We start from the raw sequence: 127927 nt of genomic DNA on the forward strand, positions 1-127927 counted from the left end.
TTCCAATTGAACCATTTCCACTTTGAGGCAAAGACTCTCTTTTTCTTGTTTTTGTAAGTCCTCAATAACATTCATTTTATTTGCCAAATATTCTCTAACATCTTTCCCACTAGCCTTTTTCTTTCGATTGACATTTTCGGCCTTCCTACTTATTGGTCTCTCAAAGTTGGTAGTGTCATCAACTAAAGACACATCATCCCCATCAGCAATAGATATTGAATCTGAAGTTGGAGGTAGCATTACTCTTGAGTTTTCCTTAGGCATACTCCATTTTGGTTGGTGCTTCAACACATACCAACAATGTTCAAATGGAAAGTCTTTTTTGACTCTGTTTCTATACATAGTATTTGCATTTTCAATTTAAAAAAATTAAAAGAAATAGAACATAATTAGTATCTTCAAACTATTGGTGAATATCTATTTTGAAACTATTGCAATATAATTTATACCTTGTTCTGTTCGGTTGTACCACTATGAGGGGTTGCTTCAAGTACAACAATGAGCCCACAAAATCTACTTATCTCCCTATTGATCATTCCCCATCAACTTGATAGGGAGACAACAATATGTGTGGTGCCGGATGGACTGTTTTGGTAAAAGTATTACCAAAATTTTTCATGGAATGTTTCTTGTTTCTGCTCATTACCATGCATAGCATCAATACTAGTATTGAGCCATGCCAAAATGAGGATATTGTCCTCCTCTGCACTAAAGTTGGTACCCTATCTCGGTTTATTAGAGGTGGTGATCTCAATTTTAGGTGGAGAATTAGAAACAAACATTGGGTTATTTTGGGATACACCCAACCATGGCGAGTCAACATCAATCTCCCCTTCTATGATACCAATGTAAAACGACACAACCTACTTATTAGATAATGTACAAAATGACACAGCCTACTTATTAAAGACACTCCTACAAGGCACCCAAATTACCAAGAGTATGAGATGAGAAAAACAAGACAATCAATTGAAGTTCAATATAAAATACAATAAGTACTATAAAATTAGAATCAATAAAAAGAGTAAATAATTAGAACTAGAGTAAATCAAGTATGTGATAAAAGTTAATGAACTATAACAAGAACAAGAAAAGAACAAAAACATAATATAATATATAAATTATAGCTAGATTGAAATGTTGAATTACAATACCATTTCAAAGCTCCATAAAAGATTCAAACCAAAATCATAGAAAGATTGACAAATATAACTAACCTATTTTGGAGTTGAATAGGCTAGAAGCTTTGTCCTAATCGGTGATGAACTTGTCATAGCAATACAAGACCCACAACCAAACGTCCAATCCCTAACCCAAACCAAAAGCTAATAACCCATTGTTTATACCCATGGAGCTTCAGTTTGACCCAAATAGAAGCCTAATCCCCTCCCTTGAATCTTCGATTTTGAGATAAGCAGATGGTTTCAAGACTGGGTTTGGTCGGAGGAAGATGATAAGTGGTTGGGTTTGTGATTGTGAGTTCAATCAAGGAGAGAAGAGCTTAGGTTTGTGATTGTGGGTTCAATCAAGGAGAGAAGAGCTTAGGTTTGTGATTGTGGGTTCAGTTAGAGGAAGAAGAGAAGAGGTTGTGTTTGTGATGGTGGGCTCAGTCAGAGGGAGTAGGGAAGAGCAAATGGGTTTGGTAGTGTGGGTTGAGGGAAGGGAAGTAACAGATTGGGTTGAGGGAGAACGAATAAAAAAAAAAAAAAGCAAAGAGGAGGCTGAGGAGTGGGAGAAGGGAGAACCAAAAAAAAAAAAAAAAAAAAAGGAAAGAAGCGCAAAGAGGCAAATAAGAAAAGGATAAAGGTGGAGCGTGTGATGAAAATAGGAAAAGGGCACATGTGCTTGACTAAACAAATAATTTTTTTTTTAACATCTTGCTACAATGGGCTGCTAGAGCTAGCAGCCTACTGTAGTTGGATGTCAAAATTTATAGCATATAGCACCTTTAATGGAGTGTCCTTTTTTAAAATTAGATGTTAAAAAATAGCATTTTTAGCATTTGAAACCTTTGATAAGAATCCTCTTCGAAAAAGAAACAAATTAGGCCTCGTTAACTGCCCATAGTTCATTGGGCTTTGTGTAATGAATGAGTTTTAACATTTGTTTGGACTTGATGTTTTCCTTATGGTAGCTTATTTTGTGTAAACAAGGGCTATTTAGCTAGTGCCCAAACTATATGAACCATTATTAAAAAAAATCCAAGGCTTTTATGGGTCATTTGATCCAAGTAAATTGGTATTTAACCCAATAAGAGGACCTGAGTTATTTAGGTCCCGTTTAGTATCGGTGTTTAAATAACGAAGACTGTTATTTAAATACCACAACACGTATCTCCACACACTTTAATCCACATGTATTTTTACAAAACTTAAACAACATTACTAGAAATCTCTTAACAAATGGGCCCTTAGTAGTTTGGGTTGGCTTAGATAGATCAATCCAACTTGTCCATAGGTATTTTAGCCCATTTAGTTTTGTGAGTTTTTAGATCGAGTTAAGTGCAAGTTGTGGGTCATGGAGCTTGACTTAATTTGACGGATCATGAACTCCGGCTTATTTACGAGGCTTGTAATCCATTTATTGGTTTTATAATTATTTTGCTTGATTTAAACCTGCTATGATGAATTCGGTTTTAAAATCTAACAACATAAGATGGATATGGGGTCCATTAGAGCATCTCCAATAGATTAGCTAAATCTATTTTTTGGAGAGCAAACCCCAAAAATCAACTCCAACTGATTCTCAAAATGCAAAACTTTTCCAAATGTTTTTTGAAGTTGCTATAGTACTTCTCTAGATATAGGAACATTGTAGCAACTCCATAAGCCTATTTTATCTTAAAAAATTACCCAGCCATATTAAATAACTATTCTTTCTCTCTCATCAAAACTCTTTTCCTTCTCTCCATTGTGCTCTTGGTTTCTCCTCAGAATACATCAAAGCATCTCTCTCTCTCTTCAAAAACTCTTCTCTCACAAAATCAACCTAACGTCGCTGCTCTCTCTCACAAAACGACCTGGACCATGGCTTTCAATCGAAGTTCGCTCAACTACCTATGACAAAGAATGGAGTTCTGAAAACATTGGCTCAATCTTGAATATTGGTACCCAAAATTTTGATTTCATAGGGTTTTTGTCATGTTTGAATTTATTAGTTTATTGTACGAATTGATGATTGGTGGTTTTGGGTCTAGGTTTTGGGTTTTTGGGTCCTTTCTCTCTGTCTCTCTTTCACTCTGTTTCTTGATCTTATCTCTATTTTCTATTTAATTAATCTTATTAGATTCAATAAACTAATTTGATTCCCTTAGAGTTTTTTATTTTCTAATAAAAATTTTGGTCTCATTTCTATTGCACACCAATTGTTCGATAGAGAAGACATGAGTATGTTTAGGAACTGATATGAGAGGCATTTTTTATAAAACATGAAAATTATTTTTTGATATACTTAATAAGTGGAGCATAGGCAACAAAGTATTTTTCTAATGCTCTGTTTTTATTAAATTTCATTGCGTTTTATTTCAATTGTATTTATATATTTGCATTGCTTATACAGAGGCTTATATTTGTACATTTGCATTGCTTATCAGAGCACCTTTTTATTTGTTATTGAACACTGGTCATAAAATTTGAGATATAATTGTCTTTGAAACATTTATATTTTAGTATTGGACTTTTGGATGCATTGATAGATTACAACATAAGCTGCATTCTTCTTGATCGATTGGATTGATAATTTGGACATCTTATGTTTAACTCTGGCATTTGTTGATGGTTTTAATCCAAAGTGGTTGTAACTTTGAATTCTGGTTTCTTGAGATATTTGCTTACACGTGGGGTATGCTTCTTCAGGAGTGGCGTTATGTTCAAGCCAAGGGGTTCAAATAAATCCCCTAACTTGTCAAATATTATATATATAAATTTTTTAACTTTTATTTTGACCCCCCCTAAAATAAAAATTTGAACACCCTAATCCTATATTTTATTTAAACCCAACTAAAATAAATTTGAATATGATCATCTTAATGCTATTTTCACAATATTTTCATAATAAATGTTATATGGCAAGATGTAACTAGTTTTTGTTTGAACTCATAATTAACATAACTTTTTATCTACCATTAACAATTTGCCATCTAGATTTTGTTATAAATTTTTTGTGAAAGTATTGTGTATTGAATATTATTAAAAAAAAGTATCTTGTTTGCTCCTTTGTTAAAAATACATATGTATATTCTTTACAAGACTCTGGCTGACTTTGCTGTTGACAGCAAAATGAAATTATTTTTTTGTGCACTTTTTTTCTCCATAAGCAAAAAATTACACTACTGTTACATTCAATATATTTCTATCTACATTTGTGATTCTTTTCCATTCTCTTTATCTCTCTTTATCTCTTATGTATTTTCTTAGTTTTTCTCTTTATTTATCAAATTGTTTGATAAACACTCTATAGATTTTCAAGTCTAAGAAGTTTTTTAGTGCTTGCTTAAATTTCAAGAGATCAATAAATGTATGATTAAAAAGCCATACATGATTCTAAAAAAAATAAACATACACTTCAAAAGCAAAAACTTATATTAGTTACTATTTTTTTTCTTTGTTTCACATACTCTTAGTTCTACTCTTAGGTGTGCTAGTATTCTTATTTATCATATATTTTTATTTAATTGATAATACATTAAAATATAATAAGTTATTATTAATTTGACAAAAATGTATGATTAATTATTTAATTATATTTGTTGTCTTATTGATCTATAACCTATTAATAACGTTTTTATATTATTGTACAATATAGTTGTATTATATACTAAATTGTATTTAGAATACTATTTTAGATTATTGTATATAATATGGAAGTTGTATGTACAAGAAAAACAAAATATCATTTTATTTTTTATTTACTCCCATGAAAAATTTCTTGCTCTATTATTATTGAACCCCCTAGAAAAAAATCCTAGAGTCACTGCAATGCTTTTTAGAGTGATTTGCTCTATTTAATCTTTCCATATTAGAGGTGTTGGTTGACTTGGTTTCTGTAGTAGCCGTTGGGTCTAAACATTGAAAGGAGTTGCTGTTAGAAATTTGAAAATGATTAAAGACATTTTAAAGAAAAAATTAAGAAATAATGAAGAAATAATATTTAAATGAGATGGGGAAATGATAAAGAATTTGTTAGAAAGTGTATTTCAAAAAGTAGGTATGTAAAAGACAAATGTCATTGTTCGCCCTCCAAACAGTACAGAATTATAGATAAGCTGTTGGTGATACTCTAATTGGGTTACTTCCCATTTTTATCCCTTGGGTTTTTTATTTCTCTTTTTGGGCTTTTGAGCCTTTGCTTCTATTATATATGTTTAGCTCACCCATTTTAGCCTTTGCTCCAAGCCTCCCAGAGCCAAGAGAATAAAGAGATTCACTACAGGTTTTTTTTGTGAGTTTGTGTGACGTGTCCACAAACTATAAGTCGGAAAGTAAAAAAAAAAAATAAAAAACGTTATATTATGGATTAACTCAAATGAAAAGTGAAAATTAGTAAAAATTGGAGAACTCAACTGTTTTGAAATATTTTATGACTATAACATTATTGAAATAGAAAATAACAATTAATGATAGATTTTTTTTTACTCATTTATTTAAAAGATCTTATTAACGAGTGTTCTTAAAACAATTATTAATAATAAAAATTAAAAAAAATATTTTCTAAACTAATTATGCTATAGTTAACTTTTACCTATTTTAAGCTATGAAAGACACCGGTAATTATTGGGTATTTTCAGATTATTATAAATGTGTACTCCTCTCTCATATAACTATAAGTTCCATTAATTAAATTTATGATGTCATTCACAATTCATATAAATGGAGGAAGTACGCATTTATGGTAATATCGAATTATTCAATAATTTTTGGGAAAACACATAAAAGAAAAAAAGAAAAAAAGAAGGCAAAATCAAAAAACAAAAACAAAAACAAACGAACAAAAAGGGGAAAACCACGCATAAGGTTTGCATGGAGAAAATATTAAAATAACATTAATTTTCAAACAATATAATTAGTAGTTAAGTTTTACAAACTATATTTTTTACTAGCATCTCGAGTCTAAAAGACTCGATTTTGGGGCTATAAATCGAGTCTTTAATGCTCGATTTTTATGGTCTGATTCTATCTGATGTGGCATTTTTTCCACGTGGTGACTACTTGGAAATCGAGTCTCTAAGACTCGATTTACAACCAAAAAAAATTTCCTATTCCCAGAGCAAAACCCACCGCAAAAAAAAAAAAAAAAAAAAAAAACACACTCAGCCCACCTGGGTCGCGCGGCCTGGGCGCGCTGCCTGGGAGCGCGACCCAGGCCACCGCGCGCCCAGGTTGGCTGAGTGTGTTTTTTTTTTTCTTTTGCGGTGGGTTTTGCTCTGGGAATGGACGGAGGCAGAGGAAATTTGTTTTGGTTGTAAATCGAGTCTTAGAGTCTCGATTTCAAAGTAGTCGCCACGTGGAAAAAATGTGACAGAATCAGACCATAAAAATCGAGCATTAAAGACTTGATTTATAGCCCCAAATCGAGTCTTTTAGACTCGAGATGCTCGTAAAAAATATAACTTGTAAAACTTAACTACTAATTATATTGTTTGAAAATTAATGTTATTTTAATATTTTCTCCCGTTTGCATAGTAAAAAGTAACCATTTCAGGCTTTCACTATTGATAGTTCAAAGGCGCTGGTTGCAACAGCGTTTTCAGCATATTCGAATATGAAAGCGATTTCTCTTTTGGCATTTTTATACGAACAATGGCAGACAAGAAATGGTTGGTAGCACATTTCTTATACATTACCAACAAATTGGGAGCTTTGATTTTTTTAATCAAATGGTTCACTTTCTGGGCACATTTCGCCCTTCTCCGACTCTGTCATGTTTTGCTCATTACAGACACCAAATCTCACTCAAAAGCTCTCAACTTTCAGTTCCCAGAAATGGGTTCTCTCCCTTCAGGCGAATTTTTCAGGCTTCCCTTCAATCTAGTAAGTTCCACCTTTGTATTTTTTTCTTCTTGTCTTGCTTTTTCTAGCTGTTATATACTATCAAATGGCTATTATATTTAATGGGCATGTTTGACTTTTATGCATTGAAAGGACTATAGGTAGAGAGGAATAACATTAGTAGTAGTAGAAAATGACATGTCAAATGAGGAGGTACAGAGAGAATGACTTTTGGTAGAATAGAATGACAGAAAAGAATACATATGGCTGACCTGATTAGTCTATTGATTGAGGATTCATAGCCGACCCCGAAATTTTAGGACAAAGGCTTGGTTGCTGTTGATGTTTGGTTTTTTATGTATTGGAGTGTGTCTAAATAGAACAATGTTTTTTGGGCATTTGGATTTTTGAGCAGTTGTGTTTTGTTTTTTTGGATATGAATGAAACATTTTGGTTTGATATAGAACGTTATTTACCGTTTTAGTGTTAACTTGGTTGAGATGGCTATTTGGAAAGAGCTTTTCTATGCATTTGTTATGGCATGATTGTGATCAATGAGTTCCATGGATGATAATTTTGTTTGTTGGTGCTGTTGACTTTTAGGTGTGCACAAGCTTTGATCTTTATGCAGCTGAGTTTTTTGTTCACCAATTCTAGCTATCTATTAAAAATCAATGGTCACTTGAATTTCTTTTGCTTCAGATTATGGTTCAAATTAGCTTACATGGGTATTATCTTTTCTGGTTATAAATGATTTATGTCCAAAGGGGTATATAGCTAGATAAACCATTTATTTCCCTTTTTTATTGATGATGTGGAACCTCACCAAGGTAGGGCCCTTTGGAGCCATTCCTAGGGAGAAAACCATGGATTCACGACCCCACTTGCCAGAACCGTGTATCGGGTAATTCAAGAGAACTCCTAGTGGGGATCGAACCTAGAATGTCTAGGTTTTCAACTCATCCCAAGCCTCCAATCACCAAGTTGCACCCTAACGGGTTGTTCCCTTCCCTATGTTGTCACTGTAATTTTTCTGATATGTGATCATTGTAATTCTTTTATCAATAAAATTGTTATTACCTATAAAAATAAAGTTGTGTGCAATAGTATGCATCTATTCTAATGTTTCTTTTAGGAAATTAGGTAGCTACAACACCAGAACCTTACAGGGTTTTGGGGACTATCTACTTTCAATTAGTGTTTTTGCAAATCTGATGTTGAAGGGCTTTTGAATAATGTTGCTGACATGCTTGATAATTTTTTTGCCATGATGCTGTTTTGATTTGTGTCTTATCTGTTGATTCATGGATATACCTTACATTAGATTTGGATTGTGTTTTGTGCATTAGCAAATCCTTGCTCTATCAAGTTGCCAAGAAATCAAAATAAAAGGAGGAATATATTTGAAGTTGTACATTTTCTTACAAGCTCACAGATTGAAAGAGTTTCCAAGGTTTCCTTTAATTCTATATTTTGTTTAACATACAGCGCCACAAAATTGATAATATGAGGTTGAAATTTATTTTTCTTCACATTTTTTAGCAACCAATTTGAAGATGACTGGATTTTATTGCAACAACTCTTAAGTAATTGCCATACTCTCAATTATATAAATATGGACAATCGGCTGGAAGGTCTTTGAAGAGTTTTTTCAACATTGTAAGTTTGAAAAATCTCTTAATGCTACCTTCCTTCCATTAATTCCTAAAAAGAATGATGCCTCTAATATTAGAGATTTCCACCCTATTAGCTTGGTGGGGAGTGTATATAAAATCTTGTCTAAGGTTTTGGCAAATCGATTGAGAGTGGTCTTAGATTAGTTAATCTCTGAGACTCTGAATAGCTTTGTGGGTGGGAGAAAAATCCTTGACTCGGTTTTTATTGCGAATGAATGTGTGGATAGCCGGGGGAAGAGTAGGGTTCCTGGAGTCATTTGTAAACTTGATATTGAGAAAGCCTATGATTATGTGAATTGGGAGGCTATGCTGTATTTGTTGAACATAATGGGCTTTGGAGTGAAGTGGTGTAAGTAGATCCGTACTTGTTTATCCACAGTTCAGTTCTCTGTTTTGATTAATGGGTCTCAAGTTGATTTCTTTGGTAGTTCAAGGGGTTTAAGACAAGGGGATCCACTATCTCCTATGCTGGTTTTTACCATAATGGAGGTGTTTAGTAGGATGTTGAGAAGAGTGGAGGGAGCTAGTTTGATCCGTGGTTTTGAAGTTGAGGGTAGGAGGGGTGGTGGGGAACGTGTTTCACATCTATTGTTTGCAGACGATACTATCCTATTTTGTGATGCAGATGTGGAGTAATTCTGCATATTCGATTGTTGTTACTTTGTTTTTAGGCGGTAACAGGTTTGAAGGTCAATGTGCATAAGAGTGAAATGGTTCCAGCAGGGGAGGTTGTTGATGCGCATGTTCTGGCTGATATTTTGGGTTGCAGAGTTGGATCATTGCCTATGTCTTATCTTGGCATGCCGTTGGGGGCTTCTCATTATTCCCCTTCTATTTGGAATCCAATTTTGGAAAAAATTTAGCGGAAATTAGCCAGGTGGGAGAAGCTATACTTGTCTAAGGGGAGTCGATTGATGTTACTCAAGAGTACGCTATCCAGTCTTCCTACTTATTTTCTATCGTTATTCATCATTCCTACTCATGTGGCCAATAAAATTGAAAAGTTGCAAAGGGACTTTCTATGTGGTGTTAGCAAGTCTCATCTGCTAGGTTGGGATAAAGTTTGTGCGCCTATAGCTAATGGCGGCTTGGGGATAAGGAAACTTACTACTTTCAATAAGGCCTTACTGGGGAAATGGTTGTGGTGGTTTGGAAAGGAGGGGGATCGGTTATGGAGGAGGGTGGTAACTTCAAAATTTGGGGAAGCTTGGGGGGGTTGGACCTCAAAGCTCGGTAGGGGAGTTCATGGGTGTGGTTTGTGGAGAGGTATTCGCATGGGATGTGAGGATTTCAGCAAAAATTGTCAGTGTGTTGTTGGGTTGGGGAATAGAGTAAGGTCTTGGCAGGATGGGTGGTATGGGAATCAACCCTTTCATTTGGCTTTCCCAAGGTTGTATGGTATTGCCATTGATAAGGGGGTATTTGTAGAAGCTTCTTTGTCTAGGCAGGGGGCGGAGGAGAAAAGAATTTGGGATGTTCGTTTTATTAATGAATTTGAGGATTGGGAGATGGATGAAGGGCTGCATTTCCTTCGTTTATTGGGAGCTAATACTCCTCCAATGGATGTTGGAGGCCGGATGAGATGTAAGTTAAAGCCTAATGGGGAATTTGACGTTCGGTCGTTCTATAACAAATTAAGGGATTTTCCCTCAATTGTCTTTCCTTGGAAAGCTATATGGAGAGCAAAGGCCACTAGGCGAGTTTCTTTCTTTGTTTGGTGTGCAACTTGGAATAAGATCCTAACAGGTGATAACTTGAGATTGAGGAGATTGGATTTTGTGGATTGGTGCATTATGCGCCGTCACTGTGGAGAGACGGTAGACCACTTACTTCTTCATTGTGAGTTGGCTTATCGGTTATGGAACTTTGCCTTTAGAACTTTTGGATTGTCTTGGGTTATTCCAAGATTGATACCTGATGTGCTTTTTGGCTGGTGGAATTGGTTGGGGAAGCACTTATCTCAGATTTGGAATTTAGTTCCGTTGGGCATCCTATGGTGTGTTTGGAAGGAGCGAAATCAATGGACTTTTGAGGATTTAGATAGCACTGGTAATCAGTTGCTTGCTTCTTTTAGTGAGACTCTTTTTGATTGGTCTAGGGCTTGGAGACTCACGACTAGTGACTCTCTCCCTTCTTTTCTTAGCTCCCTTTCTCTTTTGTAATTTTCTGTTGTTTGGTTTTCTTTTTTATTTTTGTTTCTGTTTTCCTCCTCTTGTTTTTTCATGGTTTGCTCTATGTTCTTCATGCATAGAGTAGCCTTTCGTATATATATGATTCTTACTTATCAAAAAAAAAAAAAAAATTTGATTGAGGATGTGTGCTTCATTTCACTTTTTGGGAAAAATATCAGTAGGCTCCACTTGGAGGCTTTATGATGATATCTTCAGTTGTTTGTGGCTTTAGATGATTTAAACAGTGACTTTGTATTGTATTACAGAAACTACAAATGGAGATGCTGGATTGCAATTACCTGCTGACCAATCTGAAATCATATTTATGGGGACAGGAACCAGTGAAGGGATTCCACGTGTGAGCTGCCTGACAAATCCTTTAAAGACATGTCCGGTGTGGCTGCAGAACTGTTTTGCTTAGGACAATCTGCAATACTATCACCTTAAGCTTGCTTTGATTGCTGAAAGTTCTTACCAAATACATACATGATTGTTTGGATAACTGGAATGCTTTTTTATTTTGGCAGGTATGCTCAAAAGCTGTGGAACCAGGTAATAAAAATAGAAGACTTAACACAGGCATCCTTATTCGTTATCCTGGGGCCTCTGGAAGTAGTAACATTCTCATAGATGCTGGAAAGTAAGTGAAAGATTCTTATTGTAACTATGTTTATATCACTACAAGGCCAATGAGTTCTAACTCAAATGGCACCTCCTCCTCTTATTGGAGTAAGGTGGAGGATGAAATTATGGATTTAAGACCCACTGGGTGCATGTGTAAATTTCCAACTAAGAAAAAAAAGACTTGATGTTACTACAAGATATAATTTCCTTTTCATTTACCTTCGCTTTAATCTTATGTTGTGGTTGGTGGAGAATGTCAGTGCTGCACTCCATTGCAAAGTTCCATATTTTTATCATCTTTTATTTTTGTGTTTGCTAGCTTAGTGTTGAAATGTATGGGTCCCTTCCCTTGCTGTCCAGGTTACTTCAATACCACAGGCCTTGCCCGGTGGTACTGGTTGCCTGCATTAGGCAAAGGCCCAGCTATCATTCTAGATTCTCATTTGCAGTCTAATAAAATTGGTTTTTTTTGGGAGTTTCACCTATATCAGGTTGTCTTATTAAAGTCTTTGTTAACTTTCAAAATGGGAAGGGGTGGGGAATGTCTTTTTCCTCATTCCTGAATTTCATGTTGAGAAAGTCCACTGAGCTCTAAATCAACTAGCACCTCCTCCCCTTATTATAAATTCGAGGTGGAGGGTGAAAAAAGAGAATTTCTACTATATTTGATGAGCACTGTTTGCTATTTCCACTATTAACCTACCAGATACCTTTTTGGTGAGATTTCTTTTTTCGACTCTGATGTGCAGGTTTTTCTATCACAGTGCTCTCCAATGGTTTCCTGCCTTTGGGTTAGTTATTCTCTCTGCCTAAATTCTTTCAGCTACATTTTATTTAGACCGTAAAGATGGCAAAATCATTTGTCATGCTTAATAGCTTAGTTTACTCAAGGCTGGATGACTTCATCAGGAAGATGATCTAGATACAGTGTTCATTTTAGGAAATTTAACCAAAAAAAATTTAGACTGTAAAGATAGCAAATTTTTATATCTAATAACACACACATATATTGACATCATAACTTTACTCAGGGGACAATCGAATGTCCCTTAAGATTTGTAGCATTCAACAGAGTTTTGTGCTTTTCTATATCATTTTGTTTATTTAGGTTTTCTTCAGACTTGTGTAATATTTTCTTTTAAAATTGACTTCTACATGCTACATTGGTGTCCTATCTTGTCTTTACACCTGCTTCAGACTTGGGTGTAATAATTAATTGGTGCAGTATTCAAGTACAGGGGTTTCTTATATTGTAATTTAGGTATTCCCACGTGTACATGATAATTTTGCATTCTTACATTTAGAGCACATTTAAACACTTAAACTTTTGTAATTGCATACGTTGAGGAATTAGATATTGTTGAGAGCTCTTATCGTTACTCATTAGACAACCTTTGACACTTTAGACAAAATAGAAATTGTGATTAGAGATTCATGAATATAATCAGTCTGGCCTAAATGGTCATGAAAACATGGATCAATTCCTAAACTGGCATTGGATCATGAGTGAAAATATACCATACTTTAGAAAATAAGAGTAATGTGAATTTTGCAAATAATTATGCATAATATGTTTTGTAGGATGTGACAGGTTGTTGACTCTAATTATGACCAGAATTGACTACAAACTTTGACATTTGTTAATAGTCCTGCCTTGAACTATCTGAAAAGCAATGATATTTTTTTTGACTTGCGCAGTTGCATGTCCTCTGAGTGTCGTAGTGAAAGTTATTCCATAGATTGTTAAACTGGAAGTGCTCTTGCATATTCTTTTATATTACATATGTCTATTGTAAGGTGTTTGCCTCTTCATAACTAGCTGTGTTTCTGTCAGGATAAGAACAATTGATGCAGTTATTATTACCCATTCTCATGCTGATGCAATTGGAGGTCTCTGACAGCAGTTTCTAATGTTATTTAATGAATAATCACCAATATCGTGATAATGCATCAAGTTCTTTTTTCTCCTTTCCTTTTTTATATCTCCATTTTCTTTAAATTAGAAAATCATATCAATCCATCGCTGAGTGCCCTCTTCCTCCAGGTCTTGACGATCTTCGTGACTGGACGAACAATGTCCAGCCCAGCATTCCAATTTATGTGGCCCAACGCGATTTTGAGGTTCAACCTCCAGCTTTGTCTTTCTTTCATCAGTTTCAAAATTACATTAATTTTAATAGCTCTATTTATCAAAGTTAATTTCTCAGGTGATGAAAAATAATTGCAGGTGATGAAAAAGACACATTATTACATACTGGATACAAGTGTCATTTTACCTGGTGCTGCAGTTTCAGATTTGCAATTCAACATCATACAGGAGGAGCCATTCGTTGTACATGATTTGAAGGTCAGAATGTATTAGTGGTTTGCTTGTTACAGAATGAAGATTTTATTTTGAGTCCCAAATTCATGTTTAGGGACATGTTTGACAATTGAAATTTCTAATCCTTGTTTAATATTATGTCTTGGCAGACAGAGTCAAGAGATTGCTTTTTATGTCATACCTGCCCTTATAAAAATGTAGGGAAAAAAATTATGAGTTCATTAAAAATTTTGTCTCATTGCAATGCTAGTCCTGTGGAATCAGTGAAGGATTAAATGGTAACTTAAAAAGTGGATGTGTGTGGCTAATTGTGTGAGCTGAGTTAGGTGTATATAGGGTTAAATTTGTTGAAGTAAAAATTCTTCTATAGCATTCCAAGAGAAATAGTCTGTCTTGTATTTCTGTCACTTCTAAACATTACTCCAAACATAAAATGAAATGTATCAAAGTTTGTCCTCATCCTAACTAGCTTACGGCTGAAAGTACTTATTTTTAACAACAATCTTGACAGAACAATGTGATGTATTCACTTTGAGATGAAAATGGATCCAACATTATTACACTGATACCTATTTGTTTTATCTTTCTTAATGTTGTATTTCAGATTACCCCTTTACCAGTATGGCATGGTCGTGGTTATCGTTCCCTAGGTTTTCGTTTCGGTAATATTTGTTACATTAGGTAATGCTTCTAAGTCACAGATAGGGTTTTATTTTGACTCTAGTTTAGAGCTAATCTTTTATTCACGTTTGCAGTGATGTTAGCGAGATACCTGAAGAAACTTATCCACTTCTGAAGGACTGTGAAATCCTGATTCTGGTCTCTCTCTCTCTCTCTCTCACACACACACATGCAGCACACGTGCATACAGACAGACAAGCACAAAAACTTTTGTTTTATCCTCATGAATAGTCATTTTTAGAAGTCCATAATGAAAATTCTCATTTGGTTTATTTTTCAAACGACTTCTTCAGGATGCTTTAAGGCCAGATCGGTCTTCTTCGACTCATTTTGGTCTTCCAAGGGTAAACTCTTTTACCTCTTCTGCTACAAAATTGTATTAGCAATTCTTAAGATTGTATGTACTCTTTTTTCAGGCTTTGGAGGAGGTACGGAAAATCCAACCAAAGAGAACACTTTTCACTGGTATGTTTAGCCTCCTCTTCTAGCATAACGCTTTAACTGCCCTAGGAATTCCAATCTCCTTTCTAGTTAGTTTATAGACCACCTTCACCTTGATGCATCAGTCAAACCAGAAAGGTTGAACATCTAGGATTAATGTTGAAAGGGTTTCAAATTATTTGTATCATATATTCTTTTAAGCCCATCCTATAATCATTTTCAGTTATGGAATTAACATTTGAAATTATAGATAGTGATCTGCTTCTTTTCTGCACTTGGCACTTGTGAAGGAATGATGCATCTGATGGATCATGAAAAAGTGAATGATTATCTTATGAAACTGAAGGAGACAGAGGGCCTTGATATGCAACTAAGCTATGACGGACTTCGTGTACCAGTAATGCTCTAGCTTCTAGCCTTTGCCTCTGACCTTTTGATATCCTGTACTTTTATGTGGCCATTATTTCTTAACAAAAGCAATTAGATCATAGATATGAACTTCATATGTCAATTGGTGTCTCAAGAGATCAGTTTATATGAATTTTGTTCTGGAATTGACTTCTTCGCCTCATAGTTCTTACGCAGCTTACTTGTGCTGTGAATTGTAATTTGTTAAGATGATAATTGTTTGAATAAGGAGAGGAAAATAGGGTGAAAAATGTTATTTTTTACTATTTGGTTGGGAAAAGAAAATAGGAGAGACTGAAAATATGGGAGAAAGTTTTCCCTCCCAAACCCACTTTTTTTGTGCTCTCAAATTGGGAGGAAAATGAGGGAAAAGTAATGAGAAATGCATTTTACATAAATACCCTCACTTTATTACACTCACCTACTTGTCTCATTTTTTCACTATTATATAACAAGGACATAATAGTCAATTTACACTCTGTTTCAACAATAATGTTTTCTAAAAAATGAGTTATTTTCCAAGAAACATTTTCTATAAATCTATCTCATTTTTCAATGTTTGGTAGCAACTTTAAATGAGTTGAAAAACACCCTCCTAACTTCCCTTATTTAGCTTAATAGAGTTATTTTCCAAAAAAATTTAATGGAAAATAATCTCTAAAAATAAGTCATACTTTTTATGTTGACCAAAGATAGTTTTTCTTTGACTCATTTTTTTATGCTACCAAACACTGAAAAATAAGAAAAGTTATTTTTACACAAGGTTTTCTATCGAAACAAACGGAGGCTTATATAAATTACATTTTTCATCCTCCTCTTTTTCTCTCCAACCAAACAAAAAAGTTTTCTATTCTCTCCTTTTTCTCTCCAACCAAACAAAAAAGTTTTCCACCATCTCACTTTTCCACCCTTCCAACCAAACACATTTGTGGGAAAACCAAATCTTTTCTATTTTCCCACATTTTTTTTTATTTTCCCACTAATTTTTCATCCACTCACTTTTCCGCTCCTCCAACTAAATGGACCCTTATTGCTTTCCCAAAAGTTATGTGGCTAAAAGACTGTTGCAATAAAACCAAATTTTCTTGTTTCCCGTCCCCATCACTTTTTTCTTTTTCCAATAATTTTAACTAACCATCACTCTTTCGTTAAATCATGTAGCCACATAGCAAAAATGTTTACAAAGTTTTATTTTGGAGACAAGTTGAGTGGCAAAATATTTGCTGCTCCTTGCATTATGTGGAAGATGGGCTCTGATTTTATAATAATGATAATATAATAAAATAAAAGGTATAGTGGACTCTCTTGTACACTTCTTGTGAGTTATATTATCTTTATTTTTTAATTAAAATCTACAACTTATAAAATAGAAAAGGAAAAGAAATGTGTGAGCCAATCATTTTGGTTTCAGCTTGATCTATTTAATTATAGATTGGATTCCAGTACCATGGTCCATTCATTCTATTTTATACTAGTAGACAAACTCGTTCTGATTTCTATATGGATGTTTGCCTACCCTGCTTGTACGTGACAAAGCTTAAATACAACTGGTGTAAATGCTTTGATGGTGATCCCTGTCAATTTCTCCCTCTACTTTAATGCATACTCGAAGACATAACATTACATAGCAAAAGTGTTATCCCAATCATTTTTCCAATTTGGCCCAACTGCCCTAAAGAAAGCTTTGCAAAATGTTTTGAAAGACAGATTGTAGATTGAGTAGTTGTAGTCTATGACACTGACTAAACTCATAAACTCATCCGGGTTCCATCAAATTTTCTTGTGGCAATAGTTCTAGCTTTAAAAGGATGATAGCATTTTCTAAGTGGAAATTGCAGGATTTCCATGTGCTTTATTTCAACTTCAAATGTTTTTATTAGATGCCCCGCTTAGTCGTGATTAGCATTTTGAAGCAGGATGCAATAGGTGTTGTAGGTATAATTAGGTGGGAAAGATGGGAGAGGAGAGTTGAATGGATGATTGGAATGTAATGATTAAATTGAAATCAAATACCAAAAGACATGGAGTTTCCTTGAATTTCATGTCAAATTTCTCTTTCTGCAGGATACAATGATTTTGATCTGACACACTTTGCATTGTGCAAGATTATGTAACTTTGACATAGCAAAAGTTAGAGGTCATAGTAAAGCATGAGCCCCCACTATAGTTGAAAACTTGACATGCCGAATTCGCATCAATAAGTCTAATGACTCAACAAATTTTATAATTTTTTTTTCATAACTATTGAGATGATTTGTGATTGGTGTATAATAAAAATAGTATCAATAATAGATTTTAATATTCTTAATACGATGTTGTATCAATTACAATTTATTGTCGTAATAAGTTATGTGACCTGTACCATAATCTAAAATTCCTTCTTAGTGTTTTTCATGCTAAGGTGGCAAAGTCAATTATGTAGATTTTAGATCTACATAAAACTAGAAGGAATTTGATGGGAACTTTTGAGGCTGAATTGTGATGCTATGGTGGGAACTAACGCTAACTATGCAGCAATAGTTGCTAGAAGGTTGGAGAGGAAAGTTTGGTGTTTGCTCATTCTAAAAAGGTGAACACCAATGTACTTGTCTAAGAAGAAGTTGAAGATATATATATATATATATTGTCGGCAATCACTTTGGTGAGCAAAGCTAGCTGGTGTATGGAATGTGATTGTTGAAAGTGACTCTCATTTATACATGTATTGATGCCTTGAAGGCTCCAAAGAATAGGATCCTTTGGAGATTGGTTAATTTTGTTTTTGAAGCTCTTCAATCTATTGGTCCTTTGATTCTGTTGTATTTTAGGTTAATAGAGCAACTAATATGGATGCCCAACTGCCCATGAACTAGCAAGGAGGTCTTTAAGGAATTTTGTATATTGTTTTTCTGGTTTGGCTCTTGGTCCTTCCAATTTTGCTGAGTTTATTTCATTGGAGGCTAGGGCTTAGTTTGTATCTGGTTTATTTTTCTTTTTCTAATAAAAGTTTTACCTACATTAAAAAAGAAGGAATTTTAGGTTCTAATGGCTATTTTTCAAATTTAGATAAAAAAAAAAAGGTATTGGAAACATTAATATTTAGAAAATTTTTCTAGTTTTTATATAAAAATTGAGTTATTCTAGAACCACAGCTTTGCCTCACAAACTGGGATTCCGTTTAGAAACAGCTTATCTAATTTTTTACTGAAATTTTTTTATTAAAAGTTTGCCAAAGTATATTTGTATCTTAAAAAATGTTAGAGAAACTTAAAAAAATGATAAAAAGATATTGTAAAAAAAACTGTATATAAAAGTTAAAACTAAAATTTGAGTATATAAATTGCTACCAAATAAATTCTAATTATTTGTTACTTTTATATGAACCCACCACTCACAATTAGTTATGTAAAAGAAAAACATGATAAATGTGATAGTCAATCATAAAAGTTTTCACATGAAAAAGAAAAAAAAAGAAAAAAAAAATCATTAAAGTTAAAAAGTCAATTTTATACACTAATCTTGTTCAATCTTACAAGTTTTTATTTATTTATTGGCAAGTGTTATTGTCTAGTAGATACCACAAGGTTACACTTGGGGCTAATGTAATAATAAAAATAATAATAAAAAAAAGGAGGAAAAAGTAGGTATTGACAGGTGTTAAAAGGAATTTTGCCGCCTCTTCTGAAAACTAACTCCATGTCAGACTCACAGAGAAAATAGAACTCTAGAGAGAGAGAGAGAGAGAGAGAGAGAGGTCAAGTCACGCACTTTGCATGAGTCTGTCAAATCAGGTCCAATCATGAGTGGCCACGTAGGCTTGTCGGGTCAAGGACGGGTCCTCGAGTAGTCGTTTTCACGGGTGTGGAATTGCAGACGGTGAAAGGCGGTAACAGTAGCATGAGGAGATTATTCTACCATGCTCCTCAGGTCCATTATCTCTTATAGACTCTCACTCCAAAGCCGTATAAACATCAAATCATGTGACTCATTGGATTAAGATCTGCCTCATTACCTTCTAAAAAAAAAAAAAAATCTGCCTCATTATTTTTTTCAATGGTTGAGAGCCGGCCGACTTGATACATTTTGAAACATAAAATACTAAATTTTAGTGTTTTTTAATTATATTTTGATATTATCCATTCTATATTTATCTCTTTTTTTTTAATATAGGTAAAATTGTTAATTTGGATTTTGTATTTAAGTTTTTTTAATACTTTTTTTACAAGTCGTCAAAGAAATTAAATGTCAAAAATTAATTTATTTGACACACTCGTAAAGATTTTTTTTCTTTAGAACTGTTTAGGGTTTTAATTTATTGGAATTCTATTGGCTTAATAATTTGGGAGTTGAGAAAAAATGCAAAACTAACATATATGTTTTTCTATAAAAAAAAAAAAATCAATGGTCATGTTACAATTTTGGGGACCTTCAATCCCTTAATAAATTTTTGAGACAAATGAAGGCCTTAGACCTAGATTTTGAATGACCCTAGTTGAGAGTAAAATGTAAAGAGTTAATTTTTAATCTTAACTGTTGGATACAAGTGGGTTTCAATTAGTTTAACTGATAAAATTTTGATAGTTGAATAAGAGAAGACGTCTTAGGTTGAAACTCTTTCTCTAAAAAAAAAAAAAAAAAACTAATGAATACCAATTTAAATAGATGTAAACGGCGCTTCAAAAAAAAAATAAAAAAAAGGTGTAAACGAAAAAATAAAAAACCGTTGGAAAATTTTTGTGAAAATTTTGGAGGTATTATATAGTGCAATAGCCATCCATGACTTTTATACAACTATCATTTGTTTCTTCTTCAGAATTCGGGTGCATGAAGAATGATAGAGCTGATATGCACCATTGATGGGCTGTGATATTTGACAAATTGTTTTTTTTTTGCGTGTGGGTCCCTTTAGTATCTCAAATCATGAATGCGGGACCCACCTCTTTGGGTATAAGCACACTCGTGAACTCTCTCTCACAGCATAATGTTCTCACATATGATAGCGATACGAGATTATTCTCTTGCTCTTTTTAAAATTTCACCAAATTTCATAGTAATTGGGGTCTGATGAATTATACCCTCACGTGAGAATGTAAGATTGAAGCACCTAAGAATCCAGTACGGTCACAGGCAATAATAATATCCACAAAGTAACCTTGAGAGACACTTTGAAATTGATAAAAAGGAAAATTTTTTTTTTAAGGATCTCAAAATCAAAACATTTTGTCTCTATTGGGTAAGTTGAGCTGGGACAACTAGGTCATCATTTTGTAGTTTACCTTCTAAAGAATCTAAACATGTAATGCATTGTAAAGAATGCATAAATTCAAACATGTAAAAATGAGTGTCACTTGAGTAGTTTTTATTCGTTTTTTTTTTTTTTAATAAAGAAAACAAATCAATTCGATTCTTGTGTGAAAACAATCAAATGTCATTATGGTTTCTAACCACAAGTCTTCGGCCAAGTTCATTGTTTGGCAATATTATTGGAAGTGTTCTCAAAGTTTGAGGTTGAAAGTTCAAGATAGTTAAAGTTAAGATGGGAGTTTAAATCCATTTCAAAATTATAATGGAGTTGGGATTTTTATTAAGGATAAGATTTAAATTAAAAATGCTAATTAGAATGCTTAAAAAGTACTTAATTAAGAATAAGGTTGCTATCTAGTGCTTCAATAAATTAAATGGGATACAAGATCAACATGTTTTCATTATATGATCCATGTTGTGTCCTTGTCACATCTACTGTATTGGAGCACTAGATGCAACTCAATCTCATTAGTTAAACAAAAAAACTAATTGAAATATAAAATAATGTAATTTATTTTTTTTGGGCCTAATATTAGGGTCGATATTTAATATAATCATTGTTATACTTAAGGTAATCCATAATCTAAGGTAACTATAAACATATATTTCAAACAATTAAAAGATATAAATAAAATTAATCAATATATAGTCACTAATAGATAAAGTTAAGATATTAATCTTAATATAAAATATTTTTATAAAAAAAACTCTTTTGATTTGTCAAAACTAAAATGAAAAATAAACTATTTTAGAATTATTAAAAGTATAAAATATATAGAAATTTTAAAAAATTTCTATGTATAGCTTGATTTTTAAAAAGATTGTATAAGGTTTTATTTTTTAAATGAACTTACCAAAATGAATGTTTATTCTTTGTGTCCTAGCTTTCATTTCCAATTATTCAAAAGGTGGATTTATTGCAAAAAAAAAAAAGAAAGAAAAAGGAAGTACACATAGCATCATGGAAGAATTAAAAAAAAAACGGCAAATACAATTATTTGACTCATCATAATGGGGTGTTCTGATAATATACAATTTTTTAATTTTCAGGCTATATACATTGGAGATTTTAGTGTTCTTGAATATATTAGGGAATTAGAAAATATTTTCAATTCATAAATTTTGATTTCTTATTAATATTTGAAAAAAAAAACTTGAGATCAGTTTTCTTGGGGAGGGAGGGCGGGGGGGGGGGGGGTGCCCCTCCAGTGCCCTGAGTTGTATCACACAAATAAGTTTGATAAGAAAAAAAGTGATTTAGCAAATCCTACTTTAAATTTTGTGGCTTGCATGATGACAAGAAAGGTACTGAATACAAAACTAGACCTCTCAACCAATTAAGCAGCCTAAACCAACTGGCCTCAACCATGGGTTCTAGTGATGTGTAAGTTGATAAGCCACATAAAATTAAGTAGAGCTACGGTATATTCTTAATAAATTGTTAATTTGATAACCGTACAATTAATTCTTCCCTCAATAGAGAACTAGTTTTCCCTTGTATAAAAAAACCCAAATGGTCTTTTGCATGTTCATGATTAGCCTAAGAATCTCACACAAGTAGCAAAAGTTTTCAGAATAAAAAAAATTATTAATTGGCCCCCCTAAACGCTTGTAGAAAATCGTGTAACTAGGGTTTCATAGGAGTTGCCTCCATTTCTGTATCTCATAGATTGAATTCCAAATTTGACTAGCTACATGCATGGTGTCAAAAGACTCAAAAAACTTTTTTGGCCTTATACATTGACCAAAAGGAGGACTTGTGTACTTAAAACTCAAGGCAGACTCACTTATTGGACTTAGCCGCCTGGGGCATAGTCAAGAGTCAGCCATGGCCTAACTCAAGACCTTTAAAGAGTTACAACCATGACTAATATCCATCCATGGTCAAGATCAATTCAAGTACTTATTGATCATTTAACATAAAAAAAATGGCAAACATCAATTATTTATAGGTGTTGATTTTTATGATGGTGATAAAAGCAAAAGTTGTACCATGATAAAATTATTGGCTTCTTCAATAGCTTGGTAATATCAAATATAAAAAGCTTTATGAATAAACAGCAAAACCACTGTGAAAGAGATTTTCCTATTGAATGACTGATTACAAGAAACAGGAAATAAACTGTGTCAAATTGCTAGTAAAGTTTCTAATTATAACAAAAGAAAGAGTTGCATGATTAAAGGTCTTGGATTTGATGAAATGATGCTTATATGACTACTGTTACCTTTCAAAGCGATTACGTTCTAAGAAATTTATATTGCAGAATGGTTTTAGATGAGAAAAATCAGAAAATATAGTTTGTAAGACTTTGATATTTTGCATTAAGAGCAACATATATATACATATTAGTGCTAGTAAGCTAAGAAATGAAAGAGATGTGTAACAATGACAATCATTTTGAGATGCTTTGTTATTTGAATATATATAGGTTGGGAAACTTGTAGGGGTCCTCATTCCGACAGATTCCTCCACACACACACAAGCAAACAAACTTCCACGCATCTTGCCTCTCCTGTGAAGAACACATCCTCAAAAACTCAAAGTCCTTCCCTGAAATTTTTTTGCATATGTATGTGCAAAACCAAAAAGCATATATAATTGATCCACGGGTTCTTGTAGGAAAAGTAAAAGAATTTTTATGATTAACTTAGCTTGCTATACATTGTATCCTTTTCATATAAAAGGTTTAAATCTTATATCACATAACTAGCTAGAAAAGCTTGAATATCTGCATATTGCTAGAAGACTCAACATGCCTTGTAACCTAAAGTCTGTGCATTGAAGAAACAAGTCCATTAGTTAATGGTATGGAAATGGGGCCAGGTGCTACATGCGGACAAAAAGAAAAAAGTAAAAAAAATTAAAAAAAAAAAACAAAAGTAATGAAAAGTTTAGGAATGAAACTGAAGGAAGAAAACAAAAATGGATGCATGTGTATGAAAGCTAAAGATAATAATAGCAATATAGCAGAAAAGATAGGTGCTTTAAGCTCCATCAATCTTATTGAAACATTTCTTCATGACTGTAATATAAGAATAACAAACCCTGAGGGCTTATTAAGAAAGCTTTTTTTGCATACCTACCACCAAGTAAAATTATGAGCCTAGATCGGCCGACCTGTATTTGATATTAATGTATGTTTATATTTTAATGTAATTGTTACCTAATAGAATATAATATATTGTATAATCAAAACTTATTATATTCGGTTGATTTTTCACCACTCTACATTGACCAATAAATCTTTTAGCTCCCATGTCTTATTCAAGGATATAATTAGAACATCGACATTGGAGACAGAATGAAGAGGCATGTCACGTGTGGCATCATCAATTGTACTAAATAAAATGGTTTGTTTTTACAATCACAAGAACTCCTGTGCATTCTGCAAACCCACCTGGCTAAACTTCAAAAGCTTTACCTATTTATCAGTGCCATATATATATATATATATAGAGAGAGAGAGAGAGAGAGAGGAAAGAACAATATATGATAGCATCCTTTTGGTAAATTTTTCTCTTCCAATAATTGAGATGAGCTTTTGTTCTGGGTTTACCATGCAGGCCTTAATTATTACAAAGCTCACTAGGAGAAATTTCATTTGTTGATCACACTAATTAATGTAATGTTGATATATATTAGTTCAACTTCAATCACATGCCAACGGGGGGGTTGGCTGAGTTGGTCAGGCTCTCGCTTCCCTGCTTAAAAGGCTTGGGTTCGAGTCCTACCAACGGCTTTTCGTTGGTGGACATCCTTAGTGAGGGGTTTTCTCAGCAATGAGGTGACCCTCACACGCGGAACAAATAATCAAAAAACCGCGGCGCCCTGTCCGGGGGTTTAATACAACCATAAGCGCCCCCATTTTTGTTTACCCAAAAAAAAAAAAAAAACTTCAATCACATAGATAAATCAATGGTTCTAAATTTATGCCAAATGGTACCTAATGGCATAACAATGAACATGTTACATATATCACAAAGATATGATATATTCGTTTATTTTCCTCTCACGCATACTGTTTCTCATTAATTGAAAATTTAATGTTTTTAATTATTATTTTGTTGAAACTTATTTTAATATTATTATAAGGCAAAGATGAGCTGGGAGAGCACATCGAGACTACTGTCGAGCAAGATCCCATTTCAAAAACTAAATCATTGAAGAATAAAACAAGAAAATGACAAAAGAGAAAGGATTTATTTTTCATATTCCCTTTTTTTAAACCTTCTCTTTTGTGTGGGAAGACAAACTTCTCGAAAACATGAACAAACAGAAAGGCAGTGTAGCTCCATTGTATCCACATTATTTATATCATGCACAAGTTCATTCATGTAATAAACTATCCGCAATCTCCTATTAGACACACACACACACACACACACACACACACATATATATATATATATATATATACACTTTTATCAGTTCTATGTTTGTGTATAAACAAAAAAAAAAAAAAAAAATTCCAAGTGCTACACTAAAAATAAGTGCATAGTGCCACACTAATATTTTAATAATATTTTCTTTCTATGTTATTTAATCAAACAGCGCAGTAACTATATGTAATAGTTTAGCTCCTGCTCACATGCAATTCTCATTTTTGATATCTGTTTTTTAACACAGTATCGTATGTTATACAAAATTTTTTCACAAACAATTAGCATAACAAGTGATTGGAGCAAAAAATTATTAGGCATTCCTGGAGTACAACGTCGTGATACTCTCTTCTTTCATATTTATGATAAACTTCTATCATTAATTTAATTAGTGAGATTTATTATGAATGTAAGATGAGTGAGCATTGTATCACTATATTCTAAGAGTACTTAATAATTATTCAATTGGATCACTATCATATAGGTTTAAGAGTAATATTACTTTTATTAACACCAATTATAACATATCACCTTAATAATTGTGAAAACTTTTATATTTCAAGACTTATTATTTTTAATATGTTTCATTTTCAATGCTAACAAGGAAACATTATATTACAAAAGCTGAGTCAATCAACAGAAAAAATAAAATAAAATAAAGAGTCAATTAATACAATCTGTAGTTAGCTTGCTTGACATTGTAATCAAGTATGTTTATCTTCTTCTCTTAACGTGATGAATCTTTCAAGTTTGTGCTTGAATTTTAGTCTTGGACCCTAATTATTATTATTATTGTTATTATTATTATTATGTAAATTTCAGTCTTATTCTACTATAGTAACAAACAAAGTAAAAAGCAAAATTCTTTTGTTTAAACTTCATTGTTTGCTGAAGGTACGTTGATATATTACGAGGAAGTTAAGAAAGAGCCTTTCGCCTGGGGGATTCATAATCAAATCAGTTAATGTTCTTTTTATTAGGTTTTTAATTTGTTGAGCCATGCAATAGTGTCAGAATTTTCAGCTTTCCATATGAGTTGCAGCAAGTGATAAATTATTATACATACGAAGTGAAAGATAAAGAAGCAAAAAAAAAATGTTATTAGAAAAATGAAAGGATAAAAAAGCTTTTAGCCATGCTGGTTAGAAATTAATCAATGAATCAATCATTTCACTGTAATTGTAGAAAGCTGGGAAGGGTCTTCTACCCATGATGTAAATTATACAAATCAATCTCTCTCTCTCTCTCTCTCTCTCTCTCTCTCTATATATATATATATATTTATATATATATATACACACACATATAATGACACTTTCTTTTTACATGGTTGCTTTTGTATTTCTTTTATTTTTTTTGAGTTTACTGCTTGCTTTTGTGAGAAATGATGGGAAAGGTTGGAGAGAGAGAGAGAGCTTAAACAAAAGGTTTTAGCAGAAAATTAAAAACTTTGTTAAAGGTAAATATACAATAAAGAAAAAGACAGATTATTTTTTTCCTTCTGGGGGTACTGGGAAAGAGAACAGAGGAAAAGACAGAAAGTGCAACGTCAGAGTTAGCCGTAGGGTTCCCTTGGGTTGTGGTTCTGGGGTGTATGTGTGTGTGTTATTATTTTGCTTGTACAGCTATCAGGATATACAGAAGGAAATCCCTTCTCATCCACATCTCTCTTCTCTCTCTCTCTCTCCAAAAGTTTTAAGAACTAGGGTCTTTAGTTTTTGTTCATATTTGTGTGTCTATTGTTGGATTTTTCTTGGTGTTATCAAGCTTGGATTTTGAACCATGAAAGAAAAAAGTGGCTAGAGGATCTGGTTCAGCTCTACTACTCTCTTTCTCTTTCTCTCTCTCTTCAGACATACATATAGTTTGTTTAGTTATAGCCTTTTTTTATATAAAAAAAAAAAAAACAAAAATTGTCTCTTGGGTTGGTGCCAAACAAGGAAGAAACTGTCAAGTAGTATAGTGGGAATTATGGGGTTCGAACGCTACACTTAAGAAATCAATTTTCTTTGCCTCTTTATTGGATTCTTTCTTTTTCTCTGTCTCTCTCTCTCTCACCAGTTTTCAGTTTTCACTTAGTTTAGCTGCTTGTTGTTTAGTTTTTGTCTTTAAAAGCTTTTGTCACACATGAAAAACCAAGATCTATGGCCCATGATGGAACCTTAAAATATCAAAAATTTAATGCTGAAGTGAGAAGATGATGAAGGGTTTGATGTTCCAAGTCCAACAACAACAACAGCAGCTACAGCAGCAAGTTGTGGAGGAAAACATGTCTAATTTGACTTCTGCTTCTGGTGAAGCAAGTGTTTCTTCAGGCAACAGAACTGAAATAGGTAACAACTATTCTCAACAGTATTTTGCTCCTCCACCAACCCAAACTCAACCAGTGATGAAAAAGAAGAGAAACCTCCCAGGCAACCCAGGTTTAGTCCAAATCTACACATGTTATTTTGATCATTGTTCTTTGGTTAATTATCATTTTTATTATCTGGGGTTTGATTTTTCTTGGTGTGGAATTAGACCCAGAAGCAGAAGTGATATCTTTGTCTCCAAAGACTCTTATGGCAACAAATAGATTTATCTGTGAGATCTGTAACAAAGGGTTTCAAAGAGATCAGAATCTTCAACTTCATAGAAGAGGGCATAATTTGCCTTGGAAGCTAAAGCAGAGAACAAGCAAAGAGATAAGGAAGAAGGTGTATGTGTGCCCAGAACCTAGTTGTGTGCACCATGACCCATCAAGGGCTCTTGGAGACTTGACTGGAATCAAAAAGCACTTTTGCAGAAAGCATGGTGAGAAGAAGTGGAAATGTGACAAGTGCTCAAAGAGGTATGCAGTTCAATCAGATTGGAAAGCTCACTCCAAAACTTGTGGCACTAGGGAGTACAGATGTGACTGTGGAACCCTTTTCTCAAGGTAATAACTAATTCCCAAATCATTTTAGGGAAAATATATGAATTGCAAGAGTTCCATTTAAAAGCAACAACATTCAGATGAGATCTCTCCTCATTAATGAAGGATGGGATTTAAATATCCCAGATTGAAAAATAAATATACATTAATTTTTTTTGGTTCCTACATAATAAATTTACATTCTTTTATCTGATACACTGAAGAATTCATTACTATGCATCTAGCAGAGTCCTACTTTTACACCCTAGAGAGAGAGAGAGAGAGAGAGAGAGAGGGAGATAGAGACACAAGAGGGTACTTAGTTTAGAAAACATTTAATGCACCAGCTAATGTGGACTATCTGTCCTTAGCTACCAGAAACCAAAAAAGAACAGAAGCAGCAAGAGAGAGGGAGAGAGAGAGAGAGAGCTGTAAAAGAGCTAGTGAGAAAGTCATGTTCATATATACTTCTGCATTGTCTTAGCTCATATTGACATTTTGCTTTTGTTTTCTTGTGTGTGTGTTTGTTACTTTTTTGTTAATTTTCAGGAGGGACAGTTTCATAACCCACCGAGCATTCTGTGATGCATTAGCTGAAGAGAGTGCAAGAGCTATCACAACAAATAACCCACTTCTCTCTTCTCAGCCTGGCTCTTCAACGCCTCACATTTTGAACCTCCCACAACACCAATATAATCCCCAAGACCTCCATGCATTTACTTTGAAAAAAGAGCAACAAAGTTTCAATTTAAGGCCAGAGATACCCCCATGGCTTTCCTTTCCTGGCCCACCGCCACCACAACCTCTTGACCTTTCATCCTCCTCATCATCAATCTTCTCCACGAGATTAGACCATCCTAATCATCATCCAGAATTCACACAGTCCCACCAAGACTTTTCCCTCCATGAAACACCAAACCCTAACCCTAGTCTTGGACCCACTCTCCCTCCTTATCAGTCTGTACCATCCCCACACATGTCAGCCACTGCATTGCTTCAGAAAGCAGCTCAGATGGGTGCAACAATGAGCAACAAGACTGGCAGCTCATCACAAGGCATGATGTTGAGGCCCACACACCAGGCTCACATGTCTGCAGCTTCTGATTCTACCAACAACACAACTGGTAATAAGTTTGGATTGAATTTGTCTTCACATGAAGAGATGGGCACTACTGGTACTGGCTTTACCCATAGCTTGGCAGTTCCTTTTGGGAATAAAGCTGCATGCTCTTCTGCTGCCTCCGCTGGAGCAAGTACTACTACTGGTGTGGCCTCAAGTGTTGTTCATAGTCCTTCTTTTCTGCATGACATGGTGAGTTCTCTCTCCTCTGCAACTGGGTTTGAAGGAACTTCTTTTGAGGATGCATTTGGTGGGATTTTGAATTCAAAGAAAACAACCACCACCAACAGCAACAACGCTAGCCATTTTACTAGGAATGATGAAAGTGGTACTGGTGGTGGTGAAGGTTTGACTAGAGACTTTTTGGGTCTTAGAGCTCTATCTCATGGCGACATTCTCAATATTGCTGGTCTTGGTCATTGTATGAACACTTCTAATGAGCATCAAAATCAACCCCAAAAACCATGGCAAGGTTAGCTCCTAAGTTCTGGCTAGATATAAAACCTTTTTTTTTTTCTTCTATAATTTTGAATTTCTTGTCCCCACTTTTTTTGAGCGATCAATCTTCCCAAAGGGAAAGACATATCAAAATCTTAATATTACAATGCCATATGTTAGCTATTTTACTATTTTTGGTCTTTTTTTTTTTTTTTTTTTTTTTCACTTTAAAGTTTGTAATTCTTCATGTATGCTTTTATATAATAAACAAATTCTGGAAGGGAATCCCTAGTTTATGTGTTTTATATTAAAAACAGTGATGCTAAGAAACTTCAAGGAGAAATGACTTTTTAATGGAAGACACTTCAAGAAAGAAAGCTACATTGTTTCTCTTATATAAAATATGAAATGGGTTCCTTACACTTCTGGAACTCTATTTCAAATTAATGTTTTTCATTGTGTGGACCCATATTTTGTGTATCATGTGATCCAATGTGAAACACAAGATTGATTACTTTTTGACACAAGTGAAATCAAGAGTTGAATATACGTTTGTGATCTACAATGCCAAAAGAATGTTTTTTTTTTCTTTAAATAAAAAATGATATTTCAACATCGAAATGATTTATGCAATTACGCAAGTTTTAATTGATGTAATGTAGGTTCCAATTTGACAAATACATGCTTCGCTAAAAAATGTTTTAAAAAAACACTACCACAAAGGGTTGTATAAAATAGACATGTTCTATTATGTGACTAATTCATTTAAAAAATGTTGGCAATCGTTATCTTCTTATTACAAGAATTTTCATTGCCAATGTCATTTCCAAATTCATAATATGCGTGATTAAGTGGTAGTAATGGATATCCTTTTCCTTCACGGTTTTCCTTCTACGATATAAAACGTTGAATAAAATGACTTCTTTTGCAAAGGCGAATTTTCCATTATTGGAAATAGTACTGCGCTTAATGCTCCCACTATTACTAGTTGATCACTGAGGTCCTATTGGCGGGCCACTCTTAACAATGGAAATTTCAGATCTATCTACACAATTATTGGATACACATTAGAATTACAAAATGCATGACATGAAGATAAAATATTACCACTGAAGCTCATTAGTGGGGTGGTATGAGCTCGGATTCTTCGCCATAAATGCTTTGGTTTGAGTCTCACCAATAGATGGAACGGGGTGAATAGGCTTAAACCCGAGTTTAAAATACCCTTGTGTCTAACCCATGTGTAGTAATGCCAACAAAGTGTCGTAGGAGATGGCATCCTCTATCTTTCAACTTTTTATTTTGGTACCAAAAAAGAAATGAGGAAAGCAAAATATTACAAGTAGCCAAATTCATGAACCAAAACACCCCATCACCTCTCTCTCTCTCTCTCTCTCTCTCTCTCTCTAGGTTTTTTGAATAAGCCAATACATGTGCATGTTTGTATAAAGTTTAAGGGATATACGAATGATGGGTACCAAAAAGCATTGGATTCTCTAATGGAAAGATTCGTGAAATGTGCCTGGATGTGCAAGTTAGCTTGTTTTAGATATGACTGTTTATTCACAAAACAAAAAGAGATGCTGTTTGACCCCTTATGTGGGTGCAAGTGGGATTCAATCCCGAGGGAGGATCACTCAAGCTCATTGGCCTCTATACATTTAGACAATATTATTACAAAATTTACAGTAAGATATGTGATGGATCTTTATACTTCCTTTTCACTTTTCTTTTAAAGTTGTGTCTTTTTTTTTTTTTTAAGAGCTCATATATGGTGGAAAAAATGCTACCCACAAAAAATATTTACAATTATTTCACAGTTTATTAGAGTAAGTAGTTATAACTGGTACAATATCACTTTCATTTGATTCCATAATAATACTATCTTTATTGTACTCAATAAAATTCAAGAAGTTGCGTTACCTGTTATAAAATTAAAAGAAAAAAATGAAAAGTTTTACACTATAGCTGGACTTACTGAATAAATAAATTAATTAAATATCTTGAGCTTAAAAAATAAAGTAAAAACTGACAAAGGCAACATATGGAAGCTGCAAGTTAGAGTCAAAATAATGGCAGGCATTTAGGATCATCAAAAAATAATGGCAGGCATTTGGATTGTTTCTAATAGCCTGTGTAGAATTCTGTTTTTATAGAAAAGGTAAGGTGAAAAGTTCACGTGTATGGAAGTGACTTCTCAACAATTTTTTCACCAAAATGCCTCTTTTGAACTTTACTTAGAATGTAAGCTTTAAACCTTTATTGTGGTCTTATAATTCTTATGGAATTATTCTAGTAAATAGAAATATACAAATTAATTTTTTGTCATGATTTGTATAAGGATATGAAGATTAATTTTACATCATAGAAAGTCAAATTGTTATTAGATTATAAATAGGTTTACGTTTTTCTTGAACATGTTTTGGTCAATGTGAAGAATGTGTCTATGGAAGTGCATGTGCTCGTGCATATGAGAGAGAGAGAGAGAGAGAGAGAGAGAGAGAGAGAGAGAGAGAGATTAAGTAATCAAATGTGAGTGTTATCACGTAAGGTATCATATATGTATGATTAGCCTATCATCAGGTAAAGTGGGTTCAGTGAGAACTTTATAAAATCAGATGTGCAATAAAGATATGCTTATTATCCCTAAGATTGCACACTACTGTTAGGTCAATGGGGTTAGATTTATGGAGTAGCTTTGAAAGTAGTGATGGCACCTGTCAATCACTGCCTTTAAAAGGCAAAAAGATTAGTAAAATAAAAATTAGAGAGATTCATCTGAATTCCCACTTCTCTCGATCTCATGCTTTGAAGTTTTTTAGTTCCCGACCAAAAAGAAAAGCTTTTAGTTATATAGAGAGAGAGAGATAGAGAATCAAAAAGAGAGAGAAAGCATATTCATTAATTCATGGGATTTGAGAGAATGTATGTTTATCATAATATCATTATTGATCCTCTCTCTCTTTCTCAAACAATTTAATAGAGGGTGTTTGATATTTAATATCGTCAAATTTTTTTCTCTAAGACCTTGGAAAGAATGCTATGTTTGTCATTATATTCATGTACTCTCTCACTCTCTCATGATCTGGGAAGAATATATGAACATTGAAGTTTGCCATTGCTTAATAAAGGCTAACAAACACACACACACACACAACTCACTTTCTCTCATTCACTGTCTAGACAGGAAGGTGATTACAGAAAAGTGTAAGGTGGTGGGCTATAGGCTTTAGCACACTGCCTAAACCCATGTAAGTTTTTTGATATTTGAAGCTTTGTAGGGTGCTTTTTGTCTGGCAGATATACCCCCCCCCCCCCCCCCCCCAAAAAAAAAAAAAAAAAATTTGTGGTGGTATCCCCCAAAAGCTGGTGATCAAAGCTGAATATGTTCACAGAATCAATGAAAGGGTTTGTTTGTTGTTTATGAATTTCTATGCAAGGCATGGCTACAAACGAGTTAGCTTATCAAACTAAAGATGGTCCCTTCTTTTGTGTTTATAATGTCACCTTCTGTAAGTGACTTAGCCTTCCAACTCATCCCCTATGTTTTCAGGTTTTCACGAGGGTTGCATTTATCATATATGGTTTCAAAGGTAAAATAATAGTGCTCATGAAAGTCACCATCCATATGCATGTCTTATAGTTTAAATGGATTTGACAGTGGTGTTTTTTATATAATTAACTTTATGAAAATAATGGCTATGGTAATGGGTTTATGAGGTTTAAGGCATAAGAAGGTCCACTTAAAGAAAAATAAAGCATGTAAGCACCATTGCTTATCCATGTCATTTGAATTAAAACTAAGGTCCTATTGAGCATGTTGTCCTTTGTGTGGATTCTACTTTCCCGTTTAATAAATTGGTGACATAAGTTTATACTCTTTTATTTGTATGCTGTTCCTAAGTTTAGATTAAATTATCAAATTCACTATTTTCTAATAGTTTAAATTTTAAGAATAATCATTAACTTATCATAGTATCAAAGCATAAAGTTCTAAATTCAAACCCTACCTCTAGACCTCACTTTCCTTTTAATAAATTTTCATGTGTTAAGCTCTGCTTAATAAAGGTAGTTTAGACTCATGAAGATCAATGTTAAATTAAATGATTCAATTTTTTTTTTGTTGATAAATTTACTATAAAACATATTTTTGGATAATGATTTTCATTTGTAAATGTGTCAATCTTTTGTTTGTTGCTATTCATTTTCAAAAATATTAAAGGAACTACCTGAATGAAATTACTCCCTCTTAAGGAAAATTTAACTTACTACTTAGGGGTAAGATACACCCTTACCTACTACTTTTTTCCCCCCTGGATGCACCGGTAGGCAAGATTGTCAAAATCGGGATCCTACATAGGATCGTGGGAGGTAGGTGAGATCGTAGATCGTAGGATCGGATCATAAATCGTAAGACCCTATATTATTTGAGAAAAAAAAATACATATTAGTATGTTAAATAATCACAAAAATTATACATTTATTGATATAATTACCATATATCACTATATCCATTTGTAAGCAACATTTAAAGAGACCAAAAATCTCAAAATATGGCACTCTATTGAGATATTTATTATTTGAATCCAACTGACACTCTCTTTACATTAGAGTAGAAAAATTTGATCTATTGTGATTTAATATTTTATTTAGGTCCAACTAAGCCTTCTATCAAGTTAAAGAAGATTATAAGAAATTAGGATCATTTGGAATTATCAGAATCGTACATATCCTACCGATCTTGAATGATCGCAAAAATCATTGAAAGATCTAAATCGTTTTGGATAGGTGGGATCGTAAAATCGTAAGATCGTAGGATCCAGATCGAAATTTTGACTAGGGCTATGAGCTACAAAATAAATCATAAGTAGATGGTTCTTCAAATAGTAGGTACTATTATGGTCATATCTAAACAAGACCTTCCACATATTGGTCATCCAAACCCTTTTAAAATGGGTTCTATTCCAAAACCCTATTATAATTCAATAGCTTCAAAATCCAAACTAAACCAATCAGTTATCTGAGAACCGATGCCTAGACTGATCCAATCCAAGAACCAAAACAAGGAAATTAAACTTTTGTAAAGAACCAATCAAAACCAGTGAAATAGATCAAATTGGTGAACCATAACAAACTTTGACCAGTCATTTTATTAAATTTTTTTTTTTACTATTTCTATAATAAAAAAATTATCAAATGGAGTAAATCATTCATTTGAGTTAAGAATATTTTTTTTTGACTGAAATTTTAAGTTAAGAATATTAGACCCAATAAAAGTTAGACAGTGCATTCAATAGTTCAAGGAATATGCTATTTACAGAGGAAAAAGAAAAAGTACAAGATCTTCCTTTATTTTTCTGACGTAGGACCCTGTGATACTTCTTGAGCAAGAATAATACTATCTTCTTTCAAGGTGATTAATAAATTATTCACTTATATTTTTAATCATATGACTTATATAATAAAGTATGCGCTTGTTTAAATAATTTAATGGGACATATGATTTAATAATTGTTTATAGTTTTATGAACTGTCATCTCATGAGTTGGTAGAAATTTCTTCAATTGGGTTTGTATAAAAACTTTGCTCTTTTATGAATCTTCAATTTATTAATTGAAGGAAACTTCTGACCATTGCTTTAAAACCGGACCGGCCGGTCCAACCGGTTTAACCGGAAAAACCGGTGCAGTCCGGTCCGGTTAAATGTCTCAAAACTGCTCAACAACTGGTCAAAAACTGGAAAAAAACTGGAAATTTTGAAAAAAACGGTTTGATTCTCGGTTCGGTTTTTAAAACCATGCTTCTGACCTTCTTAATTGTGAGACTTGTATGTTTTTTAATTATTCATACCCTATTATTTATTATGCCATCACAACTGAATTTCTAGATGAACTTCAATTTGACCTTAAAACCTTGAACATCCTTCTTTCTTTCTTTTTTTTCTTTTTTAAATGGTTGGCTTTTAAACCATGATTATAACAACAGACGATTTTACTAGCAGAAGCTTGGAGTTTATTAATTGACTATCCCTCTTCTAAAAAAATTGGCCATCCCCACTTCCATCCACCTCGATCCAAGTAGGAATGAATTTGCATGTATTGCTTTGGCCCATCATATGTGACGCGGACTGCGGATCACATTGCTATAGTGCATGCATGGATGATGGGACCTTTTATTTGCAATGGGCCTCTTACCTAGAAATTGAGGAGTGAAATAAGATGGGGATTTCCTCTCATATGTTATGGCCCAATAAATTATTAACATGGAATAAAAAATCCTTATTTTTGTGGGTTTCAATTAATTTAATTGGTAGAATTTTTTATTATTGAATTAGAAATTTGAGATTTAGATCCTGTCTACGTCAAAATAGATTGATGTCTTGGCATAATGATAAAGAAAAATCATTACGAGGAAGAAATTGTAAGTTGAAATTTCATCATTTATATCCTAATAATAAAATGCCTATTATCTTTTTGAGAGAGAGAAGGTTCTATGCTAAAATAATATAAAACTCTTGAAATAATTTACGGCCCAATATGTGGGCCTCTAAAAGAGTAGTACCCCAGCAGTGACAAGTAGACTTGCTCCCAAGCTATATGGACCGATGATAATTTTGGGCTTGTTTGTAACAAGGACAGAGCATAGCTAAAAACTTAGTCCATATTTGTTAAAAACTACTAGCAAATATTTAACTTAAAGAGAGAAAGAGAGAAAGCCCAATAATTATGAAAGAAACGGTGCTTGAATTTCAGTGGGCTTTATAGTCCAATAATATTCTGGAGTGAGTTAGTTTAGGCCCGTTCAAATGTGAGCTTGAACTAAATGGTCAGGAATGGCCTATTGGAACTAAAGGGTCTCGAATAAGTTTAATGAAACAACAAAATTATACTCTTTCTTTTTTTTCTTTTTCTTATTAATTTTTTACATAAATTTTACGATTATTGAACTAGTCAATTGTGAGTGATGGAGAAACAGTGATAGATCTATTACTATCAGTTTTGCAATTGTGAAATTTTTTAGAAATATTTTGTATGTGTAACAGTACTGTTTTTATATTATAACTAGTCGCAGACTCACGCAATGCGTGGGAATATATAATTATTTTGTAAAATGATATAATCTATAATTTCTTAATTGAAGATAATCCGTTCATCTCTGTTCACCTCAAAAGTTGAACATTAGTTGCCAACAGAAATTGATATGACCACAAAAAAAAAGACAAAAAGAAAAAGAAAAAGAAGAAGCTAAAGTTAGGTTTAACAGGTTAGAATCATCATGTACAAAAATTTATTTACAATAAAGCAAAAAAATAAAATATGTTTTAAACAAACCTTATTTAAGCAAAATGATCAAATTTAATGGACCTCACTTATACCAATTTCCATCAAAGACCATATTGCTAAACAATAATGTGCCCTTGATTCCACCCATGTCCAGTTCACGACACACATGTATTAATATGTCCATATACAAATCATCCACTTGCCATTACATTCATTTTTATCAAATGTTCTTAATCTCCACAAAGAATCAAAAGAGTACAAATAGTGCTTATACAAATTGTAAGTAAGTGAGTTAAGAACATAGGCATATAAATTATATCTTACTAATTAACCTGACCACGCACATCCATATAATATTGTGGTCAGACGTAGCCTTATCAAATTAAGTCCATATATTAATTGAATTGTAGCTTTTTCTACCCGTTGTTTCATAGTTGTGTAGGCAATGTTTATGAAGTTAAAGAATTCAAAACGTTTGTCATAAAAGTAGTTAATGCATGACAATCAATTCTATGATTTAAAAGCTTCAGCCTAAGCCTTTAAGTTTGTGGTAAAATTAAAACAACTAAACCATATGTTATATCGCTGTATATATGAAATTAATTGTTAAATAGAAAGTAATTTACAAATCTCAAAAGTTAGTAAAAAATAAAATTGATGAAAAGGATATGAAAAAATTTTAATTTGATTTTTCCACTTAAATGACCATTTAATCAATAATGATAATTCTATAAAAAATTTCCAACATGTTGTGGTCAAAATTGGTGGCAAAAACTTGCCAAGCTTGGCTAATTGTTCTTGCCTCAAAGAAGATGGCTATTAGCATTCTAGCTCATGAACTTTAAACGGCTATGGAAAATTATCAGATTGTATCAATTGCTATGCCCCAAAAATAGTAGTTATTTTTTCCTTCGTTGGATCATATCAACTATATCATACCCGTGTTTAATAATAAAAGAAATAGCAAAATTCAAATTTTAAAACTCAGCATATAGTAGTATTGTTAAGTTTTGTCTAATACTCATGCACATAGTATTTTAGATATTCAAGAGAAGAAAATTCTAAAAAGAAAATCAAGTTGTTGGAAAAAATTACATAATCCAAAATCTAAAACTACAAACCAAACTATTGTTCATGCGCAAAGTATTATAGATAGATATTGAATAATCAAGAACCAATTAATTTTTTCATCCACACAACAATTAGCTTAAAGTTAGATACTAATGAAATTTAAAAGGAATTTAGTTCTTTGAATTTTTTCACTCCTAAAATCCCAAACAATTTCTCAAAAGTTAAACAATCCACAGAGTTATTCATCAACCAAACAGGCCAACTAAGGTCCAAAACACAAAAATTCCAGTCACAACACAACAGTTTAAGTAACTGATGTACTTTGAAGAATCTAAGTTTCATTTAAAATATTAAGATAAAAAAAAGATTAAACTGTTAGACCCCAAGTTCCATACAACCAAAAAAAATTTAAGATTCAAACTCTACTCTCTTTTCTCTTCCATTTTCACAATTTCTGGGTCACCAAACAGTCCAATTAAACAATATACAACAAATTATTAATATAAGAAAAAGGAAATCTAAAATACCTGATGTGTATTGAACCATATAAAGCAAATTATCAAACACCACCCAAGAAAAACAAAATATTTATTCCCCTTCCTTCAAAGGTTTCTAAGAAAAGAATGGTTACCAATTAATTGGTATGATCTTCAATAGAATAAAAAGCTTCCAGTGATTGTGAGGCTTGATTGTTGACATCTATCAATGAGTGGACAAACAGAATAGAGATAAAAAGAAATTTAGTTCATCACATAAAATGACAGGAAAAAGAGAACAATAGTAATTTCTCTTTGGTGAAAATAAATAACATTCTTACTATAAAAACAAAGAACAAAATGAAAACATCACATTGAAGTTAATTATCAAATAGAAAAATATTATAGCAAACATGTTGAGAGTAACATTCTTGTGGCCTGGAGAAGGGAACCATAAAGCAATTTATAACAAACATGATCTAATGCCAAACTCAAATCAATTTTGAAAAAGAAAAAAAAAATTTGAATAGTTTTGAGGCCATGAAAATTCAAGCTTGATCATTATGAAATCCTAAAATTGAATTTCATTTTTTTTCAAGTAATGAGATGGAAATAAATAAATAATAAAAATAACAAAACTCATTTTGAGTTCATACCCTTTGGACCTGGGCTACTAATTTTTGTCTCTCATGTGCTTCAATTTCATATGCAAGCTCTAGAGTTATTCTCTGTCTCTTACACTCATTTGATTAGGTTTTGGCAGACATACTTGAATCATGATAGAAACAATGGTTAAAACACTCAAGAAAGGCCATATCGATCAATTTGTGGAGAGAGAACAATTGATAATTTATAAAGAAAGAAACGAGAGGTGAAGAGGTTGTAATCTGTCGGTGATTGTTAGAATTCCATATAATAGCGGGCATTTGAAGAGTATGGGTTAATGGAGAGACACACAATAGAGTTGGAGATAGAGTAACACATGAATCTAAGGAGATGCTCAATAAATGTCAATCGATAAATTGTAAAATAAAAATGAAATAAAGAAAATAAATAATGACATGGTGCTAACGGGGTTTAACTGGAGCGTAGCAATAATAATGCTACGTAGCTTTTAAATATATATAGATTGATGTGTATATGTTGTATAATAAAGTAAAAAATGTGATTTTAGTGGTGTTTCAAAATGAAGGTTATTTGCACTAATTAAAATTTATTATCTTAATAAATTCTAAAATAATTGTAAAATTTGTTGTATGTAGCATGTTGAAATTATATTTAGGGAAGTAGTTATTAAGTTAAAAATGCTATTACACAAAAAAAGAGAGAAAAAAAATTAACAAGCTCCATAACAAAAGTACTATTAAATCAAAATGGTGTGAAGTTGAGAATATAAATTGATTAGTTTTTTTTTTTTTAGAGAGTTTCAACCTATGACGTCCGCTCCTGATGAGCGCTCTTTGTCATCAAACCAAGACACTAATTAGTTTTTGGTGTAGACGGGGATTGAACCCCATATCTCTTATTCAACCATCAGAGACTTTACCAGTTGAGCTAACTAGAATCTAGAATTGATTAGCTTCTTGTCACGCATGAATTGTTCAAATGCATTAATGGTACGTGCGCAATGTATATTTGTAACATTATTTGTACGGATAAAACTTACTTAAAGTTACTTATATATTGTATAAGTTTCCTAGATTTGCAATTGCAATGCATTACTTCCCTTCTCTCTTCTCTCTTAGGACCAAAAAAAAAAAAAAAGAAAAAAGAAGAAACGTGGCCAACTAAGTGTGAAGGATTCTTTGAGAGAGAGAGAGAGAGAGAGATTAATTTATAGTATTCTTGCATATCAAATTGTTTTGGACTCATATTTACAACATGCTTCCGTGAATGAAACTTTATCTCCAAGCAATAAAGTTAATAAATAGTACAATTTATAAAATTTTATTTTCTAAATAAATATCCGTTGCCCCATTTAAAGAAAAGATATACAAATTAATTTAGCACTTGAGAGAACTTATCATCTAAAAATGAACATGTATTCACTGCTAAACTTCATTGGATGAATTTACCATTATGTGATTGCCATAGCAAAAGGAAAAACACTAATTACACTTAAAGCAAACCCTTTGCACACTCTAGAACTGTAATTTACAAAAAAAAAAAAAAAAAGGCAAGACGTTCATGTCAAAAATCATAATTCCACAGGAAGATTTCCAAAAGATCATATATATATATATATATATATATATATATATATATATATATATATATATAGTGTTACTTGTCATATAAGGTTACTTTCACTCTACTCTCATTTATATAGTAGGGCGTATTGTAGGTTTCCATGTGAGTAATAATCGCATGGAATTGTTGTAGTAAAAATATTTTTAAAAAATTGTCCTAACTTCACGTATATGATTCATTCAAAATCCATGACTATGTAAATAATACAATTCCTTCTTAAAAAAAAAAAATGTAAATAATACAATCCATGTTTACTAAAAAAAAAAAAAAAATTCAACAACATTGTCCATGTGCATTCATTTTCCTTAACATGGAAGGCATTCCATTTTTAGAGATCATTAACTCTATCTTGTACTCACTCGTCTCTCACACACAAAACCCACATTAACTACAATGCTCCGGATGGTGGATGATATGGTACTCACATTTTCTTTGCATATGTATGGCTAGTTTAATCATTACAATGTTGAAAAATGCCAATCCCTCTCTACTTGGTGTGTGTATATATATGGGCATAGGCACCAAGAATGATACACAAAACCAAAACAACTTGTCATGCAAATTTAATTCCCTCTCTCTCTTTCTCTCTCTCTTACAAGTTACATCTCTCTTTGAAGCTAGCAAAAATGTCTTCAGCTGGAAATATGAGCCTTTACTGCCCCTCTTGCAAGCGTTATGTCACTATCGTACTTTGCGAATCTTCATGCTCTGCCCCTCATTGCTCTCTTTGCAATTGGTGCTTGTGCCAAAGCCATAGCCATAACCCTATTCCTAAAACCACTACCAAAGAAACTGAAACAAACAAGACTGAAGGTACTTCCAAAAGCACCAAAAAGAAGAATTTCACTTCCCAGAATAATGTCAAGGAAAATGATAACCAGACAAGTGAGTCACAAGTGAACAGTACTGGTGCGGTTGTGAGGTCACAAGAGAACCCTACTCCACAAGTCTATCATATTTCTTTGAAATCAGTGCTTGAAAGCTTTGGATTGCTATGTACACATGGCGATGACGGTGCGAGTACTAGCACTACTGGTCGAGGCTCGGAGGATGATTATGCTTTCACTGTGGTGTTGGAATATGATCCAAATTTAGGGCAACGAGCGTCTCATAATTCGAAGTCCAAGAAGTAAACGAGGAAGCTATAGAAGATGGTAATTAATTACTTAATTAATTTGTTCGTAAGCATTTGGTTTGGATTGTTTTATGTGTGTGTGTGTTTAAAATTTTAAATTGCATATTAATTTATTCTCTTTAGCTATAGCTTTGGGTTTTGATATATTTGTTTTGTCTTTCTTTGCAATTACTAATGTATGCTTTGTTTTTAATTTGGAGTTGATAGTGATATTATTATACTGAAATTATTCAGCTATAAAGGAAATAAAATTAAGTGATAGAGGGCACATGTGGATATACAATGATTAAAAACAATGTTGATTATAAATTTTAGAAACATAAACCACAACCTTAATTTAAAATAAGAAATATTGATTTAGCTTGCACGGAATTTTTATTACAGTATATATAATAAATTAAGGTTCTCTCTCTTTTTTTCTTTTTTATATAAATTAATCTAGTTTTTGTGAATAATTAAATATTTAATTAGAAACATAAACCAAAGCCTTAATTAGAAATTAGATATATTGATTTAGTTTGGACGGAATTTTTATTATATATATAACAAAGGTTCACTCTCTTTTTTCAATTTTTTTATATAAATTAATCTAGTTTTTGTGAATTAAAATTAGATTGATGTTGATCAAATATTGTATCAAATTAAGGTTGATAAAAAAAGGTTCCATGCTCTCAATTTTGTCACCTCCTGGACCTGCTTGCAAGCATATATTATATTTTACAAATTTAGAGGCTGTGTGCATATATGAATATATTATATGCATCATTTACAAATTTTGAAGATATAAAAGTTATTTATATTCAAGAAAAACTATCTGGCTGTAATAGTTGTAATAAGGGAAGACATGGGTTATACGAGGGGATTTTGATTTGGAGAAAATGGAGGTGCAGGATTTTCCATTTTTACTCTTTTTTTTTTTTTTGAATAGAACATAATTGCTTTAATAGGAGCATAAAGCACTATTATTCTTTTAAAAAAAGTACCATTCAAGATCGAGAGAGAGAGAGAGAGAAAGAGATAATGTAAATAAAGGAGTATTAGGTAATGTATAATGTGAATTGAAGTAATTGGGAAAGTGAAATGAGACTGGTATTTTTTTAGTTTATCATCCATGTTAGACATGCCATCTTATCATTTTTTATTAATGAAAATTTTTTGGCCAACTTTTTTTAATTTCCTGGATGGAGATACATACTAAAGGCAAGTTGATTTATTACGATGTCTCTCATCATCTTCGTTTGTTTTTATATATATTTATTTTAATACAAAAGCCATTTATTTCTGACATTTTAAAGTATGACATTATCTATGCAGCTCAAAACACTACAAAAAAAGAGTCTACTAGCGAGGATAAAATGCCCTCGCAAAAATTCAAATATCGTCGCAAAAGACTATTAGCGAGGGCATGTGGCCCTCGAAGGCCGTCGTATTTGCTCTTGTTGCTAAAAAAGATTTTGTGACCATACCTTCACAAATAGATAATTTACGAGGGTAATTTATTGTCGTTACTGAACAAATTCGTCTTCGCAAATATATTACCAAACGATGAAAAAAGTCAACGACTTATTTTTAGCGAGGGCAAGTAGTCGTCATTAACAACTATTTGTGAGAACTTTTATACCCTCGCAATTAGTTATTTGCGAATTTCAAATTAACGACATACTTTTTAGAGACAAATAATGCCGTTGCTAAAATTTATTTGTGAGGGCTTTTAACCCCTCGCAATTAGTTAGGAATAATAGTGACGACATTACACTACAAAAAAATGGACAATTGCAGCGGGCCAAAAGGCCCAAAACCGCCGCTAAAGGTCCATTTGGCCTATTACGGCGGAGGCTATTGCGGCGGGCTATAAACGCCGCTATAGGTCTTCAATTATTTCATAATTTTAATCTTTCAACGGTGGTTTTGCCCGCCGCTATAGGTTTTTATTTTTTTATTTTTCCTCCTAGGTTCTAAAACCACATTTCTATTACAAATAACCTGTAATAATTTTAACTCCACTAAAACATTACCACAAATGTAACTAGATAACACCACAAATGTCACCAAACTAACATTATATTAACATAGAAATATATTATCAAATACATAACATTGTCTATAACCATCATCAAAATTCCAACCTAATACCACAATCAAAGTTCCAAAGTATTTAAACAATCGATCAAGTCCCACCAATATGAAATTAAGATTAAGTAAACAAATGGCAAAATTTGCAAACCAAATGGATTTATGGTCGCAAGGTAGCAAGATCACATAAACTAAAGGCCCTACACCCTACACCTTGATAGCATACTTCCACATGGGGAAATACATCTCCTTCTTCTTCTCCCGTTTAGTCTTCAATGATGCCTATGCAAACAAAAAGAAAGTAAAACAAATCAGGCAATAGCCAAGCAAGACACCCCAAGCACAAATATAAACATGCTAATGGGACAAGACTATTCAAGTACACAACGCAAAATGTAAACCCTTCTTATTTTCTCAACAAGCTATGAACAACTAAAAGGTGAAAAAACCTATACAACATTAGTCCTACAATAATTCACCCAAAATGTTCCAAAACTTTATTGCAGATCCAATTTAACATTTTTCAATTACCTCATATTTAATAACATAAACAAACACACAAAAGACTTAAAAAGCTATCACAATAGATGAACCAAAATTGGAAATAGCATACCCAATAAAGTAAAAAGTAACAAGCATAAAAAAATGCATATATGAATCAAAATCGCAGATAGACATACCTGGCGCTTGGTAAGCCTTCTCCTAATGGCCCTAGTCTTCTTGGTAAGCCAATCATGTAATAGTTGACATGCACCAACAATACAAACAATTAGTCCAATCTTAACACAACCAAGTCTCAAATAATTGTATTAGAACATAACGAATTCTTTAAGAAATTTCGCACAAACATTGAGATATAATTTTAAGGAGAAGAAACTAACCAAAGAGAGGTTTTGAAACTCTAATCATTAAGGCAAAATATAATGAGTGATAACAAAAGTATTGACTACAATCATCATCACTAGACTCATCATCATTGTAGTCATCATCATTGGACTCATCATCATTAGACTCATACACCAGATCCAAGACATGTTCAATTTAAAGGTTCATTTCATATTTAAAGGCCCAAATTAATCTAGGCTTGCCAATCCATAGCTTGACATATATAATCCACACAAAGACAGCATGTGATCTTCCTAAAACAAAAAGCATGTGATCTCACTATTTAATCCAAAAGAAAACCTATCTAGATCAGGTCCGTTTTTATGCTGAATGAGGGGAAGCTCCATACAGTTGATCCCATGTTTGTGAAGTTTCAAAAGCATCAAGTTAACTACAAATCACTTGACAAGTCCTTCATAATGTCTTCAGAGAGCTTTTTCTCCTGCATGAAAAGTAAAGCAAAGCAAAGGACTTTTAAAGAAGAGAGTGGGGGTTGGACTCAAAAAAGCAATTATTGGAGAGTGAAAAAAGGAGGGCAGGGGATTAAGGGATTCAAACCTTCTCAAGTTTTTCGCAAGCTTTTAAAGCATCTCTTCTTATGTTCCTCAATGCCACCTATAAACATTTTAGGGGAAGGGGGTATTCAAGAGGACAAATTTAGTGACTTTAACATAGCCTATGTATTGGTCTATAACCAAAGATTAATAAACATATACATTTTTAGAATATGTGCACTTTGGTAAAGTGTACAGTTCCATGTCAAATACAGACATTGGATGAATTCCCATGTGTTTCAAGAAAGTTACAAACCCAAAAAAAATGTTACAGGCCAATTATGTCTGACTTCTCAACCCCAAAAAATAGTGTCACTTAGGTGACACTCTTTTTGCATTTTTAACATATTTTTCATTACTTATCCCAAAAAAAAAAAAAAAAGTTTCAGGCAAGTGAAGACAGGAGGAGAAGGCAGAAGAAGGTGAACAATATAAACATGAATTAGAGCCATTTCATGATATCTGATTTGGTCTGACAACGCTCCGCATATCCACCTAAGCCCAATATTAATACTAATGAATTTACTAAAAATAGCGGCAGGTATTTGTTTTAAATTTTCCAGAGATAATGCCATTGTACCTTCCCTTCTTCAGCCAGTTTAGCTACTATTTTTAAGAATTCCAGCAATGATTAAAATAAAATAAATTAATAAAAAGAAAAGAAAAAAGAAGAAGTGGAAGTTCTTTGTAAGCATGCTTTAAGGAACTTCACTGAATAGTGTACATCTACAAAAAGAAATGTATGTCTATATATATATATATATATATATATATATATATATATATATATATATATTCAATTTATATCAAATTATAGAAAGTAGAATTTCTTTCATCAATTACTACTAACCACCAATATTTTCAAGAATATAAAGCATTTTTTGCATGTAAATTCATTATAAAATAGTTATTAAGGATACATAAACAAATCACAAAACAAGTGCTAAACCGAGAAAAGTTTTAGAAGAACTGAACCTTTGAAGCAGAACAGTAGAGCAGGCCTCATGTGATTAATTCCAAACCATTAACATAAAGCTCAAGTCATGACTCATGACAAAGTACAGAAAGTCTAAATATAATTCAATCATCTAACTCATTTCAAAGCATGGTACTTGAAGTTAATGTACATGCAGAGAGAACATTATATGTTAGATGGGAAAATGTCATGCAGGTGAGACAATAAGGATATTGAGCTCCAAGGAGCAACACAAGATAGAATGAATTGACTGCAATATAGCACCAACATCCAGGAAAAATCAGAAGAACAAAGAGGTAAAAGTAATATTTCAGCTGAGATTTCATATTAATTGGATATAGAAAATAGACTTATGGGCCTATGGCATAAAAAGACATAGAATTACATGCAAAGGGATCAAAGCCAACAGACTATACCTTCCTCCTTTCTGATGTAAGTTGAGGGAGAGTCAATCTTATCACTTCTCCATCGTTGTTTGGAGTCATACCAAGATCAGAGCCCACTATGGCCTTCTCTATAGCCCTTAAGCTGACAAACATAACATATCAAAAAGTAAAATAGATTGTCAAAGAGAGATCATATGAAAGATTTCATGGGCCAGTCCTGAAAGGCAAGATGTCAATGCTCTATAACTCAAAATAATTGGACAATTAGATCACCTTTGGCTGTCAAAAATTTATGGAAGATTCACTAGCATATTAATTTACGAGAATAAGAGAAAATTTTAGTCTTAGTTCTTACTTACTAGTATACATGTATTTATCGCATAAAATTAAATGGAGAATGTTTTGATCTTCCTCAACAACCATTTTATGTCCTTTAGTTTATAGAATACCTGGATTTGTCATACGGCTGAACCAAGAGAGAACTTGCATCAGGAGTACTGAAATGAGCTATGCTCTTCAAGCTAACTGGACTTCCATAATATTCCACCTAGAAAAGCATTGGGTTATAGCTAATCTAAAATAAAGGTAATTACTTAACCATTAATAAATTACAAGTGATGATTTTGCACTTCTGCAACCATTTTTGCAGAAGTCACCTCCTTTTTTTATAGAACCACATACGCAGACCTATGATTTTTTATTTTTTTAAAGTTCACCCAAAATACTATGTCATATTAAGCGATGGATGAGGTGGCTCCCCCATACATTTGTTTCTGAAAAGCTCCCATTGATTGCCACTTACAAGAGAAATTATGCTATATGCAGAAATGACAACTATGGCAAAACTAAACCACCAAAAACTATTGCAATGCTAGAATCAGCTTGAAATTTTGGAACTTCTCCTCATTTGAGAATTTTTTTTTGATAAGTACATTTGAGAGAATATATATATATATTCAATTAACAAAAAAAGGAAGAAGAAGAAGAGAAATGAAAGCAATTGATGCTACAGATTTGGAGTAAATACCCATAGCAATAAAAACCTGTTCGGTTTTAAACCTAAAAAACTATTTCTTGTAGAGGAATGATGGCTTCCAGTGTTGTTTGACAAACAACATGTGGGCACTCGAAACATCAAATGAAAAAAGATAGTATTGTTAAACTCTGTATGTTATGGCATTGATAAGAATAAGATAAAAATAAAATAAAAGAACAACATAATAAATCTACAGTAATTGATAGTTGATAATGATGATGAGAATAAATAAAAGTTGAAATGAAGAGTATTAGGGTATGTTTCAGAGAAGATGACAACGTTGTTTTTCAGCTTACCTGAACAACCTGAAATTGATTGGGCTGTGAGGGGCTTTACAAGTCAGCGGTGGCTGGGGATTGTGACTCCGGCGTGATGGGAGAGAGAGCAGAACGGTGGCTAGGGGTGGGGGCGTGAGGGGAGAGAAGAGGTGTGAGGGGAGAGAGAAGTGGGAAATGAAAAGAAAGAAGGAAAAGAAACACGCTGAACAAAAAAAAAAAAGTGGGAAATGAAAAATTGGGGGAAAATTTTTGCGGGAAGAAAAAAAAATCTGGGCGGAAAGCTTGTCCTATAGAGTTTTTATTTTTTATTTTTTATAAGGCTATATAATAATATAATTAGAGTTTTCTTTAATACTAATAATAATAATAATGCTTAAGTAATAAAATAATGGATTTTAGGGAGTACAAATTGAACAATCTAAAGGCCATGGCGATGTACAAATCAAAGGAGCAAGAGCTTCAAATGAAAATTTTGGGAAAAAAAAGTTTATGCATGTGAGAAATTGTGTGTGAACAATAAAAAAAATATTGAAAAATTTTAACTTTTAGGATAAAAAAAATGTTTTGTCTAATAACTATTGCAAAGAGTTATAAAAATAATGTTGTAGTCTAGTAAAAATTTCACGTCAACATTTAAATTAATAATAAATCACATAAAATTTTTTTTTTAAAAATCAATTTCTAAAATTTTTAAAAATAAAATAAGATAATTAAATTAGTTTTTTATTCCTTTCATTATTATTAATTTTTTGGAAGAACATGTTTATGTTCTTTGTACTCTCCCCAAAATATAACTTGTATTCTTAGATCAATAACAATCAAACGGTTGGATTTAGAGAAAGACGCGGTCAAAATTTAGTCAAAGTTGGTCAAATCCGGTTAAACTTAATAGAGGTAAAATTCATATTCAAATCTTGATCAATAGGATTGAAGAGAATGGTGACATACTGGTGTTGGTGGAATTTGAGACCAATTGGATAGTCAGATTGAGTAAACATAACCATACAAGTACACAGCACATGTCTATCATGCGCCATACTTAAATTTGAAATCTAACCATTAGATTTGAAGAGTATAATGAAAGGTTAATTCTAGTAAATTATGGTCACAATCAAACGATTGAATTTAGAGAAATGCGTGGTCAAAGTTTGGTCAAAGTTGGTCAAACTCAATCAAACTAAATAGATGGTCCCGATACCATTGGACTTTTTGAAATTCATATTCAAATCTTGATCATTAGGATTGAAGAGTATGGTGACATATTGGTGTTGGTTAAATTTGAGACCAATTGGATGGTCAGATTGAGAAAACATAGCCATATAGGTACACAACACCTGTCCATCACGCACCATACATAGATTTGAAATCTAACCGTTGAATTTGAAGAGTGTAATGAAAGGTTAATTCTGGTAAATTATGGTTACAATTAAACGGTTGGATTAAGAGAAAGGCGCGGTCAAAGTTGGTCAAACCCGGTCAAACTTAATAGATAGTCCCGAGACCACTGGACTTGGTGAAATCATATTCAAATCTTGATCATTGGAATTGAAGAGTATGGTGACGTATTAGTGTTGGTTAAATTTGAAACCAATTGAATGTCAAATTGAGAAAACATAACCATACAGATACACAACAAATGTCTAGCGATGGTTAATGTCGCGATAAAATAAAAATCTCAATGTTTTCCTTATCTCATTCACGTTTTAAGGTGGGGGGAGTCATAATCATTGCAATGGGGTTTTTGAAAAAATGGAAAACCTTTTAATTGAATTTAAAACAAAATTTTGAAGGAAGTGCTTTGGGTTAACTCCCCTATCACTCTCACATTTTGAAAATCCAATCGTTAGATTACATGTTTTATATGGTCTTAAGATGCATGCCAATTTTCATGCCAATCAGATTTAATTTACTATTTGATCTTTAAACTCATCTTTTATGCATTATTTTAAACTACAAAACTTGAATTTAGACAATTGATTGATGACCTGACTATTAATCTTTGATCACTTTGAAATTTTGTAAGTATGAAAAATATATAAAGATAATGTAATCTCACGGTATATTTTTTAAAATTCATATCGAAATAAGAAATATAGGGTTAGGTTCAAGTTACACCTGATGTAACTCTAAAAAATGTTACACCACCCAATAACTTATTATTGAATTCATATTTTGAAAATCCAATCGTTGGATTACATGTTCTATATGTTCTTAACATGTATGCCAATTTCATTGCCAATTTGATGTATTTTACCATTTGATATTTAAACTCATCTTTTATGCATTATTTTAAACTACAAAAACTTGAATTTAGACAATTGATTGATGACGTGACTATTAATCTTTAATCACCTTGAAATTTTATAAGTATGAAAAGTATATGAAGATAATGTAATCTAACGGTAAATTTGTCAAAATTCATATCGAATTAAGAAATATAGGGTTGGGTTTAAGTTACACCTGATGTAACTCTAAAAAATGTTACACCACCCAATAACTTATTATTAAATTCATATTTTGAAAATTCAATCGTTGGATTACATATTCTATATATTCTTAACATGCATGCCAATTTTCATGGCAATTGGATGTAATTTACCATTTGTTCTATAAACTCATCTTTTAAGCATTATTTTAAACTACAAAAACTTGAAATTAGACAATTGATTGATGACATGCCTATTAATCTTTGATCACCTTGAAATTTTTTAACCATGAAAAATGTATGAAGATAATATAATCTAACGGTAAATTTGTCAAAATTCACATCGAATTAAGAAATATAGAGTTGGGTTCAAGTTACACCTGACGTAAGTCTAAAAAATATTACACCATCCAATAGCTTATTATTGAATTCATATTTTGAAAATCCAACCGTTGGATTACATGTTCTATATAGTTTTAACATGCATGCCAATTTTCATGCCAATCGGATGTAATTTACCATTTGATCTATTAACTCATATTATATGCATTATTTTAAACTACGAAAACTTGAATCTAGACAATTGATTGATGACATGGCTATTAATCTTTGATCACCTTGAAATTTTGTAAGCATGAAAAATATATGAAGATAATATAATCTGATAGCAGATTTGTCAAAATTCACATTGAATTAAGAAATATAGGGTTGGGTTCGAGTTATGACTGACGTAACTCTAAAAAATGTTACACTACCAAAAAACTTATTATTGAATTCATATTTTGAAAATCCAACTGTTGGATTATATGTTCTATATGGTCTTAACATACATGCCAATTGGATGTAATTTACCATTTGATCTATATATTCATCTTTTATGCGTTATTTAAAACTACTAAAACTTGAATTTGGACAATTGATTGATGACATAGCTATTAATTTTTGATTACCTTTAAATTTTGTACGCGTGAAAAATATATGAAGATAATGTAATCTCACGATAGATTTGTCAAAATTCACATCGAATTAAGAAATATAGGGTTGGGTTCAAGTTACACTCGACGTAATTCTAAAAAATGTTACACCACCCAATAACTTATTATTGAATTCATATTTTAAAAATCTAACTGTTGGATTTCATGCTCTATATGTTCTTAACATACATGCCAATTTTTATGCCAATCGGATGTAATTTACCATTTGATCCATAAACTTATCTTTTATACATTATTTAAAACTACAAAAGCTTGAATTTAAACATATGATTGATGACATGACAATTAATATTTGATCACCTTTAAATTTTATAAGCATGAAAAATATATGAAGATAATGTAATCTAATGGTGGATTTGTCAAAATTTACATCGAATTAAGAAATATAGAGTTGGGTTCAAGTTACACGTGATGTAACTTTAAAAAATGTTACATTACCCAATAACTTTTTATTGAATTCATATTTTAAAAATCCAACCATTGGATTACATGTTCTATATGTTCTTAACATGCATGCCAATTGGATGTAATTTACCATTTGATCTATAAGCTCATATTTTATGCATTATTTTAATTGGAATAAATTTTTATTCACTTTTGAGAGAGAGAGAGAGAGAGTACAAAAGACTGAAATTCTTGAATTTTGGACTACCATTTTGAAGTTGAAAGTGCTATAATTCTTTTATGGGTACAATTGTTTAGAACATAAGGATAGAACTTTCTTATATAGGATGTATATTAAAGGTTTTTTTTTAGTCTGTAAACAAAAGGTTCATCTAAAGAGTAAAAAGTGCTATATGTTTATAAGTTTTTTTTTCTTTGAATTTTAGAATAACTTTTATCTCAAAAAAATTTTTTTTTTAGGAAGGTCAATCGTGGCCCTTGCAAATAATTTAGTGTTATTAAGGGCATATTTTTAACCCACACAAAAAAAACTTTTTGCAAGGGATTTTTATTGTCCCTCGGAAATAATTTGATGGGAACATTTCCCTCCAAAAATTTTGACATTTTAATGATTATTTGTGAAGGTCGATCCTAGCCCTCGCAAATAATTTAGTATTAGTGACGGCTTTTTTTTAACCGTCACAAATAATACACTTTTTGCGAGAGATTTTTAATTGTCCCTCGCAAATAATATGGAGGGAAAATTTCCCTCCAAAATATTAGTATTTGTGACGGCTATAACACATAATTGCGACAGCTATTCTTATTGGTCACAAATATTTCACATTTTACCAAGTATTTGCGAGGGCTTTATTTTGCCTTCACAAATAAGATTTTTTGAGAGGGCTTTTTGAATCCGTCAAAAATTCTTGGTCGCTAATAGGCATTTTTTTTGTAGTGAAATTAATATAAGAAGATTATATATCCTGGGAACTTCGGTGATATATGGAAGGCCTTTTCAGAAAGTTGGAAAGAAGAGGTTGCATTACCGTGGATTCTATTTAATACAAATTGAAGTTTAGTGATCATATGATGGCAAATATTTAAGTTTTTGGTTTTAGTGCTACCCTCTTTTCTTTCTTTTTTTAGCAATTCTTATCGAGTATGAACATCTACTTATACTTTATAGTTTCCTTTATGGATGTTATGTTATTTCTTTTATAATTAATATTGAATGGAGCATCTTCATTTATTTATACTATTACTGTGTTTGATCTCTCTTCCATTTTCTGTATTTTTTTTGAGCAAGTATATATGATTGATTGCAACAGAAAATGTCTAAGAACATATTATACAGGGGTATTGAAAATTGGTACCGCCCTCCCTAACGAGTTATAAGGGCGAAGACCAAGACTAAAACGGCAAATCCATTGTGCACATAAAAGGAACAAGAGGAAAGCAACATTAAAATTATTTTTTTCCAAATAATTAAATGATCTATTTTTTTTTTTTTGTATTAATAATAACAGTGTGAGATGGAGAATTTGAACTTTGGATACTTTTAAAACGTCAAGAAGTGCCAAAAATTTGAAATTACAAAGCTATTAGCGATAATTAAAGGGTCCATATAACTTGTAGCAAGATTTGCACATAGTGTGCACTAGTTCTTAGGCTCTTCACAGGAGTTATTGCTTTTTCTTTGTTGATCATTGTCGAATGGATTTTTTTGAGAGACCCAAATACACGGAGAACAAATTAAATTCATGGTATTATGAATTAAAAATATATATTTAAAAAGTTATGTATAATTGTGTATGTTGTGAAATTTTAAAATACTCGCAAGTGTACGAACCGTACCGAAGTATAGTTTGACAAGAACGAGGTCGAACCCACAGGCACTTGAATGAACGTAGAAAAATTAATTAAATCTTAACCAAATTAATCCTAATCTAGTTTAATAAAAATTGGTTGTTTTAAAATTAAATAAACTAAGCAAATAATCAAATTAAGCAAATAGTTAAACTAAGCAAATATATAAAGCAATAAAAAGATGTAAACAATCAAGGGAAAAGAATTAAGGTTTTGGAATCCGCCTTGTAAGTCATATCAGCATATATTTATGATCATTAATTTTTCCCAACTACTACATGATAATCTAGAAATCAATCTTGCTATCATGGAAAATATTCTCATTAAAATCCTTATTTTAAAAATCAAAAGCATGTTCTTCTTCGCTTCGTAAGTATAAAATCAAATCATCAATTGTATCCGTAGCCAAACAAATCACAAGATATATCCAATTCTAAAAATCAAATCATAAATTATATTCATTGACTAACAAATCACAAGCGATATCCAATTTTATAATCAAGAATTAATAAACCAAGCATTCAATTAATTAAGACAAATCCTAAATCATGAGAAAAACATGATTGAACTCATATCTAGAATCTCATCTTAGTCAATTGATATGAAGCAAGAACAATTTAAATCATTAAAGAACAACTATTGTGGGAAAAATCAAATCACATAAATATTACTAATAATCCTTAACAATGTTTCATCCTCAACCCTAATTATAAATTTAGCTACTCATAGTAATTAAAATAAAACACAAGAATAAAATATTAAACATTAAACTAGACAAATAAAATAAAACTAACTGTCATGGAAGAAAACCAAAGAAGTAGCCGCACTCTCTATGTTCAGCCCCCAGCCCTAGCACTGGCCCCCCTGAATTTTGCCCTAAAGAGCCTTTAAATAGGTCAAAGAATCCTATTACAAGTTGAATTCCCGTTTGGGGAAAATTCCAGATTTTTAGGCTTCACTTAACCGACAATTTTGGCCCATTTAACGTCAAAATTCGGACTTTTAGTAAACTACAAAGTTGTAGCCCTTTAAGTTAACTTTCCAGCCTAACTTGAATCATCTCGATTGGACATCTGACCCAAAAGTTATGCAAAAAATACTAACTGATGTGCAGGTTGGAATCCTAATCCGAATTGAACTTGGATTTGATGCAAATTTCCTTTGATTCCCTGCTCCAATTGGACTTAAATTTAATTGGGTTGGTCTTCTTTAACTTCATCATGGCCCTTGTAAAAGTAAAGTCCATTAGCTTTCTTCTTTGCACAAATCCACTTATTTAATTCCATTCTCCTACAAAAGATAAATTCATGCAATAAGATTCAATTAAGCACAAAATTGATTATTCACCATTATTCCAAAACCAAATATAAAATGCATGAATTACCTCAAAATAAGTATAATAATGCTTCTAACAATGATATAAATATGCAAAATTAAGTTATTATCAATGCACATTAGTGTATGTTATTTGAAAATTGTGTATATGTTAAAATACATAATTATAAATGTTGGGAGACTACAATTTGACTCCTTACAACTATTCTAAAAACAGACTCGCGTGGCGTGATGTCGAATGCCTTAAAAGATTTGAGTGTATCTTCCTTAATTATCACCAATTGGTTTTGAGGTGGAATGGCATAGCTCACGGTCCAACAATAAACATTCTTTGAAAAATTATGTGTGTTAATTAAATATATAAAATTGATTACGATCTTTAAAAAATTATATACATTGAATATATAGAATAGTATATGTTCTTTGAAAATTGTGCACGTTAAATTTACAAAATTTTATATAATTTTTGAAAAATTGTATATATTTAATATACATGTGTATGAATTATATTATTAATTTTGAAGATATAAATAATTTTATAAATTTTGAAGATATAAACAAATTTATATTAAAGAGAGATATGCAAGTTATTATTACATATCAAAGACATTATATAAGGGGATTGGTTTGGATCGAAAAGGTTGAGGCAGGTTTTATGTTTTATTTATTAATTTTTCTTTTTTGGGCAAAAGGCAGGTTTTATGTTTTAGTCCTTGTGTAGGCACAGTTTTGTAATAGAAAATTAGAAATGGAACAAAACGGATGAAGTGGACCAAACCGGACTGAAGTGGACCAAACCGAACTGAAGTGGACCAAAATAGACTGAATGGACCAAAGTGGACAAAGTGGATCTAAACTGAACTAAATGGACCAAAGTGTACTGATTTGGACCGAAACAAGAAGTATGTTAATGGATGTTTTTAGAGCAATTTTTGAAGAAAAATAAAATAGGCTATATCTATATTATCAAGAACCAAATTAAAAAAGAGTAGCAAAAGTAAATATAATTTTTTATTTTTGTTTTAATACCAAAAATGTCTCCAATCCATTGCCTAGACAAAATGGAAAAGATTGCATTGAAAATTCCACCTTAATGGTTGCTTTTAGAACACTCAATAATAGGACTCTTTTAACAAATCAACAAAGTACTCTTTGATACACAAATGCATACAAAGACAAACAAATTCAGTATGGGTAGGGATACATGCATCCAATTATCATTGTACTCACTGCTAAACCTATATGGACTAATTTACCAATACTCACGGTAAAAAGGAGGAAACCAATTACGTTTTAAAGAAAAGCCTTGCACCTCTTGAACTGTATTTTACAAACAAAATGTTAAGAAATTAGAAATAAAAAATCTTAATTTCATATGTACCCAAAAAGAAAATATAAAATTTCTTTAAAATATTGTAGGTCTTACAACGTGAATAATGGTGGTATGAGATTGTTGCTGTTGGAAAAATATTTTTCATAATTTGTATATGATTAATTATTTAAAATCATTGACTATGTAAAATTGTAAATAATACAATCCGTGTGACATGTGAGGGACCTTATTTTTTTTCATAAACATTGTACTTGGGCTTTTATTTTCCTTAACATGGAAGTCAAACCATTTTTAGAGATTATTAACTTTATTGTACCCGTCTCTCACACACATGCATCCACATTATTTACAATGATCCTGGATGGTGTAGGATATGTTACCACATTTTCTTTGCACACATGCACAATGTACATTCCGTGTGTGCCTAGAAGTGTTAATCATTACAATTTTGAAAATTGGCTTAATCCCTCTCTACTTGGTGTGTGTGTATATATATGGGCATAGGCACCAAGAAAGAAACACACAAAGCCAAAACTACTTGTCACACAAATTTAATTCTCTCTGTGCCTCTATCTCTCTCTCTCTCTTACATCTCTTGAAGCTAGCAAAAATGTCTTCTTCTGGAAATAAGAGCTCGTACTGCCCCTCTTGCAAGCGTACTGTCACTGTCGCACTTTGTGAATCTTCACACCCTCATTGCTCTCTTTGCAACCTGATATTGTGTACCTGCGAATGCCATAGCCATAACCCTATTCCTAAAACCACTACCAAAGAAACTGAAACAAACAAGGCTGAAGGTACTTCCAAAAGCACAAAAAAGAAGAGTCCCACTTCCAAGAATAATGTCAAGGAAAATGATCACCAAACAAGTGCAGCACAGGTGAACACTGGTGCAACTGTGAGGTCACAGGAGAACCCTACTCCACAAGTCTACCATATTTCTTTGGAATCAGTGCTTCAAAGCTTTGGATTGTTATGTACACACGGTCATGATGGTGCAAGTACTAGTTCTAGTGGTCGAGGCTCGGAGGATGATTATGCTTTCACTGTGGTGTGGGAGTATGATCCTAATTTGGGACAACGTGGCTCTAATAATTCTAAGTCCAAGAAGTAGGCAAGGCAAGAAGGTTTGGATAGAAGATGGTAATTACTTAAATCAATTTGGTCATAAGAATTTGGTTTGGCTTATTTTTAATTTTCTAAACATTAGTTTTGCTTATTGTTTTGTGACATGCGTTTGTTCTATTTGCATATTATTCTCTTCAGCCACAGGTTTGGGTTTGAAATGTTTTCTGTTGACAGTGTTATCAATTAATATAATATATACTTTCTTTACTAATAAACCACAAAATAGTAAAGAATGATGATATAGCATGTGCACGAAAATTTTAAAATATTATGAGGAGGCTTCCTCACCTCTATTTCTATCTAAATAACTTAATCTAGTTCTAGACTTATAGTCAATACATTGATGTTGATCATAAGTACTATCAAGTGACATCGAAACCAAAGCTCCATTGGGCTCAATTTTGTCACCTTCGGGGTCCTGCTTGTTCACATATGTTACAAATTCTGAAGTTGTGAATATATATATATATATATATATATATATATATATATATATTCATCTTTTATAAAATTTTGAAGATATAAAAAATTATATTCAAGAGAGATATCAAGTTATAATTAGAAAGGGGCAGGATCTTCAGTTTTAGTCCTAGTGTAGTGTAGGCACAATATCAAAATAAAATATACTTGTTTTAACAAGAGAGATAAAGTGAATAAAGGAGTTTTAGGTGATGTATAATTAAATTTTTTTTGTTGCTAAATGTATAATTACTTGAGTTGAAGTAATTGGGAAAGTTTAATGAAATTGGTTTCTTCTATTCTATTAGTTCCCTGCTTGTTATATCATCCATGCATGTTAGTCATGCCATCTTATCATTTCTTATTAATGGATTTTTTGGCCACCTTTGTTTGATTTCATGGATGGTGGTAAATACTAAAGGCAAGTTGATTTATTGGGATGTCTGTTTTTTCTTCAATACAAAAGTCATTGAGGTCTCACATTTTAAAATATGACATTATTTGTGCAGCTAAAAATTTATAAATAATGAAGATAAGAGAAGATTTTATACTATGGAACTTCGGTGATGGAAGGTCTTTTCAGAAAGTTGGAAAAAGAAGGGGCTGCATTACCTTGAATTCCAATATATATATTGAAGATTGGTGATATGATTACAATTAGTATTGTATTTGGTTTTAGTGCTTCTTATTTTTGTTTTTTCAGACCTATCTACATATATTATATAGTCTCCATTATGAATGTTATGTTATTTCCCTATAATCATATATGCAGCATCTTCATATATACTATTACAAAGTTTGATCTTTCTTTGCCCTTTCTATATTTTTTAAAGCAAGTACGATGAAAATTTCTAACAATAATATTCATTACACAGTGCAATTGAAAACTGGTATCAGCAAGGGACCTTTAACTAGACATAAGGGCGAAGCCCAAGACAAAAACTGCATATTTAGTATGCAAAAATAGAAAATTGGATCAAGAGGAAAACAGCATTACAATTTTCTGTTGGCTTATAAAAGCAGAAAACCATAACCTGTGGTCGTGTAACAAAATTGGTACATTTTAGGCTTTTGATGATAGGAGGGTTTTTTTTTTTTTTTGGGGGAAGGGGGGGGGGGGGGGGCATAGGAGCTATTTGAACTCATTATTTCAAGGTTACCGATTGCACTTAGAAAAAATTCATCATATCATTCAATATGAATAACAAAATTATTCATATTAAAATAAGGATACATTAGTATTCAAATGTGAGCATGTGAAAAGTTCGGAGGTGTGTCTGGTTTGAATTTTAAGGCTAGAAACAGGCCTATTAGAACGAAATGGAAAATTTACAGTAGTCCCACTATTTATTTTCTACCTATTTCTTGCTTGTACTTTTTTTTTTGTTTTAGTCCTTAAATGTAGGTTGGTTCAATTTTAGTCTCATAGGTATGACATTGGTTCAATTTTTGATTCTTTAAATATTGGAGTGATTCAGTTTTCTGTTAATTGCGTAATGAAAAGATAGACAAAAGGGGACTAAATTGTTATATTTAAAAATATTGAAGGACCAAGTAGAATATTTAAAATTGAGGAAATAAAATCGAACTCTCATATTTACGAGACAAAAAATGTACTTCGTCTTAAATCTATAATAAATATAAAACTGAAAAAATTTGGCTTTTGGGCAACCTCTTCATATTGTGTCACGTAAGATTGGTAAGTACTGATGTGTGTAAAAAGAGTGATGTGTGTGAGTTTAAAGTCTTGCATTACACATTCAAGAGTTAAGCCCTTGAATGTATCCTGTATTGTAGAATTTCATATTTAGACAAAAAATAAACAAGAAAAGGAAATCCATATTTTGTTAAGTTAAAGAGAATTGCTAAGTCAACATTTTTCACAACACTTTTACAACAAATCCTAAACAATAATAAGTTATTATTGCATTATTTGTCTTAATTTGAATCATGCCATTGAAATTACTTGTCAATTAAGTGTAGGTTATGATTAGTGGAAAATAAAAAGTAATATCACTACAAGATCCATATGAACACAATTGTCCACCACCCACAACATGTTATGGAAAAAAGAATTGGGGTAGAAATTGTGTCCGCAACAAACTTGTAAAAATAAGACTTGTTCAAATACATCAATGGTCTGTACACATGTTATGTTGAACAATATGGCGTTATATATATTATTATACTGTAAGCATCGTCCCCCATCATGCATCTAGATTTGCAGTGCATGGGATCATTAGTGGCCTTCCCTTTTGCCCTTTGTAGTCTCATCCATCAAACAATAACATCCCTTTATTTTATTTTATTTTATTTTAAGAAGACTAAGTATATTTAAAACATACACAGAGAGAGAGAGGGGAGAAACATGATTCTACTCTCTTAAGACCAACAAAAGAAACGTGGCCATCCAGGTGTGACCGCGTGTCTAAGAAAGAGAGAGAGATTGATTTACAATGAAAAAAAAAAAAATCATTTTTCAAAAAGCATTTTCTAAAAAACTATATCATTTTCTTATGCTTGATAGTTGGTAAGGCCTTAAAATGAGTTAAAAAAAAAAAAATTTATTGACTTTCCATATTTAGCTTTGTATGAAGAATAATTCTTTTCTTTATATAGTTTTGCCGGAGATAAGGTTTTTATCCATAAAATTTTAGTGAAAAACAATTTTATCTCATGCCAAGCTAAATAAAGAAAATTAAAAGATACTTTTCTTTTATCCTATTTTTTTTTCTAATACTATCAAACACATGAAAATGCGAAAAACTGTCTTCACATAAAGGTTTTCATTAAAACAAACATGGGGTTCTATAGACAATAAACTTTGTAACTTTTTTTATAAGAAGTGTGCCCTATCGATTATATCATTCTTTTAGGCTCACTTGATGCAACTCGCAAGAAATTATTAGGTCTAGTAGAAAAGACTACTAAAATAGTTATCTCAATCAATTAAACTCTGTCACCTATGCAGATATGTGAGTTAGCTTCCAATCTAACAATAGAAAGAATATATATAAAAAACCACCATGTGATGTCATATTAGTTCACAGGACCAAAAAGACCACTTCAGCAGTCCTCTTAGTAGACTTCTTCAACGGTATTTTCGATAAACCTAATAATTTCTCGTGGTTTGGATTCAAAGTCGGTATAAATCCATTGACATGCAAGTGTATTTAAAGAGAAGATAAGAAAAGAATTGTCACCTAATTAGAGGTCGAACAATCATTTGTTCACTTCATGATGAAGGTCTACACAACTAAAGTCCAGAGTTAAGATGAAAAGGTTAGAGAACCTAAACCGTCCAATCAGATTTCATTTTTATATTTTTAATAGATACACAGGCAGATTTTATTTGTCAAAAAAAGACAAACTTTGATTAGATTTTTTTTTTGTTTTTGAGTTTTAAGAATTTTTCCCAAGTAACGTCTAACGGTCCCACAAACCATGATATAGAGTCCCAGTGTGTCTGTAACATCAATAGTCAACCTCCAAATTCTCAGCAATGGCGAGGAATCGAAGATCAGGAAACAGAACCACTTTCTTCTTCTGCACCTTCTTCGCTATCGTTGCCTTGTGTGCCTTCGTCCCTGTCTTTGCTCCTCTACCTTCTCTTTCCTCTCACTCACCCCATGACCTTTCTCACTCTCGACACAAGAAAGTGAGTCTCTTTTTCTCTCTCTCTTTTTGTGCTCATTTGTCTTTGTAAATGCAATTCTATGTGATATTATTTCTGGGTTTTTGATTTATTGATTAGTTTGATTAATTTCATATGAAATGTTTGAGTATGCAGTGTGTTTTGCTTTGATGGGAAAGTGTAGGAAAGTAAACGAATTTAGTTCTTGGGTGTTGATAATATTGTCTTTGTATATGCAATTCTATGTGATATTGCTTCTGGATTAGTTTGACTCATTTCGTATGGAGCTTTGAGTTTGATGCTGAACAAGTAGCACAGTGTGGTTGGTTGATGGGAAAGTGTAGGAAAGTAAGAGAATTTAGATTTTGGGTGTTGATAAGTTTTGTCTTTGTAAATGTAATACTGGGTTGTATTGTTTCTGGGGTTTTGAGTTCTGGTTAGTTTGTTTCGTTGGAAGGAATTATTAGTACTTAGGTCAAGAGGAGCGTTTGAAATGAGAAACAACTTCAAGTTTTGGATATTAATGAGGAATGTGTCAAAATTTAACTAATTTAGAAATCAGTACTGTAGTCAAAATTAAAGCTTAATAATTTACTTTATCTGTGGCTTTTCTTTCTTCCTTAGCTAACAACTTGATCATAGTAAAATATTCTAGCTTGATGATTTGCACTTAAATCTTGGAACTGTACTGCCTTTTTTTGCTGGGGAATTGGTTGGAATGATCTTTTGGCTGTCAATCATAGACTTATAGCTGATTTTCATGCCATATGCATTCAATTGTTGTGTTGATTTTGACAATTATTCTCTTGATTTTGAAAGAGCCTGTGAGTTTAAGGGATGAGGCTTTTATTCTCTTGTTTTCAGGATACTGCTAAAAAATTCGAGATTGCCAATGACATGTTTTGGAAAGATGGACAACCATTCCAAATTATTGGTGGCGACTTGCATTATTTCCGGGTTCTTCCAGAGGTGTTCTTATAGTAAACTTTTCAGAAATTAGTACCTTATCAATTTATTTGTAAGAGAAGGGTACCTCTATTAGTCAATGATACCTAATAAGATGCAAAAGATTTATAAAAATACTCAAGCCAGCCTTAATATTGACCAATAGAGACAACAATAAGGTATTGCTGATTTGTTGAAAAACAAAATTATAATTTAATATGATATGACAGAGAAAGATAAACTTTAATGAGCTTCTGTAAAATCTTATACTTGACATAGAGAATATATAGATATCCAATATATAACATGCTGATTAAAAACTTATGGAGCTCCTCAAGCTTCACATATGTGCAACTATTCCCTTAATATGCTTTAATAACTGATTATGCTTTGTGTAGTTTTGGTCTACTGGAAGTCTTTGTGGAACACAAATATTTCTCTGTTTAAGTTAACTCTTGCTTGTTGTGATGTGCTGTTTGTCTTTCATCACTGCAGTATTGGGAAGATAGACTGTTGAAAGCAAAGGCTTTGGGCTTGAATACTATCCAAACTTATGTTCCTTGGAATTTGCATGAACCAAAACCTGGAAAGCTAGTTTTTGAGGGGATTGCAGATATAGTATCTTTTCTCAAACTCTGCCACAAACTTGGTTTCCTTGTTATGCTTCGGCCTGGGCCTTATGTATGTGCAGGTCAGGCATTACTGTAAAATCTAGGTGCTTTATAATTTGTTATTGGACATTTTGAAATTTACTGCACATGACTAGGTTACTAGATATACATATTCATATTTAATTTCTAATATCAGTGCATACTGAAGCTGGATAATTGCTTTATGATCTATGGTGCACCATTATATGGTTGATTTAAAAATTAAAAAAATTAAGTAGAAAAAAAAAATTCTTTAAATAATATAAATTTAGGCTGTATTATTCTTGGTGAGAGACTATGAGTATCAAATAAATTTTTTTTTTTAATATTTCCATTTGTGGAAAATGATTTTACTTATTTAATTTTCCACTTAACAAACAAACAAAACCTTAGTCACTTCCTGCAGGTGATGATTCATATAATTTTTAGGGGTCTTTAGGAAGTTCTAATTACATAATGATGCCAAGTACTTCTCCCAATCCTTGGTCCTTTTTGAAAAAAAAAAAAAGTTTTACCCAGTGCATAAAGCTCCCACTCTTTGCAGGGTTTGGGAGAAATCATGGTAGGCTTCCTTACCCCCAATTTTGAGAGATTAATTCTCAGACTATAAAACTTGTGATTTGTAAATATGTTTCTTGCTAAGTAAACATTTTCCTGCAAGTCATTGCTGGTTGATTTATACAAAAGGGTGAAATGGCTTGTATTTCTTGTTCAATGAGTGTCCTCACTTAGCTATGGTATTATAATTTAGTTTGCATATAATATATCAAATCCTCATAGATGATTGATAAAGGCATAAATTTGTTTCCTATGAGGTGCTGTCATTCTTTTGACCCAAAAAAGTTAGAGGTGCTCCTATTCCATCTATCAATCTTGGCTGTTCTTCCAACAAATCATTTTTGTATTTCTCTTGTTGTTGTTGAACTTGACGATGAGATAATATGTTGTTGACATGACAATTACTGTTCTTCATTTCTGTCTCAGAGTGGGATTTGGGGGGTTTCCCTGCCTGGTTACTTGCCATAGAGCCAGCTATCAGACTAAGATCATCAGATCCTGCTTTCCTCCACTTAGTATGTTTTCTTTTTCATAGCTGTTTAATAAGTTACAAATATCAGCACAATCAATTTTTTTTTTTTGGCACGTTTTGCATGCTTAGTAACTAGGTCTCATGGATGTCATTTTCATTTGAATAGACGGTAACAGTTTATTCTAAATGAGGAAGCAACCTAGCAATAGTTTATTAGGTTTCTTTTTTTTCTTTCTCTCTCTCCTTTTGTTGTTGTTGTGAATGGTAATCACACACATACCTAATGGTTTTTGAACCCCTGACCTTTCCCTCCACCCATTCTTATGTGGGAGGTAACCTTTGAGCTAAATCTTATAGCCTTAATTAGGTTTCTTCTTAAATTCTTTATTCAGCTAGATAAGAAAGTAAAGTAGTGACTGTATGCCTTTCATATATATATATATATATATATATATATATATATATATAAGTAAGAAAAAATATATTAATGACACTACAATATGCAGGAAAAACACATAGTAGTCAAACTGTATGCCTTTCATATTATGTTATTTCTTTTACCTCTCTCCTGATTGTTTTATTTTTCTCTTCAGAATTTAAAAGATTGAATATTTAATTCGTTGGACTTCCACTACTTGACATTAGTGGTACTTAAAAAGGACATTTCAATTAAGGGAGTAACAGAGGCTATAACTTTAGATAGAATAGCATAGAGGAAAAGTATACATGTGGCTGATGCTAACTAATCTTGTTGAGGATTGCTGACCCCAAAAAATTTGGACCAAGGCTTTGTTGTTGTCCATTGTTTGACATATGATAGATCTCTTGAAAAATATAGGGAAAAAAGGTTGAAGCAATTTTTTCTATCTTCATCTGTTTTATTTTACAAGTTAATTGTACCATAACTCTATGCTGTACCCAAAAAAAATTATATTGCAAATGCTGGGTGTAATTTTTTTGTTCTGTCATAAAGGTATAGCCTTATAAGTCCATCTAGGAGGTCCTAAAATGTTTGGGTTCATAACAAGGCTCTCTTTTGCTGACCTAATAATGTTTTGTAGATTCTGTGAAATCAAAATGATTTAAATTTTGATTGAACTATCTTTCGCATTGTAAATCACTTAATTGTCTCTTTATATTCTTTTTTACTATTCAATGTTTACTATGGAATCATATCTATTGTGAACTATTCAAGGTTGAAGGATGGTGGGCAATCCTGCTTCAGAAAGTAGCTCCTCTTCTTTACGAAAATGGAGGCCCTGTTATAATGGTTCAAGTATGTGGATATATTACTCTTTAACTAGAACTTGTTTTGACGACATTTAACTGATAAAAGATGTAAAAAATTAATGAGGACATAATTAGGGTTAGATTTCCTGTTTGCAAAAATTAAGCACCATCTCATGTTAGAGACTTTAAATTAAAGATGGAAGGTGCTAGTCATTAAGTTTTGAGAATTATGTAAAATAAATTCAAATTCTGGGCTTCCAATGTTATACATAATGAGTGGGAAAACTTTTAAGGATTATAATTGAACAATTAGATTTAAGGTGTAGTTATTTTGTCATTTCCCCCCCCTTGAAAAATGGTATCATGGATCATAAGTAGTTCCTCCTCTATCAACTTTTGGTAATATTCTCTCCATCTTTCAACCATATGACCAAGGGAAATAAATAACATAAAAGGGCTATATAAGAACTTACAAATATCTATGTAGACAATTGGGTTAAAAATATGGACACAAGTATTGTCTTTAAAATGGAAAGGGAATGATAATTACATTCCTCTTCTATATGCATCCTCCAGGGAATCCAAATAAATCGATTAAATGGGATAACTGAAAATTTATGATTGCATCTTAATCATTGTTCAGATTTTTTTAGGTTGTCAAAGTTGTTAACTTCAAGTTCCACTGAAGTGGGATTGTTTTAGATTTCAATGTCAGTAAGATTCTACTAATGTGAGATTAATTTGTCAGATTGAAAATGAATATGGTTCATATGGAAATGACAAAGCTTATCTTCATCAACTTGTCACCTTCGCTCGTAGTCACCTCGGGGATGATATAATTTTGTAAGATGTTTTTTCTGTCTTTAGACTGATCATCTTGGTTCTATGTAGAAATATATCATGTTAATCTCATATGTTTATGTCTACATTTTGTAAAGTTTCATCCTTTACTTAATTTATTGTATAAAACCTTCCATAGAGGTTATTTTATTATTTTTATTTTTATTGTTATTGTTATTGTTATTGTCATTTATTGTTTTAACACTTTCCCTAAAATGGGATTCAAACTAATGTTTCAGGTTATATTATATTGAGTCATTGATTTCTTCTTTAATCATTCATCCTTTCTTGATTGGATTTTAATGGTTTTTAGGTATACTACAGATGGAGGTACTAGGGAAACTCTTGAGAGAGGAACAATATCTGGAGATGCAGTATTTTCAGGTAAATTTCAACATCAAAGTTTAATCTTTTATAATACATTTTCTAAGTTATGAATACTAATCTTTCTCATGATTTTCTTTCTTTGTTACTGTTTATTTATTTATTTCAGTTATCAATAACTATTTAATTCATTTTTGTATGTTGTGAGCATGTTTCTCTCTGTGTGTGTATTTGCATATGAATATATGTACATTGGCTATCATCCAAGTAACTCATAACCTACTCTTTAACTAACTCTGGTATGTAGCTGTTGACTTTACTACTGGTGATGAGCCTTGGCCAATATTTCAGTTACAAAAGAAGTTCAATGCCCCTGGAAAGTCACCACCACTTTCAGCGTAAGTGTCTCGCTAGTAATTCATATTTATATAATGGTCAGTGGTTCAATTCTCATGATGCTTGTTGCTTCAGGGAGTTTTACACAGGCTGGCTTACACATTGGGGAGAGAAGCTTGCAGAGACTGATGCTGATTTTACAGCAGCTGCTCTGGAAAAGATTTTGGCTCGAAATGGTTCTGCTGTGCTTTATGTATGCACTCAAATTCCAGTACTTGTTTCTGTTAACTGATCCCTTTCATGGTAATACTTTGATCTTGGCTTTCTAATTTCTAGATGGCACATGGTGGTACAAACTTTGGATTCTATAATGGAGCGAATACTGGTGGAAATGAGTCTGATTACAAGCCTGACCTCACTTCTTATGATTATGTGAGGAAATATTAACTTGCTTGTTGTAACTTCTATATTGACTGCTGGTGCATGATAAACACACTGATCTGATGCCTCTTGTTCTAGGATGCACCAATTAGGGAAACTGGTGATGTGAACAATGCAAAATTCAAAGGTATATTTAGTACACTTGGAGCCAACTTAAATTAACTCAAATTTTATGTTGCAAGTTATGATCATGTTAAAAAGATGTTCTATTTATGAAATTTCTACTGCTTTCAGCAATTCAGAGTGTTATAAAGAAATACAGCGCAAAATCTCTTCCTTCAGCTCCGCCAAATAAGGAGAAGGCAGGATATGGACCTATTGACTTACAGAAAAAAGAATTTTTTTTTGATATACTTAATAGGATAAACTCCATTGACATTGTTAAATCTGAAAACCCAATTTCAATGGAGTCTGTGGGCCAGGTGAGTAAGCATCATTTCTTGTAGCTTATACATTCCTTTGGATATCGAAAAACGCTGCATGCTCTATGTTGTTGAAATTGAATGTTCTTCATGATCAGATGTTTGGGTTTTTATTATATGTATCCGAATATGCTGCAAAGGCCGATGGAAGCGTTCTATCAATACCAAAGGTGCAGCCTTCCCTTAAGTTTATATTTAAGCTGATTAATTTGATGTTTGCTTTGTTGCTATTTAATCATTCTGTTTTATTATCCAACGAAAGCAATACTATCATTCTTGGATCTTAGGGATTAGGATCTATGAAAGTTTGGAAAAGAATTTAACTTCTTAAAAATTATTGCAGGTTCATGACAGAGCTCAAGTTTTTTTATCATGCTCTTCTGAAGATAATGGTGGCAGACCAATTTTTGTTGGTACAATGGAAAGATGGTCAAATCAAATGCTTGGCCTTCCTAAAATTAAATGCATCTCCAACATCAGCTTATATGTTTTGGTGCTTAACTACCCTGTTTTTGTTTTTACTATTATAATTATCATTTGACTTAGGGCTTTAAGCTTATTATATGAGAATGTTGTTATATTTCCTGGCTTGGAGTAATTATTAAAGCCATGCTACATAAGAATTTCAATATGCAATGAATTCTTTTGTTACTATGTTAGTGCTAGGGGGTTCTCTGCAATATATATATATATATACATATTCTACATATGTATTATTCATACCCAGAATCACACACAAAGTGAATTTTCTGTATTGATGCTATAAATAATACAATTTTTACTTAAGTGTTTTCTGTTCTTGTAGGTTGAAAATATGGGTCGTGTAAATTATGGGCCATACATATTTGACAGGAAGGTAAGTATCTTGCAAAATAGAGAATTATATATACATATATATATATGTGTGTGTGTGTGTGTGTGTGTGTGTGTGTGTGTGTATGTATTTTCTAAATTATGAGTCATGAAGAATGGAGTCTTTTACTTCATTATCCAAAAGACTGCATTCTGGAGAATTTTTTAACTGAGTTCTAATCCTTTGTACTCAACATATTACTGAAGGTTATAAGAAGAAACTTTGGTTCGTTTTAATTCCTCTATGTTAAAAAACACTTAACTGAGTTCGTGTGGTAGTCAAATCCTTAAGAATATTATTTGTAACTGTGCAGCATGGTTATCTATTCATTTATTGTTTTCTGTAAAGTTGACACTAACTATATAAGAAAGCAGCTATCAATTTAATGAGTAATGTTAAAAACCTCAAGTTGTTAAAAAATTGGCAGGATATGCAACAAGAAAGAACCTTAATGCCTAATACCAATACTAATGCCAAACAACAAAATATGGAGTCTTTTTGTCTTTCTTATTTTATTGTTTCCACCTATAGTTAATTGTTTTAGTAATTGGTAGAACTGACATTAATTGTTTAAATCAAATTGCCAAATGAGTAAAGAATCATAGTCCAGATTGTAAGTAATATGATTTTGTTCTCATCATCTTTGTTATTATTACTGCACATTTGGTTTCAATTATTAAACAAGGAATTTCCATCAAGTAAATATCGCATTCAATTAATAAAATTCCAGTGATGTAAGGTATATATATACACTTAATTAAGTCTCTATATTATATCTTTCCTATACTTCGCAACTGAAATTTCAACATTGCACTTTTTTCTCCTCCTGACATCTTTAAAAGACAGTGCTTCCTAGTATAACGGATAATATCAACTGGTCTTTCTTTCTTTCTTTCTTGTTTTTTTTGGCAGGGTATTTTGTCTTCTGTTTATTTGGATGGGAGAATTCTGCACGGATGGAAAATGTTCTCATTTCCATTTAACAATCTAAATGACGTCCCAAAAACCAATCCTGTCATTGCATATTCTGAATCCATAGAAAAATCAGCCCGCAGAAAAGCCAAAGGTTAGTCTAGTCTTTTCTCTGATAATGATGAAAACCAAGCATAATGTTCTATTCTACTCTTTGTGTTATTTTTCTCTATTAAATATCTCTGATCATTCTTTGTTTGATCAAGCACAACTCCTATCCATGTTCCAAGCATCAATTAGTGAGGTTATGAATAATGATGGAGAGAAGAACATTAATGGATAGCCATTGACTTTCATATGCAGAGAATGTTTCAAAAGAACCATCATTCTATGCCGGCCATTTCTCTATTGACAAAGAAAATGATATTAAAGACACATTCATATCATTCAACGGTTGGGGTAAAGGCATTGCATTTGTCAATGAATTTAATATAGGAAGATATTGGCCAGTAAGCTTCCTGTTTCCCTATTTTACATGGTTCCTTTGTGGTTTGATATTACTTTTATTGTTGTACTCATTTTCTGTGAGAATTGATAAATGGTGCATTTTGCAGATGAGGGGACCACAATGCAGCCTTTATGTCCCTGCTCCAGTTCTTAAGCAAGGGGAAAATGTTGTGGTAGGAAATGTCTAAAGCTATATTTCCATCTTCTAGTTATCAAATGTTGATGTTTGTTTTGTGATTCTTTTAATGTTGTAGTAGGCTAAATTATTACCATCTAGATTCATAATTAGAGGTTTCTTTGGTGTCATTCATTTTAACATGTATATTTTATCTCCCGTCTTTTAGATTATGATATATTAATGTCGTGTTTTTCCTACTCTTCACTCAATTGTTATGCTTGAACTTTTCAATGGTTTTAATTACAGGTTGTACTTGAGTTAGAATCTCCAAGCCCTAAACTTGTGATACACTCAGTTGATCAGCCAGACTTCACATGTCAGTTGATCAGCCAGACTTCAAATGAAGATCAAGTAAATTGAAGATGCATCGGCTATAAGATACCATGTAATACAGAACACCCTGGTTCTTGTTTGTAAACATGGAAAAGGTGAGAGCTTAATTGTTGACTTCCTGAAGATCTTTCCCATACTTGGTTGTTTATAGCAAAGGAGAATGTGTCATTTTTTTGAATCCTCTAGAGGACATATTTAAGTGTGATGAAGAATAAGCAGATGGTAGAAAAGGCTTCTGTCGGAACAATAGAGAGTCCAGTAGGGATTGAGACCGGGCAAGTGCAAGTGCAACCCTCACCCCAAAAAGCTTCTTGGAAGAATCTGCCTTGACTATTGATTGATGTTTTAACTTTATGGTTTTCTGTTGTCTTCCCTTTCTTTGGTTGTAATTTGTAAATACCCCTCAAACCAAAGGCAAAGCTAAACATGCCCCAAATTTGTGATTTTTTCTTTTGGCATGTATAACTTTACTGTAATTTTAAGATTTTGATCCACAGGCATACCTTGTCTTTGGTGACACATTTGGTTTTGTTATGAATCATCCTTTGCAATTAGTATTGAATAACAAGTCATATTGACGCATTACTTGAAATTATTATTTGACTAGTAGTCATGCAATGCATCAATAAAGTTAGTAAAATTTTATAATATTAAAAACGATACCATAAACTAAGATTGAGCCTTGTTTTAAATTGATGAATCATATGAATTGCTTGACATGACCAATCGTTATAAATTCGAACGACATTAGTACTCTTTGTTCAATGTAAATCAACAATGTCTTCTCTTTTATTTTAGTTTGTATTTCGACTTCCTGTCAATCTTACAATTCAAAATCTTAGAATTATTTTTTTTATTTTTTAAATATTGACATATCAATCTTCTATTTCATATGGTCTGTATATTGTCTTATATATAAGGTTTGCAATCCAAATACCTCAGGGAGTAATGACAAGGGTATTATAAAACATTGATATGTCAAACTTCATTTATTTTATAATTGTGCGTACCCAAACTTCTCTAGGTGGGCTGGGCCTAGGATTGGGTTCACAACTTATTTGTATAGTGGGCTGAGTGTTTCCTACTATGGGTAGTTCTTGGCCAATTAACCTAATGACGCCCTTTCTCTCACAGATTCTTTTTCTTTTTCCTTTGCATGTTGCTCTCCCTCTAGCGATGCTAATACTATTACTCCTTTGCTCTTTGTTTTCTCTCTCCAAGTGCCAACCCCTTCCTCACATTCTATTCTCCTATTTATAGCTTGAGATGGGTGGAGGTGTTATGATTACTTCCTGATCTCACTCGTGCAGAGGGGGTCCAATCCTATCATTTCTAATAAGCATATGCTCTGTTGGGAACAGTGATAATGGCATTGGAACTGGTTCCAGCCTTCAAAAAGGTTATTCGGCAGCAATACTACCTATGGCATTACTAGGCTGTCGAGCACATAGACTGCCCCGAGCAAGTGCATTCCCGATAAAGTTATAAATTGATCGGCATGTGCCTGCTTTTAATACGATCATGACTAGGTAGACCTAGTATGGTATTCAGGCTGAGATTGGGCCTTAAAAAGTGCCGAAACCAAGGTCCAAGGCCTAATGGACATGGGGTCACGCATCGTACTATGAGGCTAAGGCCCAGGATCCAATGGGCCCGGAAGTATACCCAGTACAATAGCCCCCCCCCCCCCTTGATTCTTGCCCAGCTACTGGCAACAAATCAAGGATAGCGTGGTTAGCGATAGTGGATCCTCAAGAAGTTCAATCGTCAGCTCTTAAGCGAACGAGATGGCCATTAACGCTTTCTCAAAAGAAGCGTTGTGCCAGGCTGTCGTATTTAATCATAATTATAACTTGACGGTTTGTGAACCAAGGCCGCGCGTGTGGGGGTTACAAAAAGAATTCATGAAGTTTTCTCGCCTTCATTTTCATTAAATGCCTCAACTCTATAAATAGTCTTTTCTGAGTTTTCATTCCACTTTTTACTTCCTTTCTTATTCAACTCCTTCTCTACCGAGCATCTTTCTCCCGTGCATAAATTCTTCAGTCAAGATCACCCACTCCTAGAGTCTACAGTAAGTTTCTCTACGCTTTCCTCTTCTTTCAATCTCTTTTTCCTTCTTTAGAGTTTAAGAATGGGATACTCTCATCTTCTTTCTACTGAGGCATCTTTGGCTAACTTTAGAGCAGTTTTTGACATCCCTGGAGATGTGGATGTCGCTTATTGTCACAAGAGCGACATCATTCTCCGCGACGCTTTGGGCCCAACATAGCGTTTTTTCCTTTGATGGCTATTCTAGAGGGAGGGGTTAGGTTTCCCGTGGACCCTCTTAAACTTAGTACTTTTAGGTTCTATGGTTTATGTCCTGATCAACTTCCTCCTAATTTTTACTGGGTTGTAAGTTGTGTCAGTAGATTGAATCAAATATACGGGCTACAATTAAACCACCATGACATAAATTTTATGTATAGTTTGTGTGGCAATATTATGTCTAATTATTATTTAAAAGCTAGGGATGTACGAGTACGGCTCATATCATGCCTTCCCAATTCTAACAGAAATTCAACGGGGGAATTTGTTCGGGTGAGTGGCAATTGGCTTGCCGACGAGCTCACTTGCCCACTTTCGCCGCTTGACGTTGGTCGGTACCGAGCATCTTTAACTTTTTAATCATATTTTACCCGTAATTGTTTTGCTCAAACAGGCACTAACCAGTTTTTGTATTATTTTGATGCAGACGACAAAAGGTTTTAGCCTGACATTAGAGTAGTGCACGTGAGAGACTTGAATTTTGTGCTCCGGTTAGAAATATTTGTAAATTCCGGCGAGTAGCTCTAGGCGTCCCACCTTATACTCGGTTGCACTCCCGTTTACTCAACTTGGCAACCTTTCGGGCAAGCTTTACTGGTGGACAGTCCTTTGCTGTCGTACATAGACATGCGACACTCTAACCTTTTTCCTCCTCAACTAATTGTTGGTGAAGCTCGGGACTTCGGCCCCCGATTCACTAAGGCAGAATCTCTGGTACCTGTAAGGGACGCTTTGGCAGATCTCGTATCTCAAAGCCGTATAGTCCCCCTACCCGTTGAAGTACCTGAAGCCCCAGTTTATACAGCCAAGTTGGTGAACTCCTCGGAAGCAGAAGCCAGCCAAGGAGAAAACGAAATGGTGGTTAGGAGGGAAGATAGGCTTAGCTCGTTTTGTGCTCGGTGCCCGTCCATCGGGGCAGTAGCAGCCACCCCCTGGCAGAAGTCAGACTCCTCATCCCCCCCTCCTGCCTGTTCTCGGAAAAGGCAGCGAACAACTGATTAACCATCTAAGGGTCCGGGGGATGCTCTGCCAAAAACTCCCCAAACCTGGGTAGGGGGGGAATAGTTATCCGAGAGCTTGGTGGCACCACTCAGCCCACCGTCCAGATAGGGTCAAATGTGGCATCCTCCTCTCGTCCAACAGTGTGTTGGCAGACCACTTTCAAGCTTGAGAGTGAGCCCCTTCTTGCAATGGCCAGCGTCAGACTTGGGCTCAAGGTGAAGGAAGGCTAGTAGCCTAGAGTTTGGCTTAGGGCCTCCTCTTGCCCGAAGACGTCTGTTTCTTCATGAATGCTGCAGATGAGTCTTTAACTATCCAGCTGCAATGGCACACTATAGCGGTAACATTCTTCACTTGTTTCTCTCTAAACTAATATACTTTTACTTGGCTCTTTCACACGTGGTGTTATTATGTTCTCAGGCTGCGCAATTGGCCTACATAATGGATGAACGGCTGAAGGAGGCAACCAAGGATGTTGACTGTGAAAGGGCACTGAAAGACGTTGTTGTGGCCATAGCCAATGACAAGAGTGAGGCCGCTGTAGCCGCTAAAAGGAAGGCTAAGGATTTCGAGAAGGCTTGAGCGCTGGCGAAGAAGAGGCTGACTGAGCTGGATGTGAAGTTAGGCGACACTGAGCTTAAGCTGGTGGAAGCAGAAAGCCTTAATTTAGCACAGGCGGATGAGATAGCAAATTTGAAGGCAGCCTTAGAAGCATGTAAGGACAAGTGGTACAACATTGGCTTTGCGGACGTCGAGAATTCTGTTGAGCCAATAGTCCATGAAGCGCGAAACTTGGTTTCGAGGAGGGTTGGATGGCTACTCTTCAAGCCATGGGGGTGCCAGACAACTCTCCGCTGAGGAATCCCGAGCAGATACCTTTCCCCAAGCCTCCATCTGTCCAAAACCCTACCGAGGCTAGTGACGAGGATACTCCCAGCACGAGGGAGTTGGTGCAGGAAATAGATTCCCATGTGGAAGCCATCGACCTGGAAGTCACTAGCACTTTTGATGCTGCACCTACATGGCCTCACCACCCTCGTTAAATGTTGGAGCTCAATTTGTCGAGAACGCGTCAGCTCCGCCATCCTCCGCCGCTCAGCCTAGCGTCGATGCTCGAAGCTCGTTTGTCATCGAAACTGACCCGACCACCCAAGCATGAACATACTTCTTTTTTTATTCTTGTGTTTTATCTTTACTTTTACTTTGCATGGTTTTCCCAGAGTCTCCGGGATGTGGTGACATAACAATTGCTTTATCTAAATTTTATTTTAGTTTATTTGGTCATTGCAATAGGGTGGCATGACACTTATTTCGCTTACATTCATAAATAATTTTCGCGCTATGATTAAATTATCCTTGTTAGACTTTATTCTTTCATTTATGGTTATCATGAGATTGAAATAGGATTCATCCTCGCAGGGTGATTTACCTTGGCCGAGAGTTCATCCCCTCGGGTTTTCTTCCCTTAGAAAAATTATACAAGGTTTTTGCCCGTTCGGTGTTTAGGACTGAACTGAGAACCGGCTTCTGTCCTTAAAGACTTCTAGAATAAGGCTTCAACTTGCTCGGTGATTAGGAACCGGGAACAGGTTTCAGTCAAAGATTTTTAGAATAAGGTTTCCACCTACTCAGTGATTAGGATCAAACCGAGAACAGGTTTTTGTCCTTGGAGATTTTTAGAATAAGGCTTCTTTCTGCTCGGTGATTAGGATCAAACCAGGAATAGATTTTTGTCAAAGATTTTTAGAATAAGGTTTCTACCTGTTCGGTGATTAGGATCGAACCGGGAACATGTTTCTGTCCTTAAAGATTTCTAGAATAAGGTCTCCACCTACTCAGTGACTAGGATCGAACCGAGAACAGGTTTCTGTCCTTAGAGATATTTAGAATAAGGTTTCCACCTGTTCGGTGATTAGGATCGAACCGAGAACAGGTTTCTGTCCTTAGATGGCTGACAAGTTAATAATGATGCAGTTAAAAGTAGAATGTACTTGCATAGATAAACGTAGATCACATATTGTATTACATTATACACGCATGGCACAAACATCGATCACATATCACATACCAACTGTTAGTGGTAAAACTTTTTCAAGTTGTGAACATTCCATGGTTGAGGAAGTCGTCTCTCATCCAGCTCTTCTAAGTAGTATGCTCTTGTTCCAACAATGGCAATAATTCTATAGGGCCCTTCCCAGCTTGGGGCTAACTTTCACGCACAGACATCACGTGTGTTTCCCACTACCCATCGTAGTACCAAGTCTCTAGCGCTAAATTCTCTCTTCTTCACATCCCTGTCGTATCGCCAAGCAAATTTCTATTGATATTCTGCTAGTCGAATGGTTGCTGACTCCCAGTATTCCTCTAGTAAATCCAGCTGCTTCACCATTAACTTATCATTCTCGGTAAGGGCGAATCTCGAAATTCGGGCGCTGCATATATTAACCTCGACCGGTATAACTGCTTCTGTTCCATACGTTAGAGAAAAGGGAGTTTCTCCCTCCCATGGACCTTCTGGGAGTTGTCCTGTATGCCCACAGAATGTTGGGTAATTCCTCAGCCCACTTACCCTTAGCGCCGTCTAGTCTTCTCTTCAATTCTTTCATAGTGGATTTGTTTTACCTTGATGATAGCTAGGTTAAATCCTCCTCATGTTTTTTACTGGTTTGGTTTTCCTAGGTCATCAGATCTTTGTGTTCTTTATTTTTCCGCATTATATTTATTTTACACATATTGGTTTAACCTAGTTCTAATTAACAAACTTGTTAATCAACTTGACTTAATATTAGGATAAACATATTGTGTTAAGGGGTCTAAAACTTTACACTTTTCAATGGTTTTAATTACAGGTTGTTCTTGAGTTAGAATCTCCAAGCCCTAAACTTGTGATACAATCAGTTAATCAGCTAAACTTCACATGTCAGTTGATCAGCCAGACTTCATATGGAGATCAAGTAAATTGAATATGCATCGGCTATAAGATACCATGTAATAAAGAACACCCTGATTCTTGTTTGTAAACATGAAAAAGGTAGAGCTTAATTGTTGACCTCCTGAAAATCTTTCCCATGCTTGGTTGTTTATAGCAAAGGAGAATGTGTCATTTTTTTTTTAATCCTCTAGAGGACATATTTAAGTGTGAAGGAGAATAGGCAGATGATAGAAAAGGTTACTGTTAGAACAATAGAGAGTCTGGTAGGGGTTAGATCGGGAAACTGCAAGTGCAACCCCTACCCCAAAAAGCTTCCTGGAAGAATCTGCCTTGACTGTTGATTTTGTATTTAATTTGTGCTTTTGTTTTCCCTTTCTTTGGTTGTAAATACCCCTCAAACCAAAGGCAAAGTTAAAAATGCTTCAAATTTGTGATTTTTGTTTTTGGCGTGTATGACTTAACTGTCGACTGTAATGTTTAAGATTTTGATTGGCAGGCATTCCTTGTCTTAGTGACACATTTGGTTTTGTTATGTATCATCCTTTGCAATTAGTATTGAATAACCAGTCATATTTACGCATTACTTGAAATTATTATTTAACTAGTAGTCATGCCATGCATCCAGAAAATTAGTAAAAATGTATAATACTAAAAATGATACCATAAACTAAGATTGAGCATTGTTTTAAATTGATCAAGCATATGAATAGCTTGACATGAATACTAGTGTTCTTTGTTCAATGTAAATCAACAATGTCTTCTACTTTATTCTGATTTGTATTTCAACTTCCTGTCAATCTTACAATTCAAAATTTTTAAACATTGCCAAGCTATTCAATGTAAATTGACAATAATGTCAATCTTTTATTTCATATGTTTTGCATAGTCTTATATAAAGTTTGCAATCCAAAAACCTCAAAGTGTGATGACAAGGGTATAACAAAACATTGATACATCAGCTTCATTTATTCTTTTTAAACATCTTAATAGGTGAGAGGGGGTAGAGGGATTGTAACTCTTAATGTTTTCATTAACAGAACTTGTAAATTGAGCTACAAGCTTCTTAGAATTAATAACATAATATGTCAACATCTAAATATAAATCAAATAAGAAAATGTTAAAGTTACCATATTAGTTTAAGTAGTATTCATTGCACTCAGTATGCGTAAATAAAATTCTCAAATATTCAAAAAAAAAAACATTTTCAGAGTTAGAAGTGTTTTTAGTGTATTTTTGCGGAGTGTAAAACATGCTATATGATAGTGACTTTGATTAGTTTCACATTAAAAAATAAATAATTATTTTTTAATTATTAAATTTTTTTTGGTCTCGCAAAAGTTCACACGTTAGTTTCTAGTAATTTGTAGTTATCAACTAATAAATATTAAACAAAAGGTTATCATTTAAAAAAAAAAAAGAAAAAAAGAAAAAGAAATCTCTCTCTGGCAGCAACAGCCAACGGTCCCACGAGACGGTTTGGCTTAATGCTGACTGGAGCATTGAGAAAGAAGCGAAAGGCTTAAAAAAGACACAACTACCGTGATGAAACAAAGACACACGAGTTCCACTGTAACATCGTTCGTCAAACTCCAAATTTCTCAGCAATAATAATGGCGAGGAATCGAAACACAAGAACCAAAACTACCTTCTTCTTCACCCTCTTCACTATCACAGTCTTCTGTTACTTCACCCCTGTCTTTGGCTTTGGTTCTTCCCCTCCACTTCCCTCTCACTCCCACCATGATCACTCTCACCACAATCAAGTAAGTGTCTTTCCCTTCTACCTCTTTGGTCTTTATAAATTGTCTTTGTAAAATGCAATTCCATGTGATTTTGTTTCTGGGTTTTATGTTTCTGGGTTAGTTTGACTCAGTTTCAAAGGTTGATGGTTTTGTCTTTGTAAATGCAATTCTGGGTTGTATTGTTTCTGGGTTTTTGGCATCTGGGTTTGCTTGATTCAAATTGGAAGTAATTATTAGTAGTACTTGCCTCAGGTGGAGTGTGTGAAATGAAAGCAACTTTTGATTTTGTGAAATTAGTGTGGAAGGCAAGAGTAGAGAGAGGAGAATAATTTTTAACACATTCATTTTTGGATAGGTTTTTGGTTCATTTAAGTCAAGTTTTCACAATTTGGAAATCAATACTGTGTTTAAAACTTATTCTTAATTTTATGCTTTTATTTGTTCTTCAGCTAATAACTTGATCCTTTAGTAAGAACGTGACTTTCTTTGTGTGGACAACTGCTTATGAAGAGGAATATACTGTTGGTTAATTGGTGTTGCACGTGTAAGGGAAGTGGTGAATTCTTGGACCATCTATTATACCGTTATTCAGTTGCTTATGATTTGTGGTCCTTTGGTTTTTCTACTTTTGAAGTGCTTTGAGTAATGTCACAGAGGATGTTAGATGTCTAGTTTGCTGGAAAGGGTTGTATAGGAAGCATAGTAATAGCAACATGTGGTTTGTATTATGTGGGCGATTTGTAAGGGGCAGAACAATCAAACTTTGGAAGGCGTGGAGAGTTTTATCATAGAGCTTAAGTTTAGTCTTTTTTACGTCTTTTATTTGAACTTTGCATGGGTCGGGGGTTACTGTAACTCTTTAGTTGATTTCATTGATAATTTGAACTTAAGTGTGCAATTCTTTATGAAGCTCTCCCATTTAAGCTTTCCTTTCATTAAATAAAATGTTTATAGTGAAAAAAAGAGAGAGATTCTTAGTTAAATGTTATAGCTTGATGGTTTGCAATTAATACTTGATATTGTACTGCCCAGGTTTTGCTGATAAATGAATGGGATAGTCTTTTAGCTGTCAATCATAGACTTGTAGCATACTTTCATGCTTGCTATACTCATCTGTTTTATTGACTTTGCAATTATTCTCCTGATTTTGAAAGACGCTGTGAGTTTAACTGGGGTGAAATTTTTATTTGCTTGTTCTCAGGTTACTGCTCGAAAGTTCGAGATTGCCAATGACATGTTTTGGAAAGACGGACAGCCATTCCAGATTATTGGTGGTGACTTGCATTATTTCCGGGTTCTCCCAGAGGTTTTCTTATAGCAAAATTGCCAGCAATTAGCAACTTATTGTTTTATTTTAGTGAAATGGCTGTATGCATTTGTTTTAGCTTGTGCTAGAGGGAACATCTACTAGTGAATGATATATAATAAGATCTAGAAGATTTATAATTCAACTGAACTTAACCAATAGGGATCAACAATAACATACTAAAAATATATATAGGATATGACAGTGAAAGTTGAATTTTATTGAGCTTCTGTAAAATCTTCACTTTACATGGTAAATGTATAGTTTCAAGTTTCACCATGATAATGGAACCTGTGGAGTTCCACAAGTTGCACATACAAGCAAATATTCTCTTAATATGCTATACTGAACTGACAAGGTTTTGTAATTAGTATTTGTCCCATGGAATGTCTTTGTTCAGCACAAAATACCTCAATCAGTTAGAGTAAACTTTTTCTTGTTGTGATGTGGTTTTATCTTTTATCATTGCAGTACTGGGAAGATAGATTATTGAGAGCAAAGGCTTTGGGTTTGAATACTATCCAAACTTATGTTCCTTGGAATTTACATGAACCAGAACCTGGAAAGCTAGTTTTTGAGGGGATTGCAGATATAGTATCATTTCTCAAGCTCTGCCACAAACTTGGCTTTCTTGTCATGCTTCGAGCTGGGCCTTATATCTGTGCAGGTCAGCCATAACTGTTGGATCTAGGAGCTTTCTAATATGTATTGGGCTTTCTGAAATTAAATATGCATGACTAGGTTACTAGGTAACATATTTGAACATAATTTCTGACATGTATCTGCACTCAGTGCATAATGAAGCTGAACATTTATTTTATGAGGTCAATATGATCACCATTATTTAATTTTTTTTAAACTAGAAATAAAACATTTAATGATATAAGCTTAGGCTGTATTATTTCTGGTGACACTGTGAGAGTATCCATGAACATGAGATTTAGAGTTCGTTTAAGTCTAAGTCCGATAATCTTTATATTAATACTTCAGGAAATTTTAAACCACCCTGCTTTACTTTTAAATCATGGAACTCCCCTGAATTCTGAATTGCGACACATTGCCCCCTGAATTATGAAGTGTGAAACATTACCCCCTTTGGTGCAGATTAAAATGATATTATTATGTTCAAGTGGTAAAGCCTGTATCCACACAACTTAACCTTCTTTAGCAATGCCCTACAGTAAGCCTCTATCCAGCAAGTGGCACACTACCAATTCAAAACCCTAACTTACCATTTGAGTTCGTCACTTACCATACTTGCAACCGTAAACCACTATGAAAATCTCCACCCACCCTAAATCAGGTTAGAGAGAATGGAAAAAATGAAGGAAGGAGATAGTCACAAATTCAATTTAATCCACATCACAAGGAGGTTATATGTCACACTTCGCAATTCAATGTGGTTTTGTAATTTACGGGTAAACCATAGGGGACTTTTTTTCCCCTAATACTTTTCTTTTCATTTCTCCTGCAGCTCATGGTACATATTTTTTTGGGCTCATTGTAAAGTACTTATCAACTGATGATACCTAGTACTGCTTCCAATCCGTAATCTTCATACAGAATAAGACCTATGATTTGCAAACATGTCATTTCTTACTTGGTGAACATTTTCACGCTCATGGTTGGGTTTATAGAAAAGGTTGACATGACTTGTATTTCTTCTTTCAAAGGTCACTTAGACACAGCATTATAACTTTGCTAGTATCTCCATTTCAATTTCCCATGGATGATGATGATGGACATTTTTTTATTTATTGTTACCTGCATCCATGGGTCATGAACCCATGATCTCACCTTCCACCTTGCTTGTAAAAGGGGAGAAGGTGTCTTTTGAGCTAGAGGTCATAGCCCATAAATTAATTTTCTTGGAGGTACTCATATTCTATCCATCAAACTTGATTGTTCTTCCATAAAGTTTCTCATCCTATTAGAGTTGCAAATTCCCCATTTTTGAATTACATTTATGAGTATTTGCACAAAGAGGCTTCTCATTTGGGTCTGGTACAAAGAGTGAATGTAAAAGTCCTACTTTTTTACTTATGTTGTTTGTTTATTTTTGTTGGGGGAGGGGGGGGGGGGGGTGTTGAAATTGATCATCAGATGATATTTTGTTGATATGACAATTAACATTGAGAAAATTTCTTTTTGTGTCAGAATGGGATTTGGGGGGTTTCCCTGCCTGGTTACTTGCCATAGAGCCAGCTCTCAGACTAAGAACATCAGATCCTGCTTTTCTCCACTTAGTATGTTTTCTTTTTGTATGGATGTTTTATAAGTTACAAATATCATCACATTAAATTGGTCTCTTTTGAACATTTTGCATGCTTAGTAAACAGGTCTCATGGATGTCATTTTTATTTGAATAGAAGATAACGAGTTACTTATCAAGACACACACGCACAGAGAGAGAGAGAGAGAGGTAAAATTTTGATCAATGTGGTGGAATCCCTAGCAGTAAGTGAGTGGATTTTTTCTTATGAAAGTGGTGACCTTATGTATCACAACCAAAATCTATATAATATGAATTTATCAATCTAGCAATTGACAAATAAAGTTACCAAACCTCAAATTATAATAGAACTCCAAATAAGTGAACTTCCAATCTATTAAAATATCCACAACTAAAAACCTATAAAGGTCATAATCCAAGCATCGTAAAAACAATTAAGATCTGTGATTAAAACTAATCACAAATAGAATAAATATCATAGAAGCCTTAATTTCATCAAAATTTTCAAATGTTCTATTTTCTAGCACTACTAAGCACTCTGAGGTTTCAACTTTCAATAAGCCTTGGCTTATATATAAAACGTGATGGAAAAGGGCCAAGCTAAGCATGAATATTTGGAATTTCATACTAACATAGCAGTCTCAAATATAGCTTAAAACTAAGCAAACCATTTAAATACGTTCGTTCAAATTGTTGCACATTCATTGAAAGGCACATACGAAAATTTGCCTAGTATACAATGTTACATTTACAGGTATCACATAATCTCATATACCGCCTATGAGTGGGTTACCACCATCTAACCCTTGATGGTGATGGATCTAGCACCTTTCTTGTGTGTGGGTTTACACATATATTGATTAGAGTTAAAAAAACATATTATGGTTCACATATATCATATTTCATAATATAGTGATGTTTATAGGAAATACAAATAATTTTCTAAAAATCATAAGAATCAATCCAAAACTTGATCTTATATGAAAGATCACAATTTGATAGGAATTGATCATAAAGATGTAGGATGCTTAGCCCTCCTAAAAGCGCATAAGGACTAAAGAGTTTTTGAAATATTTTAGGATTTTTAAAGTATGAAAACCCAATTTAACAAAAGAAACATTCAGTATTGGTTCTAAAGCGTGGAATATAAATATAAATCACTTTAGACTAAATCAGCTTAATGAATAACCAGCTTTTGTAGAAAAACTTAGTTAAAAACTCAAATGTTAATTAAAGTGGCTTAGTTGAGAAAATATTCTTTAAAAAGAGATAATGACTTTGTTTGACATAATGATATTCAAAACTTTCATATTCAATACTGTTAGAATAAAAGTAAAATGATCAAAGTCACCCTTTTGTAGTAGTCTAAGCTTTTGGAACAAGTGATAATTTATCACGATATTATACTAGAGATCCTGAGTTTGTATTCAGTCTCCACTTTACTTCCCATTAAAAAGTTAAAATCCCACATGTTGGGGCCCACTTATTAGGGGGGGGGGGGGTTCTAGACACACTTGAGGGGGAGTGTTAGAATAATGGTTAAATGATCAAATTCAACATTTTCTAATAGTTTATGCTTCTGGGACAAGTGGTAATTTACTAGATACTATAAAAATTATTTTAAATAATGTTCAGATCATAAATTTTAAGACTTTTTTTAGCAATAAGTTTTGGACTCAAGGGGAGGGGAATGGAGATTCAAATTAATGACCTTAGCTTCATGAGGCATTTTCCCACCCAATTGTGTTACCCTAAGGGTTATCATAGATTTTAAAAATATTTAATCTGAAAAACCTAATTAGCAAAACTCATGCATAATCACTTATATTTCAGACCTCCACAAAATGTAGAGTTCAGCACTCTTGTCTGTAGTCTCAAGTTGAAAGCTAATCGTGTCTGATTTCAGTCTCTGGAGAAAATCATGATTTTCATATTCTCTAAGGGTGCCAACTTCTAGGTAGAAGTTTACTGTAGTGCAGTTACTGTCAGTGCTAAGTGCACTTCACTGAGTCCTTCGGTAGCACAGACTTAAAAACTGAATTTGGGAATGAATTTTACTCTCAGACTCTCAATATTTGAAACTCATTACCTAAGAAGTTAAACTATTCACAACTTGGAGCGAGTATCGTAGCTTGAATTTTTGTTTTTGTTTAGGGACTGTTTTAGTTAATTTATTTAGCTATCTTTTGGGCGGATTTTGGGACTGAACAATATGTTTTAAGGTAATTTGAAGGCTTCAAAAGTGGTTACTAGTTGTTAGTGGCTAAACAAATTGGGGAAATTTTAGGTTTTGGGACTTGTAGTGTATTCTTTGTTTGATATAGTTATTAGATAGTTTTAATGCATGTGTTCAAGTTAAACATACAAACTTAATATATCGTCAATTTGTAACTTTTGTTATAAAGAGTACAAAACGGAAAGGTCCTTCCATTTCTTTTCATGTAACAGATCTTACTAAAAATAATGGAAGGAGAAGTTGAAACAATTTTTTCAATGTGTGTGTTTTTGTGTATATATATTACAAGCTAACCTTTGCTCTGTAAATTTATGGTGTATTGAAAGAAATTATATTGCAAAATGTTGCATTTAATCTGTGTGTGCTATTGTAAGATACTAATTTATAAGGCCATATGGAAGGTTCTAAAATGAAAATGAAGCAAATGCTTTTAGCTGACAATTCTATTTTGTAGCTATTGCTAAGTTTCAATGATTTTTTAGTTTACTCTTTTGAATTATAAAATTATTGTGTTTCTTTTGATTGTTCTTAACTATTCAATGTTTAGTATTAAAATATAACTATTGTGAACTGTTTAAGGTGGAAAGATGGTGGGAAATCCTACTTCCAAAGGTAGTTCCTCTTCTCTATGAAAATGGAGGCCCCATTATAATGGTTCAGGTATGTGGATTTGTTACTTTCTGACTAGAATTTTTCCAGTATAATGTATAATGAATGGGAAAATTTCAAAGGATTTTAATTGAAATATCAGTTCCAAAAAAAAAAAAAAAAAAAAAATCATTGCAAAAGAATACTCTTGATAGAATGCAGTTATTTTTCCTCCTTTTCTTTTGGAAAAATGGTTTGGTGAATCAAGATTACTTCTCTTCTGTCAACATTTTTGGTAATAAACCTCTTCATCTTCCAATTATATGACTGAGGAAAATACCATAAAAAGGAAATGGAAGAACTTGCAGATGTCTATATAGAAAATTGGGTTAAAAAAATATGAAACTTCCTTTCACTATCTTTAACCTTTCGAAATAGAATGATACTCTTAAAAAAGTGTGCACATTATATACAATGGCATTCCTAAATCAAAGAAAAATTTATGAACGTGATCTTGAAGGCATCATAATCATAGTTCAAATTTTTGAAGTTTTCTTAAAAAAAAAATACATTTTTTTTATTTTAATGATAGTACGATACCACTAAAGTGAGGTTATTTCAACAGATTGAAAATGAATTTGGTTCAAATGGAAATGACAAAGCTTATCTTCATCACCTCGCCACCTTGGCCCGGGGTCATCTTGGAGATGATACAATTTTGTAAGAGGCTTGCTCTATCTTCGGACTAATCTTCTTTGTTCTACATAGAAAGATATCAATGTTAATCTCATAGAATTATGTATGCATTTGCAAAGTTTCATTCTTTTCAGTGCTTGATTTATTGCACAGTACCTTCCATAATTTTTTTGAAATTTTAGCATGGGCTCATGAACGGCCACCTTTGGCTAATTTAAGCATGTTTTCCTCTATATTAACAAAAGGGGTTCCAAGTAATGTTTCGGGTATACACATTGAATCATTGAGTTCTTGTTTGACCATTTATCTTTTCTCTTAATTTGATCTTAATTGTTTCAGGTATACTATAAATGGAGGGACAAGGGAGAAACTTGATAGAGGAACAATTCGTGAAGATAATGTCTTTTCAGGTAAAGTTAAACATCAATGTATTCTTAATTTTCCAAGTTGTGAACATTGATCTTTCTCACATTTTTCTTTATTTGTTACCATGTGTTTATTTATTCGGTTATTAATACATATTTGACGTATATTTTTTGTTTGTACGTGAATTTAATTCTGTTTTTGCATGTGTGTGTGGGTATGTATCTGTATATGAATGCAAATTACAATCATCTAAGTACTTTTCTCATAACATACTCTTTCTCTCTGATGTGTAGCGGTTGACTTCCCTACTGCGTCTGATCCATGGCCAAGATTTGAGCTACAAAAGGAGTTCAATGCCCCTGGAAAGTCACCACCACTTTCAGCGTAAGTGTCTTGCTAATAGTTATTATTTTTAGATTGATCACTGGTTCAATCTCATTATGCTTGTTGCTTCAGGGAGTTTTACACAGGTTGGCTTACACATTGGGGAGAGAAGATTGCAGAGACTGATGCTGATTTTACAGCATCTGTCCTGGAAAAGATTCTGGCAAGAAATGGTTCTGCAGTGCTATATGTATGCTCTGAAATTCTAGCATCTTTTTCCATTAAGTAATCACTTTTATGGTAATACTTTGATCTAGGCTTTGTAATTTCCAGATGGTACATGGTGGTACAAATTTTGGATTCTACAATGGGGCGAATAGGGAAGATGAGTCTGTTTACATGGCTGATATCACTTCCTATGATTATGTGAGGAAAATATTAACTTGTTTCTTATAACTTCTATATTGAATTCCTGTTTTGCAGCATACACACAAACTAATTCATGGTTTTGCCAGGATGCACCAATTAGGGAATCTGGTGATGTAGACAATGCAAAATTCAAAGGTTAATATATAGTAGTTTCCCCTTTGAGCCAGCATGAATCAACTCAATTTTATGTTGCAAGTCATGGTCATGGAAAAAGATGGTCTAATTATGAAATTTCTACTGCTTTCAGCACTTCGAAGGGTTATAGAGGCATACAGTGCAGTGCCTCTTCCTTCAGTTCCTTTCAATAATGAAAAGACAGGATATGGACGTATTCACTTACAGAAAAAAGAATTTTTGTTGGATATAGTTGATAGGATAAGTTCAACTGATGTGGTTGAATCTGAAAACCCAATGTCAATGGAGTCTGTGGGACAGGTGGGTAAGAATCATATCCAGCCGATTCCTTTGAATATAGCTTCTTCATAGAGATCCAAAACTGCTGAATGCTAAGTGTTGTTGAAGTTGAATGTTTTTTATGTTCAGATGTTTGGGTTTTTGTTATATGTTTCTGAATATGCTGCAAAGGACGATGGGAACATTCTGTACATACCAGAGGTGCTGCCTTACCTTAATTATTTTTAAGCTGACTAATTCAATGTTTGCTTTCTAGTTATGAAATCAGAATAATAGACATTTCTTTCTATTATCCAAAAAAGAAATGCTATTATTTTTGCATGTTAGAAATTAGAATCTAAGAAATTTTACAGAAGAAACTGCTCTAAAATATATTATCTGCAGGTGCATGACAGAGCTCAAGTTTTTATATCATGCTCTTCTGAAGATAATGGTGGAAGACCTATATATGTTGGCACAATTGAAAGATGGTCAAATCTAACACTTGGCCTTCCTAAAACTGAATGTGTCTCCAACATCAGCTTATATCTACTGGTGCTTAACTACTCAACTACTCTCCTTTTGTTGTTACTACTATAATAATCAAGCAATTTGAATTAGGGTTTTAAGATTGTTATATTTACTGGCTTGGATTAATTAATAAAGCTTATATTAATTAAGAGAATCATTATTCAGTGAATTCTTTGATTCTATTATTCGATGCTATAAATTGATCATATTTTCCATTCTAAATCTTTTGTATTCTTGTAGGTTGAAAATATGGGTCGCATAAACCATGGCAACTACATTTTTGACAGGAAGGTAAGGCAACCTGTAAAATAGAAAGTTGTATTTTTGTTTTTTTAAATATGATCTGAGCCAAGAAGTTATTGATGTTTGTAAATGCTATTAATCCAAATATCTTTATATATTCTTTGATTGTGGATAGAAGAGCTTCAGTCACACATAATGTCATTGTACATTGTGTATCCAAAAGAGTACATTTTGGAGAACTACTTCACTGAATTATAATCCTTCGTATTCAAAGCATATTAATGTAGGTTAGAAGAGAACTCTGATGGTTTAAACTCATTTATGTTAAAAAGAAAGAAACAAATTCGTTCATGTGTTGGGTGATACAGAAGACAAATCCTTTGAAGCTCAGACATAACTATGAAGCATATGTTGCCAAGATCATTGTAGTTCAATTGGAACTTTCAAGTGTTTCTAGTAGAGACATCTAAGGCTCAAATCCCCTCACCACCAACTATCAAATTATATATAAACATTTATATGTCTTGTTTATGTATTAAAAAAAAAAAAACTGTGAAGTGTGTTTATCTATACAATTTTTGTGAATAGTTTCTGTAAAGTTGACACTAACAATAAAAGAAAGTAGCTATCAATTTAATGTGTTAGGTTACAAAACTTAAGTTGTAAAAAAAAAATGTTAGAAGACTAACATATGAAACATTAAAAGGATCTTATAAGGTAATACCAATACAAGTCCAAACTACAAAATAAGGATTCATTTTTTCTTGCAAATCTTATAAGGTATCTCATCTTTTTAGAAATTTCTAGATTTGACACTGATTCTTTAAGTCCACAGTGCTGAATAGTAACAAATCATAGTCCAGGATGGTATGGATTCATTTTCACTTCAATGAACTCTGCTTAAATCTACTTCCTTCTCTCCAAAGAATGGGTGAGGGGTGAGGTTTTGGGTTCAAAATCCATTTGGTGTAGGTATAATGTACCAATATAATAAAAAATCATTATCACCATCACCATCAACTTTGTCATCGTCGTTATTTCTTTACTGAACAATTGGTTATAATTATGTATGTATGTATGAATGTACAGTTGTATACACACTGACACACAAGTGAGATAGTCTCTGTTCTTCAATTCTTTCCTGTACTTCTTAACTGAAATTTCAATATTTCACTTGTTTCTCATTCTATTGACATCTTTAAAATGACAGTTCCTCCTACTTCAACAAAAAATATTTAACTGGTCTTTTTTGCTATTTTGGTAGGGTATTTTGTATTCTGTTTATCTGGATGAGAGAATTCTAAACCAATGGAAAATGATCCCAATTCCTTTGAACAACCTGAATGAGGTCCCAAAAACCAATCCCGTCATTCAGGTTGCATATTCCGAGTTCACAGATGTACCAGCTCACAGAGGAGCCAAAGGTAAAATCTAGTCTGTTCTCAGATAATGATTAAAAAAAATTGATTCACAATTCTACTCATTACTTTGTTTTTTTGAGTTACCATCCCTGGTCATTTTTTGTTTAGTCAAATAACAAGTCCAATACATGTTCCAATTATGCATTAGTTATTGACGTTATGAATAATTGAGAGAAGACCATTGATGAATAGCCATTAATGTTCCATATGCAGAGAATGTTACAAAAGAACCAGCATTCTATGTCGGCCGTTTCTCTATTGACAAAGTAAACCTTGTTAATGACACATTCATATCATTCAGAGGTTGGGGTAGAGGGATAGCATTTGTCAATGGATTTAATATAGGAAGATATTGGCCGGTAAACTTCCATTTCCCTATTTTAATTTATTCCTTTTTGTGTTTTTCTTGCATGGTTTGATAGTTTGTTTTGTAGTTAATGTACTCATTTTCTTTGACAATTGGTACCTTTTTGCAGTTGAAGGGACCACAATGCAACCTTTATGTCCCTGCTCCAGTTCTTCGGCACGGGGAAAATGTTGTGGTATGAGATATCCAAAGCTATTGTTTTCACCCTTTATTTATCACATATTGATGTTCTCTTTGTGATAGTTTTCCTGTCAAATTTTATTTTATTTAATTTTTATAAGTCCTGTCAAATTATTTAGCCTTTAAATTATTTTCTAGCTTAGTGATCATAGCTGGTGCTGGCTTTATGTATAATAAATTATACTTTATAGATTATAAAATTGGCGAATTGCAAACATGTCACAAGCTGGTATTATTTGGATGATTTTTGTATTGCAAGGGAAGGCCCTAACCTTTTGTCTTTTTTAGCCATGTTGGTATAAGAGTATCATGCTTAGTCCCATAAGCAAAATAGGAAAAGTATACTACATTTCTCTCTCTGGCATATAACATTTATTGTTATTAGAAAAAGAAATGCTCCTTGCCTCCTGAGATGTGTTGGTAACTCATATTATCTTCCCCTTTCAGATTATGATACACTAATGTTGTGTTTTTCCAAGTCTTAATGAATTTTTTGACGGTTTTGTTTACAGGTTCTACTTGAGTTAGAATCTCCAAATGCTGAGCTTGTGATTGACTCAGTTGATCAGCCAGACTTCACATGCACATCAAGTACATCGAACTTGCATCGGCTGGAACAAACCAAGTACACCATGTAATACAGATTACTTTGGTCCTTCTGCTTGAAAACGTGAAAAGGTGGAGCTTTTGATCTCAAATTTGGTCCTCTGGACCTCTCGAAGATCTCTTCCATGCGTGGCTGTCTTTAGCAGAGAAGAATGTACCATTTCTTGTAATACCCCTCAAACCAAAGGCAAAGCAAAAGATAGACTGTGTATTTTTGTGTATAACTTGACTGCACAATGTAACGTTTAAGGTTTGTATTGTATATCCATTGCAATTAGTATTGAATACACAATCATAAGCACGCATTACTTAAAAATAAGTATTTAACTAATGATAGTGCAATGCATCAATAAAATTAGTAAAACTGAATATTACCATAAAGTTTTCTTAAAAAAAAAAAAAATGAACACAACTAAGGGGTAAAATCAATAAAATTAGTTTTTTCATAAATAAAATAATTTTCTTTTAATGAAAAGCTACATTAAATACAGTGTGCATTGTATCACTACTAAATAATTACAATATGAGAGTAAACTCGATAAAATTAGAAAAATATTACTATAAAGGATAAAAATAAACCATATGATCCCCATGGGCTGGCAAACAACACTAACAAAATTAATAGGTCATTATGAAGTATGATCAATTGTTATAAACTTGAACAACATTTTCACTCTTCATTCAATGTAAACCAAACAATGTCTATGCTCCAACAACATTTGCACTATTCATTCAATATAAATCAAACAATGTCTATTCATTTTATTTCAAATGGTTCGTTCATCAGCTTCCAGTCAATCTTACAATTCAAAATTTTCGTATATAGCCAAGTTGTTGAATGTAAATCCACAATGTCATCTCTTTTATTTCATACGGTTTATACATGGTCTTACATCAAGTTTACAATTCAAAAACTTCAGATATAGCCAACTTATATTCCACACACTCAACGGAACGTGGCTCTACCACATAATTACTAGGTAACCACAACTACAAAAGGTCATTTCGAAGGCTGCTTAGACTCATCCTTTTGTTCCTTCTTTGTTGACACAGCTGCGGTTGCTGCTGCTGTCATGGCGGCAGCCGCTGCACCTATCTTTGCACCACCTGCAGCCTTCATTACACCAGCTATTTTTGCAAATGCTGCTAGTCCTCCTACAAGTATAGCCCTCAGGGCAACTGTTGGTTTTACTTCCATATGTACTACCTGCAATTGCCAACACCTTTAAATTTTGATGGTTGTACCTACCATAATGAACTACGGGTAAATGTTAGGCGAACCACAAAACAGACAAGATACTTTTTATTTTTCTTTTTGGTCTGAAAAGAAGTTTTTAATGGAAGTTTTTTTAATCGAAAAATTACTTTAGACTACATAGCTAGTAATAGAAGCACTTCCTCCCCCAAGGAAAAGAAGAAGAGAAATAGGTCATCAACTACATAATCTAGGATGTCATGATCACCCTAGAATTTGAGTTGGGAACAGGGCTGGCACCTAAGTCTTATTCTAGACCGAAAAAAGACAACAAATGTCAAGATCTATGTTAGACCTGATTTTCATCCTAGAATATGTCAAAGTCGTCAAAACAGGTGTGTCCAAGGTTTACAAGAGGTTCAAATTAAAGATAGGAATATTAAAATTGATTTTACCTTTCTCTTACCTGTCTTCTTTTTTTTTGATAGGTAATCAGAAAGCTTATATAAATGATAGAAAGAAAGACATACAAGAAGTTCATGATGATGAACAACAAGAAAAAAGCTACTAGGAAACTAATCTAAGGGAGGACAAAAACTCAGAGAGAGAAGAGCAATTAGTAAAGCCCCAACAACGAGACCACTCTAAGAGACTACGCTGGCATAAAAGATTTAACTCAACCAAAGTCTTCTCTTTGTCCTCAAAGGAACGACGATTTCGTTCCAACCACACAATCCACATTAAGCACCCTGGAATCAAGTTCCCATATATCCGACTTATACTTTCCATGCCACTGATGCCAGCAAGATATCAAATCCGCCACCGATCCTGGCATAACCCAAAGAATCCCAAAGGCCTGAAGCATACAAGACCATAAGGAATGGGTAACAGGACAATGCAGAAGAAGGTGTTTAACCAACTCCCCATCCTTGCAACACAAACAACACCTATTAACCAAAGTCCGACCCTTAAGCATAAGGTTGTCCAAGGTGAGGATCCAACCATGAGCAGTAGACCACAAATAGAACGCCACGTGCTTAGGGATCTTTAGTTTCCAAACCCCCTTCCAAGGAAGCCAAGAATTCGAAGCACCCCGGATCGCGAGGTAGTAAGATCGAGTGTCAAACTTACCATCCCCTTTAAGCCGCCAGTAAAGGGTATCTCTCCTACTACCTTGCGGAATACGAGATTGGATAAGCCAGAGAAGAGAATACGAAGCAGCCAACTCTCAATCTTCAAAAGCTCTATAAAACGTTAAATTCCACACTCTAACAGTACCCCCTTCTGGAATCCACAAAACCTCAGAGATACAGGCATCCTTGACCGCTGAACACACATAGAGCTCAGGATAGAAAACTTTTAGAGTAGCATCACCAATCCACCTGTCAGTTTACCTGTCTTCTAAAATTGATGAATCAAAGTATAAGATATTATCTCCAACAAAGCTGATGCAGGGAACATGGTCACAATTAATACTGGTGGATTGTATTTGGTTTGGATTTTATTTTGATTTTATTTTGAACTTATTGTAATTGATTGCATTATTTTTATTTCTATTTGTTGTAACCTTGGAAGCCATTACTTAAACGCTCCTGAAAAAGCCTGGCACATTGAATGGGATAAATAAAATTTGAATTGATAATCATACTAGCTTGGTGGTTATTCCAAGCAACTACAGGTTCACCTAGGGCTTAAGAAGGTTCTAAGGGTTGAAGTCTAGGGTTTTTCCTGCTCTTCTTGTTTATTTTATACACGTGTTCCCTTTGCAAACCCTAGTACATTCTGTTTTCTGCAGGAAACCACACAGGTCATAGAGCTATTAAATAGTGAATTTGTAATAGGCTTGGCCTCCAGCTACACTTCAATTCCCCTTTTACATGTAACCAAATCAGCCGATATGGCATATTCCCACGAATTTGTTATGTTATAGAAATTATTCTGCACGTCTTGGTAGATACCAAACTGATTTAAGGTATTCAACCAACAACTTAATCTTGGAGTTCCATATCAAATCCAACACACTTTTCCATGCAACCAAATTCAGCCTTGTTGGCAACAGTGTCAAAATATATGATATTCAAAAATGACTGCTGACTACCATCCCACACCACCACCCACACTGTTATGAAGTCTCCACAATTGGGTATCCTGAAAAACCACAAACTATACTAGCTAAATCTGATGGCATCTCAACAGCATTTATTTTCTTGAGATAAAAAATATATATATTTCAGAAGACTATTGTTTTTTCAAGGCATTCCTGCATCATAACTACAATTGGAGAATAACTTCATATCTGGCAAATCACATCTACTCATGGAAATCAGCTGGGAGTGGTGCATTCAAGAACCTAATGACATAGGATAATCATCACCAACAAAGACTACCAAGAAATAGCATAGAAGGAAAGGACCAATTGCTTTGCAAAACTTGGCTCTTCCAGAAAAGGTCTATGTTTTCTAAGTTATCCAACAAGATTCACTCCCCTTCCACCTTGGTCTTTAAAAGCGATGTGGGCCTGATCAATATATTTGGTGTTAACTGTTAAGGACGGATCGACTGCATTATTCTCACATGTTTTCTAGTTCACTGTTTCAATGGATTGCAGCACCTTGGCGTGCTTGCAACAGCAACATTGTTTTTGCTTCACCATTCTCAGCAGCTCCTTGATGCCAACAAAGTGTTTCAATACTTAATAGATTATACCCACAAACGTAACATGGTATGTTCAGAAAGAACAACCCACTTCTCGGTAGAATTTAAAAATATGCTGATTAATGACATCCTAATCGTGGCAATACTAAGGTTGTTAAGAAAGCAACTACTGGAACACACCTTGCCCTGCCCTCTCTATTTTTCTTCCAGAAAACAGAATAATCTAAGATACAGCATTCTGGAAGAAAAAAAAAAATGCTGACTCTTGCTTAAGAAGAAGCAGAAAAAAGTACTTTGTACTAACCAAACATCACCTAAGTTTCCAGCCACTGATGTTGATTATTCAAACTGCATACAAATTATAAGAGACCCTACAAAAGGGCCAAAAATGAGGAAGAATACAAGCACATAAATTTGATCTGATATATGTTTTAAAATGAGTAACTCATGGGAAATAGCAACATTTACATCACATAGAACATAGGCATAGGCACTCAGACTCGCTGACACTACAAGAAGGCATGCATAGCTCTGCTATTTGCTCACATCTATGGAACCAAGCCTGGAAAAAGTAGTCAGCAGAGACAACATTGACAAAAAAAAAAATCGACTTTCTGTTCCTCCACATGACATTGATTTCCCCAAATATAAAACACATTCCTATATTCTTATTAGATTCTTTCTTGACTACAAAATTAGTTGGTTCCCATAAAATAAAGCAAATTGAACAAAACCCAGATGATAATTCCATTCATTTATCAAGTTTCATTCATCAAGAATCAAAATTTAGCACCAAATTTCAGAACCCAAATACCATATACAAGAAAATGTAAAGAGTTTTAGGGAGTGAAAACCAACCTAAAGAACTGGATCGTCTTTGATACAAATGTTGAAGTTGTTAGAGAGAGCTGTACTGATTTTAAAGATTGTACAGTGTTTTCCTCGTACCACGGAGCAGGTGTGATTCTTCAAGCACTCCAGCTTCTCATGGTAGAGCGAGGTTTGAAATATTGATGGTGTAGCAACCTAAACGACGACGTTGATTCAGGGAAGCCACATTTTAAAGGCTTTAAAAAACTAGGAGAATATGAATTTAAATAATAATAATAATAAATAAATAAATAAAAATTTAGAGAAAACTAAGTTATAAAAAGTTTTTGGTTATTTCATTTTTTTCAAAGAAATTTTAAATTACTATTTTTTTGGTAGAAAAAAAAAATTAAGTATGCTTGGTGTTAAAGTATTAAGTATTAACACTATATTTAAGAGTTTATAAAAGAGTGAAATGGTAATAAATTGACTAGATTAGAAATGAATGGAAATGAATTATGTAGTTATCGTTTTATTTTTTTGATATTGAAAGGAAAAAAATGGAATAGAAACTAACATTGTTGGGGAGTTGAATAGAAATGAATGAAAATAAATTTTTTTATATAACATTACTATTATGTCATTAGTTTAATGAATAATTAAATATAGAGATATAAGTATTTAAGATATAGGTATTTAATACTAGTTTTATTAACCAGTACAGCACAAAATTTGTTGTGGGTCCAGCCCATGTGATAGCCCATTCAATGGGCTTGTATCAAGAATTCCACTTTAAATAGAATTAGGAGTCAATGAACTCCTAGGAAAGCAAAAGAACTAATCTTATTTGAAATAAGAATCCATGGCTAATAGTTGAAAGACTCTTTTATTTGACTTGTATTGGGATTGTGGTGTGCAGCTAGGTAATATATAAATATAATTTGTGTTGAATAAGGGTGTGCCATATAGTGAAAGAAAAGAAAGAGGAAGTCGCACAAGAGAAAAGAGAGAGCAGAGGGAGTCGCTTAGAGAAAAAAGACAGCTAAGAAAGAGAGCTGTGTGTGGAGAAGAAAATAAAAAGGAGAAAGCAAAATGTTACCGCCTTTAAGAAAGATAATTAGTGTGTGTGAGAGCAAAGAAAATAAGATAGATTTTTTTCTTTAGCCGTGAAACATATACAAAAATTATTGTAATTGATTTGGTAATAGTGAAATTATTCGGAGTTTATCCCGTGGTTTTTCCTTTCAAAGAGAGAGGGTTTTCCACGTAAATTTTGTGTTCTTGTGTATGATTGTTATTTTGAATTGCTAATATTTGTGATAATATTATTTAAGACCTAACAAGTGGTATCAGAGCTAGGTTAGAGTGGAAGCAATGGCCGAAGAAGAAGGCAAGGGTTCGGGAATTGAGAAATTTGATAAAACAGACTTTGGGTATTGGAGGATGCAGATTGAAGATTATCTTTATAGGAAGAAATTGCATCTGCCTCTTTTGGGGACAAAACTTGAAATTATGAAGGATGAAGACTGGAACCTTTTTGATAAACAGGTATTAAGAGTTATTCGATTAACTCTGTCAAGATTAGTTGCGCACAATGTTGTGGAACAAAAGACCACAATGGATTTAATGAAGGCTTTGTCTAGCAGGTATGAAAAGTCGTCGGCTAACAACAAGGTGTATTTGATGAAAAAGTTATTTAATCTGAAAAATGAGAAGGCACTCCTATAGCACAGCATCTGAATGAGTTCAATACAATCACAAATCAATTATCCATGGTGGAATTGAATTTGATGATGACGTTTGTGCATTTATTCTGTTGGCTTCTTTACCAAACAGTTGAAAAGCCATGAAAATGACAGTGAGTAATTCTATAGGGAAAAACAAACTCAAATATGATGATATTCGAGATTTGATTTTAAGTGAAGAGTTTCTCAGGAGAGATGCAAATATAGACAATGCACAAGATCAAGATTTTGTCACGGAGAACAAAAGCAGAAGTAGAAGTAGAGGACTGAATGATCGAAAATTCAATTATAGGTCACAATCAAGAGATATATCTCAGTTTAAGAAAACTAAAGAATGCTTTCATTGGGAGAAAAATGGTCACTTAAGAAGAGATTATTGGCATTGGAATAAGGAGCAAAATAAAATAAAATATGAAAAGAATGATAGTGAGAAAAATACTAGAGTTGCTGTGATTGCTGAAGATGTTGTGGTGTTCTCTATTGAAGAGCAAAAGTGTGAGCATGTTTCTAATAATGATGTTGAGTGGGTTGTTGATTATGCAGCCCCCCAAAATATTATCCCTACAAAGGGGTTGTTTACCACTTACAAAGCAAGAGACTTTGGTATAGTGAAGATAGTAATTCTAGTTATTCAAAAATTGTGGGAATTGGTGATGCATGCATTGAAACCAATGTTGGTAGCACCATGATGTTGAAGGATGTGTGATATGTTCTAGATTTAAGGATGAATGTATTTTCTACATTGACTATAGATTGAGTTGGTTATTGTAACTACCTTGGTAATGGAAGATAGAAACATACTAAGGGGCCATTGGTTGTTGCAAGAGGACATGTATGTTACGATATTTATAGGACTTATGTGAAGATCTATAAGAAGAAGTTCAATGAGATTAAAGATTTTGAGAAGACTCTAAAGATGAGTGTTGGGATTAATGGTGTTGAAACCAAGAGGGTGAAATTCTCATTGCCTAATAGTGCTTTAGAAGAGAAAGTGGTAGGTGACGAAAAATATGAAGATGCTAAGGTTATATGAGATGATGATGAAGTGAAGGATCCTAGAGGACTTGAGCATGGGGACTAATATCCTCCATTAGAGATTGTTGAACTTCATGGGAAGAAGATTGCTGGAGAACATTGAATTATTATATTCAAGAATAATTGGAATTCTGATGAGGGGGAGCCAAGAGATTGGATTAAGGATATCCAAGATGAGATTAATTCTTTGAGAATGAAAGGGATTGATGCTGATGAGGTTTTCTCAGTGCTAATGAAGATAATGAAGAAGTTCAAGCTTGAAGTTGGCTTGACCGACGTGGATTCGAACTGAAGAGTTAGATTGAAGATCTCCTTCCTCAATGGGCTGAGGGGGGAGATTGTTGTGGGTCTAGCCCACGTGATAGCCCATTCAATGGACTTGTATCAAGAATTCTACTTCAAGTAGAATTAGGAGTCAATGAACTCCTAAGAAAGCAAAAGAACTAATCCTATTTGAAATAAGATTCTGTAGCTAATGGTTGAAAAACTCCTTTATTTGACTTGTATTGGGATTGTGGTGTGTGGCTAGGTTATATATAAATATAGTTTGTGCTGAATAATTGTGTGCCGTATAGTGAAAGAAAAGACGAAGCCGTATAAGAAAAAAGAGAGAGCAACCAAGAGGGAGCTGCATAGAGAAAAAAAGACAGGCAAGAAAGAGAGTTGTATGTGGAGAAGAAAATAAAAAAGAGAGAGCAAAGTATAACAGTCTTGGAGAAAGATAATTAGTGTGTGTGAGAGCAAAGAAAACAAGAGAGATTTTTTCTTTAGCTATGAGACATATACAAAAATTATTGTAATTGATTTGGTAATAGTGAAATTATTTAGAGTTTGTCCCATGGTTTTTCCCTTCAAAGAGAAAGGATTTTCCATGTAAATTTTGTGTTATTGTGTGTGATTTTTATTTTGGATTACTAATATTTGTGATAACATTATTTGAGACCCAACAAAATTAACTTAGCTATCCAAATCTAAAATTTAGAAATTCAAAAGGCAAAATCAAAATGACCCCAAGACCAAGAGCCTATGCATGAGCTACAACACTTTGGAGACTATGTTGCAAAACCTTGATGGGTCTATTTGGATTGAGGGGGAGGGAGGGAGGGAGAGTAGAGTAGAGTGGGGTAGAATTAGCTAAAAATTAGCCTATTTTCATCAAATTCTACTCTACTCTTTTGCACTCCCCCTCCCTCAATCCAAATAGACTCTAACCAATGAGGATGTAAGGTTGGAACCAACGGCTAGAAAAGAAGAGTTTTAGAAGAAAGAAATTTGGTAAGAGGTTAGAAGAGAGAGCTTTAGAAGGAAGAAATAGAAGAGTTTGTATGTGTCACTTCAACCATATTTCATTTCTTTTTTAGTAATCTAAATTTTCACCATAACTTTTACTCTTTTAGTTTTAAACCTTTTTTTTTTTTTTTTTAGATAGTTACAATATACTACTAATTTCGCAATTCGAACTCTTTCTCCCTAAATGCCAAGCATTTTATACATAAAGAGGTGCCAATTAAGTTAATTTAGTTTTGACTTCATTTAAACTTACGTATAGTATATTAAATTCCCTTGTTAAATTCTTGATAATGATAATACTGTGTGTTTTATTGGCAATGATAAACAAGTGTTTTAGGTTAATTAGAAAACCTAATGTACTACACTTATAAAGGAACCATACTTAAGTTTTTCTCTTTCTCAAAACTACTCTACAAATGATAATAGACTCTTCTCATCACCTATGCTCTCTCTCTCTCTCATTTTCTTTATTAATTCTTCCTTATGATGCTCTCACATAGTCACATTTTCATTAGCTCCTCACTCTTCCTTAAGCAAATCTTGAGAAGAACAAAACTCTTCTTCTTCTTTTTCATTGCTATTTCAGTTTATTTATTTATTTTATTTTTTTATCTTTTGATTTTCTCCTATAGTTCAATTTCCATTTTGTTGAGAGGTACAAAAGTGATTTTGGATTTATTTTTTTCCTATAGTAATTTAATATGACTGAAGTTAAATTCTATTTTTTAATAGTGGATATTGTTATATTTAATTTCTATGAAAATTTTTTCTTGTGAATGTCGCCTAGTTGTTTTTATTTTTATTTTTATATAATTATATTTAATTTCTATAAATGTTATAAACTTAAGATTGTTGAAAAGAATAGGAGAAACTCAAGGGAAAATATTTTGAGTACTAAAAAGAATTAAAGTAATAAAATTTTCCTAATAATAATCTTGAGGTATTTTATATATATGTTATGACGTAGTTTGGCTTTAAGAAAATTTTTTTATATAAAAAAAGAATTTAAAAGAAATTAATGCACAAAGACATTTATTTATACTTTGGATTTACTTTTTTTTTTTAGAGAGTTTCAACTTATGGCGTCCGCTCTTGATAATGCTCTTTATTATCAGATCAAGACACCAATCAGTTTTTGGTGTAGGCGGGGATTGAACCCCAAATCTCTTATTCAATCATTAGAAATTTTACCAGTTGAGCTAACTGGAACCCACATACTTTGGGTTTACTGGGAATTACAATTTATTTTTTTATTTTTAGAAACAAAGTAATTGCTAAATACACATACACTTTAATTACACTCTCTTACCAACCTCAAAAACCCAAAGTACCACTACAAAATGCCCTAACTCTTGTAGTAGTAGAGTGATGCTTTAAGCAATGAGATATTGTGAATTATAATTTACAAATCTATATGATAGTTTTACCTTGGCTTCACCTTCTTTATTTTTACTTTTTACCAAGGATATTCCCCCAAATTTTAGTATGATTTTTCTTCTTATCCAATAATTATCTTAAGTAAAAAATCTCTTCATTTATGGAAGGTCGTTACTAAAAACTATAATAAACTCTTATCTTTTTGAATTTTAATTTCCTACCAATATTTTATGTGAAATTTTATATGGATAAAAGATTGGTCCTTATATGCTTTAATCACCCATAAAATTTATGAGTGATGAAATTCATAACAAATGTATGTACATGTAAATATACTTTTTGTGGGTGAAGAGGAGATTTGGATTTTTTGGTGGTGGTTTGGGGTGTGGTTGAAGAGAAAAACCAAATTTCTTTTGGGTAGTCACTTAATTAGACTCCTTAGTCGTTAAACCTATGGGCTACAAGTAGTGTAGTCATCTTGAAAAAAAAAAAAACTAAACTTTAATATTGGTGGCGAGGGGTAATGTTGTTAAGATGGAAATATTGACATAAAACCTTTTGATAATAAACAAAACAAAAGAGGTTTAGTTGTAATAGAATTGGTTCAACTAACAGTGATTATAATCGTGTTTAATGTTGTTAGCTCAATTAGTAAAGTTTTTTGTCATCAAACCTTAGAATAAGAAATCTAAGGTTTGACAACAAAAATGCGTAGTCAATGGATAACAAATGAATATTCTTGTACTGCCCCTTATTGGTCTTGTGGGATAGAGGAGGCTAGGTTAGCCAGAAGATGGTTAACACTTATCAATTCAAGGATGCAAGGTGCCCTTGCCTTTTCAAGATAAAAATGGTAAAGAAAATGCCTTGAGCCAATGTTCAAGTACCAAAGCACTAAAATGCTAAAGTAATTGATGCCATATTTCCAGGAAAAGCTTGAACAACCATTAACAAAATGGTACGTGTACTAGAAACTGGCACAAATGGGTAAATAGAGAATACCTAGGAGTGTAAGACAACTTTCTACCCAAAAACATGTCTTCATAAAGTCCTAAGACCAGATATGAGGTTTATAGAAATAAAAAAAAAATGAAAAAACCAAAAACAAAAGTATTACCATATAGTTTATATAAGATCGAAAAGAAAATTTTTAAGGTGATAGCCTTTTCTAGTCTTGCCTTCACATAGACTTAAGTGACAGTAGGTCATTAATGGGCTGGGCTGAGTTGGGCAGGCTTGATCTATTTTTACTTGGCCCATGTGCACAATGGCTTGGGCATATTGGACTATTAACTAGATAACCGGCAGGATTGAGTTGGGTTGAAAGAGAAAAACCTTGCCCATGATCTTTAGCCACTTGGGTTTATGACTCTGAGAGAGAGAGAGAGAGAGAGAGAGAGAGAGAGGTTTGAGAATGTTTTAGAAGGTAGGGGAGCCAATTTGATAAGGAAGGTAGGGGAACCGGTTTGTGAATGAGAATTTTTTGGGTTTGGTTGCCAAGAAAATACATGAAAAGAAAAGAAAAGACAAGAAAAAGAAAAGACAAGAAATAAGGATTAATTTGGTAAGAATATGAGTCATATTTTGGGGAAGAACACAAAGAACATGATGATGTTCTTCCAAAAAAAATTAATGAAAGGAATAAAACAATTAATTTAATTATGTTATTTTATTTTAAAAAAAAAATTAGAAATTGAGAATTTTGTTTTAATATATTTTTTTGATGTGTTATTTATTTATTTAAATGCTAACATGGACTTTTTTAATGTTAATTAAAATTTATTATTATTTTTTTAATGGCCATGTAAGTGTTCTATGTGCCAACAGTGCATTCTGTGTGCCATGTAGGATATTTCCATTAGAGAGATGATGGTAGGTACCAAAAATCGGAACGCGTTTTTTCAATTTAAGGACTAAATGCGGTAAAAAAAAAAAAAGTAGAGACAAAAATGGGAATAGGGTCAATATGTAGGGACAAAAAAGGTATTTCTGCCTTAAAGCTTTAGAATTAAAAGAAATCATTTTTATAGTAAATTCCATTAAATACCCATAGATTTGGCTAATGCCAATTAGGTTCAAAACTTTTCAAAACTAATCAATTTTTTATTTAAAGCCAATTTAGTCCCTAAAACATTTATGAAAAAATAACTCATTGTTTAGGGACTAAATTGGTTTTTGGGACCAAATTGACTAGTTTTGAAAAGTTTTAGAGCTGGTTAGTATTAGCCCAAATCTCTAAATATGTTGGTGGAATTACCATTTTTATAACATTCCTATAATGCCATTTGTTTAATAAATGTTAAGATATGGGTATAGTATAGGTATTTAATAATATTTGTGGGGGGCAAAAAGATCCTGATGAGAATGTGGGCCTTTTGGGCCGTGTTAAGGAAGGCCGACCTGCTACTGGGTTTAGAATTTGTTGGTACTATGGGTCGGCCCATATGCCGAGGGTCCGAGGATCCAGCCGAGGGTCCGAGGATCCAGCCGAGGGTGAACTTATCCTCGGACGGACATCGAAGAACTTGGGGTTTCGCAATAAAGATTAGGGGATGACACGGTTAAGACCAATGGTTAAAAGGGGTAAACCCTAGAATGCCCCAGAAGCACTGGTGTTGAAGAAATGTCAAAGATAAAGGCTGCTACCTCCACATTAAAGAACCTGCACCTACCACCCTGGCCGCATTGATGGGGAAGTGACACCTGAACAGTGGAAGAGAAACTTCTGGTTACTATTCAAAGGCACTGGGAAAAGAAATATCTAGGTTAAAGGGGAGGTAAAGCAACACGTGTAAAAGGTATTCAAGAGAGTAGTATTTAAGGAGAAATCTAAGACAGAAAGGGGAGGATCTCCCTCTTTGGAACCTAAAAGAAAGAGAAAAAGAGAGAGAGAGAGAGAAATTATATAAGAACAGTTCTCGACTTACGTCCGAGTAGATTGATTTATAGCATTCTTTGTTGTTTTTAAGTGTTTATAATCTTTAGCTTGCTATTTAATCCTCAAACACTTCTAACCTGGGTTTCAAGCCCACACTCTACAAATTACATTGTTTAAGGCTCGTTGGGCCTGAGCCCGTAACTGTTCTTGGGGCCAGGTGCAATTGTGCACTTACAATATCTATTTTTTAGATCAATACAAAATAATGTTTTACTAGATTAATCCTTTCCTTTGATAATTATTGAACCAATTATATTTTTTTGGTTTTTTTTTATTCATATCGTACACAACATACTTTTTTTTGTTGTTGATAAAATCATACACAATATACTACTACAACTAAACCCAACATTTTTTTTTATCTTATTTAATTTGATTTTTTTCCTTTTATTTTATTTCTTCCACACGGTTATACTAGGTAAATAACCTAGCATAAAATTCTCCACCTCACTTCTTTTCCTAAGATGCATATTGGGAGACTCCATGTGTAGAGACACATTTATTATAATATATATATATATATATATATATATATATATATATATATATATATATATATATATATATATATATATATATATATAGACACATTTAACTCAAAAGGCCTAAGCTTAATGAGCTCAACTATGTTATATTAAGTATTAACTATAAGTGCTTGTGGGGTGTGAGGGGCAAAAGTCGGGGTTCAAATATCTAGGAGGGAGCTTCACGCACACATATATTTAGATTAGGCTAGAGTCAAATTTCTATTTTAAATATAAAAAAGTATTAACTATTAATCTTTCTAAAAAAAAGTATTAACTATTAATCACTCATTATTCTCATCATTATTTAATGTAGGACTTCACTTACACGCATACACCCAACATGGGGGCCAAATTTTCTTAAAACCCTCTAACGATGGTCCCCACAAGAACAAAGCTTCCCTCCCCCCCCAATAGCCAAATTTGGCTTTTCACCATTTGTCTTTTTCCATTCCTCCTCTCAACACTTCAGCCATATCTCATATACTTGTTACTAAATTTTCGCCATAACTTTTAGACTTTTGGTTTTAACTTCATTTAGAAGATTCATGTAATTTTTCTAAAAGGATTAAACTTACATATTGTATACTAAATTCCCCAATTAAACTCATTTGTATTAATTTAATCATTATTGATAATGATAAAACAGTGTGTTTAATTGGTCATGATAAACAGGTGTTCAATTTAATTAGGAAATCTAATGCACTATACTTAAAAAATGTACTATATTTAAGTTTTGCCACTTCTTGAAATCTACAAATGATAATAGACTCTTCTAATCACTGATGCTCTCTCTTCAATTTCTCTTTATTAATTCTTCCTTATGATGCTCTCACATAGTCACATTTTTATTAGCTCCTCACCCTTCTATATGAATTTCTATTTTGTTGAGAGGTAAAAAAGTGATTTTGATTTTTTATTTTTTTACTATAGTAGTCTAATCTGATTGAATTTAAATTATATTTATTTAATGCTTTCTAATAGTGATTTTTTATATTTAATTTTTATGAAAATTATTTCTTGTAAATGTCACCTAGCTAGTTTTGTTTTGTTTTGTTTTGTTTTGTTTTTTTTTTTTGAAAATGCCTAGCTAGTTTTGTTATATACTTATATTTAATTTCTATGAATGTTATTGACTTATGATTGTCAAAAGAATAGGAGAAACTCGATGGAAAAAATGACCATAGGATACTCAATTGGTTGTTTAGCTTGTTAGTATTTTGAGTGCTAATAAGAATTACACTAATAAAATTTTCCTAACAATAATCTTGTGGTATTATATATATAAAAGTTATGACTTACTTTGGATTTAAGATTTATTGTTTTAAAAAGTAATCTATAAGAACCTGCTAGTTTTTATTAAAATAAGAACAATTTGGTAGTTTCTTTGAGAGAAACTGGACCTCCAGAGATTAAGAGAATAAGAAGAAGAACTTAGAGAGAAGAATAAAATGTGTCATTACATTTCAAAAATGATTATACAATACAATCATAGTTCCTTATATACATTCTTCCAATCACATTTTGTTATTAGTAATACAACTAACTACTAAATAACTAACTACTGATCATCTATTCCTTCTAGCTCAACACTTCAATTTAGTACATATTGAACTCCAGGTCAGCAACTAACTTCAATTTAGTACCTAACTCTCTTAGACACTGTGCTATACATCCAACTAAACCAACTAGCTAGTCCCCATAAGCTTCTATTAGTAATGCACAAAGACATTTATGAATACATATAGGTGATACTTTCAATTTGCTTGGAATTACAATTTACAAATCAATATGATAATTTCACCTTGTCTCCACCTTCTTTCTTTTTATCAAGAATATTCCCACGGTTTTTATATTTTTCTTCTTATCCAATAATTATTCAATAATTATGTTTAGTCACAAATATCTCCAAATCTCTTCACTATAATAAACTTTTATGTTATTTAATTTTAATTTCCTCCAATATTTTATGTGAAATTTTATATGGGTAAAAGATTGGTCTTTATATGCTTTAATCAAGTGAAATTTATGAGTGATAAAAATTCATAACAAATGCATGTGCGCATATAAATATATTTTTTGTGCATGAAAAGAGATTTAGATTTTTGGTGGTGGGTGTTGGAGGGAAAAACCAACTTTTTTTTTTGGGTAGTCACTTAAAGACTCGTTAGCCATTAAACGGACCTATGAGCTACAAGTAGTGTCGTCATCTTGGAAAAAAAATTTAAACTTTAATCAAGGTGGTGATCAGAGTTAATGTTATTAAGATGTTAACATCTTCATAAAACTTTTTGATAATGAAACAATACAAAAGAGGTTTAGCTGTAACAAAATTGGTTCAGCTAGTAGCGATTATAATCATGTTGACGAGAGTTAATATTAATTATTAGCTTAACTGGTAAATTTTTTTGGGTCAAAACCTTAGAACAGGAGATCTAAGGTTTGACAACAAAATGTGTAGTCAATGGACAACAAGTGAATATTCCTATACTGCCCATTATTGGTCTCGTGAGATAGAAGAGGCTAGGTTAGTTGAAAGATGGTTATCAATTCAAGGATGCAAGGTGCCCTTGCCTTTTCAGGGTAAGAAGGGTAGAGAAAATGCTTTGAGCCAATATTTGAGAACCAAGCACTACAACGGTAAAGTAACCTGTGCCATACTTCTAGCAAAAACTCAAATAACCTTCAACAAAAGGGTGCATGTACCTGAAACCGACACAAGTAGGTAGGTAGAGATTACCTAGGAGCATGAGATAATTTTCTACCAAAAACAAATGTCTTTGTAAAGTCGTAAGATCATATCTGAGATTTATAAAAATAAAATAAAGATGAAATATAACAAAAGTGTTACCATATAGTTTATATAAAATTGATTTTTCTAAAAGGTGATAGCTTTTCACAGTCCTGCCTCCACATAGCCTTAATGGCCTGTTTGGATGTTTAAAAAAGGAGGGGGAGTAGAGTAGAGGGAAGGAGAGTAATTCAATTACCTTGTTTGGGAGTTTTTTAAGGAAGGAGGGGGAGGGGTTTGAAGGGGTTTGAAGGGGTTTCAACTACCTCCAACCCCCTCATTTTTAATTCCCTCAAATTGGAGAGATTTGGAGGGAGAGTAGAGCACATAAAATTATTGATAAAGTAAATTACCTAATTTACCCTTATTATATTTATAAAATTACAATGTTAAAAATAAGGGGAAGGGCTAATTACTCCCTTCCCCCTTACTAATTATAAAAACATCCAAACAAGGTAGAGGGTAATCATTCTCCTCTACTCTCCTCCCCACTACTCCCCTCCCCTCTACTCTCCTCTACTCTCCTCCCTCTCTAAACTCCCAAACAGGCCTTAAGTGATGCAAAAAGCCATCATTAGAAGAAATGTTGACACTGTAGGGACTAATCAAAATGACAAAGTTTAGTTACAAAATTAGATGTAACTTAAGGCTATAAACTCAATCAATAAAATAAAAATTACTATATATTTTGAAAATCTACCCATTGAATTGCATATTCTTTACGGTCTAATACATATGTCAAATTTTGTGTCAATTAGATATTATTTACTATATGATCTATAAGCTTATATTTTATACACAATTTTAAATTACAAAAATTTGCAATTTAAAAAATTTATCGATGACATAGCTATAGATTTTTAATTTTCTTGAAATTCTGCAAGTATGAAGGATATAAGAAGATGATGTAATCTAATGGTGGATTTGTCAAAATTCACCTCCAATAAAATGATATAGAGTAAAATTATAGTTTAAGGTTACAACCAATTTTGTAGTTGAACTTTGTTCATTGATTTGATGTGTTTATTTTGGAAAATTATTAAGTACTCCCGGAGTACCATAAATGCGTAGTCCCTCTTGTCACATGAATAGTGGGTCACACCATGAATTTAATTAGTGGAACCCATCATTCATGTGAGAGGAGGGAGTACACATTTATGATACTCCGGAAGTACACAATAATTTCTCGTTTATTGCTATTATTTTTTTTAGAAGAATCTGGCGTGTTTCATATGCATTGATGATTGAAAGTTGTTATATGCGTCAAAATACCCAAGTTTGAAGAAGATGGCGTCGTATCACTTATAACGATCATACACGTGTCAATTTGTTATTTAATTTGTTACATTTTGGCCCATACTCTGTTTTTTAATATAAGGGAACATAGCTTAATTTTAGTGTGTTGAAAGAGAATTATAATTAGGCAAACAATTGATACAATACCTGATGTCATGTACCTTAGGTTCCCTTATGAAATTCTCATGTACCTTAGGTTCCCTTATGAAATTCAATCACATGAATCTGAACAATGTTAAAACACATTCTTTTTCCTACCGTGTAAAAAACCAAGCCCTTTTTCTTTCCCTTCCATTGAACACAAGAAGCAACTCTCTCAAACCCCTCTTCTCTTTTTTGCTAAAAATGAAGCACCTATACCCTCTTGAACAAAAATCAATACAATTTTGGTAGGGTTGCTTGGTAGTTCGAGTATTATAGCATACATACACACGTACGAGCATACAAAAGCACACACATGCGGGGTATAGAAATCAATAACTTATTTTCTTTCCATTTTTTTATTTTAAATTTTATGCTTTGATCAGAATAAATAGAATATTTTCCTACAGTTTTTTTTTCCCTTCCCGTTAAAGATGATGATGGTAAATAAATAGAGAGGTGCTACGTCTACAACATTTTTACAACAAATCATAGGTGGTTAGTTATTATTGGTTCAAATTTGAACTTAACACTAAGATTACTTTTTTGCCCCAACAATAACAACCAGTAACAACCTGCCACTTAAGTTTTGTTGTAAAAATGTTGTAAAAATATTGTGGACATATCATTTCTCAAATAATAATGTTGTTTTGTTGCTATATAACTGAATAAGGTTGTTATGACAACCGTTTTATTGGGAAAATTCTTAAATACTTTTCAAAGTATGTGATATAGTACTTTCTCCTCTCATATTCATGATAGACTTTATCATGAATTTAATTAGTGAGATCCATCATAAATGTGAGAGACGAGAATATTATATTATTGTATTCGAGAGTACCTAATATTTACTTTATTATAGAAATGATCTTGAAAATTTATTATTTGCTCATTCTAGTTTCTTGCCCCCTTTAAATTCCTTGAGGGGTGAAACTCAGGTTTCACTGTTAGCAATCAACCTGACTATTGATAATAGCTTCCAATTTGTAATTTTTGAAAGTGACTCTTGTTGATGTGATCCATGATTTCCATTAGAGTCCCTTTCTACGATTAACTATTTTCCAAGACCAAATATTATATATGTTCATTCTCTTGTTGTGATTTATTTGTTTGTTAAAGCTGGCCAAACTCTCGCCTTGTTGAGTTTTTTTTTTTTTGGTTTTGGGGGGGGGGGGGGGGGGGGGGTGGTTTGTAATTGGATTTGGTCTTTTCATCTTGTCTAAATTCCCAGATATTCTGTGAAGAATGGAAAATGGGATTGAATCAGTACTGAACCCTTCCTCTCATTTGCCCTCTTAAATCTTAGTATATGTATTCACAAAAAACAAATTGTTCTTGTTGAATGAATATAATTTCATTGCAATGACGTGAAATGAGAAAGTCAAGAGAAATAAAAATTTGACATAAAATTGGAGACGATACTTGTTGATGAGAAAAATTATTACTTACAGTTGAAAAAATAATGTTAATATGAGTTTTGATAAATATCTGTAAAAACTTGTTACCTCAACTTTTTTTTCCCTTTTATTTTTAGAAGAACTTGCTGACTCAAATAGTGTAAAAATATCTTTATATCTTATATATATATATATATATATATATATATATATATATATATATATATATTTGTATATCTATAATTATTAATTACCAATACTCACGTGAAATTGTTGCAAAAATAGAGATAAAGGAATCTAGAAAAAGTGAAAAACAAAACTAAAATCCCAACCCAAAGAAGCTGGGCCGTTGACTGGTGTAGAGCTGCTGCTTCTTCTCTCTATATCTCGTGTCTTCCACCCGCGCATATTAGCAGAACCACTCGAACTCCGCTTATTCTACGCTGCCGAGTGATACGCAGAGAGAGAGAGCATTATACTCAGGAGAAGGAGAAGGAAACTGGGGTTATGATCCCATCCATCCCGACACACAGTAACACCTCTACACCCTCCAATCAAGACCACCTATACCTCAGTCCACAGCTACAGCAACGTATCCTTCAACAACATAATCAGCACCAATCACTCGCTTTTCACTTCCACCTCTTACATTACATATTTACATGTAACCCCATTCAAAACCTTAACCTTTACTTACATAAACATGTATATCTATATATTTAGCGGAAGTGATTGAGCATGGAACTAGGGACCAGCAATCAGATGCATTGGGAATTTTGTTGCCATTTACCATTAGATAACTAACATTTTCGTTAGTTGTCACTGTTTAAAAGAATGTAGGAAACTAGCATCTCGAGTTTTATAAACTCGAGATCCATGAAAAAATCGAGCTTTTAAAACTCGATTTGCAGTGGTCGGCAATACCATTACGTGGACAAACTTTCCACGTGTAGCCACGTAGAAATCGAGTTTATAAGACTCGAAATCTACACGGCCATTTTCAAACCCCGCGCTGAAACAATCACACTCTCTCAACCTCACTCAAACACTCACACTCTCTCAATCTCTCAAACGCTCTCTCTGAAACACTCTCACTAAAAATTCAAACACTCTCCCTCAAACACCCAAAGCAGTCACCCTCAACCCCTCGGCGTTCAACGGAAATCACCCTCACCCTCAAACGGTCTCCTCTTTCCTCACAACCGGCTTCAGGCGATCCTTCAACGGAAGTTTGGAGGTATGTTTTTGAGCTTTTTAAATAATTATTCCATCTGGGTTTTGCCAAGTGTTTGAGCTCAATCGCCAGGTGGGTTTTTCGGTTTTTTGTTGAAATTTTGTTCCGTTTTTGTTTTGGGTGTTCAATTGTGAAGAAATGTGATCTGGGTTTCTCTTATTTTAATTGGTGAAGGTTGATTTCCTGTCTAATGTTGGTGGTTTTGTTTGATCATATGGGGAATTGATGGTTAATTTCTGTTTTATTTGGCTGATTTTTTTCTGGGTTTTGGTTGGATTTATATGAGATTGGTTTTCGTATTTTTATTGGCAATATGTTTAAGCTCTGCTATGTGGACGAAGTTGGGTGTTTGATGGATATAAATTATCTATTATGTTCAGATTTTATTTTAATTTTTTGCTAATTAGCTCTGTAAATGACTCTGATTGTGGTTTTGTTTATGTCTCCTCTATACATTGGTTTTTTCTTTGTTCTTTTTTGGACACATTAGGGGATTTTTTTTTTTTTTTAATCGATGTTTGTCCTGGGGATTTCCTGGTTTTGTGGTTATTTTTATTCATTATCATTTAGGACGTGCGTGGCTATTTTTCATCCAAGAAGTCACTGTATAGCTTTGAAGTGTATTTGGATCCATTCCTCCATAGATGACAGGTTGAGCTCTTCAATTCTAAAAGGTCGTTGGGGGTGACCACAAATTCCGAGTCACTAGGCACTTTGAGAATAGGTGCTCTATGGACTCTTGGGCTGCATTACACATCATGCAGTTTAGGTCTTCCATTGAAAATATCAGGTTTAGCATCACTTATTGTTATGGGATTTTTCCAATGACTTTTAATTGTCATGAATTTTGAGTCTCCACGACTTCTTCCATTTTACTTTAGGCATAGGACCACTCTCAATAGTTGTGTTGGCCAGTCCGATATACAGTTCTTGTTGAGAAGTCTCCACTCTAATTAGGGGTCTTGTAGTGCTTGAGTTAGCAGAATCTTCAGCATGTTTTTTTGTAGTTACTGATTCAAATAGCTAGTACACTTTGTCTATTCCATCTTCATGGTTTTGTCAAGATGAGCTCAAACACCCACTTAATCGCCTGGCTCGTGTTAAGGTTGAGGCGAGTTTATATCCGGGTATGTAAAGAATCCATGAGGAGCTCCCAAAAACATCCACTCCTACTCCAACATTAAGGTTATAGTTCTTACCCCATTTCTATCTTTGTCGGTATGCTCCATTCAAATTTTCTATCATTGTTACCGGTGATGTGCTCCATATGTCTAAGTCCCATAACAAGTTTAGGCTTGAAAATGCTATCCCAAGCTTTATGTAGAATCCTCTTATGTCTTCTTTCTTCCCCACCAGAAGTCCCCAATTATCTTGTCGATTTGTTTACAGGTTGTTTCAGGAAATCCTATTGTTGACATCGTATAGTTCAGAACTTCAGATAATGAATCTAATCAAGCTTTAGCTGTCTAGGAAATTTTTCTTCACTTACAATGCCGTACCTTTATTTGTATCTTCTCTGACACATGGGCTAGAGTATACTATAAACCTTCATTCTTGTGTCTTGTTTTCTCTATCTTTGTGTGAAGATTCATATGAATACCTGAACTAATTAGGAGCTGATGCTAACAGTGAAACAATAGGGAACTAACCGCGAAGTATGATGCTAATAAGCCTAATATTAACATCACTAGTCACAAACCGGCTCAATGCGCAAAAAAGTTTGACATAAATTTTTTTTTTTGTTAAGTGAAAAATGAGAATAGTAGTTGAGACTTATAAGTAATAGTCTTAAACCCATCTCAAAATAATGTGATTATATTGGAATATATAATATATATTATGTAAGTAAAGAATTCTACATCTTGATTTTTTGTAAGGTTTTTTTTTCTTTTTTTTTTTGCAAGGAAACATATTGCATTTTACTTTTAATTTATTATATATGACAAGATATTTTTAATATGTTATAATATAGTGAGATATGCATCAAAACAAAAAACAATAAAAAATTGGAGAAAGTATAATTTTTATTAGAATATGAAAATGAATCTTGATTATTTCATATGAAAGCTGACATTATTTTGCATTTTTGGAGAAGTTAATGAGCAATTTATAAAAGCTTTTTCTTCCATTTTATCACATAAGAACACTATTAAGCAAAGCTATAACGATTTATATTTTGATAATCACTAAACTCGTATATGAGAAGCAACCATTACAAATTTTTCCTCCCCAAAACATATATTGATTTCTTTTTTCTATTCTTTTTTTCCTTTCCACACACTCTTAACAATGTGAAAAATTGAGGAAAATCTAAATGCGTGGTAGCTCTAGTCAATCATAAATAGCATAAGGGGAAGGGGGGGAGGGGGAGGGGGAGGGGAAGGGGGAGACAAATCGTATACATGATAGAATTGCTTATACATATTCATATGTGTTTTTATATACCATGGAATCACTTCATTATGTTGAGTTACTAAAACATTTATACATTTTACAAACCACATGTACATTAATTGATTTTAAGAGAATAGTAATGGTTCTTCCAAATCAACTTTATACATTTTGCCCCCACACTATTAATGATCTCACAGTTAAGTATCTGAATGTTTGCAGTATGGAGCCTCGGATTGATGACGAGCCACAGGTCTTGCACCCTGGTCCACTTGACGAGTCATTGTTGACGCGACAACGATATCATCGATCAGAGGACATTTGGAATGGCGAGGTGAAATATCTAGTTCTAACAATTGCTTTAATTTTTACGTTGTCTTTGACTTTTAGTTAGCAAGTTCTTTCAAAACACAATTTGTAGTTGTAATAACCGCTATAATTTTTATGGATTTTGCAGGACCCGGGCCCACTTACGTGCCGTGGTCGCACTAAGGAGATGGCAAGCATTCAGATGGAAGATAATCGGGTGATTGACATTATCAAGTTGCTAAGGCTGGAAGGATTGTTTAGGGCCCTTCGAGAGATAGATCATTGCCTAATTTCAGCCCTAGTTGAGCGATGGCGGCCGGAGACGCATACGTTCCATCTTCCACATGGTGAGATGTCAATCACCCTACAAGATGTGGAGGTCATTTTTGGACTTCCTATAGACGGTGAGGTCTTGGTTGGGCCGACTGCTGTGGTGGATGGGGATTGGCGAGATCCGTGCATGGAGTTGCTTGGTTTTACTCCGCGAATGACAACAAAACTTTGGTGGGGCAAAGAATTCTCATCGCCGCCTTGTTCACGCCATTGCGGTGCCACCCGCCTCATGACGCAACGGAGATGCGTATACACCGAGTATGCTCGGTGCTATATTTTAGCGCTGCTAGGGGATAAGCTTTTCATGGACAAGTCGGGAGATAGGGTGCATTTGATGTTCTTGGCGTTCCCGCATGACCTTCGTGATCCGCCACGGTATAGTTGGGGTAGTGGTTGCTTGGCCGGTTGTACGAGAGAGTTGTGTCGGCAAGCGAGAAAGGGGCATCGCATTGGTGGGGCGTGCACATTGGTCCAAGATTGGGCATGGGCAAGGTTGCCATTCTTGTGCCCGAGGATGAGCCCCCACCGGGGATGTGATTATGGCCCATGGCCATATGCTCCACTTGCATTTAAGTAAGTATTTTTCTAATATTGTGTGTGCAATGTACTCTTCTTAGTAACTATAACATGGGTATTATCTTATCTTATGTTATTCGCTTCTAACTGTAGGTGGGTGCGGGTGCCAAGCTCGAAGAGTAGGCCATCCGGCATGGCCTTGATCCACTATCGCGAGCAATTAGTTAGAATTCAGCCGGACCAAGTATGGCAAACAAAAATTCTGTTTGGTTATGTTAATTTTTGTTTTAATAAACTTGATGTTATGATAATTGTTTTTTGTTTCTATTGTAGATTGTGTGGCAGCCATACGAGGCAGACTTCGGCCACCTTCCTGACTTTTGCGTTGCAGGGAGGGATACGTGGATGGCAAGGGTGCCACTTGTGTGTCATTGCTCCAAAACGTCTCCCACCATCGTATGACTGGGTCCACATGTCCACATCCTCGCTCATTAGGTATGTGTATGGAAGATAATCTTGATTCTTTTCCTTACCATCCCTCCCCGTCACCTTCTTCTTCTTCCTAATGGCCTCAATTTCCACCTGCTTAATGGAGTCCATTATGGTAGCAAATTTAACTACCTGACTAGCATATCCCGCTTTCAACGCCGCTGACTTTAGAGTCGAGTTCTGAAAATGGGTGTTGAAGTTGCTAGCAACATGTCGAAGACAATATCTATGAAATACCTTTGCTTTTCCATCATCCCTTCTAGGCCAGTTTGCAATGGCGTTTTTGATACCGAGATGTCGGTTAGAAATTATGCAAATGCCGTCGTCGCACGTTGGCCAATCGTTTCCGAGGCATCGTAAAAACCACCTCCAACCGGACCCCGACTCACAATCCACAACAAGAAAGGCGAGAGGGAATACCTTGTTGTTAGCATTGGTTGCCATTGCGACCAACAACTTTCCCGATATTTACCATACAGATGGGTCCCATCAATGCCGATAACCGGCTTGCGATTTGAATCCCCGATATGCATGGACCGAAAGACCAAAACACATAATGCAACAAGACGGTGTGATCTTCATCGGTGGGTGTGACACGATAGCAAACCGGGTAGTCGGGTCCCGATCAATATACGCCATTAGCAACTTTTGCAGCCTTTTGGTAAGATTCTTCCCAATCTCCAAACATAAGCGCAATCGCCTTTTGTTTCGCATCCCATACCTTGTAGTAAGAAGGCTTATGGCCATTATATTTCGCCTCTATCGAGATCCGAGATGCTTAATTTGAAAGTGGTGTGATCCTCAAGTAACTTGTTATGGATTTCGCTGCAATAAAATTACAACTCATCATTCTACCATCATTTCGCACCCCGTCCGGTATACACGTGTGAGGACCCACATACACGGTGACCATCCATAGATTTTGGAGCTCGGGCTTCATAACTGCGTAGACATACCACTTGCACGACTCATGCACGCATTTCGCACAAAAATTTTTCCTCGTCGACCTAGTGATCTTAAAGTGTTTGTTTTCCTTGAGGGCACAAATTGTTAATACGCGCTTCACCTCCACTTTACTGGCAAAAGTCAACCCTTTGCACAAATTCATCCCCTCTCTCCAAGTAGACACAAATGGCATCTCAATATGCGAAGGATCAACCATATTTTCCCAAGTATTTGCAGAGAATGACAACGCAGGAGGTGCGTAGGCAGGGATTGTGTTTGTAATGTTTTGGACACTAATAACATTGTCTGCATCAGGTTCACCGCCGTCCAATGTCTCATCGTCATCAATGTCTCTCTCAAAGTCCCCAAAGTCCCGAAAGTCCCCTCTCTCAATCATGTCTTCATAGTCATCTTTATCGGCAAAATCTTCACCGTTAATGGCAAGATTCTCATCAACATAGTCGTCATCATCATCATCATCATCATCATCATCATCATCATCATCGTCATCATCATTGTTAACGACAGTAGTCTCATCAACATAGTCGTCGTCGTCATCATCATCGTCATCATCATTGTTAACGGCAGTAGTTTCATCAACATAGTCGTCGTCGTCATCATCATCATCATCTCCATTGGCATGAACATCATCATCCTCTACATGTGTAGAATACTCATATTGAGCATCCGGAAGCGCAACTTGTAAGCTTCTAGTTGTTTGTTGGATATCCTCTTGCCATCCTGCACGCGGCTCCAACTGTATGTACAACTCAATGTTACTTACTTCAGCTATACTCTCCAACTTGTCAAACATGATCTTCACATGTTTGTCTTTTTCTATCAGCATATACTTGTAATTAATCCGGTGCTTCATGATTTCATTTGGCATACGATAAGTAATTTGCATGTTGTACGCATCAGGATTCTTACCCAACTCTTCCATGACAAGTATCTTCAATTCATCAAGGGTTTTCAACCTACGATCAACTTCGGCATAATAGGTTTTCATACCCGGCCCCTCAAATGGCAATCCCTTGTTGGCATTGGGATTCTTAAGCGGACCATCATGGTATATGATTATAAGAATATCGTGCATTGTGAACCCTGTTTCAAGTCAAGTCCTATGTTAGTTAAATCACATAGTCGTAAAGTGAGGGAAAAAAGTAATGCAATCTTACCAATGAACATATTCAAGCCGGGTTATAGAGTGCCCATTAATATCTAAAGGCCAAGACGTAAACCTTCTAATCCTAGTGGATGGAGAGACGGAATTATCTATTACTCCATTGTGTGGTGACCTATAATGCCTAAAAGGGTTCTGAAAGAACTAGGTGGGTAGAGGAGCATGATTACATACCCATTCACTACATTCATTCACTACCCATTTCATACCCAAACCAATGATAAATAAAGTCAAAAAAAACTTGAAAGATCATGATAAAAATAAAAGCCTAGAAATGATGAATAAAATTTTGATAATTACATACCCATTCCCATTCATTACATTCATTCACTACCCATTTCATACCCAAACCAATGATAAATAAAGTCAAAGAAAATTTGTAAGATCATGATAAAAATAAAATGATGAATAAAATTTTGATAACAAAAACTATACAAATAAATACTCAAAAAATTAACACTAACAAAACAAAGTTCTATAATTCACAATATTGATAAATTAACTAAGTTATGTTAACTATCTACAAAATAAATGGTAAAACTCTTTAACCCACACCCATAGACAACATACCCAACTACAATGACAATCAAATTATGCAAACCCTTACCTTAGATATGAATTTGCTGAGAGGGAAGAGCAGTGAGAGTGGAGAATGTGGTTTTGTGAGAGTGAGTGGTGTGAGAGTGGTGTGAGAGAGTTATGGGTGAGTGAGAGTTAGTGAGGGTGAGTGAGTGAGAGTTAGTGAGGCTGAGAGCTCTGTTTTAGGTTTTCTCTGTGTGTTACTGAGGGTGTGAGTTTCTGTGAGAGTTAATGCCACGGGCTGAGGTGTATATAACATGCCCAGAGGAAATCGAGTCTATAAGACTCGAGTTACTCATAAAAACTCGAGTCTCTAAGACTCGAGTTCCATGTGTATATAAAATTAATTTAAAATAAGATATAGTAAAACTCGAGTTTATAAAACTCGAGTTCTACCGGAAGTAAAACGAGTTTTAAAAACTCGAGATCCTGGTGGCACTTTGTCCACCTCAGCAAGCCCAAGCGCGCATAAAGCGAGTTTTTGAAAGTCGATTTATTATGTAAATCTCGAGTTTCAAAAACTCGAGTTGCTATTTTCCTACATAGTTTCAAACTATGCCTAACTTACTATATTCATGCCATTCACATGCCTAATCTGCACATTCCCCCGATGCATTGGTATCATACTATTAGTATTATTTTAAAATTTACAATTTTTTTTTTTATGGGTTACAATTATATTTTCTAATAATTTTGCAAAATCGTTTTTTATGGGTTACAATTATACTGTATGTCATTGTTTAATGAAAGGTGAGTGATTTGAACAAACACTTTGAGAAGTGCCAACCTCTATTGAATTCGATAGCGGCTTCACTTAGCACCAAGGCCATGGTAATACTAATTCCCAACTCCTAATTTTTTTTAAAAAAATTCAGAGATATATAAAATTTTATGTGTTTTTTTTTATGTGAATTCATGCTATTTACGAATTAGTCATGGTGTTTAAAACTTTTCAGTTTTAGGTGTTATGAGCATTTAGAGTTTACGAATTTGTTATTTAGAAGTTAGAACTAATTGGGATCATAGAATGAATGAACTATGTTGAGTTGTTCATTTACAATTCGTTTATAAAATTCTGAACCATATTCATAATCTAAAATGTGGGGTTATTAAGCTTTTGTAATACATTTAGGGATGGCACTAAGTACACCTGTATCTCTGCTTAGTGTCATATTTTGTTCACAGCCAATCCCAAACCTAGGGAAAGGAGAGTTGTGGTAGGATGATGGTATAGAATAAAATTTAGTCAGTTTATTAGTAATTATGATGAATTGAAGGATGGCACACTGTCCTAAAAGATTTTGCGTAATCAAAGATAGTCATGGAGTTCTTATTGTAACTTGTATTTTATTGATTGTTGAGAGTTTGTATAATTCGGGGAAGTTGTGGGGGTATTGTTTGCAGACGGTTGAGGATCAGAGGCGGAAGCTGGAGGAAAGTGAGCAGTTGTTGAACCAGCGGAGGTTTGAGTTACTTGAATTTGAAATTTGTTGCAGTATCTATAAGTGTTCAATTTTTTTTTTTTTTTGAATTGCATTACCAGGGATATGATTGCAAAGTACAGAAGTTTTGTTGTAGAGCTTGTCAAGTCTGAACCATGAAGTCCATGACCATATCACCCTTCTGATATGTGGTAAGACATACGTTATATTTTGTTTAATGGACCTGTTAGTTGATTTGGGAAAGAATGCTGCTAAATAGTATCAATTTTCACTTTAGTTTTAGTAATCCTTTTTATTCTGCCATCAAAATTACCTACTTTGTCCTTTTCATTTTAGAGTTTCTTCTTGTGGGGAAAAAAAGTTGAAACATAAATGAAAAAAGAAAACCATTTGGGGGAGGAGTTTCATTGTGTTTTGAGAATAAAGGTATGTGGTACAGCCTCTAACAGAGTTTGTTTGGTTGAGCTAGAAGATGTCAGTCACAAAAGATAATTGACAATATGATCTTCGATCTGAATAAGTGTACTACTATTACCTTCTCTGATGCAGAATGCATTTAGGCCTAGATTGTAAAGGCTCACCTTTTCGAGCTTTTTTCTTTTCCTTAGTTTGTGTCTGTGAATTTGATTGTCTAGTCTGCTTGTGTATTGCAGGATGCATCTTTTTGATTTTTCAAATCCCCAATTTCGTGCTGAAGTTTGTGAAGAAATTCCTTCTTATTTATTTGCTGGTCTGCTTTCATAGAATTTTTCAGAATAGATTTTTCAGTTAAACTTTTTTTTTTTCCTTTATATTTAGAATAACAGAGTTTTGAGTTTACCGCTAAAATTTCCAAATTATTGGAAATTTGGAGTAGATCTTTATTATAAAGAATCAAATTACTGTGAAAATGTATTTTGAGACAACATTTAATTATTTAGCATTATTCGTTGCTTGAATGTCTGACTGCTAGTTTAAAAGCTTTTAGATAGAGGACTTTTCAAGGGATGTCTTGGTCATTGTTAGGGTTATAACCTGGTTTATTTAGCTTTGTTTGAGCAGCCCCTTTATGTTATTATCACAACTTAAGGTACTATAATTTTTTTGTTATTGGTAAGTTAATTCTACATGCTGAAATAGACTTTTTTTACCAAAAATGTTTCTGATAAAACCTTTTAGCTGTTTTAATCAAGCTACTTCTTCCATAACTTCATATCCTCAGGATTTTGTAAGATTGTTATGGTAGAAAAAATGGTTACAATTGGTGTCAAGGATTTAGAATTTCTGTCAATGAGTATATCTATGCCTTTGTGATTTAATCACAAGAACAGTTGTACGATTGATGTTTCTTTAGTATATTTCTTAGATACACTTGTTTCTGATTTCAAATTTGGATATATCTTGCTCGCATAAAACTTGTCTTGAGATAATATTTATTGTTTTCTCCTCTCTTTGGCCTCATGTGTGTGTGATAAAGTCTGATTCAATTGAAGTGGCTTTTGATAATTTGTTTGGCTTCTTCATTTTAGGTCTACTTCCTGTCATTGCATTCTGTACAGCTTCCAAGTTCTAAAATAAAGCCAGAGTTGACATATATGACATCTCCATGAAATGAAGTCATGCATTAATCTGGTTTAAAAAGACTCTTTGATGCCTTTGAATCGTCTCACCAAATTGCTTCTATTTGCTTATATTTATTATGTGCATCATGCTTGCAACAGTTGACATTAAATTTTAGTTTAAGAGCACCTTCACACTAGTTTTAAAAATTGGTTTACTAATGAAAAAAAAATTATGTTTTGTAATTTTCTTATGAGAGGGTAACCTTATTTGGCTATGTTCTTCAGGATATTTTCCAGAAGAAATCAGCCTAAATCTTTCTTGGAACATCAAAAGTGAAAAAAAGGGTTTCTTCGTACTCTATTTGCTTATGGAATTGATAAATATCATTTTAGGGTGAAGATTTAGTTTTCACATATCTAAGTGTGGGAGCTCCCTGTGCTTCTTGTTCTGACTAGAGTGATTTAGCCTTATTTTGTCCCTGTGTTTTGTTAGCTGGTTTGCAATGGTCTTGGTCTAGTGTCTGTATGAGTGTATGTATATCTGTTGGGTTTATTTATACTTTGTTGTCTGTTGGTCTAGTGTTTAGTGTCTCTGTAGAGCCTGAGTGGCTCATCCTTTTTGTTTATGTATGGTACAAAGTCTGTTTCTTTCAGAAATGAAATCTTTTTATGCAAAAAAAGAAAAGGAAAAAAAGGAAAGAAAAAAGAAATGTATATAATGGTATCCTTCAACAACAACAACAACAACAACAGCATAATCAGCACCAATCACTCGCTTCTCACTTCCACCTCTTACATGTAACCCCATTCAAAACCTTAACCTTTACTTACATACACATGTATATCTATATATCTATTTATTTATTATTTTTTTGGTTACAAAATGTTGGGCTGCAGATGGTGGAGAATTTAGCGGAAGTGATTGAGCATGGAACTGGGGAGCAGCAATCAAATGCATTGGTATCATACTATTATTATTATTGTAAAATTTACATTCTTTATATGGGTTCAAATTTACAATTATATTTTCTAATAATTTTCACAATCGTTTTTATTTTCAGTCTGTTTAATTAGTAATGACTATTATATGTTATTGTTTAGAATAATAGAGTTTTGAGTTTTCAGGCAACAAAAGTTTCCAAATTTTAGGAATTTTGAAACAGATATTTTAAAGAAGAATCAAATTATTGTGGCTATGTATTTGAGTCTACATTTACTTATTTAGACACTAATTGTGGCTCCGATGTCTGACTGCTAGTTTAAAAGCTTTTATATAAATGACTTTTTAAAGGATGTCTTGGACATTGTTAGGGTTGAAAGTTAAAACCTGGTTTATTTAGCTCTCTTTCAGCACCCCTTTACAACATTTTTACAACAAATCATAGGTGGCAGGATGTTACTGGTTGTTATTGTTGGGGCAAAAAAGTAATCTTAGTGTTAGGTTCAAATTTGAACCAATAACAACTAACCACCTATGATTTGTTGTAAAAATGTTGTAAAAATGTTGTGGACGTAGCACCTCTCTATTTTTATTATTCGTAAGTAAATTTTGCATGCTGAAATATTGGCGTTTTTACCAAACATATATCCGATAAAACCTTTTAGCTGTTTCAATCAAGCTACTCCTTCCATAACATTAGATTTTTCAGGTTGAAAATATGGTTACGATTGATGTCATGGACTTGGAATTTCTCTCGGTGAAGTATCTATGCCTTTATGATCAAATCAGAAGAATGGTAGAACACTTAGGGGATTCATATCCTGTGCAATACCTCAAATTCTAGCCTTCCATTTAATCTAACGGCTCTAAAACAACTCCACGTCATTAATCCGCGTGACTTAGAAAACAAAATTTAAAAATTCACTCTCATTCATTCTTTTCTCTATTTTTTTTTTTCTGTTAATATCTCTCTCGGCAACTCTTCACTCCTCTGTTCTCTACTTCTCTCTAAATTTCAGAATTTTCAAAAAATCCCTTAGTCACTGTTGCCCCTACCACTATCGCGCCAAACCACCATCATCGCACGGACCAAGTCTCGAACCAGTCACCATTGCGCCACCCACAAGCCACAGTTGCGGCCTTTCTCTCCCCCAACGATCTATCAACACCTGCTATGCCTTCGCTTGCTCCACTACCTAGCATCTTCAAACTGCACCGCTGGCACAGTCACTTCTCAATAAGTTTTCTCTCTAATTTTTCATATATATTGGGAACACAAAAGAAAATAATTATAATTTGACATTGCAGTCTTTTCGATTTTTTTTAGTTAGTTATGAGCTTAGGGATTGAAATCAAATGGTGGGTTTTTTTGGCTGTGGGATTTGTGGGTTCTTATAATCTGGGTCTTGCTTTTTTGTAAATTTGTGAATTTTTTTTCATTCCCATGGTGGTGATTTGTACTAAGAGCCAAGAAATTTTTGATGGATATATTGTTTTGCTCGGTATTATGGGTTGGGTTATTTATTTATGAACTTGAACAGAATTTTAATGCTTCTTCATTGTTGAACTTGAAAGGCACTATGAGTACTGATAGACCAAAAACGTATTGACCCCTTGTGATTGATTAATTGATTAATTAGCCAAATTCAATTAATTAACCAATTTAATATGCAAACACATGGTAGCACAAACAAATCACCAATAAACTAAAGTGTAGCAGAAAATAAATTGTCACGGTGATTTGTTTACGAATGGGAAAAACTTATAAGGCAAAAACTCCACCGGGTGATTTTAAGGTCACCACTCCCGAGAATCCATTATTATCACAACAAGTGGTTACAAGTAAAGGAATCTCAATACCTTCTACCAACCTACAGTTGAACTCTTACCCAATACCCAATTGGACTTGTTCTATAGTGACAATTTCTTTTTTTAATGCACGGCTCTCAGTACGTGATTAATCAATTGCGCGGATCCCAGTACGCGACTTCAATCACCAACTTGTGAAAGATGTTGGCTACAAAGTTCTTCAGTTCATTCTCACAATGAAAAATAAGAAGATGCTTGGTTATAAAACCTTACGGTGTAAAGACACAGCAGCTTCTTTACAAAGAGATGAACTAGGGCAAACTTTGTTTCCGGTCACAAATTGCTTGAATAGACTTTGCTCAATACTTGTGCAACTTGTGTTACTGTTTACGGCCCTTAAAATAATCCTTTTATATGTCTAGGGTTGTGAGAGAAGAAGGCCCAAAGACATATCCACGGATTAGAATCAAAATAGTACTGAAAAACTGTTTTTCTTAAATCTCAATAGTTAAAGGTGTTGAGGTGCTGTCGAGCCACAGGGCTGAAACAGCTTCTTAAAGCTCGATAGATACAGCTGTCGAGTTTTAATGATAAGCACTTCTCAGCTTGTTTCTTGGACAGACTTGCATGACTTTAACACTTGATCTTGAAACCTTGTTTCTTGAAGTATTAAAAACATCCTAGATCTACCCAATTACAAGTAAAGTGCATTTTGTCAAAAGATTAGCCAATTACATAAAAGAATAACATATGTTCATATTAAGTGAGCCACATATGTTCTAACAAGTACCTTTATTTAACTTAAGTCGGGGCAACCAATGGGTCAGTGGGTAGTCTTGAATGGACGCCCACAACGAACCAAAAACAATTGGTGAAGCCCTAGGGGTAAAAGGGAGAAATCCCATTGAATTAGCTCACTATAAAAGGAGGTAGCCATGGATGAGAATGGGGGACCCGAATGGAGGAAGGAGATGGGAATAGGGGGAGACCCAGTAGAGGAAGCACCTAAGGGAAAAGACCCAAGTGAGAAAAAAAAAACCTATGGCAAGAAAGTAGAGCGAAAACTAAGAGTAAAAAAAAATAGAACGGAGAGGAAGAAATAAAGTGGAAAAAAGAAGAGAGAAAACACGGCAGGAATAGGGGCATGCATCAATAGACCATCTTTTCCCTCCCTCTTAGCAAACTCACTCTTTGAAGTCTCCAAAAAATAATAGGTAGTAGCCATTTATGCCTATTCTCCAAAATGCACAATTTTGATGGCAAAACCTTATGGCAGAAGCCTATGACAAGGTTGTTCAATTTGGGGTTTGGGTTCCTTCTTAGTTTACTTATTCTATGGGAAGATTCAATGATTGATTCCTATTGCAAATATATTTGATTTCACTCATTAAAACTTATATTTGCCGTATTTAGTCATCCGGCTGTAGCACGTTTTTATTATGTTTGTCGCATCAGTTGTTCTGCTGTGGTATTTTTACTTGTTGTACTAGTTATTCTGCTGTAACACCTTTTTTTTTTTTTTTTATTTTATTTACCGTGTTATCTTAACCTTTCCTGCCGAAACTTTCTTCTTTATTTGTTGCTACGTGTTTTAATTTTGACCCATTATCCTGCCATAAGTATACATATACATATATTTTGATTCTCACATTCTGTGCACCTGTATAAATATATTTATGAATATGTTTATGTATATATTTGAGAATATGCTAACCCATGTAACCTAACGTTTGTTCGATTGGTATTTTCTTTGGGTTTTAGATTTATTTATGTACAGGAAGTAGAAACGTATTTCCACGGTAAAAAATGAAGAGTCGTTCATATTACAGAAGGCTAAATTGCACGGCAGATAGCTTAACTACACAGCAGAAGGCTTTACTACGCAGCAAGAGGCTTCGATGCACGACAGATAGCTTTACTACACAGCAGGAGGCTTTACAGTAGAATGCTTTATTAACACAGCAGAAAGCTTTATTAACACAGCAGAAAACTTGACTGTACGGCAAACAACTTTATTAGCACGACAGAAAGCTTAATTTTACAGCAGACAGCTTTGTTGCACAGTAGAAGGTCTTACAGCAGGTAGCTTTAATGTACAGCAGACAGCTTTGTTGCACAGTAGAAGGTCTTACAGCAGGTAGCTTTAATGTACAACAGACAGCTTCTGCAGCAAACAGTTTTACTGCACGGCAGAAAATTTTACTGCATAGCAGAGAAGTTAGATTTGCGGCAGAAGCTGGAGAAAAGTTTTTTCTGCGGCAGAAACAAGGAATAATCCCACTTTGCAGCGTCTTCCCTTGGGCTTGGACTCATCATTTGCGCATAACCGGACCAAGGAGGGTTGCTTTTGGACAGGTCCCAACTTCTTAATCCAGAAATCTTTGGGCCTAGTGCAACGGCAAGCGGCCCAGCCCAACTTTTGTAAAAAGGCCCACACAACATTTCAATGGAATTTGTACTCTTTTGGAAAAATTTTTATTTATTTTTATTATGTGTTTGTTTTAATATTGCATTTGTCACTAAATTGGTTACTCAATTATCTGCTATCTATTGATTTTGATGAAAAAAAAGTTTCAAGAAAAGTCTCTTATCATCCTTTTTATGAAATCAAAACTACCATAATTGGTAATGGCTTGGTAACATTTCAAAAGATAACTCATAAAAATCATTATAGATATTGAAATATCAAGAAAAGAAGAATTGCATTTTATTACATTCTCTTTGGTTTGTACTATAAATCATTGTAATGGTTTTTGTATACATAAACGAGGACACTCAAGTGTCAAAATTGGATAAGACAACATAATACTCAAGCAAGTTTTTTTGTCACAATACATGTTTCAAAGTTAAAAGAAGTTCAATCCATAATGAATGCTTCAAAACCTTTTCTGGAAATATAGCTTGGCTGGATCTCTATGCTCTATCATCCTGCAACATTGAAAAACAAATTTCAATCAATACAGTAACATCTTAGAAGACCAATCCTCAATTTACTTGAAAAAATCTTATATGATTCATTGTTTTCAAGTGAGATAGACCAACAATTTGATTGGAACTTGAAACATAATTGCTATATATAAGCACTGTCCTAATGCCCCACACAACTGACAACCCAAATCTTTTGAAATCAGAACAGCCCTTGTTTAAAGCTTGGCTAAAAACATATTGCAAATACCATGACAAAGGCAACCCAATAGAAGAAAAACTACATCTACCATAATTCAATAATTTATCTATAATTTACTGCAATTAGAGCAAAAGTTAGCCTAGCTGCTGTATACTTGAACAGATGCACCCCATCGGGTAGTTGCAACTTGAACCAACTAAGTGATGTAAGAATACTGCCAACTCATGGTCAAATTTGTAGTGGCAGCTGAAGCAACTAAGACAATGCATATCTCTGCAGTATTAACATCTGAAGAACTAAGGAGGCAATATTAACATGATAAATTCTAATATTAGATAGAAAAATATTCTATTTGCCAACAAATGGTATTTTCACAAACTTCACAATATCAGGTAGTTGAACAGGAATAATAGAAGAAACAGCCTGGTCTATGAGCACATCCTTGCACCTAATTTCGTCTTAAAAACATCTCCCGATTGCTATTTAGTCCCGTGCAAATACATGACATTCTCAAAGAGGATTCAGTATATCAATTGTGGGAGGAGATAACATATAGTCAAAGGTATTGCAAATGAATAAAACAAGTTAAATTATACTGACACTTTATACAAGATATGAGCAAAAGATTATCAACTCCTCGTCTTGCACACATCAAGACTTTATCAATTTTGAACAACTTCTAACTCAAAACTCAGCCCACTTTTACAATGAATAAATTACACTAATGAACTTGAAATTGATTACAGATAAATATCATGGAATAGGCCAACCAAAAAAACCTAACATATTCTTTAACTGATATTTAAATATAAAAAATGTCTTACTTAATATTGTCATATTAGGCATTAAATTGTATCCTACTTAAAATTAATGAATTAATAATTTGGAAATTATTGATAATATTTTAATAGAAAAAATGTCATTGAACATTGATAAACATTTTATTTAGGTGACTTATAAATAATTTTTCTTTTTGAAATCAACTCATTATTTAGTTTTAGGGGAAAAAGAATAAAAGAAAGAAGGAAGAGTAAAAGTTGAATTATAGTGCCGCCTTAGTAATTCTTAGGTAAAAGATACGAATTAAAATTCTCCCATTTCATGATAAAGCTCATGTTCATGGAAATTACAATTCCTAAAAATTTGTTAGACAAACAACTTACATATTCTTAAATGGATAGACGAGTGACATGATTCTAGGGTTCATTATTGATATGGACTAAAAATTGACCAAGTGGGAGAGGTGCCACCTTTATTTATTTATTTTATTATTATTATTATTATTATTTTCAATCAAAAGCATATACGAAGCTCATAGCAAAGCTTTATTACTTTTTACCGAATGAATAGAAAATTTTATTAATGGGCTTATATTGGGGCTTGAATTATTTATTGTCAGGGCTCAAGCCTTTATTTCGTGAGTTTGTTCATCAAAAAAGAATTGCTTGAGCTTGTATCGATTACAGCACAAGCCTCAAAGTACAGCTTGGCTTATTTCTTGATAAAAGAATATAAACTAGCAGTTTTAATCAAGTTGAGTCTGGGTTGTTCATGGAAAGCTCGGTTTATTTACTACTGAATGTTGTTGCAATATACCAAAAT

The 127927-nt window shown here is 33.4% G+C and overlaps 6 protein-coding genes and 1 long non-coding RNA gene across 13 annotated transcripts; 5 read left to right on the forward strand and 2 right to left on the reverse strand.

The window, feature by feature from the left end:
- The first annotated feature begins 6758 nt into the window (after positions 1-6758).
- LOC142633725 (putative hydrolase C777.06c) lies at positions 6759-15574 on the forward strand. Of its 3 annotated transcripts, none has more exons than XM_075807971.1 (12): positions 6763-7028; positions 11100-11227; positions 11361-11473; positions 12207-12248; positions 13292-13347; positions 13502-13578; positions 13685-13804; positions 14385-14461; positions 14536-14599; positions 14755-14805; positions 14878-14926; positions 15193-15574. In XM_075807971.1, the coding sequence occupies exons 1-12, from the start codon at positions 6812-6814 to the stop codon at positions 15309-15311; spliced, it is 1113 nt and encodes a 370-aa protein (XP_075664086.1). In that variant the 5' UTR covers positions 6763-6811; the 3' UTR covers positions 15312-15574. The 3 variants fall into 3 exon arrangements, with proteins under 3 accessions (XP_075664087.1, XP_075664086.1, XP_075664088.1); XM_075807973.1 differs by lacking the exon at positions 6763-7028 and adding an exon at positions 9571-9589; XM_075807972.1 differs by lacking the exon at positions 13292-13347 and having other exon boundaries at positions 6759-7028; positions 13461-13578.
- An 11281-nt stretch (positions 15575-26855) lies between these two features.
- On the forward strand, positions 26856-29707 carry LOC142636798 (protein indeterminate-domain 7). The gene is made up of 3 exons (XM_075811095.1): positions 26856-27396; positions 27494-27890; positions 28416-29707. The coding sequence occupies exons 1-3, from the start codon at positions 27171-27173 to the stop codon at positions 29461-29463; spliced, it is 1671 nt and encodes a 556-aa protein (XP_075667210.1). The 5' UTR covers positions 26856-27170; the 3' UTR covers positions 29464-29707.
- A 14212-nt stretch (positions 29708-43919) lies between these two features.
- LOC142634710 (ribosome-recycling factor, chloroplastic-like) lies at positions 43920-47154 on the reverse strand. The gene is made up of 6 exons (XM_075808981.1): positions 47143-47154; positions 46963-47060; positions 46544-46655; positions 45156-45212; positions 44393-44491; positions 43920-43994 (listed from the first exon to the last, which is right to left on the reverse strand). The coding sequence occupies exons 1-6, from the start codon at positions 47152-47154 to the stop codon at positions 43920-43922; spliced, it is 453 nt and encodes a 150-aa protein (XP_075665096.1).
- Positions 47155-60957: 13803 nt separating this feature from the next.
- On the forward strand, positions 60958-70982 carry LOC142637309 (beta-galactosidase 17-like). 2 transcript variants are annotated; one of them, XM_075811584.1, is made up of 20 exons: positions 60958-61037; positions 61209-61413; positions 62254-62358; positions 62830-63025; positions 63969-64057; positions 65210-65290; positions 65993-66087; positions 66398-66468; positions 66716-66806; positions 66880-66997; positions 67081-67176; positions 67264-67312; positions 67420-67607; positions 67706-67777; positions 67951-68100; positions 68413-68463; positions 69373-69526; positions 69736-69881; positions 69987-70052; positions 70304-70982. In XM_075811584.1, the coding sequence occupies exons 2-20, from the start codon at positions 61258-61260 to the stop codon at positions 70415-70417; spliced, it is 2088 nt and encodes a 695-aa protein (XP_075667699.1). In that variant the 5' UTR covers positions 60958-61037; positions 61209-61257; the 3' UTR covers positions 70418-70982. The 2 variants fall into 2 exon arrangements, with proteins under 2 accessions (XP_075667699.1, XP_075667698.1); XM_075811583.1 differs by lacking the exon at positions 60958-61037 and having other exon boundaries at positions 61159-61413.
- A 7165-nt stretch (positions 70983-78147) lies between these two features.
- On the forward strand, positions 78148-90585 carry LOC142637130 (beta-galactosidase 17-like). 2 transcript variants are annotated; one of them, XM_075811405.1, is made up of 19 exons: positions 78149-78395; positions 79576-79680; positions 80152-80347; positions 81838-81926; positions 84729-84809; positions 85363-85457; positions 85773-85843; positions 86093-86183; positions 86256-86373; positions 86457-86549; positions 86639-86687; positions 86800-86987; positions 87096-87167; positions 87351-87500; positions 87717-87767; positions 88984-89143; positions 89354-89499; positions 89617-89682; positions 90200-90585. In XM_075811405.1, exons 1-19 carry the CDS (start codon positions 78243-78245, stop codon positions 90323-90325), a joined length of 2100 nt encoding a protein of 699 aa, XP_075667520.1. In that variant the 5' UTR covers positions 78149-78242; the 3' UTR covers positions 90326-90585. The 2 variants fall into 2 exon arrangements, with proteins under 2 accessions (XP_075667521.1, XP_075667520.1); XM_075811406.1 differs by lacking the exon at positions 87096-87167 and having other exon boundaries at positions 78148-78395.
- A 446-nt stretch (positions 90586-91031) lies between these two features.
- Positions 91032-95185, reverse strand: LOC142633716 (uncharacterized). Of its 3 annotated transcripts, none has more exons than XM_075807958.1 (2): positions 95002-95185; positions 91032-91500 (listed from the first exon to the last, which is right to left on the reverse strand). In XM_075807958.1, the coding sequence occupies exon 2, from the start codon at positions 91489-91491 to the stop codon at positions 91294-91296; it is 198 nt and encodes a 65-aa protein (XP_075664073.1). In that variant the 5' UTR covers positions 91492-91500; positions 95002-95185; the 3' UTR covers positions 91032-91293. The 3 variants fall into 3 exon arrangements, with proteins under 3 accessions (XP_075664073.1, XP_075664074.1, XP_075664075.1); XM_075807959.1 differs by having other exon boundaries at positions 91032-91538; XM_075807960.1 differs by having other exon boundaries at positions 91032-91551.
- A 14851-nt stretch (positions 95186-110036) lies between these two features.
- On the forward strand, positions 110037-118885 carry LOC142633305 (uncharacterized). Its single transcript, XR_012843867.1, has 3 exons — positions 110037-110151; positions 118217-118297; positions 118871-118885. It is a non-coding gene; the product is annotated as an uncharacterized LOC142633305 (long non-coding RNA).
- The last annotated feature ends 9042 nt before the right edge of the window (positions 118886-127927 follow it).

The sequence above is a fragment of the Castanea sativa genome, chromosome 5 (genome assembly GCF_040712315.1).
Source record: "Castanea sativa cultivar Marrone di Chiusa Pesio chromosome 5, ASM4071231v1".
NCBI classification, from domain to species: Eukaryota; Viridiplantae; Streptophyta; class Magnoliopsida; order Fagales; family Fagaceae; genus Castanea; species Castanea sativa.

What these genes read in the sequence shown, in the direction of transcription:
- LOC142633725 (XM_075807971.1), top strand. Translation starts at nt 6,812, where the DNA reads ATGGTTGGTAGCACATTTCTTATACATTACCAACAAATTGGGAGCTTT. An exon ending in CAATGGTTTCCTGCCTTTGG is followed by an intron (nt 12,249 to 13,291) that starts GTTAGTTATTCT and finishes TGTTTCTGTCAG; the next exon opens with GATAAGAACAATTGATGCAG. An exon ending in AAAGAGAACACTTTTCACTG is followed by an intron (nt 14,927 to 15,192) that starts GTATGTTTAGCC and finishes GCACTTGTGAAG; the next exon opens with GAATGATGCATCTGATGGAT.
- LOC142636798 (XM_075811095.1), top strand. Translation starts at nt 27,171, where the DNA reads ATGATGAAGGGTTTGATGTTCCAAGTCCAACAACAACAACAGCAGCTA. An exon ending in AAACCTCCCAGGCAACCCAG is followed by an intron (nt 27,397 to 27,493) that starts GTTTAGTCCAAA and finishes GTGTGGAATTAG; the next exon opens with ACCCAGAAGCAGAAGTGATA. An exon ending in TGTGGAACCCTTTTCTCAAG is followed by an intron (nt 27,891 to 28,415) that starts GTAATAACTAAT and finishes GTTAATTTTCAG; the next exon opens with GAGGGACAGTTTCATAACCC.
- LOC142634710 (XM_075808981.1), bottom strand. An exon ending in CAGCCGTATGACAAATCCAG is followed by an intron (nt 46,656 to 46,962) that starts GTATTCTATAAA and finishes TATGTTTGTCAG; the next exon opens with CTTAAGGGCTATAGAGAAGG. An exon ending in GAAGGCTTACCAAGCGCCAG is followed by an intron (nt 43,995 to 44,392) that starts GTATGTCTATCT and finishes TTGTTTGCATAG; the next exon opens with GCATCATTGAAGACTAAACG.
- LOC142637309 (XM_075811584.1), top strand. Translation starts at nt 61,258, where the DNA reads ATGGCGAGGAATCGAAGATCAGGAAACAGAACCACTTTCTTCTTCTGC. An exon ending in AAGTCACCACCACTTTCAGC is followed by an intron (nt 66,807 to 66,879) that starts GTAAGTGTCTCG and finishes TTGTTGCTTCAG; the next exon opens with GGAGTTTTACACAGGCTGGC. An exon ending in CAATGGAGTCTGTGGGCCAG is followed by an intron (nt 67,608 to 67,705) that starts GTGAGTAAGCAT and finishes CTTCATGATCAG; the next exon opens with ATGTTTGGGTTTTTATTATA.
- LOC142637130 (XM_075811405.1), top strand. Translation starts at nt 78,243, where the DNA reads ATGGCGAGGAATCGAAACACAAGAACCAAAACTACCTTCTTCTTCACC. An exon ending in ATCACTCTCACCACAATCAA is followed by an intron (nt 78,396 to 79,575) that starts GTAAGTGTCTTT and finishes GCTTGTTCTCAG; the next exon opens with GTTACTGCTCGAAAGTTCGA. An exon ending in ACTACATTTTTGACAGGAAG is followed by an intron (nt 87,768 to 88,983) that starts GTAAGGCAACCT and finishes CTATTTTGGTAG; the next exon opens with GGTATTTTGTATTCTGTTTA.
- LOC142633716 (XM_075807958.1), bottom strand. Translation starts at nt 91,491, where the DNA reads ATGGAAGTAAAACCAACAGTTGCCCTGAGGGCTATACTTGTAGGAGGA.